This window comes from Callospermophilus lateralis, chromosome 9 (genome assembly GCF_048772815.1).
Source record: "Callospermophilus lateralis isolate mCalLat2 chromosome 9, mCalLat2.hap1, whole genome shotgun sequence".
Classification (NCBI taxonomy): domain Eukaryota; kingdom Metazoa; phylum Chordata; class Mammalia; order Rodentia; family Sciuridae; genus Callospermophilus; species Callospermophilus lateralis.
Window position 1 is genome coordinate 27,358,424 of NC_135313.1, and position 144,179 is coordinate 27,502,602.

Genomic DNA, 144,179 nt, shown 5'->3' on the forward strand with positions numbered 1-144,179 from the left:
TACAAGTGAGTTCACAATGCATATAAGTGATACATAGTCCAGGAAAGTTCTGCAAGCAGTTCAGTGATGGCTCCTTTTGGAAAAATTGTACCACCGATGACACCATCAGCAAAAATACCCCAATACTACCACAAGTCACTGCACCAACAGATAGTTCACAATGCATACAAGTGAGTTCACAATGCATATAAGTAATACATAGTCCAGGCAAGTTCTGTAAGCAGTTCAGTGATAGCTATTGCAGAAGCTGTAGATTGGTTTTATCTTTGTCTTCACCAGCACTGGGATGAAGATAGGAATTCTGGCAATAATGGCTAAAGAAAAAATTATGTAACATTCCAGAAGGCACTAAAAGAAAACAATTTTTCTGAACAATGTACATTATCATGAACAGAATTATTAAATATAATGAAAAGGAAAGGTGAAAGTAAACAAACAGATCTGTTAACCTTCTTTTATGTTCACATATTAAAACAATCCTCAACAGCTGTTTACCCAATTTAAATTAAACCATTTAAATCACGTGAATAAAAAAAAATATCTGGATCCATTTTTTCATGAGCGCTCATCATATATGATATATGGACATACGTACAAACATACAACATAAAACACAAGTGTGCACACATAATATAATACATACAACACATAACATAATAGTAAAGGCCTTATAACTTTTTACAGGTGAAATCTCCATGGCAATGTTTAAAAACTCTATAGTCAAAAAATAGAACTGATCAGCAAAACATTAACCTAGGTCTGTATGAGCTCAAAAAACAAAATAGAACTTCATGATGTGGGAAAGGGTAATAATAAAATAGATATTGAAAAAAGCATCCTGGTTCTGTCGCAGATGTAAGGGTAGCCAAACTGGAGTTCTGGATATCAGCTGTTATGAATTTGAACCAAATCATCTTCTTTTTGGTCTGTAGAAATCGCTTTAGTTAATCTCTCTGGAATACAAATCAGCTGCTGTTCTCCCTGTGAAACATACAAACAGACCCCCCGACTCCAGACAATCACTGGGTCAGGACCTTAGTTAATCTCTCTGGATTCCAAATCGGCTACTGTTCTCCCTGTGGAAACACACAAACAGACCCCTGACTCCAGACAATTACTGGGTCAGAACCTTTCCATTGTCCTATTAGAATATCCTTCCAAAGTACCTTGGGCTTATGTACATTTTTTGGACACATATGCCTTTCCACAGGACTAAGCCCTGATGAATCCAAATATAAAAAGTTTAGAGTAAAAAGGGTTATTTTAAGTTTATCTGCAAGCTCCTTAAGGCAAGTAGTGGCATCTTTCATTTCTGCAGCACTAATACCTAGCCAAGAGTTTGTAGCCAAGTTTGTTGACTGAATGAGTGCAAGCACTGCCTGGATTTAGTTGCTTAAAAAAAAAAAAAAAAAAGTCTTTTCAATTATATTTTACAAGTGTGTTAAATAAAAAATAATCTTCAAAGGAGAAATCAGTAGTGGGTAGAAGGCAATGAGTAGGGGGTTGGGGGGGTTGGTACAAGGTAGCAGTAAATGTGGCATGAGCCTTCTCAAAGTTCTGTAATGAAAAGTGTCATAGAAATGAAAAAGCATGGGAAGAATAAGGGCCACTTTTGGGAAAAGAGGCAATAAGACAGGAGAGTAAGGAATCAAAAGCTGAAGAGGGGAGTTGTGAACCCTGGACAGAAGGAACTCTTCCTCCTTCAAGATGCAATTACCAGTAATACAAATGAAGTGAAAATAAACACATCCAGTTCACACAGTGATTTAAAATATATGCAAATATGAATAAACTATTTGTATTACTTGGTATTCTGAGTAATCTGAGGAGACATTAAAAACTTCACCTATTTTATTGCTGCCCTGAAAACAAAAACATTCTTCACTCATACATTTGTATATATTTTTATGGAACAATGGTAGGAACTGTCAATTCTTGTTTACAATATTTAAAATCAGTGAATGCTGTAGCAAATATAATTACCAAAATTAAAGCTTGTAAATCTCATCTATGAGATAATTTAAGCATGAATATCTCAAAATCACCAACTTATTTATATTACTACATGAATCAACATAAAAATAGCTTCCATTATACACAATGTAGGTTTTCCTAGTTAAGTAAATTTGGTTAGAAGCAGAACAAAGACAAAGTATTTTAGAATTATCCAGCTATGCTGATAATTTTTCCAGTGAATCACATATCCCTGTACACACACACACACAGCAATTAGAAAAAAAATTGCAAAATCTGAACTTAGTATTAAAATGATATGAAGCAAAACAGCCATGGATGGATTTATTCTAAAGGAATTTCTATCCACCAGGGGGTCTTCACTGACAGTATAGAACAAAAGTGTTGCTGAAATAGCATTATGAAGAGCACACACATTAATGACAAGTAGAAGGTAAAATTCCTACTCCTATGGCAGGCAGAATGTGTCACCAGAAGCTCCCATGCCTGAATTAACCATTAAGACAACAAGTATCAACTCCCATCATAGCCAAAGAAGTAGGATTTCCCAAAGATGTCTCATCCAGTTTGTTCAGTGTCACACTTGCATTCACTTCAAAAGACAGAAGAAAAGAGCAATCTTCGGAAATTAGGCTAATGCTTGACATTTCCACCTATGAGCATTTAGAAATGAGCACAGTAAAGATAAACCAGGGCCCCTAAAGAGCAGTGGTGTGGCCGGGCAAACAAACGTTGCTTAGAAGAATCACTTAGAACACCAGGCAGACTCTGCCTACGCACACCTTCTCAGGAGTGCTATGTGTAAGTGATGTTCCTGAAGGTGTGATGACAGCCAGATCCTGTGTGGCTAAAACTGCCAGGAAGTTTTTCCCAGATAAAGTAGCATGTTTGCAGCAGAAATGTTCATCAAATTCTATGTGGAAAAATCTAGATGAACTGATAAAGCCCTGCTGCCAATAAGCTAAACTCCAACTAATTATACCTGGACATTCTTGAAAACTCTGAAGTTCAGCAGCACTTCCCAGACAAGAAGCTGAAATGCAAGGCTGGCAGCATTCCAGATTCTCCACTCCCAGGAGCTTGCTCTGTTGAGGCAATGACATGCATTCATGTCCACAGTACTGACTATTTGATGGTACCTCATATTTTTGTATATTGTCTAAATTATCCCTCTCTTGTTATTGTCAATTCTGATTTGTTGCATAAAATAAGGACTTCAATTAGAAGAGACTGGATTTTTAAATGATTTTTAAAATAGTTATAAATAAAGAATTATCTCTCCAACAGATAAAATGTATCAAATATATCAAATATTCAATACAACATTTACCCAATCTTTCTAAAAGTCTATTACCAAGCAGGCCTCTACTTCTGACCAAGACAAAGCAACAGGAGGTTTAACCTCCCTCCAAAAACAGCCAAGAAAACCAAACAAAATAAATAAAAGCAGTTATATATCATCCTAGAAAGGACAATAATCCTTTAGAGATGGGAAATAAGGTGAGCCCTGTTTGTCCCAGATTACACCTGGGAAGGTTCTAGGTGAAGCACAGAGGGGAGCAATTAAGAAAAACTTGTTCCACTTCCTGGGCTAAGACAGGACTGAGATTTGGGGAAATCAAAGCAGCTCAAATTCATATGAGAGAGTACCAGCCTGGTAAGAATCACAGAGAAAGAGAACCCCAAAGATTTGTCAAGGGCTCAACTCAGGTGTCTAGCAGAATACTGATCACATAAGTGAGAAAACTACCCAAAACCAGGGAAAGAACCACCAGAAATAGTAGCACAATAGGCCCTCTGTACGTGCAGGGTTTATACTTAACAGACTCAACCAACCACAGATCAAAAATACATTTTAAAAAATTGGGTTGAATATGTACAGATTTTTTTCTTGTCATTATTCCCTAAACAACTATTTATGCAGCATTTCCATTGTATTATAAGTAAGCTAGAGGTGATGCAGGATGATGTACATAGATGATATGCAAATGCACTGCCATTTTACATAGGGGAGATTTATATCTCCAGATTTTAGTATCTGTGGGGTGAGGGGAGTGTTTCTGGAAATAATCACCCACAGATTCCACAGATTGTATGTCCTCTTTTCACTGCCTGTTTTTTAGAACAGTTGGTTCTCTGAATTGGGTAGGGGGAGAGTATTTCAATAGCAGAGTAAAAATGAAGGGCAAAAAAGCCACTCCCACTGAATTTCATTAGAATCAACATCATTAAGTTAGGGCTATTCCTATATAAAAAGTACTGTCATTCTGTTTTACAAACAACCTTGGATCTACTATTTCAATGACACATGAACATCAAGTATACATAAAACCTGTGGTACTTTTAAATATAAAGCTTTCAGTGTTATGTTCATTTGGAAAAAAATATTTCTGAATACAATATTATTTATTAAAAGTCTCTAAATTAAAACTAAAATTTCTGAGATGTAACAAAACATAGTTAAAGAATAATCTGGATGACTTTTAGGGCTCAGGTAAAGATTTTTGGGACTGGGCTTCCCAGTTGTCCCCAGAGCTTTGCTTGCTCTAAGGATCAGATCAGCAAATCACAGAATCCAGAGTTTTAGGGCCCTCTACTGGCCAGTGTTCACTACTGCAGTCTCATTTGAGTCCATGTTAATCCCAGTCATCTCCCTGCTATAATTGTGGAAAAAAACAGTGTGAATTAGTTGAAGCAAAACTCATTTTGAAAGGGATATTATCATGGACGGAGGAGAATAAAATATGTTAAGGGAAAGAATAAAATACATTAATACAAGTAATCTTTAGCCAATCTTTCTATAAATGAGAAGGGACAAGTTTTGTTTTAAAATGATAGGAAAAAAATAAAAATAAATTGTCAAGGAAGAGAAGAGAGCTTTGAGAAAAGATAGATGGAGACTATATTCTACATCTGAGACCTTGAGTAAAGCTTTCTACTTCATGGTATCATCTGTTTCTGAAGCCTTTAAGTTGGTACTGTACCTTCTGTTATATAGTGATGATCTGGGTCTAGATATAGCTTGTGTGAATTCAGGTAGGCTTTAATTTGATGACTGCATACATAAGTGGTTGGAGGTGCTTTCCTAGGACATCTCCCAGTAAGGTGACAGTATGTATTTTCTTCTAAAAACATTGATGCATGCTCACTGCTTGGTAAAAGGTATGGCAGAGCTTGTCTGCTCATGATGGCTATGCCTTTTTCACCTGTAACAAATATATCCAAGTATGTTAGTTCTTAGATATACCTATTCACAGTATTGAACTGTTCCCTCAAGTCCCCATGATGCTGATGCAATACAGGAATAAAGACTTATAGATGCCAATAGGCATAAAACAGCCAATAATTATTTCAAAAGTGGTCAATCCATGTTCTCTTATTTGAGTATTCAGATCTTTAAAAGAGGGCCAGCAGTAATGCTTCTGGAAATTTGAGTCCAGTTCCTTGACTGATTTTTCCTACAGTTCTCTTTATATTGAGATTTTTACATTCCATTTGCTGTAAGGATTGGGGATAAAGGGTGTGTGAAATTTTAATGAATGCCCCAGACACTCTACAAAGCAAATAACTTATTTCTGCTGTAAAATTAGTTTCTTGGTTCAAATAATCTACAAAGGAAAGTAAAAATGAGGAATAATCTCAGTTGCTAGTTTATTTACCATTTTTTGTAGCATTAGTATGCCTAGTTGGATGGTATTTAGATATAGAAAGTCCATTTGATTCCAAATACAATCCATTTGATAATTTTTTTCAGATTGCGGAAATTTGTCTGAGTTAATAATGTCATTCAGAAATAAGACTTGGGTTGCAAGTTGAGTGTAGCAGGCATAGGACATCTATTTTTAGCTACCCACTGAGTGCTTGGTCAGCCCTACAATTTCCTGGAAATACAGTAGCTTCCTTGTTATATATACCTTGGTATATACTAGGCAGTGAACAACCTCAACTTCAGTTCGAAGATGAATAGCCTGCAATAGAAATTATATCTGCATAGGTCAAGAATCCATGGAACTTCCAAACTGAATCACAGCATGGCAGGCTCCACAGCATATCAGCAGTCTGTGTAAATAGTAGTGGTTTTTCCTTCTGCCAACGTATAAAGCTCTAGTAAGAGCTATAAGTTTGGTGATGGGCTGATTTTTTGGTGGACAAATAGTACATTTCAAATATTTTATGTGGGGAAATAAGATAGCCGGTTATTACCTTTCCCTAAGAATTTCATTGACAAGAGCTATCAACAAATTAAGAGTAAGTTTGGACTGCTCAAGGGAGTGTCCAAGAGGGTTTCTCGTGGTTTACAAACCACCTCCTTGTTTGTAAAGCAATCAAGGGAACACAATTCTCCATAATCATCAAGCAGGGAAAAAACAGTAGCCAAGTTTAGAATATTACATCAGTACAAATTGATGGAGGGCTTGGTTAATAGAGCCCCTTCATAGATGATGGTCTGTTATCAAGTAGAGATTGTGTTTTATCACTTATAAGAGAACTTAGCATGGGGAACACAGGTGAAGAGGGGGATAATGTAAGGGCACTAAACATGTCAATTAGGAGGTAGCTGAGGCTACTATGCATAGGCATTTGTTATGCCTGATGATACAGAGCCCAACTGGTGTGGAAAATATGACGTGGGACCTATCTGGACATGAGAAATATGCTATGTGACAAAAAGACTCCTAGAATATGCACAGCAATCCCACTGTTTTTATGATCATAAAAATAAAAATGGTTGTCAATATTGGTTAGTTCAAAGATGGGGGATGAGGACAATATTTCCAAGGAAGTCAATGCTTCAAAGAGCAAAGTGTTCCATGGTTGTATCTGAGAGAAGGGCATATAAAGTTAGGCAAGGGCAGCAAAACTGGGAATCCATTGGTGGAAGCTGCCCTTAAAAACTCACATACTGTGTCTTTGTCTTTGAGAAAACAATGGATAAAATTGACTCAAGGCTTTTTGGTGTGGTTTATTTGAGACACTGAGATATTTCATGGCCTAAATAGGAAACAACTATCTGTACCTACTGGTGTTTGGACCTCAGTCAACCAGTGCCTGCAGGAGTCTAGAGACCCACAAGAGCACTCAGGTTAGTTTACAAAGCAGAAGGTCATCAACACACAGGCAAGAATGGAATCTGGAGAAAATGCTATACAACATAAGTTGGCTTTGAGAACTTGGAAAAACAGAGGGGCCGGTGCAGTGTCACACGCCTGTAATCCCAGTGGCTTGGGAAGTTGAAACAGGAGAATTTCGAGTTCAAAGCCACCCTCAGAAACTGCAAGGCACTAAGCAATTCAGTGAGACCCTGTCTCTAAATAAAATACAAAATAGGGCTGGGGACGGGGTTCAGTGGTAGAGTGCCCCTGAGTTCAATGCCCAATACCCCCCCACACACAAAAAAAAATAGAGGGGACTCATAATATCTTTGATATATTCAAGGTTGTGTCAGTTGTTTCTCCTTAAATATGAATGTGAAGAGTAATTGTGGAACAGGTTGTTATGGTGTCAAGAAAAGAGTTGAGCAGAAATGAACTATTATAAACTAGCCTGTGCCAGCAGGAATTGAGGTAAGGATGGTGACTTGGTGAAGAAATACAGGCTGAGGAGGAGTCATAGGGAGTTCATGGAAACTAAATCTTGCATAAATCAAATCTGATTCCCTCTTGAATCAAATGTTCCTTTTTTCTTTACCAGTGAGACAGGGGAGCTACAAGGTGAAGAGGAGAAGATAAGGACACTCTGTTGCAAAAAAGAACTTGTTACAGGTTCACTTCTTTGTTCTGCGTATCCAGTGAGGAAGTACTGGCCTACAAATGGAAAAGGATTATAAGAAAATACTATAAACAGCTAGCTGTATACCAACACACTGGATAACCTAGAAGAAATGGACAAATTCCCAGAAACACATACCCTCCAAGACTGAATCATAAAAAAAGAGAAACTATCTCAACAAAGAAAAGCCTAGGACTAGAAAACTTCACTACAGCATTCTACCAAACACTTGAAAAATTAATAACAATCCTCAAAACACCCTTCCAAGAAATTGAAAAGGAAGGGAATCCTTTCAAATTCATTCTTTGAGGGTACTATTATCCTTATACCAAACCTACACAAAGACACTATAAGAAAATAACAGACCAATATTCTTTGATGAATACTGATAAAAATCATCGGCAAAATACTAGCTACAAAATTAAACAGCATATTAATAGAACACTATATTAAAGGGCATTAAAAAGATACCATGATCAAATGGGATTTATTCCTGGAGTGACTTAACATAGAAAAATCAATGTAATATACACATTAACAGAATGAAGGACAAAACTCAATCATCTTGATGCAGGAAAAAACATTTAGTAAGATCCAATACACTTTCATGATTAAAAAAAAAACAACTAAAAAGAAGAAAAGGAATAAAAGAAAATTACCTCAACATACCACAACTAATCGAATGGTAAAAGATTGAATTTTTTCCTCTGAGATTAGGAACAAGGTAATTCACTATAGTATCAGAAGTACTACCCAGAGCAATTAGGAAAGAAAAATAGAAAGCAAATTGAAAAGAAAAAAATAAATAAAATTATCTCTGTTTGCAGATACCCTGATCTTACATGTAGAAGATTCCACACAAGGAGTCTCCATACTGCTTTCCTTATTGGCTGCACCTATTTTCAGTCCCATCAGCAATGTATGAGTGTGCCTTTACCCCCTCACCCTTGCCAACACTTATTGTTGTATTCTTAATAGCTGTCATTCTGACTGGAGTGTGATGAAATCTTAAAGAGTAGTTTTAATTTGCATTTCTCTAATTGCTAGAGATATTGAACATTTTTTCATATATTTGTTGACTGATTGTATATCCTCTTCTGAGAAGCGTCTGTTCAGTTCCTTGGCCCATTTATTGATTGGGTTATTTGTGTTTTTTGGTGTTAAGATTTTTGAGTTCTTGATGTATTCTAGAGATTAGTGCTCTCTGATGTGCGTGTGGTAAGAATTTGTTCCCAATTAGTAGGTTCTCTCTTCACCTCGCTGATTGTTTCTTTTGCTGAGAAGCAGCTTTTTAGTTTGAATCCATCCCATTTATTGATTCTTGATATGAATTCTTGTACTATAGGAGTCTTATTAAGGAACCTGGGGCCTAATCCGACATGATGGAGATTTGGGCCAATTTTTTTCTTCTAAAAGACATAGTGTCTCTGGTTTAATTCCTAGGTCTTGATCCACTTTGAGTTGAGTTTTGTACATGGTGAGAGGGAGGGGTTTAATTTAATTTTGTTGCATATGGATTTCCAATTTTTCCGCTCCATTTGTTGAAGAGGCTATCTTTTCTCCAACGTACGTTTTTGGTGCCTTTGTCAACTATAACATAACTGTAATTATGTGGGTTAATCTCTGTGTTCTCCATTCTGTACCATTGGGATGGAACCACCATTTGACCCAGCTACCCACTCCTCAGTCTATATCCAAAGGACTTAAAAATAGCATACTACAGGGACACAGCCACATCAATGTTTATAGCAGCACAATTCACAATAGTTATAAGGAACCAACCTAGATGCCCTTCAGCAGATGAATGAATAAAGAAAATGTGGTATATACACACAATGGAATATTATTAAACATTAAGAGAGAATAAAATAATGGCATTTGCAAGTAAATGGATGGAGCTGGAGAATATAATGCTAAGTTAAATTAGCCAATCCCAAAAAACTAAATGCCATCATTTTATTTTCTCTGATTTAAGGAAGCTGATTCATAATATGCTGTGGGGGCAGGAGGGGGGATTAAATGAACTCTAGTTAGGGCAAAGGGAAAATGGGGAGGGAATAGAGGGGGGCATAGGGGTAGGAAAGACAGTGGAATGTGATGGTCATCATTACTCTTAAGTACATGTATAAAGACCACAAAGGATGTGACTCTACTTTGTGTACAACCAGAGATATGAAAAGTTGTGCTCTATATGTGTAATATAAATTGTAACGTATCCTGTTGTCATACATAACAAATTAAAATTCTAAAAAATTAATAAAAAGATTCCACACAAAAAAAATTTAAAGAAACCTACTATAATTAATCAATGAAGTCAGTAAATTATCAGATATAAGATGAACACACCAATCAACTGTATTTCTTTGTTAAAATTTTTTAGTTATAGATGGATCCCCTTCCCCTTTACTTTCCCCTTCCCCTTCCCCTCCCCTCCCCTTCCTCTTCCCCTCTCCTTCCCTTTCCTTTCCATGTGGTGCTGAAGATCAAGCCAAGGGCCTCATACCTGCGAGGCAAGCACTCTACCACTGAGCTACAGTCCCAGCCCACCAATCAATTTATTCTATGTACTAATAATAAACAATTTGAAAAATAAATTAAGAAATCAATTCTATTTACAGCAGCATTAAACATAATTAGTAATACCTAAAGAGATAAAAACTACATAAAATTATTGAAAGAAATTGAAGAATACATAAATAAGTAGAAACATATCCCATATTCATAGTCTGGAAGATTAACTATTGTTAGGATGTCAATACTACTCAAAGTGATCTACAGATTCCCTATAATCCCTATCAAAAACCTATGGGCCTTTGATATATAAGTAGAAAAATTCATCCTATAATCCAAAGGGAATTTCAAGAGATCTTGAAGAATCAAACAATTTCAAAAGGGAGGAATAAAATTAGAAGACTCATATTTCCTAACTTCAAAACATTACAAAGCTATAGAAATCAGAATAGCATGGTATTAGCATAAAGCAGACATATAAACCAATAGAACAGAGAATTCGGAAATAAACCCTTGCACATATGATCAACAGGTCTCCAAAAAGAAAATCGAAAAAAAAAAGCTTTACAGCATTGGAATTGTTAATAATGTATTGGGTGTGGCACCAAAATCACAGGCAATAATAACAAAATTAAACAAACAGAACTACATCAAACAAAAACTTCTGTGCATCAAAGAACACAAGAATGCCGGATGCAGTGATGCATACTTTTAATCCCAGTAACTCAGGAGGCTGAGTCAGGAGGATCAAAAGTTTGAGGCCAAACTCAGCAGCTTAGCAAAGGCCCTAAGCAATTCAGTAAGACATTGTCTATAAAAAAGGGCTGGGGCCTTAGCTTAGTTGTTAAGCACTCCTCGGTTCAAACCCCAGTACTCAAAAAAAAAAAAAAAAAAAAACAGAATGGGAGAGAATATTTTCAAATCAATAACCTGATTTAAAAATGGGCAAAGGACTTGAACTGACATTTACTCAAATGACTATCAAGCACATGAGATGATCAACATAATTAAAGACACACAAATGAAAACCACAGTGAGGTATTACCTCACATCCATTAGAAAAGCTATTATCAAAAACAAACTAAAGCCAGGCACAGTTACACACACCTGTAATCCCTCAGGAGGCTGAGATAGGAGGATCACAAGTTCAAAGCCAGTCTCACCAAGAGTGAGACGCTAAGCAATTCAGTGAGGCCCTGTCACTAAATAAAATACAAAATAGGGCTGGGGATGTGGCTCAGTGTTTGAGTGCCCCTGAGTTCAATCCCCAGTATCAAGGGGGAAAAAAAAACAAAACTAAATAAAATAACAAGTGTTAATGAACATGTAGAAAAATTCAAATTCTTGGGCACTATTGTGTGTGGGATTATAAAATGGTACAACCACTATGGAAAACAATATGGAGGCTCCTTAAAAAAACTAAAACTAGGGGCTGGGGATATGGCTCACGTAGTAGCAAGCTTGCCTCGCATGCGTGAGGCACTGGGTTAGATCCTCAGCACCACATAAAAATAAAATATAGATATTGTGGGGAAAAAAAGTTAAAAAAAAAAAACTAAAACTAGTTCTACTATATGACCCAGCAATCCAAATTATGGATATTTACCTAAAAGAACTGAAAGTGAGGTGTTGAACAGTTATTGCATATCCATATTCACAGCTGTATTATTCACAATAACCAAGTAATGGAAGCAGTCCCGATCAGTCAGGGTCCTCCAAAGAAAGGGAAGAGAAGATATATTATGGAAACTGACTCACATGCTTACATAAGAAGTCCCACCATACTCTGTCTGCCAGTGGAGAACCAGGAAAGCTGGTTATGTAATTCACTCCAACTCTGAAGGTCTGAGAACTAGGGGGCACTATGGTGTAACTTCCAGTTTGGATCTGAAGGCCTGAGAACCATGGAGGCCACTGGTACCACTCCTAGAATCCAAAGGCCCATGATCTTAGAGCTGTGATGTTCAAGGGCAGAAGATACATGTTCCAGCTCAAGGAGAGAGAATATTTGCCCTTTGACTACCTTTTTATTCTACTCTAGTCCATCCACACTGGTAAAGGCAGGTCTTCCTACTCAGTCTACCAATTCAAATGCTAATATCCAATCAAGAACAAGAAGACAGAAGGGCACAGTGGCACATGCCCATAATCTCAGTGGCTTCAGAAGCTGAGGCAGGAAGATCATGAGTTCAAAGCAAGCCTCAGCAAAAATGAGGCACTAAGCAACTCAGTGAGACCTTGTCTCTAAATAAAATACATAACAGAGCTTGGGATATGGCTCAGCAGTTGAGTGCCTCTGAGTTCAATCTTGTACCTGCTCCCTCCCAAGAAAACATGAAGAGTGAGCCTACAGAATGGGAGAAAATCTTTGCCACCTGTATCACACAGGATTAATCTCCAGGATATATAAACAACTCAAAAAACTTAACTCTAAAACAAACAAACAAACAAAAAAACCCCACAAATAACCCAGTCAGTAATTGGGCAAAGGAACTGAACAGGTACTTCACAGAAGAGGAAACATGATTGGGCAACAAATTTATAAAAAAAATGTTCAACATCTCTAGCAATTAGAAAAATGCAAATTAAAACTACATCGAGATTCCATTGTACTCCAGTCAGAATGGCAATTATCAAGAATACAAACAACAATAAATGCTGGCAAGGATGTGGGGGAAAATGTACACTTATATATTGCTGGTGGGATTGCAAATTTATGCACCCATTCTGGAAAGCAGTCTGGAGACTCCTTAGAAAACTTGGAATGGAACCACCATTTGACCCAGTTATCCCACTCCTCGGTTTATACACAAAGAACTTAAAATCAGCATACTGTAGTGACACAACCACATCAATATTTATAGCAGCTCAATTCACAATAGCCAAGCTATGAAACCAATCTAGGTGCTCTTCAACAGATGAATGGATAAAGAAAATGTGGGGGCTGGGACTGGGGCTCAGTTTTAGAGCGGTTGCCTCCCATGTGTGAGGAACTGGGTTCGATTCTCAGCACCACATACAAATAAATGAATAAAAAAGTCTGTCAATAATTAAAAAATATTTTTTAAAATGTGGTATATATGCACAATGGAGTATTACTCAGCCATAAAGAAGAATTACTTTATGACATTTGCCAGCAAACGAATGGATCTGGAGACTTATTATACTAAGTATTAGGAAATAAGTCAATCCCAAAAAACTAAAGGTCAAATGTTCTGATATGTGGATGTTAACACACAATAAAGTTGGGGAGGAGAAGAACAGAAGTTCAATGGATTAGACAAAGGGGGATGAAGAGAAGGAAAGGGGGATAGAAACAGGAAAGACAGTAGAATGAATTGGACATAACTTTCCTATGTTCATATATGAATACATGACCAGTGTAACTCCACATCACGTACAACCACAAGAATGGGATCCTAATTAGAATGTTATATTCCATATATGAATAATATGTCAAAATATGCTCTACTGTCATGTATACCTAAAAAGAACAAATAAAAGATTTTAAAAAGAAAATTTGAAATTGAAAAATAGATGCTAACCTCTTCCAGAAAAACCCTTCCTAATACACCAAGAAATAATGTCTGACCAGGTATCTTGCCATCCCTTAGTTCAGTCAAGTTGACACATAAAATTAAGCATTTGTGGAAGGATTCATGGATACACAAAATATGGTATATAAATACAGTGGAATATCATTCAGTCTTTAAAAAGAAATTCTGTCACATGCCACAACAAAGGTGAACTTCAAAGAATTATGCTAAGTGAAAAAGACAGTCACAAAATTACAACACCCTAGGATATGATGAACTATCTTAAATAGTGAAATTAATAAAGACAAACAGAATGGCGATTACCTGGGACTTGAAGGGATAGCAGGTGTTCTGTGAGATAAAAATATTCTGAATATCTTATATAAGACAATATGAATATAATTAATACAACTGAATTATACACTTAAAATTGTTAACATAATAAAACTTATTATACATTTTTAAAATCACAATAAAATTTCATTAAAAAAACCTTACTTTATTAATTCAGGAATTTTATAAAATAATTAATTTCCAACACAAGATATTTATAGGCTAATAGGGACTAGAGAATTCACTCTGCCTCTTCCCTACCATCCACTTCTTCCACCCTACAAGAGAAAAGCAAAGAGGTAAATGAGCCAGAGATACCACCCTTGCCACTCTGTGCCAGGCACCTATTTTCCTGCACAGCTCAGCAACTTCTGGGCATACTCAGAAGCAGCCACTCTCACCGTTGCCCCAATGAATCCAGGTAAGAGGTGGGCCTTGTAGCTTTAGGCTCAAAAGACGGATGCAGTTCAGGTAACATGGGATTTGCCTCCACACCATGGAAGAAATTGTGGTTGAGAAAGCCCCGCCCACCTGCAAATTCGGCCAATCCCACATAGTAAAGAGCTTGACTTCCTTGAGTGCCCTGTCAGAAAAACTAAAATTCAAGAAAAATGTGAAAGCCAATACAGCCCTGTCCCTTACTGGCCAGAAGGAACCGCAGGTTTCAACGAAAGAATTAAATTCTTCCATTGGAAAAGTAAGAGGAAAGGAGTGAACAGAAGGCAACACCAGCAGGCCAGGAACAAGGCTTGCACATCCAACACCCTTTACTTTTGTAATTTCCTTAAGTGGATTCAAGACTGAGTAAGCAGATTCAAAACTGAGTAAGCAGATTGCAGTTTATTATAAGTCTTCTTTATTTACAGTACAAGTCTCTAAAAGGTCAAGGCAGTTATCTTTTAAATAACACGTCAATCATATAAAACAGCTGGAACCAAAGTAGAGAAATATATACATTATAATACATTAAGTACTTTCAATATTGTTAAATGAGTTTTTCATATTAAATTAAAAGTAACTATTATGATTTACAACATTATTTCTCTAGTTTAAAATTCAACCTGTCAAAAGACATAATATACACTTGTATTTTACAAAACGGACACAGTAGTATTAATAAAACTGTTCATGATTTGTAATTTCTATTTTTTCTATAATACATTGCACCTGTGTTACCAAAGAAAAGAAAAGAAAGGCATTGCACTAGATGGTATGAATACTGTATAAGTCAGTGTTAACACTTGCAGGATAATGAATGGCCTGATCTGATTTTCCACCAGGCTCATTGATCACACTGATTTTTACTCTTTAAACTGAGCCAACTTTCTTTAGGAAGATATATTCTCCTTGGATGTTTCATTCAAGTCCACTGGTAATGGGCAAAATGTCAAGATCTGATGACCACAAAGCCATCACAAAAGATGCCAATATGACCCTACTATTTACAATACTCAATAAAAGCCAAAGCTAGAAAACCACTCACTACTAAATCAAGAAAAAAATTATAAGACATTCTGTAGGAAATTTTGATTATCTATAAATTTAAGGTATTCAACAGGACTTGAATACAAAAGGACTTAGCTTATTCCCCTTATTTTTCTGAGGCTGAGATAAGAAAAAAAGGAAATCCTTTCTATTTTTCAAATATATTTTGATGGAATCAAAAAGCTTCACATTTATAAATGAGATTTTTATACAAAGCAACATGTTGACATAGTTCTCTCATGCTACTACCAATTATTTTTAGGATTCATACTGTATTCTCAGGAAGGAAATACTAAGATTTCTTCATAATTTCTAACTTTTCAGCATTAATATAGAAAGGGAATTCAAGAAAGGAAAATAGTCACTCAATGCTGAAATTGACCAGCATAGTAATTTGAAACACATTATATATCTAATAGTGGCACAAAGAGGAACAGGAAGGAACCGGGCATATAGTTGTACCACTCAAACCAAACAGTTAAATTGTGCATTTTCCCTTCATGAATACAGCGCAGACATTAATTTTATAAGGACAAAGTGTCCTTACAAAGCAGCAACTCTTGCTTCAGAATGTTTAACCACCGAATTACCCATTAGGCAGGAGTACTTTAAAAAATGATTTTTAAAGTCATGGGCAAGGTAAAGAAAAATCAGTATGCCACATTATTGTCAGGAGCTACTCCCATGGAGCGTTCCAGTTGTGTACATGGTATTGAACCTAAAAGAATGGTTAGTGGGGGACATCTTTCACTTCTACAGGAAATTGACAGGATAAATAACCCTATGTGTCCTGGCAGGAAAAATAAACAGAGACAAAACCGTACTGGTATTTCAAATCAGACACAAAATCTCTTTTCCCTAGACACATAAAAATTTAATCATCTTCCACACATCTTCCATGTCTACACAACTCCTTTACTAGTCTTCTGTATCAAAACTAAAATCATCAGTGTTTTGTGTAACTTCAAAAGGCACATATACATATTTAAGTGGGAGAGGAAGCTTAGCATCAGATAAGTCTCAAGTCCTTGGCCGACTTGCTTCTAGTTCAAAATTAACTATATTTTTAATAAGCACAAATACAAACCAATGCTTTCATTCTTTAAAGCAAGCTTTCTAAAATGTTACCATTCATGTACTTACCATACTGTAACTGAATGCATCTTGCTTTTTTTTTAATGAGAAAATTAATGTACTATTATTATAGGAAGTCTGAAAAAGAATGAAATTCTAAAAATTTTACAAATCCCTAAATTGTTCTCATGACAGAAAGAAACCAAAAAAAGAAACATTCTGGGATCAGAATTTCCTCAAAGTTGAATACTTCAAATCACTTTTTAAAACAAACAAAATTACTGGCCATTAAAAAAGAAGCTCCTTAGTAAGATAACTGTATCTCTTAGTATGTTTCAGGAGCAGAACTAGTCAGTGTGTAGAAAACTGGAAAATGGGAATGTCCTGGAAATAAATGTCATTGAACTTGCTGGTTATACTGAAAGATACTTCACCCCTATATAAAGCAACCAAGTGTTTCCTTTTCACCCAATTTCTTGGATTGGATCTAATTTATTTTTTATACTCATAAAATTCCTGTGTTAATAATTCTTCCTTTAGAAATTCAATTATTCCAGACCAATTTACTAATGATGACTATTTCCCTAAAATAAGGGGTGGCAAGACCTAAAATATGAACATACAAAGATGAGTGGAGTTTAACATAATGATTAGTCAAAAGTTTTAAACAAGCTTAAGAAGTACTCTAAAAAGGACTTTAAGTTAATGGCTGCATCCTCTTGTCACCAATAGAGAAGGCAGAATTATAAAATTGAACACTTGAAAACAAGGTAAATTGGGAAGATACAGAATATTCAGACAGGATTCGTGATTTAAGTTAAATTCTTCAATAAATGCAAACCTGCTTATCTGGCCACTAGAGGAATAAAGCAAAATTTTTCTTAAAGTTTTCAGAAATCCTGACAATAGGTAACATTAAATTCAGCAGTACTACAAATGCCTTTTAAGGAAAGAATGTGTCAACTGTAAGGCCAAGATAGTCACAATCTATAAGACATGGTTTTTCTTCTCCAATTAAGTTAACAAATACAACTCAGTTTCTCACACCACTGGCTCATCTCTAATCTTAGCTCTTTGAAATGATCTGTATTTCAGCTTAAGTGAGGAAATGTTCATGCAACTTCCAGACTACTAATTCACAGGTATCAAAACCCAAAGTGCAAATCCAAGGAAATTTTTACCCTTCAGACATGGACGATCTAAAGAGCCAAAGAACTAAAAGGACTTCTGGACACAGGTGAATGGGATGAAGAAATAAAACATGTCACTTATTTTTGGTCTCTTGTTCCTGACTGTTTTTTTTCACAGTCTACTTCAAGAAATGTGCTTGATTTCAACAGTTCAGGTCCAATCCTGTCCAGTGGTCTGGCACCATCAGAAAATATTTGTCCATTGCTTCACAAAATCTAGTCCTATACAACTCTGGAGAGACCACAGTTGGCATTTTACCTAAAATTATGAAAGAGAAAAGGGGGGAAAAAAGCTGCTTTTACATGTATATATATTTGACTGGATATCAGATTTCCACCAATTACGTTGTTTCATATAAACTGCCATAAAGACACATAAAGCAGAGCAGTCTAAGTGAGGAGGTAGGGTTAGCCACTGTGCCACCTGCCATGTGACAGGGTTCTTCCTGGTGGAAGCTTTCATTCTAAAAGATAAGTTCTTTCTTAGAGATGAGAGATGGCTAGAGGCACAAATGAGGCTAGCAGTGCTCAAAGAACTTAGAAAATATCAAATGTTTAGTGGAGACAATCTCTTATTCAGAACTCTAGCTTTTTCTTCCTTTTTAACTCTTATTTTGAGAACTTTTGGCATTTTAACACAAATTTAAACCCAACATTTCCTAGCTACACAATTCCCCTTAATATCTGGCCATTCTGGAAATGAAATCAGAGATAACCCTACATTTTTTTACAATTTTAACAGCTCTTAAATTTTAAATAATAAGAAATATATGAGAATTTAAAGAACAAATAGAACAAAAATTTTACTCACCTTGTCCTCCTAAAATTCCTGTTGATTTCACCACCATCTCAAGCTTTTTGTCCCATGTAAATGTTCGAATATAATCTGAGGGTTGAAAAAGGCAGGTGCAATTAGCAATCAAGTTATGTTAATAAATATAAGCAAATGACAATAACTATTATTACTATTTCTCTAACTTAGCATTTATTGAATGCTTCAATATGCTAGGGCTTTTCTAAAAATTTTCTCCATATTAATTTGCTTAATCCTTAAAACAATGACACAAGGCCTAATCTGCAAATCATTTTTGAATATATAGTTTGTATGTATGTGTGTGTTTGTGTGTACATGTGTATATATGTGTAGATAGACATCTATCTCCAGAGCACTCTACCATTGAGCTACATCCCCAGCCCTTTTTATATTTTTTATATTCAGACAAGATCTTGCTAAGTTGCTGGGGCTAGCCTCAAACTTGCAATCTTCCTGCCTCAACCACTAAAGTCACTGCGATTACAAGCAGGTAACACCAAACTCAGCCTGAAATTATGTATTTTTGACAAAAATAATGAAAATGGAGATGAGAAAATTGAACAGAAGGAACTAGGATGAAAAACTATTATTTTTAAAATTTCAAATGAAAGTTTGTTAAAGTACTCAATAAACCTAACAAGATTCAAAAGAATTTTATAATTTTTTTCTCTTTCAATCATGAGCTATAAGTAGGATACATCTATTAACTTACCTATAATTCCAACTACCAGCTCATTGCTAGTATCATCTCGCCCAACCAGCAAAGAATAATCTATAATGAGGTGGCTAGAAAGGAAGTGGGAGTCACTATGGATGGAAGTTCTCAGAACAGCTTTGGAATGAGAACGAATATACAAAGGGTTGTCTCGAACCATCTTCAAGAGGTTTTCATCCAGCAGGACCACGTCACAACTCTCTTTTCCAGTGTCAGTTTTTACATTTCGATTCCTAAGTGAACCCTTCAAATCAAACACCTAGCAGAAAGAAAATTCTTTGTTATTTACGTATGAGTTGCCACAATGGTTAATTAATGAAATTAAATTAAAAAGGCAGACAGATTTTTTGTAGTGGTTACAATTGTATACTTTTAAATTTAGTTTAAAAACTCATTCATAACTTTTAAAATAGTTATTAAATTTATAGTGAAATAATTGTACAATGCATAAAATACATGGTGATATAAGTATATCATATGAAACTAATACCTAGGTACTCAATTACTAAAACATTTCAGAAATTCGCTGATCAATTTAATAAACTTTATGGTACATTAACAAGTAACTCCAAAAATATATGACTGGATTATAAAGCAGTATTAAAAAAAAGATTCAAATTAACTTTCCTAAGAAACTTAGTCTTGATATCAAAATTGTACAATTACTATGGCAATGGAGAAAAAACTGTATAATTTTAGGAATAATTGGGTAGCAGGAAAAGCGGTGCACTCAAAGGTCAGAGAACCTGAATTCGAGAACCAGTATGATTTGAGTGTAGTTTATAGACCATTGCTGGTCAATTGCTCCTGGCTTTTGATGATGTTAAGGAGCCAGTGATAGAATTGAAATAAATCCTTAGACTATTAAGCACACAGTTTAGTTCAGCTAACATTATTTCTCAGATGAAGACTTTCTCCATGAAGAAGCAGTGCACTGGATCACAGTTTGGCATAAGCTCCTTAACTCATTGAAGACTGGAAATAATTTAAGAACCAGAACTTTGAAGAGCACTTTTCTAGAATCTAGACCAACTTGAGATCTAAAAATAACTAAGTTACTCAATTTCTATGGGCTTCAATAAATTTATTTTTAAAATTCAGGTGGTGGAAGTAGATCTGCTTTCTTATTCTACCAATTCTATAATTCTAGAATATTGATATGTTACATTTTAGGACCAGTCCATAACAATAATTTTTCTTTATTCTTTTTTCCAAGTCAAAAGTCCAATTTCATCTAGTAACCAAAGTTAAATATTTACTATAAAATAAGAAGTTATTTGAATTCATTATATTCAAGAACCAAAAGTACAAAGAGTTCCAATAGCTAAATGCTTCACGAAGTCCAGTGCCCTTACCTGTGCCATCTTTCTCCCATAGAAAAGATTTTCCATGACAAGAAGATCTAACTTCTTTTCTGTGTTGTTCTGAGAGTTCTTATAACCAATTCTATAAACTCCAAGAATTTTGGCTAAGGCAGTGGGCCTCTAATCAAGAAAAGATCAAAGCAAACTATTATTAAAGGGATTATTTGTGATCCAATACTATTTTTTATATTATGTGGGTTATTCACATGTTGTAAAAATGATTTCATGATTTACTGCTGATATAACCAGCCAAAGGTCCTGGAAAAGTAACTCAAACCCTTGACTCTCAGAAGTGCATGCAGTAATGAAGCCAATGAAAATATTAGACCCTACCATTCTCCAAAGGGTCAATCCTTCACAGCTGTTCAAATTCAAGCACTTCATTAAGATATCTAGTTTCCTCTAATAACTCACAATAAAAAGCACCCAAAATTCTATTCATAATTTTATGGAGGTGGGGAAAGGAGGGTGGTCATTGCTCAATGAAAAGTAGGCAAACCTGGGCCAATGACTTCCTGCTTTTCTAGCTAAAGGAGGCACATCCTGATTTCTCAACATGTTCCAAATTTCTGTCTCAACAAAATTACAAATTACAATATTTGCAGTTAACATTGTTAGTCTTAAATTTAAATTGACTTTCATATACATACTAATTAAAAACACTTTGCTCAAGATCACTTGACTCCTTACTGGCAAAGATAAGAAAACTACAGTGCAAAATCTGCATTCCACCAGACCTCAATTGCATCCTGAGATCCAGTCATGTCCCGTTCAGGGAGAACTATCATTAGTACTAACCCTCAGGATGAAAGAAAGCCCAGTAAACTCTGATTGTTGACCAAGATTCAAGATTCGGATTTCTACCTTTTGTTGAACGGCATTTGTAATATAATTGAAGTAGTGTGGTGCAAAGTCAAGGAAAGACTGGACTTCCAGACGAGGCATCTGCTTCAAAATGAATCTATCATCTAAAAAGCAGAAATTTCAAGTGTTTATTCAATCATAATATCTACTATCTTCTATAATAAATCATTCCAGAGATCCCAAATCATCCTTATTTTATGTTTTTAATGAATATTTTCTGATGTTACCATGAAAATTTTGATCAGAACATAATTCTCAAGTAATGGAAGGGCTAGAAGAGATCCTAAGGATTTATGTAGTCACTAGTCTTCTACTCTGTATCACAAAATTTCTGTACCACAAAATTCATTGCTAGGTGACCTAATTTTTAGAACTATCAAATAAAGTTATATAAACTTCATTGTTAATAATCCACTAAGTCGCTGTTATGAAAATATTTATCAAACAACAAATTTCTAGCTGTATTCTCTTAAATAATTTTGCTTTCAGTGGTTAGAGCAAATTGAATCTGAAACACAATGGTCACATATTCTGCAAACTTTTTAGGTTAAGAACTTGGTCTTTCTACTTTCAGGCTAAAAATATTTCTATTTTCATTTTTCATCAGTTCTGACATACCCTTTTGAGCTTTCTAGAAGTACTCTTTCTCTTTACCTTTGGAGAGCTCAGAACTATAAAATCTTACTAAGTTAAGGACTTGATCAATGCCTGAATCTCATTACAAACACATAGAGGTATATTATTTTAAATATTTTATTAAATCCTCTTAAAATAAAATGGAAGTCACATCATTTGCCATTAGCCAATACCCTACTACCTCAGTTCAAGTATCATAAATCATTTCAGGGGAAAAGATGAAGACCACTCAATCAGAAAAATGACTAAAAAGTCTTGCCTTCAGTTGCATAGAAAGCAGCTCCTGATTTGCCTCCTCGGGCCTGCCAGGGCGATGAGTGGGAAAGGGAACGAATGAAATCTTCCTCACTGCTGCCCAAAATCACTTCACGCATCTTATGAAACTCTCCAGCGTAGTACAGTCGACAATAAAATTTGGCATTAGCATCAGAAAATTCTACAAAAGAGTTTTTTAAAAAAATCTCTTATGAATCAAAAAAAAAATACCTTTTCCTTCCCTTTCCCACCACTAAATGCAACCATGTAGTTTCCTCCAGGAAAGCATCTTTCATGTTAAGTTGAAATGCCTGTTTATTACCATGCTGTCAACATGATCCACAGGGGAGATTAGAAAATAATCATATGATCACTATTACACACTTTAAAAAAATTTTTTAAATAGAACCCAGTTCTACCTTTACACTGGTTATTGTACTTTAATCATTGTACTATTATAAACTTCTTTATAAACATCACAAAATTTATAGTATATGATACTATTCTGAACAATAAGTTTCTAGTACCCATATACAATTCTAAATGCTTGTTGAGCTCTGTGTATATCCATTATACAACAGGAAAAGATTTAAATATTAGAAATTAAAGTATAAGTTATAAATTTATGAATTGTAACTTTAATTAAATTTCTTTATAAATTCAACAATACATTTTTAGAAACTAAATTATACATAAATAAACCTCATGTTGGCAGATTTTAATATTCATCTCAAAAAACAGGATATTTAACTAGTATAAATCTAGAATTCCCAAGTAACAGTTTGCTTAATTATGGTCCCTGTCCCTAGGCAGACAACACATTATTTTATACTTACGAAGTTCAATGTGAGGATTTGTGAATTGTTTCTTTTGTGGATCTCCTCCATCTACCTCATCTAAAAGGTTTAATATCATTAGTAAAGGCAAAGTTTTAAATAGTTATCAGTTCATTTTATCTTTTGTCCCTGATATAACAACAAAAATTAGTAAATCAACAGTAAAAATAACCTAGTAAAATCACTATTAAACTCTGTAAACAATTACAATAAAATGTGTTATTTTAAAAGTTTCAATATTTAGATTAAAGAAATAGAGAATTCGGTTTGAATAATTTTACTTAACTCCTATTATAGCAAACTCAACTCTGACACCAAGAACTTCCATGGCTTCTTTATCAATTAGTGACTAGTTTTCCAGATACGGATAGAATAACACTTCCCCAAATATTAAAATCTAATTCAGAGGGTGTTTTTTTTTTAATTTGACTGATATTTCTGACAAACCTACAAGATTCACTATTTACTGTATACTTGAAATACATGTTAGTATCAAAAAGAACAAATTGTCCCCTAAGTTTTCACATTTCAAAAATCATTTTCCAAAGAATCAAGACTCTCCAAGGATCACATTATAAACACCTGCGGGCCAACTGCAGCCTCCAGAACACTAAACAGATCTCTCAATTGCTAATCAAAATTTGTTATGGTAATTATGATATTTTAACTACTAATTCATAATATAACCTAGGAGTCACTCAACAATTTCTCTAAAGGGACAGATAATAAATAATTTACTCAGTTGCAACTACTCAATGTAAAATCAAGCAGACAAAAATAAATGAATGGATCTGCCAAATACTGTTCTAAACCCATATACAAACACAATCAGACAGACATGGTTTTAAAATATCAAAATATAGATGGGCATAAATAGCCACAATTTTACAGGAATTAGAAAAGGAAGAGAACATCTTGGGGATGGGGCAGAGGAATGAAAACGTGAGGATTTGAGTTACATAGTGGGACCTCTGTCCCATGCTTTAGTGTGTAATGTCACTAAGTCATCAGTAAACCTTGGAATATACTGTTTTAGCCACTTTACAGGTATGGCAACTAAGGATTTCTGATTGTATCACACAGTAAATGATAGCAACAAAATCTGAAACCAGCTGGACTCCTCAAATGCCATGCTTTTTCTACTATCATGCTGAGGAGTGAGAACAGAGGACATGCCCTGGTTTCAGTAGTTAAGAATTACCTATGTAGCACTATAAGAAAACTTTAAAAACCAAAATAAATAAACTAGAGCCTGGAACCAGCACATATGGTCTACATACCTTGAGGCTCAATGCCTTGATTCTCCGTCCCCTCCTTTCCCGTCTGCCCAACCTGGTAGTAAGCACTATCTGCTCCACGTAAGGTCTCTCTCTTCTGGGAAGAGAGATCAGGGCTTTTGCCTGCTGTCCCTCTGAAGAAGGACAACATTCCAGAAGCCTTTTTGGCTAAAAATAAAAGGTAACACATTAATTTCAATTACAGATCACTGCAAGTGGAAAATAAAAATTTTCAACTTATTCCTGTGTTAGCAAAGATTATTATTCCACATGTTATTGTTGTTGTTTTTTGAGTAGTCAAGCACTTATGCTATCAGAAACACAGAAGGAAAGCAGTGTTCAGCTAGTTGACCTGTCAAAATGTGAGAAATTCTCTAGAAGGTCTTTCAAAACTGTCTTCCAAAAACAGTCACATCTTCAGCAAAAAGATTAAATTATAGCTAAGTTCTTATTACAATACAGTCAATTCAACTAAAACAATAATTTCACAAGCTAAAAGAATTCAGAGTTAAAGTTTACGTCTTTTCATCTTTTGTGTTGTGAAATCTTAAAAGGGGAAAATGAGTTCTTTTTCAGCATCTTGCAAAAAATAAATACTATAGGATAGCCAAGAATTTACTGTCTTGTTCTTTTATTCCTAGTTTTGAGCTTCCTTCATTAAATCATGCATATTGTGATTCTAATACTATAAATTTATCATTTACCAAAATAAATGACCATTTACATAATCAACAGAAAATATCAGTCATGAAAATACTTACTTAAAGTGGTAGACACTATTATTGCTTCCTTAATATCCACTACTACCCAGTTCCTTGCTAAGAGAACTTAAATTTAGGGGGACAGCTATGTATGCAGTCTCAGGACAATGCTCCCCCTATTTTTTAAGCAGTTAGAGGGGGCCCTAAGACTCCGTTCTAACCAATGGGAACCAAAGTGGGTATCTCTGCTTCCTCAGTAAGAGAATAGCTGCAGGTTCTACTGCCCTTCTTCTGCCTCAAAAGCAAACAAAATGGAATATGATTTAATATGAGAAAAATTTAAGAGTATTCAAGAGAAACTATCCCTCAGTTGTCATAACAATGCTGAGCAGCTTGACCAATGCCAGCAACTGCCCACCTCCAGGCTGACCTATTTTAGAAAAGCAGACTGTCATATATGTTTAAGCCCTTATAGACAAGTGAATTTTTTGTTCGCTGTAGCTAAATGCATTCCTAACTGATAAAGTCAATAAAACCCAAGACCAAATCCCATCTCCACCACTGTCTAAAACTCAAACAAGCTACTTAATCTAAGACTTAACTTCCTTTCTGAAAATAGGGAAGTAAAATAATCCTTATGGGCTTATTGTGGAGATTAAAAGAAACAACGTAAAATTTTCATAGTGCCAACTAACACTATAAACTCAAAAAAATATATAAGTTCATCTTTTATTTTAGAATGTATATTTTAAATTGAAAGCTCAAAGAAGGAAGATGATACTCTTTCTTTTTGCACAGAAAAAGGAGTTTCTAAGAATTTGAAGTTCAATATATTTGAATTTATATTTAAAAATCACATCTATAAAAGACGATATTCAGGGATGAAACTGTAGTTAAGTGGTGGAGCGCTAGCCTGGCATGTATAAGGCACTGGGTTCGATACTCAGCACCATATAAAACAAATAAAAATAAAACAAAGGCATTGTGTGCATCTACAACTAAAAGAAAAAAAAAAATTTTTAAAGCATATTCAAAAAAAATGTTTAAATCCATACTATATTTCAAAGACCAGAAATAGTAAATCTTTTCCAAATGGTATTTCTGTGTTTTCTTCTTCAAATCATATTCACAAATAAAACAATTATAAATACTTCTCCATTTGCGATCATACTTGGTTGTGATTCTGCTTCTGCTGTGCGGCTGGTCTGTCCTCCACTAATTTCAGGTAATCTAATAGGGCTGCTACTCTTTGGCCTGCTGTCTAAAATACTAAGAAGAAAGACAAAGGAAAAATTAATTTAAACTATTCATAACAGAGAGAGTATTCTGATTCCTACACTAAACTACTAGACACCTAAGCCAACCCACAAAATCAAAAATCTGAGTAATAATTTACATAAACACAGGTTAGAACATTAAATAAAAAGTTTTGGAATATCTACTGAAGAAAGTAAAATGCTTTAACTATAAAAACGTATGGAAATGTACAAAAGCCACAGACTTTTATAAAATTTTCCCCTAAGTCCATTAGAGTTAGATTTGTATCTGTCATCAAACAATTATAGAAAATAACAATTTCATTTTTCTCATTCTATTCATAGTGATAATTCAAGCAAATTTAACTAGACTAGTAAAATTGGAAAACGTATTTCATTAATAATGAGACTATGACAATTTCTATTTAAATGTCTAAAATAGTGAACAACCTGGTTTGGGGCTTTTTTTTTTTAAATGTTATGTATATAAAATTCACAAACACTTAAAATTACAAAGCCAAGCAGTGGTGTACTTTTTACAAGTTACCATTTTTAAAATAAAAACAGTACCTTTTTTTTTTTTTTCCCCTGAAAATGTTGGGAAGTTTAGAACATACACTGAACTATATGGCAATTGACAGAAAACTACATGCTAAGGGACTATTTAAGGTCTTTTGCTGTACTTTAATTTTGCTGTCTCAATTCCTGGCTGAATTGAATGCCATTATCTGGATCCTAAAAATTTTAATACTGATAATATGCTATGATAGAACTGAAACACAAGGATACAGAAAATGACAACATAACTAAATTAAAATACAGTTTACTCAATCATGAATCACCTATTTGTTGGAAGCCCTTCTTCAGCACTGTTCCACAGAGTTGCTTTAGACAATTCTTCTAAGGCATTTCGGTATTCTTTACAACTTAAGGTAGAAATAGGTTAAAAAAAAATGTTAAACATTAAGCTTTCTTTAAAAACAAATCATAAGCTTTAGAATAAATTTTGCATTATAGAAACACAACCATTATTAAATGTCCATGATTAAACAAATGCATTTCAGTTACTTAATGAAAGTGATCAATTAGAAGCTTCATAAGGAAGGTCTATGTATTTGTAAAGAATGATACAAATAAGGACCCACTGACTCCCAACCAGTACCAATAACCTTAGCAACGATCAAAAGAACCTAGTTACTAAAATTTAAATCAAATTAATCCAGGTGCTGAACAGGTAATCTAAAAGAATAAATCCTCAGGATTTGATTAATACAGAATAAAGGAACTTAAGAGTGATTTTCTATTTAAAGGTACTAAATTTGAAGGAAAAAAAACTTTTTTTTAATGTTCTATTAGCCCAAAACATTTGACTCCTGGACTAGTAATCTGGGAGTCATGCTTTAGATAAATCAAATGTCATAGAACAAAGAGGCATGTTGGGTATATTATTCTTTTAAGACATTGAAAGAAAATGTCTTCAACTAGAATACTTTCTTCCTAATAGTACAAAATATATATTTCATTTTGGCACCTTTCTTATCTATTGATATACTATGATTAATCAGTAAATTAGAATAAAATGCTATCTTCACAAAGGATAAAAAGGCAAAGATCTTAAAAATTATCATATAAAATCTTATAAAGAAAAAACTCTTATTATCCTAACAGTAAACTCTAAATATCATAAAAGCAGAGGCATGTAAATCTTCCCAGGTGTTGTGATAATTTCAGTGGCTCAGGAGGGTAAGGCAGGAGGACTGCAAGTTCAAAGCCAGTCTCAGCAACTTAGCAAGGGCCTAAGCAACTTAGCAAGATCCTGTATCTAAATAAAAAAGAAAGGCCTGGGGAGTGGCACAACAGTTAAGGACTCCTGGGTTCAATCCCTGGTACAAAAAAAACAACAAAAAACAGTTTGTTTACCCCTGTATATACAATGCCAAATATTTGTTGAATAAACATACACCTTGTAACAAATATCCAAAAGGAAAAATTTAACGCCTTACAATAGAAAAAAATTTTTTATTTAACACCTTAGATTCTATTTAAACGGTTGAACCACTGTCAAGATACTTTTATGATTAAAAAGCTGAGGTTTTTTAGACATATCAATATTTTTAAAGTGGGTTGCTTCTTTTTTTAATATTTATTTTTTAGTTATAGGTAGACAATATCTTTGCTTTATTTTTATGTGGTGCTGAGGATCGAACCCAGTTCCTCAAGGTGGTAGGCGAGCGCTCTACCTCTGAGCCATGACCTCAGCTCAGTGGGTCGCTTCTTTAAGACACATGATAACTATGTCAGAAAGTCAAATATACCTACAACTTAAGGAATAGAAATAGCATTCTCAAGGTAGGAAAATTTACCTAGTGTGTATAGGAAGCAGAAAGGAAATGAGAGCAGAATACAAAAACAAGATATTCACCTGTTATTAGGAAAATATGTCCCACATATTATGTTAATAAGTAAATCAAAGTAAGGAATACAATGGTACAAATTAAATAGTTACAGGATTCAAGGGGGAGTAAATAAACTCTCTAGTCAGTTCAGTTATTAGGAACTTGCTTAAGACTCATGCTATACCCCATTACTTGAATAAAGAGAAGGTTTTCAGGTACAAAGAGAACAGACTACCATGCTGAAACAAAAAGTATTTTTATTAATCATTTTGTTATGCTTTATGTGAACAATCTTCCAAATAGGATTATAGATGTACATAAAATACATAGATATAACCATAGGGGAAAAAGTCCCAAGAACAATACCTGAGAGCAAAAGCAATGATGGAGCTGGGTTCTTTCTCACAGACTGCAATGGGCACCCGTTCATGTTCATACATTAAGTAGTGTTTATCTGGATCACTGTTTAAATTTTTAAAATGCATTAAATAAATAAAAATAAAATTAGCAGAAAATCAAATACAAAATCCATTAATACTCTGTAAGTAAATCTCAGGACAATTTTACCTAAATACTACACAATTATAATTAATTAAGCAAAAATGTATGCAAATTATGAGAACTTGAATCAAAAGGAAACAAAAAACAATCAAGAAAAAAATTTGAAGGCAACTGGAAAATTATCAGTTAGGTTTCAAATCACAGGACTATAGAATAGTGACTCCAAAAACCTTTCTATAGCACCAAAATTTTGGCCATATTAATCTCAAAAAGAATTTCCAAAGAACCAGAGAAGTCTAAAATACTTTGTTCCAGTATAAGCTTGAGAGAAAAGTCTTCTAGAAACTGTGAAGAAGACATACTACTAGTCCAACAAGAATAACCCAGCCACTTTACTGTTATTACATGAAAACCCAATGGTGACTCCCTCTCAATGTAAATTTTGCTCCCCTGACTTCCACTCTAACTCTTCTAGGTACTGTTAAGGCACATTCATTCATTTTATTTAGGTGCTATTTACTCAGCCCCTAATGGGCAAGGTTACGACATTAAGGAAAACAAAGCATTTTACATAAGTGAGAAATTAATAATGGTGAAAAAACAGACATGGTAGAGTTTGGAGTGGAATAAAAACACAAAGTTTGTATAATACTCACAAAGGAAATGGAATAGGATTATAGCTATTTCCTGGAAGCAAATTTGCAAAGATGGCTTTCATGGTTGACTTCTCTTTCACCTGGCTATCTGTGGATCCCAGCAAATGTCCATCAAACACATCTAGAATAAAAAATATTCCGCTTGTATACTAACATTCAGGAAGAATAAAAAAAATAAAGTGTTAACTTTATTTCCCCTTGGGGAATACTGACAGACATATCAATATCATAATTATCAGATGTGATTCAAAATTTCGAATCTAGGAAAAATGACTCTTCTGGAACGAAAGAGAAAGCACAGTGAAACATATATATAATTGACTCTAGAGACAGGTTTTCTTCTTTACATTTTAGCACCTCTGAAACTGAGATTATTCTACCATCAATGGTTTCTGCTGCAGGAGACAGTGAGTAGCCATAAGGGTATAACTGCCCAAATATGCATGAACTTCATTACAACTGTTCATGTGATGAAGTTCAGGTTCAACTCAGTAATGGGCACTGTGGCTATTACACCTGAGATTAGTAGCAATTGTAAAGTAATTCCAAATTTTATATTGAGCAATTTATTACTTAAACAGAAAGCAAGGAAAGAAAGGACAAAGCACTAATTTACTGTTAGGAAGCAAATATTTTTGTTGGGAGAAATGGCAGTGATTTCTCTCTCTCTCTCTCTCTTTTTTTTTTTTTTTACAAAGCAGCAACCCTATACTTCATGGAACTTACGAAAGTAAGAGCCCCAGAAGGTAGATAAAGCTGAATCACATTTTGTTATTGTAATACTTACATGTCAAGCAGTGCAGCTAAATAAAGAAGTGATAGAATGAAAAGCTCTATCTTAAAAAGCACTTTGGGTAAGTACAAAATAAATATTCTAAGGGTTAAGAAAGCATTATGTCAAAGAATTAGCAGTGTTTTTTTTCTTTCTCAGAGACCCATACAAGCCAAAGAGACAACTAGCAGCCTTAGAGTCAATGAAATATAGAAAAAGTGATTTAAACTGTACCTTCGGAACCACTGGCTGTATCTAGTTCAGGTGGGCCTCCCACTGACTGCTCAGTCATGACTTCAGGTGAAGTAGGCAACTGGAGATGGGAAGAACTGGTAGAACTTTGGCTGGACAGTGTTGTTAAGAAACGATCCTCTAAAAAAAAAAAAAAAAAATACAATCCTAAGAGTCATTTAAAAATATTAAGTCTATTTCAACTTAATATTAATGTTTTTAAATGCCAATTCATATTTTTAATTGTTAAAACGCAGAATTTTAGCTTTTTAAAAATTATCAAGGTCAGGTAGCTCATGTCACAGAAATGGAAACAAAATTCCATATATGACTTGACCACAATCAAATCTCAGGGGACTATAACTATCAATCAAATCTGATTCCTATTTAACACAATACTCTTTCCACTATAACACAATGTCTCAGGACACTATGGAAAAAAATCAGATGCTCATTCTGGGGGAGAAAAGATACTAGATCATAATTATTATAGAAAAATACCAAGAAAATTGAGCTCTTGCCCAACAAAAATAGTCTATGTAAATTCTCCCACAAGGTTTCTACAATAACACCAAATTATCTAATACTAGAAAAGATATTTTAAGCCTAGGAAATATTTTAGTGACATTAAAAATATAAATTAAATGTTACAAGATTTTTGTAGTGAAACCTGGGATTCAGGAATGAGCAAAATAGAAATTCAATTTCCTGTTCTCTATTCCTTCTTCCTTCAATAGCAGTCCTCTCTATATTTCATGTGTTTCTGTCTCCTAACTTATCTTCTTACAATATATTATATGATAAGCTTAAGATGATAGAGTTACAAATGATCTATAAGTAGGGGGTTAAAAGTTTCTGAATAATTGTATTGGGAATAAAATGCTAAAATTGGCAGTTAAAAACAATTCATTCATGCAAACTTTCCAATGGCAAGTGGTCACTAGACTCAAGGACCAACCTTTTTCCCCATTTTGAAGTCCTGGAGAAATATTCCGTGGAGATGCATCCATTGCATTTATCTGTAAAGAAATAAATACTGTATTCTTAAGGGAATATTAAAATCACATTTTTAAAACTGTCTAACCAAATGAATCTTGAACTTTTTCATGTCAAGACCTGTTATACTAAAAATAATGAAGAACCACCTTTATAATTTAATGTAGCTTTTACCTTATTAGAAATTACACCTGAGAACATTTTACAATATTCATTTATTCATTTAAAAATAATAAGCCCAAGATGGGCTTGGTGGCACATGCCTATAATCCCAGCGGCTCAGAAGGTTGAGACAGGAGGATCGAAAATTCAAGGCCAGCCTCAGCAACTTAGAGAGGCCGTAAGCAACTTAGTAAAACCCTGTCTCAAAATAAAAAAGTAAAAGGGCTGGGGATGTGGTTCAGTGGTTAAGCACTCCTGGATTCAATCTTCAGTACCCTAAAATAATAATATAGTAATAAGTCCATTATAATATTAGCACAAGTATAAAAATATTGAGTAAATAAAAAATACGTATTTTCCAAACTTAAAAACAATTGGTGAAAAAGTGGCACTGTTTTGCATTTTTTCAATTATCTTTAGTGTCTAGCTAGCTAGATTCCTATTTGGCTTCTGCATTTAATCTGATGAATACACTGTTATGATTAAAGTTCTGGCTCCATACAGATATGTGGTTAATAAAGAGAAACTTACAGAAGCCTTGAAAAGGTCATAAACCCTCAACAGTCCTTGAACCACACTTTGAGAATATTGTTCTAAACAGAAGCTTACTTCTTGGCATTAAGGCATCTAGAAATACATTAAGATTATCATTAAGCTAGTAAACTTTTATTATCCACTGAACCTTCTCAAGTCCTAATTATCTTGGATAAAATATATTTAGAATGACTATCAGTGCCACATGATTTCAATAAAGTCATTTCTAAGTTGACTGATTAAATATCATCACATCAGAGAGACCTCCTTGGGCACCCTACATAAAATAACCCACCACTACTACTTACTCTTTCAGCAAAACTATCTCCCTTATTTCTTCAGAGCCTTTTTATAATTATAGGTTCACATGTGTACTATCAGTCTCTTACTCACTAGAAAAATATTTCATGAGGACAGTAACTATATGACCTTTATTCCTAATTGCATCCACTATAACCTAGAAAAGTTCCCAGCACATCATAAGCACTTGAGAACTATTTATCAAATAATTAAATATAAAGGCAGTGCAACAGAATTTCAAATCAATCTTTAATCTTTCAAAAAGATAACTTTCTGTTGAATGATGGTATCTTTTCAATTCTGTATCAACATCTTACACCATTACCTTTGCAGTGTGTTCAGTGGGCAAATGGAAAGGGCACCAGGGGTTTGTGTTTATTACTAGCCCTGAACTAGTTGGAAAATACTAAAATTTAAATGATCGTTAGTAATCTTTTTCTTACTCTCACCTAAACTTTAAGGGAATAGGATTCCTACACATTTGTTTAAGAGACAAAAGGAAAAATCATTATATATTACTAAAAAGCAAAAGTTTCCTGGATCCATCAGTGCATGAAAATATTCCTTTACAAATACTAAACACTACATAAAAAGAAAACACTCGCTCAAACCTATTGTGATACCAAAGCATGAGGCCCTGAAAAATACTGATACCAACTCATGTGAAATTTGGGCAGCATGATGAGAATTCTAAGATGGTCACCAGCCCCTGGTGTGTATATACCTTCTTCCAACTACTCAAACACTGACTTAGGAACTGCTATGAAGGAATTTTGCAGCTGTAATTAAAGTCCCAAGTCAGTTGACCTCAAACCTCAAATTCCAGGTGGGCCTGATGTAATCTCATAAGTCATTAAAACCGAGTCTATAAATCAGAGACAAAGGAAGTAAGTGATCTGAAACACAAGAGGGATTTGACTATTGTTGCAGGCTTTGAACAAGGAATGCAGACAGCCTCGAGGAGTTAGGAATGGCCTCCAAGTCAAAAGCCAGCAACAGAAGGGAAGCTCATTCTTTTTTTTTTTTTTTTAAAATGGGGAATTTCCACAGCCAGACATAATCTTTTTTTTTTATTTGTTTAATTAGTTACACATGACAGTACAATGATCTTGACATATCATATATTTGAATCAGATGGGGTATAATTTCTCATTTTTCTGAGTGTACAGGTTGCAGAATCACATTGGTCATACAGTCACATATATATATATATACAGCAATAATAATGTCTATTTTATTCTGCTATGCTTCCTAACCCCCTTCCCTTCCCTTCCCCTCCCCTCACTTCTCTCTACCCAATCTGATGTGACACACTTTTTTTTTTCCTCACATCATCATACATGTATTCCGTATAATGATGAGGGTCTCCTTCCATCTTCCGTGCAATTCCCCTTCTCCCTCCTTTTCCCTGATGCCTCTCTTCCCTATTTAGTGGTAATCTTCTTCTCATGCTCTTCCTCCCTACCCCATTTTGAGTCACCCACCTTATATCAGAGAAGACATTCAGCCTATGTTTTTTAGGGATTGGCTAACTTCACTTAGCATAATCTGCTTCTTATCACCACCAGAAAATGAATTCTGCCAGTAATCTGAATGAACTTGGAAGAAGACCCTGAGCCTCAAGTAAGACAGAAGCACTGGCCAAAATCTTCATTTTAGTTATGTGAAATTCTATGCAAAGAACCTAGCCATGCTTGCCAGATCTCTGGCCCACAGAAACTATGAAATTATAGATTTATATTTTTTAGACACTAATCTATGGCAATTTGTTCCCCAGCAAAATAAAACTAATTCAGTTAAATTAAGATGTAGAACTTACCCAGTTCAGGCACCTTAAGAACTTCTCATTTTAAGCACAGAGATAAATATTCATAGTAAAACAAACGAGGACTGTATTACACACTCTGAGTACCCACATCTTTTCCTTTGTAGCACTTGCTATCACCATGAGAGTATCTCAGTGACTCCAGTGGAGAACAGATTTATGATAAATATTTCAAATAAATGAAACAGAACAGATCATTTATTTCAGGCTAGTACATAAAAGTATTCCAAGTCCTATATCTCCTTGAAACCTCACAACTTCAAGATGGAAAAATCTATTAGATATTAACCAATTATGTATTAAACTACCACTTCTAAGTGTTATGAATGGAATCAATTATAGTGAAGGACCAAAGACAAAAGTTTATTTTCCTACCTTGCTTTCTTCTCCTTGTCTCAGTCTTCCAGGACTTGGAGGAACTGAAGGTCTCTTTCTACCTTTTTCCTGCTGAAAAAGGTCCTGCAACCTGCAGTCAAAGAATATGGTTTGTTTTTTAGCACTTTGAATATTTATAAATTTTCTTTTTACACTCTGAAATCACAATCATTTCCTATTTGGATTGCAACAGACTTTAAAGTTGTACCTATCTAGGACTAAATTCTTATCATATCTAACCAACAAATCAAGAGCTCTTGTTGATATGACTACAATTATAAAAGAATAGCAAATTAGTATAAAGAAAAATATTTCTAAAAATAAATATTTAAATAATGACATAAGATAAATACAGTAATATATTTGGAATTCTCACCCCTGTTATGGTTTACATATGGGGTATCTCCCAAAAGCTCATGTATTAGACAATGCAAGAAAGTTCAGGAAAATGATTAAATTATAAGAGCCTTAACCTAATAAGAGCATTAATTCCCTGATAGGGATTAATTGGGTGGCATATAGACAGGTAGGGTGTGGCTGGAGGAGGTGGGTCACTGAGGGTATGCCTTTGGGTTATATATTTTGTACTTGGTGAGAGAAGTCTCTGTCTCTGCTTTCTGGATCTACTTCCTGAGGTGCTTCCCTCTGCCATACTCTTTTGCCATGATGTTCTACCTCCAGCCCAGAGCAACAGAGTCAGCCATCCATATCTGAGAACCTCTGAAACCATGAGCCACAAATAAACTTTTCCTTCTCTAATTGTTCTTGTCGGTCTTTTGGTCACAGCAGCAAAAAAGCTAACTAAAACACCCTCATATCAATTATTACTCATTGCACACTAATTATTCCAATTATTACTCATTGCACATTGATTGTGTCAAATTCCATTCAGCAGCATACACATTTGAAACAATATTGAAGGTTGTTCCCTTCTTTTGTTTTTATATCTTCACAAGCAATCTAAAGGTTAGACCATACATTTTAAAGGATTTAAAAAAAGGGAAAGGAGGGGGTGGGTGAAGTTTCTTTATAACTTAAAAATATGATGAAATGTCTATAATTAATAAATTCTTTAAATTTTTCAAATGTCACGGCACAGCCAATTTGGCAATAATATTAATTAAACTGCAAAATCATACCTGTTATTCCAAGCTTGCAGAACTTCACAAAGACTTTGTTTCTTGGCAATAAGTGACTCAAAGACTGACTGCAGTTGCTGAGGAGTGTCTACAGAGGAAGACATGAGCCTTGCTTGCATCTTTTCAATCCAGTTCTTGAACTCACCTTCTTCCATCTAGCATGTAACAAGATAAAATTTCAGTAAATAGGCACTATATAGATAACCCTTCCCCACAAAAAACAATTTCTATTAAGTAAACAATTGACTTTTTGATTTTCTATTAAAGAAATGAACTACCTCTTTTTGTGCAAAGATATCTTCCATTTTATCCTCTCTTGTTTTGCTAAATGTATCAGTTTTCAAAGATGCAAGTCTTTCATCAACAGCTAGATATACCTGTGAAACTCTAAAATCAGAGAACATTACATACTTTAAAGAAGGTGGGATCAAATTTTCCACTACACATAAACAGGAAAAAAAGCAGACACCAGACACAAAACCATAACTGAAAAAAGTCCTATCTAATTAAAAATCATATAATTGTGCAAAAAAAGACCTGAAGGATATACTTCAAAATTTTAACAGTTGTTTGCATTGTCAGAGTTCAACTTTTAAAACATGCTTTCCTGTATTGTCTACATTTTTTCCCACAAAGCACATATAACATACAATTCAAAAAGTTATCGACATTTTCAAAGACAGTTAAATGAACAAATCTTGATACTTGATAGTTGATACCTGTACATCACAGACTTTTTTAAAAAAAGAGGATCACCAAAGAAACTGAAACTTACTTCTGAAAGAAGTCCTTAAGGTCCTGAAGAAGAGACACCTTTAATGGGGCCTGGCGCTTAATGAATATTTTAGGGAGTGGAACACATACTTCAAGGAGCCGAATGGGAGAATAACTGAGAGAAGAAATACAAGTAACAGCAGAAAAATGAAAAATATTTTAATACCTTGAGCAGAGATATATCCAGATGGTCAATTAAATCCTAATAAGGCATAAAAGAAAATAAAGTTTCTATAAAATTGTATTTAAAAATCAAAGTTATTGAAGACAAATTTCAATCATAAATATTTTCCCCAATTTAGATTTTGTTTTGTTTCATCACTGCACTGTGATGCCATCATGTATCCTTTTGAAGTTATCCTCATTTGTTATAAAAACAAAACTGATTTTGATATAAACCTTCTCTATGAGTAAGGAAGAGACTCCTTCCTATAATAGGTATAGGTATAGATATTCTTTACCTTTCCATTCCCATTCCTGAGGAATCTTCATGAGAATATTTCCTTTCCGCCTGAGGTACTGCCTAGTCAATGCTATGCCCCACCTATACAGTACTTTCACGGTTAAAGCTCTTGCTTAAGAAAAGAAATAAGTTCTAATTAGCAAATGTTCCCTGAGAGTCTAAAATGTCCCAGATGCTATTTTAGATACTGACGATATTTCCTCATGATTCAGGAAAAACAAGTAAATATTTAAAATAAAACAAATAAATTGGGGCTGGGGATGTGGCTCAAGCGGTAGAGCGCTCGCCTGGCATGCGGGAGGTGCTGGGTTCAATCCTCAGCACCACATAAAAATAAAATAAAGATGTTGTGGGGCTGGGGATGTGGCTCAAGCGGTAGCGCGCTCGCCTGGCATGCGTGCGGCCTGGGTTCGATCCTCAGCACCACATACAAACAAAGATGTTGTATCCGCCGATAACTAAAAAATAAATATTAAAAAATTCTCTCTCTCTCTCTCCTCTCTCTCTTAAAAAAAAAAAAAAAAAAAAAAAAAAAAAAAAAGATGTTGTGTCCACCGAAAACTTAAAAAAATAAATAAATATTAAAAACATTCTCTCTCTTTAAAAAAAAACAAATAAATATTTAAAACACATACATCAAGTGCTAAGTGTCAGAGAAATACAAAACAAGAAAGAGAAGCAGGGGAATATTAGTCATGAGAGGGGATCAGAGTAGGGAAAACTGGAACAGACATTCATGCAAAGTAAGTAAACAGCAGGCAGATACCTGTGAATGAAGAGCTTAGAGAAAGAAGAATCAGCACAAGGCTCCCAGGCAGGAACCTACCTGACACAGGTGAGGCTGAGCCAAGGGGCTAGCATGTGTGTGAGGGGACAGTGATAGGCCCTAGGCAGACAGACAGAGCTTGTAAGGACTTATAGGCCAGTAAATGGACTCTGGCCTTCACTCAGGGTGAAACAGGGACTTTGTGCAGCATCTAGAGCAGAGAAATGACCTTGATTGGATTTTCCTTTAATAAGAACATACTGAGCACAGGCTGTGGGACAAGGCCAAAAGGAAACTGTCTGAGACTACTAAATTTTGAGGGTAGTAAAAAGTGTTCAGATCCTGGATACATTCTGAAGCCAGAGCCTGAACCCTTCCTCAAATTATTTAATACCACAGTAGTGATTATTTACTTATTAAACTTGAAATTTTAGCTTTATTACAAGTATTTGATTATCTTTATGGTAGTTAATACCTTAGTAAAAATTCTGACAGAGTTTCTTGAATGCCAAAACAAAGAGTAAAACCAAGGGGCTGGGGCTGTAGCTCAGTGGCAGAGCGCTTGCCTAGCATAGATGAGGCACTGGGTTCAATTCTTAGCACCACATAAACAAATAAAATAAAGGCATTCTGTCCATCTATAACTACAAAAAAGTTTTTTAAAAAAAGAGTGAAACCAATAGGTCAACCAGGGTTCAAATCAAGACCCCAAAACTTGTTAGCTCTATAAATGAACATACAATATTATTATCCTCACTTGTAAGGTCTATAAAGTCTATAAGTAAAGATAATAATACATATTTTTAGGTAGATTAAATTAACACTGATAGCTCTTAGCAGTGTCTGGTTCTATGCTTTTGCAAGGGTGGAGGTGGGAGATGACACATACAATTTAATTCAATCCAGTAATAGTAGAAATGTTGCGAAACCTTCAGGAAATATGACAATGTACAATTGACTTCTTACCTGAAAGATGCCACCATCTGGTTATAAGAAAAATACTGGTGATAATCATGATGAATAGAGTGACCACAAGGCTCAGCATTGGCTCTACGTGTGTACTGGTGCCCATAAAATCTAAGTTCAAGGTACTTTGCAAATGACATAGACCAGGATTCATTGGAAAGAGCAACAACTGGTGTTACCTGGAATTCGACAAAAATAATTTGTCTAAAAATAATGAGAACTTCATTTTTTAAAATGTCTTTTCTAATACAAACAATATTTCCTGTATGCAGAAAACAGGGAGAAAAAAACTTTATAGGTGGGTGGAGCTGAGGGTTGTGAGGGAGAGCAATATCACTGATAATCACATCACCAACAGCAATACACATGTATGTTTACTTTCTATATATGAATATATATTTACACAGTCAATGTTACTTGTACAAACTCTTTTCCTACAATTTTATAAGCTTTTATTCTTTACTGAGCAAGAAATCATGAATATTTTTATACATAAGATAATCTTTACGACTTTTTAAATGGCTGTAGGATTATCCTATTATATGAGAATATTAAACCAAATCTCTACTTATGTGCATGTAAGACATTATAATTTTCACCTTATTTGGATGATACTGTTTTGAACATCCTTGTACATACATAAAAATATTCATAGTTACATCCTTGAAATAATTAATAAAATATCAAAGGGCATGAACATTCTTATGGTCTTTCATACTTTTTGACACACTATCTTCCAAAACAGGTGTACTAGTTTATAATTATAAATATTTGAAATGCCATTTCTTAAAAAAAAAGTCATTTTATTTAATTTCTACTTGGTTTCATTGCTTTGATTACTAATGTGAAATTTATTTGCACATTTACTGTCCATTTGTATTAAATTGCTATGTTATGCTCTTTGTCTATTGTTTCTATAACCATGGTTTCTAGAAATTTAATATATTTAATATTAAGTATATTTATGTTTGGTTTTTTAAGTTGTAACTTTTCTTACACTAGAAGTTTTTCATTTTTGTATAACAAAACTCTTTTCTATCAGAATCCCCAAAGCAGAAAGTTTTGTCTTTAAAATAAAGTGCATATACTGAAGTATGCAAGATATAAAGTTCAAATTCAAGTTATTCCTTTAATGCAATGATCAATCTACAGAGTTCACAAAAAATATTACCAGCTATCTAATGAGAACTAAAGGTCTATAAGATAAATATGAAAGTAAGACTGATAAATGGTAGAATGATTTTAGGCTGGTATATTTGCTAATGCAGAAGGAACTAGATTTGACAGCAGATATTAACATAAGTCATACTATTATTTTTTAATTGTCATATATTCTTTCCAAAAATAAACTCCAAAAAAAGCCATGGTAACAATGAAGTTGAACTGGGTATATACTCACTGTAATTTGGATTAAAAAATTATGCATTAAAAACATGATCATGCTGCCAAATATTTGCCCCAGAGTTAGAAAAGTAAAGAAAGGCACATGAAAGAAATAAAACTCATATCTTTTTCAAGATTGTACATGAAAATCAGTAGGGTTCACTTTCAACACTGTCTCATTCATACCTCTTCAGAGAGAAATACTGATATAGGCTCAGATTTATTGTGCAAACATCCTGATATACTGCAATAATTACTTTACAAATCTGTGTTATCCCCTAGATGAAAAGTCTCTATTCTTTTTTCATTCCTAGGATCTAGCACAGTACCTCCTGACACACAGATGGTGCAAAATGAGTGGTTGCTGAATGAATAAATAAAATAATTAATAACTGTCAAGATACGGTCTCAATATATTTACTGAACAAAGCACCTGAATTTTACTTAATGACTGATATATTCCAGTAGTGAAATTGTCAAAAAATGAACATTATTTTGAACATACAGCAAAGGAAGATAAAATAAATAATAGCCCAATTACAACCAGTTTCAAAATAATATAGATTACCACCTCCCCCAAAAACTATACAAATAAAGAAATAAATGTCATATATTATAGTACCAAGGTATATTTACCTGTTTGCAGATTCTGCACCAGGAATACGTGAGAATTGTATGTTGATATCCAGGTACTGGAGAATCCAACTCCTTAAGGATTATCTGCACACAGCCTTGCCCATGGACAAAGCGCCGAATGTGATGCACCATAGGAGTATCACAGAACATGCTAGGGCACTGATAAGAAGGCCTTTGACAAACAAAAGAGCCCTTCTCATATTAAGCATAAAACACAGAAGCCAAGAATAATGAATACTGGTTACTCAGAACCACTGTCAATAAAGAGCAGCATTCTTGCTAGAGTACTGATGACCAGTGAGCAAAGTGTACAGCACTCCTGCTGCTCTGAGCTGCAGCTGAACCCCTGTCATCAACTACTGTGTGATGACAGGTTCCACTTGTTAAGTCATTTCTATTTGTCCAACAATTTCAAGATGATTCATTTTATCCATTAAAATCTAGACATTTTGGGGGACTGGTATTCCCTTTAAAGGGGGAACGATAGAGATTAAATTACTTGCCTTTTTGTCATGTAAGTGAGGAATGATAGCACTAAGATTTAAAATGAGGTCTAGCTAGCTGACTCCAACACTTCCCTTGCCTGTCATTTGAATCACTGTATGGACAAGACATTTGAAAAAAACCCTAGGTTATTAGATTGATGGCAAGGTTATTAGATTGATAAATATATGAGAAAAGTGCCGTATAAGACATCCCAATTTGAATATGAAGTAGATTATTTCTTTGCATGGCATGGTTTAATGTGGTGTTAAAGTGAGGCCCATATAACACTTGACACCAAACTCATGCTTATGTTTTAGGTTGAAATTCTGGTCTTCAAAAAGCCATAATGGAACACAAGGAAATTAGCTCTTACCTGAAACAATATCTCTCTAAAAATATTCCTAATGTAAGATCATTCTTCCCATAAAATTCCATTGTTACAATCCTAAAAGAAGAGATCACTTCTTAGAAACACAAGGACCACACAGCAAATACACTTCATGAGACCACACATTCTGATTATAAAATGGGCTTATAATAAAGTATTAAAGGAGGTAATATTTGTCGTTATAGAACAGGTTTTACATCATCTTGTAAAACAAGTTCAGAATAGCAACACCATATCATCTTTTCCACTCCCAGTCCATTAGTACCTTATGAAATTATTTAATGAGGATGCATAAACTATAATATTAATTAAGTAAAACTGATCTGAGTTAGAAAGAGGTAAAAGTTTCCTTTACAAAATCTTATGCCTCCTAAACATAAAAAGAGGACTCTGTCGTCTGCTCTCTAGTCCACACCTTTACTGAGCATGGAGAACAGCAGCTCTTCTTACTAAGCATCCAACTGCTAACTTCTTATCTAATCTGCAAATGCTCACAAATGAAAGAGTTAGGTTATATGCCTTTAAAAACCCACTTCTTATTCAAATTTTGACCTAAGGAGTCCCTTTTCTCCCAGAGAAAATCCCTGTGGGCTTACCCAACCCCAATCTGCCTGCTGGACCTATACCACTGCTATACCACTTCCAGAATATCACTTCTGGAAGTAAGTGTTTTGTCATAGAAACGATACAGCAGAAAGTACAATTACATTCTTATAGTACTTTGTCTTGTTTTGTGTGTGGTACTGGGGATGGAACCCAGAGACTCACATACAATAAACACATACTCTACCACTGAACTACAAGGTACATGTTACACTAAAGGTAAGCTATGTCATGTAAAACTATATAGTCTATGTGAGGTTCGTGTGCCTATGATTTGAAACAATGATTTATAACATTATAAAATGTGTTTCTGTCAATCAACAGAGAATTAAGTTTTAGAATAAAACCCATTAATAAGACAAAAGGCTGGGCTGTGGGTATAGCTCAATGGTAGAGCACTTGTTTAATATGTGCAAAGTCCTTGGGTTCAATCCCCAGCACCAAAAACAAAAACAATAAAGCAAAAGGCTGATTGCTTTTATAAAAATGGTATCTGAAGAAAAACTTGCCTAACAGTTATCATCAAAATTCAACTTGTGTGTGTCAACTTTCTTTCTGTAAGTACAAATTTCTCTTCTATCCCTCACATTTTTTTCACTCTCAGGTTATTCTCATTTATTTCTTCCCATAAACAAATTACAAATTTACAAATTTCAGAGTTTTGTCAACTTAGCTATGACCAGCAATGTGCCAAATACCCAAAAACAAGTATGAATGTCTACATTTTTTTCAGTTTCTAGAATTCTGTTCTTATGTGCAATAGTTTACAGGGAGAAGAATCCTACCAAGGACTGACACAGGCACTGGGAGCATTGCTGGACTGGGCGGATGAGCTGCTAAAAAGCACACACAGTCTTTGATGGTTAGCAGGATTCAGACAGTCCACCTGAAGGAGAAGGAACACATGAGCCACTGGAAGTCAGAATACATCGCAACTCCACCTGCTTCTAACATACAATATGTTCCACTCTATTGGTAAAGTCTCCTGTCATCACTGCAGGAGTTCTGCTGAGGATTTAATACTACAAGAAACTATATTTAAGGAAGAAGAACAGTTGATATTTGAAGAAAGACAACCTAAAAAGTCTAAATTAAAATATAAAAAGATACTAAATAGTTTGTTTTCTTAAATACTCTTTCAAAACTGTATTATTTGGGGAGAAAAATGAAACTAAAATGTCCATATGAAAGTCTGATCTGATAACTGAATATAACATTAATCAGACATGCCCAGAATTCTAAATTCTAAGGTATTTCCTCACCTGTATTTTATGCCTGTTTTTGATCTCTATGAGGTAGCAACTGCTATCTGTTGAAATTCAAATTTATGCTACAGAAATCCAAAAAGAAGTTCTTAAAATACACAAAGCCTCTGCGCATATGAGGAGAAGCCTTCCACCCCACCTCCCAAGCTCAGTGGTTTGCAGTTTTAAAATATATGTCCATCCTCTTTGCTAGCTCTCTAAAACATCCACACACACAAATACCCTCATAAGTATGAACACACAGGTGATTTTATTTTATAAAAATTATAAAATGGGGCTACATATATTAAAACACAACTTCCTTGTTAACACACAACAATATATCACAAAGCCAGATGTCGTAGTGTCTGCCTATAATCTTGGCAACTCAAGAAGCTGAGTCAGGAAAATTGTCAAATTCAAAGTCAGTCTCAACAATTTAGCTAGACTATGTTGCAAAAAAAAAAAAAAAAAAAAAATTAAAGGTGTGGGGCTGAGGATTAGCTTGGTGATAGAACATCTCTAGGTACAATCACCATTACCACAAACACACACACCAAAAAAACCAAAAATGTATCACCAATTCTATCCATGTCATTAAATGCAATCCAAATCATTGTTTTCACTACAAACAACTAAACACATTGCTTCAATAAATATCCTAGTACATATATTCTTACCAAATGCAAGCATCCTTATACAAACAGATTTAATTGGTTCTTCAGCAATAAATTATAAAGAGTAGGAAGACTGGGTCAAAGGCATATAAATGTACTCATACATTAAGATACCTCCCTATCACTTTCAAGAGATTTATAGAAGTGTATAGAAATTTATGCAAGTTGTTTTTTCCATACCCTCATTAATCGTGGATCTTTTTGCCAGTCGCACAAATAAAAAATTGTTTAACACCACTACTATTTAGCATTTCCTTGATAAGGAATAATATGAATGTCTTTTTTTATTAAAATTGCATTTTTTCATCTTAAAGTAGATTTCTCTATTAATTACTACCATTATTAGTAATGTGCCCATAAACAAATCTTTCTTTCTAGAAAACAAAAGAAAAAGATGACTTTCATAGCTAGATAACAATGCAAAGTATAAAGCCAGTGCCGTGGCTTACCTTTGTGGACCACAATGTGTCACCTGGAATCAGCCCTCTCTCTTCATCACTCTCAGTTTTGCTTCCTGATTTGCCACTGGCAGTACCAGATACATCCTTTGAGTGAGCAAAAGGGTCTGAATGTTTTGACTGAATTCTTCCTCCTCTGGCTCGATAATCAGCCAGCATTCTACCCAAGCTCTGGCTATCACCCAGATGCTCAGCAATCCTAGTGCTCACTAGCTCATGCGAGGGCAAGACTTGAATCGACTTGGCCTGAATACTTCCATTTATGCCCTGAAACCCAGAGAGATCCCTGAGCAGCTGTTTCTTCCTCCTGCTCTCCATTTCTTTGAATTCTTTATTGAGAAGAGGAGACCAGTAAATCTGCTCTGGAAAATAATCTCGAGTAGAGCATCTCATGCCCTTCTCAGTTAAAAGGAAAGGTTCCCGGAATGTGATTACTGGGGAAATACAAAGGATCACATCTTTTAACTCCTGTTTAAAGGCCAAAGAATAAGTCTTTCGTTTATCTTCAGAGGGGGTAACTTCCTCAGTAACATATAATCCAATGTCATCCTGTAGAGGGTCTCTAAAGGTTCTCATCTGGCTTTTGGGATCTTGCTCATCTATTTGCTGCAAAATCTCTGGCTGTTGATTGCTGACAGCATCCTGTTCGTCCACATGAAGTGGCAACAATGATTCTGGTACCAAATGGAAAAGAGCACAGGGGACACCAGCTGGGCAAGCAGAGGTGGCATACTCTTGATGCTTCAAAGAGGTAACAGTCTGTGGAATACTTTTATTTTCCTGCTCACCCTTCTCAAACATAATCCTGGATTCCAGCAAAGGGTTATCATCAGAGGGCAGAAACTCAGGAGGGTAGTCAGGATCCCGGGGAAGGGAGGTTCTGCTATACTGCTCCTGCACAACCCCATCTTCCTCCTGTCCCTCAATCAGAGAATGGAATGAAGGACTTTGCATTAATGTGGGAGGCATAGCAAATTCATCCATGAGGAAGGAGATTTCTAGTTGAGAATGATAGGCTACACAGATCATAAATATTAGAATCTCCTTGACTCGAGCCAGCTCATAATCAGAGCCTCCTCTGAGCTTGATTGTACAGCCTAGGTGCTGCAGGCAGCCTTCAAAAAACATCAGTGTTTTGGTTTGTTCTACAAATAAACAAACAAAAAGTTAAGAAGGTTTAGGTGATAATCCAGAAGTCCCAACAGAATTAATTCACTACCTTAACGTCTTAAAAACAAAAACCACCCTTCCAAGAATAAGACTACAGTTGCCTACACTCACTTAACCACTGCTGCTTGATATTTCCTACTAACTAAATGCTGCAGTACTAAGGAGTTCATTCAATCTCTGAAATCCCCAATCTCAAGTGAATCTATGCCAAAGATCACTCACCATTAGGTAACTGAAATATCTGCATATAAAATTTGTGACAAGTGCCCAAGTGTGGTTTTGTGAGTAGCTGGTCCATTGACATCACTAAATCACCTTGGGTCATCCGACTGATTCGTTCTAAAACTTGCTACAAGAGAAAAACACTGTATTACAAAATTAGAAAAAAATAAAAACCTTAGTGAATTTAACCTGGAAAAGTAATGGGGCTGTGAACCTCATAGTGAATTTCCTTAATTTTAATAATTAAAATCAGTTTTTTATTCTAGAATTCAAAGCAAATGAACATTATAAACAATAATCAGAGTTAAGTCTACACTGGGTTGCTAAGTAATTAAAACATGCCCACTAAAATACAATACCCATACTAATAATATTATCAAAATGCATTTGAGTATCATGCATTATCATAAGCTACTGTGGAGGAAAAGAAAGAAAAACTCCCTAGAATTGGCCTCTATTCTGCAGAGGGTAATCTTTTCAAAGGAGAGAACATTTTTACTGCTGTACAATTCCCCAAACAAAATAAAGGACCAACAAATACTTGCTAATTAAACTTTTAGTAAGTGTTATATAATCAAGCAGATTTTCTTCTAATCTGAGATTCTTCAGTCTTAATAATGAAATACCTACCATGTCTTCTACCGTGCAGCAAAGAAATAAAGATAACTGTAGACCTACCATGCACAAATATAAAGTGAAAAGCTATGGATTTAAGTGACATAAAAATAGAAAAATAAGAACTCACTGACTTTACGTTAATGACCAAAGTAATGCCATGTTCCAGTAACATGTCCTGGGCGATCCGAGACACAGTTTTCTCAACCAGAACTAATGTAGGTCGAACATCAACTATTCGCTGGACATAATTCTTCAAGAATTCCCTTTCCTAAGTAAGATAAATCAGAAATATTATGCCTGTTACAATTCAAGATCTGGACATATTAAAATATCAGGATAACTTGACAATTGAAATTGCTTTCAACCTAAATATTTTTATTCCACAAATAAATCTATAACCAAATTAATTCAAACGCAATCAAGAATTTCATTAATCATTCTGAACTATATTACTTGTGCTGAAAAAAATTAGGAGAAACTGCAATCTCCAACTAATTTTACTTTGAAAGATTTTTAGTCCTTCATTATCCATAAGTACTAATACATTTAATTAGCTCTCAGAGTTTAAAAAAACTACAGCAAGACCAACCAAACTCTAACCTCACAGCTCCCACTTACTGAGTTTTTTTAATATGGTTATAATCCTCTTTTTTGAAACCAACAAAAGTCACCCTTTTTCTAGATATCAGAATAAATGACTCTCAAACAGACGCTATTTCAGCTACTTTTCTAATTCCAATCTCCCAACTGATCATATTCCACCCTGAATAGCTACAGAGATCTAAAACTAATGCTTAATATGATTTAATAACAAACGTTTGATTTCAAAGCAAATGAACATTGAAAACAACAACCAGAATTAAGACAAAACAATTCATTAACTACTTCATAAAACTTCTGGGCTCCAGATGGCAGACAACTGAAACTGAGCAAGCTTGCCACTCCTATTCCATATGCCCAAAGTACTTTCTGAGCAAGACTATAATAATGTTCACAGCCACCAAAAATGCAAGAGCTTATTGTTTATTCCCTTTAATGAACCTGCCTGTTAGGAGGTATGGTCCTTTTAGCCTTATACCTCATACAATTTAAGATCAGGATATATTAAAATATCAGGACAGCTTGACTATTAATATCAATCTCACCTAAATGGTTTTTATCACAATAAATCAGTAACCAAATTAATTCACACCCAATCAAGAATTTCATTCATCATTCTGAACCATCGATTATGCTTAAAAGAATTTCAGGAGAAATTCCATTATTGTATATATTTTATGCTTAAAAGAATTTCAGGAGAAAGTCCATTATTGTATATATTTTCAAATTCTCCCATTATTAACAAAATGGAATGTCTTTTGTGAAATGTATTAATTTTCTATTCTGCTTATTAATTTATAATTTAATAGCATTTAAAGTTATTTATGAAGCTCCAATAAAGCATAATTAAAATAAGTTGATTTTTTAAAAATATTTTGCCTCTCCTACAGGAATCACAAATAAATTTCCTATTCACCCAACTCCAATCAACTACTATAAGTGTACCTGAAACAGCATTTAAAAAGGGGGTCTGGTCCAAGCTCAGCTAGAAAAGAGTAAGAAGAGGTAGACACAAAGGGGAACATGGCAAACCATCAGACCTAGTGTGTTTGGCCTTGTAAAGACAATATAATATCACAGCCTAATTATCTTCTTGCCCTTGTATGTTCCTTTTTCTGACTATCTACCTTTAGGCTTCTCTGATTACTAATTTCATTACTGGAATTGGAAGGGAGGAAGGAGAGGAAAAAAATCATATCAGCTGGTACTTTCTTTCCATCAATTCCAAACTGAAATGTTAGAGGTATCATTAAACTATGTTTAAAAGCATTGATGAAAAGATAAGACACTTTCTGTTTTCTGAATCAACCCATGTTTCTTAATTACATATTTGTCCAGAGCTTACCTCTTTAACATGAAAAGACTTTAGTTTGTTAATAGGACTGAAAGAATGGAGTACTAACAAAACAGATGAAGTATAAAATTTTTATTAACAATATCTGTTGTTTTCAATTACACTAGTTCATTGATCCAAGTCATACAATTCTAGACATCTGAATACGTCTACAATCAGGATACATCCCTATAATCAGTAAAATTGTGATTATTATCCTGTGAAAGTCATCTGACATCTTCTGTGAGACCAAAAAGCCTCCGGTGCAGTATCTGGGGCTTTAGCCTGGTGGTAGAGGGTGTGATAAGCAAATGCTAGGCCTAGAGTTTAATCCTCTGCAGCCAAAACCCAACATCAAAGCATCTTGGATTACATGAACAATAATAATTGTGTTTTTTCTTTGAAATCTCAAAAAGTCACAGTAAATTAGAGCTAGAAAGACCAGTATAAATCTAATCAAAACCCCTCCATTTTACTGAAAACATAGCTGAATTCCAAAGATGACAGAGTTCCAGGTAACGCACTTCATTAAGTAAAAGACAGAGTTTCCAAAGCACTGTGTTCTGGGTGTGTTGGCACACACCTCCCAGCAGCTTGGGAGGGTGAGGCAGGAGGATCACAAGTTCACAGCCAGCGTCAGCAACCTAGCGAGGCTGTAACTCAGTGAGACCCTGTCTCTAAATAAAATGTATAAAAGGGCTGGGGATGTGGCTCAGTGGTTAAGTGCCTTGTATTTAATCAATCTCCATAAAAATAAATAAATAAATAAAAGCACTGTGCCTTTGACCACAACTTACTTCCTCATTTTTTCTGTGATACCTATGAATTTAGAACAAAAGTGATTGTTCCTATGACTCTTGGAAAAATGTGATTATCTATGAATTTTTAAGAAATACTTTTCCTATGTTTCTTGAATTGAATATAAATGTTTCCCTGTAGTATTATATTTACATTGGTGAAAACTTTCCATTTTGAATGACCACAAACTACAATAGTATTTATGGGAGAAAAGAGTTGGGGCAGAAGACTTGAAACCTATGCAACAGCAATAACAAAATCACTAATTGGAACCTTAACAGAGAACTTAGACAGACCAGGTACATTGTTCAGCATGGCTGGAGGCTGCCTCAAGAGAAATTTTGAATGCACAAAACTATAGCAGTACAAATGGAAATGAAGCTCAGAGCAGCAGAGCTACCAAGAAGTCACCCAGAGCTGGAAGGTGCACCTCTCTGGGGAGAGAGTCCTGCCAACAGATGCTCACTTTCAATTTCTTAAAATAGAGCTGAGAGACTTCTTGCTTATGTGGCAGCCAAAATGAGGGCTACAATCTTACTCAGCTATTCTGGAATCCCATACTTAGGAACAGCCCCAGAACCAGCAGCTTCCATCTGACACTATTCCCCAAGTTTCTAACTACGTACAAGCTATGTTCTAGAAATGTGTTTTAGTGAAAGTGACTGTATTACAAACTGGAAAGTCTTTTAGAGATCTGAAAAGTTGGTGAAACTCTCTCAGTAAATCAATGGTCCAGGGAAAGCAATATTTGGACTTTCATTTTTTTCTTCCATAAATTCCCAGTCATGTACATTTCCCTTTAACACTCTAAAGCTTTAAAAATAATGAGTGACAGAGATTTTGGTAAGCTATTTGTAAAGTTTAATTCATAGAAGTGTCTTCTATAACTAAATTTTAAATAAAACAAGAGCAACAAGTTTCCTTTCAAAATAATTGAGATAAGCATCATTGTACATAGCCATTCCTTCAAATTACCACTTTCAGTAGTGAGTGCTTACCTGAAGCACAATAGGATCAATGCAAGTAAACTTAGTTTCTTCTCTGTAGAGATACTCAATGGAACACTTTAACAGAAGAATCTTGGGGTTTTTAATACAAGAATTCATCTAGAAAAAAAGAACAGACTATTAAAGCTGTTAAAGGTTTGCACTTTACAGACCTTCTTTAATAATTAAGTTCACATGGTTCCTAATTCCCGATAATTTAAAATATCTCATTATATCAGTATTAATTTAATTCTTCTGGGTTATTCTTTCATTTTTTAAAAACACAAGTAATCTTTTCTGATCAATGAAAAATTCTTTAAAAATTTACTCTTTTGTAACACTAATTGAATCCATTCCTTTATAATCTAACTTTTTCCCCCTAATGTTGTAAGAAGAGGTAGGAATGGGTCTTACAGATAGGCTATCTTAAAAACTCAAAGAGATCAGCAAATTTGAAAGCATATTTAATTCAAGATAGAAAAGGAAGAAAAGAATTAAAATGCCTCCTGAACATTTAAAATGGAATAAATTTCTAAACAATCACAAGTTGGCAAACTGAACTGGGTAACATCAAGTTCATAGAGAAAGTCTTCAAGCATGTCCAAAAACAGAGTCTGGCCAACCTTGCAACTAAAGTCACAGGCAAAAGGGACTGAGTTGGGCTGGGGATGTGGCTCAAGCGGTAGCGCGCTCGCCTGGCATGCGGGCGGCCTGGGTTCGATCCTCAGCACCACATACAAACAAAGATGTTGTGTCCACCGAAAAATAAATAAATAAATAAATAAATATTGAAAGATTCTCTCTCTCTCTCTTTCAAAAAAAAAAAAGGGACTGAGTTCTCTAATCAAGATTTCAGACTGACCCATCTTAGAGACCCCAAACTGGCAAACAGTACTGAGAACAGTGACTCACTAGCTGGGGAACTATATTCAAGGTTCTTTTAGCAAGTTAAAGATTCTCTAAATATGGTCAGTAGGACAAGTTGGTCACTCATGCATACATTTCTACCACAGTTACATATGGTTTTCTTCAGTTCCTGAAAACAGCATGACACACTGACCTCTTAATTCAATAACCACCACCAAAAAAAACCCCACTTAATCTGATTTAAAGCACTACTTTAAAAGGTAACGCTTTAATAAGTGTCTATATGTAAATACTAACTTTGGGCCACTGCTGAAAAATAATACTGAATTCAGGCAACTTTTACTTATCTTTGATCACTAACAATTCTCTAGAGGTAAAATGCCTTACAGTTGAAGCCCTCTGTATCTACAAGGTCCACATCCATGGATTCAACCAATCACAGACAGAAAATATTCATGGGCAGGAGGACTGTACCTAACTAAATATGCAGATTTTTTTTCTTGTCACAGTACAGCAACTATTAATCTAGTGTTTACATTGTACTAGCTATTATAAGTAATATAGAGATAATTCAAAGTATGCAAATACTACACCATTTTATATGAGAGGTTTGAGCATCCTCAGATTTTAGTACCCCTAGGGAAACCTGAAACCTTCCTATATGGAAGCCTGAGCCTCCTTCTTCCATCTGGTGAATGCCTATTATCCAAATTCCAGTTCATTCATCATCAGCTCTGGGGGACTGTTATGGTTTGGATATGAGGTGTCCCCCAAAAGCTCACATGTGAGGCAATGCAAGAAGATTTGGAGGAGATATGATTGGGTTATAACATTAAACTAATCAGTGAATTAATCCCTGATGGGATTAACTGAATGGTGGCTAGAGGCAGGTGGGATATGGCTGGAGGAACTGGAGTCACACTGGGGGTGTGACTATGAGTTATATATTTGTATATTGCAAATGGATTCTCTCTCTGCTTCCTGATCAAATCATGAGCTTTTTCCCTCTGCCACTCTTATGCCATGATGTCCTGCCTCACCTGGAGCCGCCCCCTCCCAGAAATGGAGCAATCTTCTATGGACTAAGACCTCTGAAACTGAGAGCCCTAAAATAAACCTTTCCTCCTCTACAGTTGTTCTGGTTGGGTCCTTTAGTCAGAGCAGCAAAAAAGCTGACTAAAACAGGGACCTTCCAAGAAACCTCCAAATTTCCACCCCTGTGACAAACATTACTGGTTGCCCCTCAATGTCTTATTCTCCTTTTTTTCCATGTTTCAGAAAGTCTAATTAATAGAACACAGAGCCATAGTTCACTGAATTTCACTGTTGAACTAAATCACATTACCTTTTTATGTGCAATGTTCTTGGTACAAACAAAGCCATTGACAACCACAGAATCAAATTTCTTTCCACCTGGGATCTGATGGAACAATTAAAATTCAGTGATAAATCCTTAGTATCCAGCCAGATGGTGCTAACATTTTCTACTATACATCCAAATAAAAACAAGAAATTCCAGGATATAAATCTTCCTATCAACCAATGATTAATGGCATCTCAGCATGATTATCATCCTACTCCCAATTTTCTTATATAGTGTTGGTACTCTAACATACTCACTGATTGAATAAATTTGTTGCTTTGGCAATTAAAACTATTATTTTAAATATCATAGTAAAAAATACAAAGTATTCCATTACTATCTAATTAAATTAATTACCCACTGCTTTTCCTCAGAATGGTGACAGTAATCTGAAACAAGATTTTCTCATAACTGATTTCTTTCTTAAGAAGAGGAAGCAAGAAAGGAGAAACTATTTGGGGGGATTATCCACCCAACCCACACCTTCTGTCCACCTCTCACTTCCTCTGAGTGGCCCTCATGACCTCTAAGTGCACTGCTAACAGAGCAGACACCAAACTTCCCACACTCAGCAACCCTCAGGGTAATGACTCTTTTTACATTTCCATTAAGACACAAATGCTACCAGGCCTGCCTCACTGATTCCTAGCATAGACAGAGTATTAGTAGAGCTCACCTTTTTAACGTGTACAAATTGACGAATATCCATATCATCATCCTGGTTCTTGACATCAGGTCGAACTGTCTGAACAACCTGGCAGACCAGTGACACGATGATGTCCCTCCAAGATGGTGACAATGAGTCACTATGGAGCAACTGCTGGAGTAGTGCCATCATGTGGTTATGATTAGCTGAACTATGAAAATGTCAGAAGAAAGAAGTGTGCATAGTTAATATAACCAAACACATAATTCTAAAGACACACAAGCAGTCTACAATGAAATAAGCATTTCAATTACACCTCACAGATGAATCTTCTAGGTCAATTTTTATTTTCTTGGTGTATCTGTACCTTAATGATTTTGTACATAAATAAAATCTGTGAATAAATCCAACTAACATTCCCCATTAATTTGCTGAAATGAAATTTCACTACATAAATTCAAATGTGAACAGACAAGCCCCTTTTAATAAGATATTTCATCAGAAATCAGAATAGGCTTTATTTTCTAAGTAATCTTTGTATTTTTTGCTTTATAAGGAAGAGGAACTACACATATGCCTAAGTCATTGAACATAAAAATGGACATTTAAAATTTAAAAGCTCTCTGCCTTACAGCAATCTCTCCATAGCTTGTTTTTCCCCATTCTCCTCCCTTAGGAGCTCCAGGTTGTTATGATGCCAGCCCAAAGGTGTAAAAGGCAACTCTTTGGATTTTTCCTCCACCCGACGATTAAATAAGGATTCTAAGTAAATATAAAATATGAAGTCATTATTTTATTGCCATGTTTTATGCCATCTACTCACATATTTAGAAATTACCAACTCTTCTTTTGAAATTTTTTTAAGTTAACCAATATAAAATACAGGTATGAAAGGGCAAAGATGTAAAATAAATACATAAATTATATAAAATATATATAATAATAAACATATGTACATATATAAATACATTAAAATATAGAAGCAGAGATTGACAGTGTATAGCTCAGTGGTAGAGCACTTGTCTAGCATGTGCAAGACCCTGGGTTTGATTCCCAGCACCACAAAAGAGAGAGAGAGAGTTGTGTATGCTAATTTCCCCTACAAAATTACAAACTGACTGCATTCAACTGAAATCTGAATGCTGGCAGAATAATATATAATAGTGGGGGTACTGAACTTTCAAAAAAGAAGCTCAACTCAGATATCCCAAAACAGAAGGTGACAATGTAGAAATCTATATAGACAATCCTTCATGGTGTTTCTTTTTCAATATTAGCAGAGACTTTTAAAGAAACTTTTTAACAAGATAGACCTGAAAATAAGCTACAAAGAAATATTAAAACATGATACATAGCAATTTATACAAAGTTTTATAAAATCATTAAAATATTTTAAAGGGTAAAAATGAATCAAGACAAATTCAACAGATAATAAATGTTTTGCAGAAAAGACGCTTACTCTAAATAACTGAAGTGACTAGATAAATGGAAAGAAAGGAGATAGGTAATGCTTAGAAAAATCCTCTAATCCTTTCCCTTTTAAAGCCTTCCAATCTAGCAAAAAACTTCCACTAAACAGTCCAACAGTCATTACATAAAGTATGTGTGCATGATGTGGGAGGTACAAGACCTGCACATTTCAATCATATAAACTGCCAGTCTATAAACTTCCAGTTGAACCAGATGCTTAGAAATAAATTTAGAAGGATTGCCAAGTGATAAGATCAGTTCCCTTGCACTAACTTGCCCTACCTTCTCTTTTATCCAAAACTCCAGAAGCCAAAAAGACACTGGGAAGGGAACTTCTCCCATATTCAAGACCTAAACTAAGAAGTATTGTGAACTAACTGGGTATGTTCTTACTCTACAGTAAGCTAAATAAGGAATGGGTAATAATAGGCTTATATTCTTCTATATTCCTGTTCTCCCCAAGAAACTGATCAGCAAAGTTAGTTCTTTAGCCTCTTTTGTCTATTTCTTTTCCCAACTCTACACGGGAAAGCAGCATCCTCAAATGGATGAAATCTGCCTATAGGCTTTTTGATAAAGCTAACAATCCCTGATGTTATGTATATCAATATTTAATACTGTATTCATGATGTAGGACACTATCCATGCCTTTAAAAGAATAAAATTCAAATTCTTTGTAAAAGTTCTTAAACAATTACTTTTCAGATCCTTCTCTCAAACCAAATCTAAATTTATATTCTTGTCTTTCAATATTCTCAAAGCCATTATACACATTAAAACTGTGTTAGTAGTACTAATCAAACATATTTTCAGTACTTCTCTGTCAGTCAATGTGCTAAGCCCTAAGGATACCCTCCTGAGCAAAAGAAACACCATCACATGGACAGTTGTTGATAAAATTACCTTTGATGAAAGCGTCACTTATTGAGAGCTGTTGTCCTCCAGTGTCAGAAATCAAATACTCTGCATACAAAGGAGAGAACAGAGAGGAAGGAAAGACATATGACTATAATGGGCTGGCATAATTATACAGAGAGCACACCCACACACAACAATGTATTACTCATATAAAACCCATCACTGCTTTGCGACCTCAAGAAAGCTTCAGACTAAAATTTTTTTTATACTTGCACTTCATACTAAACTTAATAAACTTAATAACTCAACAGAACCATGAAACAGTTCACCTCAGTTCAAATGTCAGATCATTTTTAACATCATTTTTCCAAATAGTAAATATTCACATACCAAAACTGAAATAGTTTATGAAAACTGAAATCTTTAGTAATTTGCATAAGCCTAAAATATTACATTGCTTTTCTCATATATAACTGTATTTTAATACATAATGACTTTGTCTATATACAAGGTAATTCCCAGAGAAGTCATCTGAGAAAACAATGTAAGGTTTTTTAAAATTGCAGAATATAAACTATAAAACAAATTCATATGAAAGTGACATTGGCAAAAAAAATAAAGATATAACTCATCATATTTTTAATTAGTTTTGAATTAGATTTTGTTTTTCAAAAACTCTAACCCAACATTGCCATTTGCCAGGAGGTAACACCTGAACAGGCTCTGAATGCTTTTAAAAATATTAAAGTGAAACTTACTCTTTACTTCCCTTTGAACTTTCCTCTAGGAGGGTGACCAAGCATAGCTCAAGTGGGGTTCTGTCTACTATGCAAAGCAAGCCACAACACAATTTAACCCCTTTAAGGTGAAAGTTCTCCAAAAAATTTTTTCTAAGTTCATTTGTAAACAAATGGGCTTTAAAAGGAACTATGTTTATGAACCACTATGATCATCTTCCCAACCAGGAAGCAGAGAAAATGTTTTATTTAGAAAATTCAAGTGCACCATGCCAAATACAATAAAGACAATGTTATGCTTTATTTCTACATTTCCCTTGCAGAAATGAATAATGCTAAATCCTGTTAGTTCAACTAATGTATTACAAGTCTTTTACAAGTTTTACTGTTCATTCTAAAGCTTAAATACAAAGGAGACTCCAGAAATTATTTATTTTCCCAAACATTTATTATGAAAAAATTTCAAGCATACAGAAAATATTGTATATCACCCACCTACATTCCACAATTGCTAAGGACTTGCCATATCTTTCTCTTCACATATACATATGCTTTTTTCCTTGACCATTTAAAATTACACACATCACATTTTACCAGTACTTCAACATGCATCTTTTTAAAATAAGGGCACGCTTCTTTACAGCCACACCACCATTTACAGACTTAAGAAAACTGTCAATATCTGTTTTTCATTTTTCTGGTACTAAGGATCAAACCCAGGACCTCATGCAAGTTAGGCTCTGCCACTGAGCTATATCCCCAGCCCCTGACAATACCTTAATATCACAGAACTGGTCCATATTGAAATTTATCCAACTGTTCCCAAAATATCCTCAAACATATAACCAAAAAAAGTTCATACATAATATTTGGCCCTATGCTTGCTCATTCTCTTTTAATCTAGAACAGATCTCCTACCTTTATTCTTTTCCATGATAAAGAACTTTTAAGCAACCCAGGCCAAATATCTTTGTGCAATATCCCACATCTGGATCTGAGCAACTATTCCTTCATGGTATGTTTAATCTGCATCTCTCCCCCATGTTTTCCTGTATATGGGAAATTATATCTGGAGGCTCAAGGAAGCCATTACTTTCTCTTTCTTTCTAGGTCATACTTGCGATAACTTTCCAAGAATGGCTCAGAATTCTGCTTGAAACACATAATAAAACACATTTCAATTGTACAATTCTCTAAGACCAATAGTGAAAAATTAACCAAATCATATGTCATATTTTAAGTGCAGATGTTTCAAAGTTTTTGGTTTTGGTTTTTTTTTTTTTTTTTGTAAATAGACACAATATATTTATTTTAATTTATTTTTATGTGGTGCTGGGGACTGAACTCAGGGCCTCACACATGCAAGGTAAGTGCTTTACCACTGAGCTACAACTCCAGGCCTCAACATATTTTATAAACCCAAATTTCCTCAGTCATAAAAGATAGAGGATAATTGGTAAAGATTTAATAAGCATTGCCTTTAATTCCAATGAAAAAAATCAAACATAGTTAATCCCACTTGTATTTATTAAAAGGGAATGAAAACAGGCAGAAGAATTCTAATCTTTCACATACTTTTTTTTTTTTTTTTTCCATACTGGGTCCTGAACCCAGGGCTTTGCACATGCTAGGTAAGTCTAAGATATATATATATATAGAGAGAGAGAGAGAGAGATAGATATATATATATCTATATAGATATATATAGATATATATATATCTACCACTGAGATATATATCTCTACCTCTTTTTTTGTTGTTGTTTTAATACAGAGTTTCACTAAGTTGCCCAGGCTGGCCTCAAACTTGAGATTTTCCTGTCTCAGCCTTCCCAGTAGGTGAGATTACAAGTATGCACTACCATTACCAGCTCACTTTAGGAATCTTTACTTTCTGATAAGATCATTTTAACAACAAAGAACAAAATATTTTTATCACATTTCAACTTCATAAAGTAAATGGAAAAAGAATAATTCTTAGTATTTTAAAAAATAGTAAGAAAAGAAGGGCACAGAGGCACATTTCTGCAATCCCATCATAGTGTAAACTTAAAAGTGCTGAACAACAATAAATACAAATTGACAAAGCCCTATAGTATAATTTAGGATCATCCCTTTCCGGCTGCTATCAAATTATTAATTGCCCTTTTAACATTTTGTCCGACCATTAAAATAAGCTATAAATTAATATGCTAATATTAATTGTGGCACTGCTGAGCTCCTACATTCCCAAACACACCATGCTATTTGTGTGTTTCTCATACAAAAATTCCATAGTACAATGGTGAATGTGAAATTCTAGGGTGTAAAGAAAATAGTGGTCAAAGAATATAAAGTCTCAGTTAGCCAGGGGAATAGTTTTTTGAGATCTATTACACAGAATAATGACTATAATAACTATAATATAATAACAGTGTATTGAACATTTCAAAATTGAGAAGATAGTAAATTTCAAAAGTTCACACCACAAAAAATGATAAGTAAATGAGTTGATGAATATGTTAATTAACTTGACTTACATTGTATACATGTTATTAACATCTCTCTGCACCCCATAAACACATACAATTATAATTTGTCAATTTACAATTTTTGAAAAGCTCCAAAATCGGTACTTTAAATAATAAATATGATCACCTCCTTCAACTACCTCTTTAATACATTTCTAGTGCAAAATTCATTGTTGTCTAAAATGTTTTTGAGAACCATCAAATGCCTAACATCATATAAAATCATATCTATGATATTCTCCTTATCTAATAACCTCATATTAACATAAGATGAAAATGGAGTTGTTTTCAAAATGACTTATTTTAGTAAACCAATGAAGCTGCCCTTTACCACAATCCTTTTCTAAATATTACAGTACACCCAATTCACTAAATTTTCCTACAATTTTTCCAACTTCCAATACCACATCAAGAAACCACCTTAAAAAATGTAACTCATCTATCAATAGTCATCTAGATTCTGTATTCTTACAAAATAATCATCTCTGGCTCCATGACCTCAGACCCAAATTCTTTCAACAATCTCGCATGTGGTCTGCCTAAACCTGGCAACAGACTCACTGAAAATAGCAGGACATTTTCTATCTCTTCTCTCTCTTGGGCTTTGCTTTCCCCTTAACCATGTGTTCTTTCCTGACAAGATAAATCTTGACAGAGAAAAAGAAAAGTTTCTTTCAATATTATACTGACTTCCCTAAATAACTTGTCTAATTTTTCTTTCTTGCTATGGCAATATATCTTTTCTCAGATATCCTTGGCCTTTTCTCCAACCTTTAGTGACATCTCAATCTTTAGTGCCATCTAGACTCCTGCTATCCTGTCATTTTCCTTAAGAGTGCTGGTCCCTCTTCTAGATTCATTATCATAAGAACATTGCCACTCACAACTTTCTTAAAGGTTTGAGATCAAAGAAGTATCAGAGGAGTATGATGGCTTTTTCAACTTCAGGTGCTTCCCTTTTTATTCTCCCTGAAAAATGTGAGGTTGTGCTGTAAAAAAAGGCATTATTGGAACCTCCTGATCCATTCCCCTCTCAACACTCTGAAGTTACGTTTCCTAAAATACACGTGTGACTGTGCTCAGTAGTGTGCCCCTTGCCATTATGAATTCTATGATGATAGATCACTTTCTTCAAGATTTTCAAAACTTTCTTAACTTTCCAAGAGGTAAAAGCATCAGCAAGTCACAAATGTATTTTATGTTCTGCTTTTAGTGAAATGAAACCACCAATACATATGTCCAGAACAGATGTCCTCTGTTATGGTATATTCTGCCTCTGATCCACATCTGTAAATTAATACTCAAAAGCATCATAATATCCTCCAGGTGACAATTAATTCTCACACAAGTGTCATGTCTGCTTCACTGTCCTTTCATACACACCCACATTTTCTCCATCATTCATCCAATTTCTGTTTTGAGGGTTTCCATAAAGATGTATACCTTACTTATGCTACTTGCTAGTCAAATCTTCTCCTATCCCACACTCTCTAAATTTCTTTTTTAAATAAAATACATCTTATTATTTTAACTCTTAAAGACATTCTACCACATCTTGATAATAACTTACATTGACAATTAAGAGAAATTTGGTTTAGAAATGTAAATTTCTTTCCAATTATTTTAATATAGATATTTAAGTTCAAAATGTTCCCATTTGTTACTTTTTTTTTTTTTTTTAAGCTCAAAACAGAGAGGAACAAAGAATTAGGAAAGCAGTCCAGATCTAAGTTCACAGACAATCTGACCTGAGAAAACTAAATGTTTAAAATTCAAACTTCAGGTAAAATCATACAATAAAATACTTTATAATAATGACTTTTCAGTTATTATGACATAATGAACTCCCATAATTATCCATTTACTCATTCATTTTTTTTTCATTTATGTACTTTTACATAATGCCATGTTAGGATTATAATTTAAATTGGTTTTAATTATATCCAATAATGTAAATCTCACCATCCATTTTTTTTAAAGGCATTTTACTTTTTATGTATTGCTATCTTAGATTTTAGAAATAATTTATCTAACTTTTCCTTTTACACCAAATGCAATTTGGATATGGCCATTATTATTATTATTATTATTATTAAATAAGTAGACTAATATCAGCATAACTAAAAATAACAAATTAATTCACTTTTTATTAGAGAAGAATTTTTTAGTAAATATACTATATGTATAATAGGCCTTTTAAACTCCAGTAGAAAGATGTTTTAAATGTGTGAATAATTTCCCCCAATCTAATTCAATCATCTGAACAGGTTTAAATAAATATATTATTATAAAATAGCATAGGTGAATAGGCTTTAAAATGTTAAACAAAGAAAGAGAAAAGAATAGAGCAGAACATCCATGTTATAAATGCAAAGAAATGCCACCTTGGAAGTTGCACATTATGGGAAGAGCAGTCAGATGTAGGTCCTTTTAAAAGACTACAAGCTTTAAACTGGGCATGGTGATACTGAGGGAGAAAACAGGAAACAAAAAGAACCAACCAAAATGGTGTAGGGAGGAGGTGTGGGGAAAATGAGAAAGGGTGAAACAAAACCCACATCACATCCCCTCAGCCATACTGGAACAGAGGAAGCCAGAAGGACAAGCTGGCATGAGAGCCCAGCTCTCCAGCCTATTTGGATTCCAGATGGTGACTACCTCCTACCTTTTTGGTCAGCAGGGTGAGGGGGCACATGTGGGTACTTGGAGGGCTTCTTGATATGGAAGTTCACGTTGTCCAGCTCCACGTTCAGGCTGATAGACGCGGCTGAGTCACTGTCCACTGTGGACTGGAAACTGCTGACTGAGGTGCGCTTGCTAGGACTGGCAGAATCTTTTAGTGTCGGGGAGGGGAAAGAAATATAGGGAGAGGAGGGGAGTAAAAATGGGTTTTATCAGGGTATTGGAGGAAAGGAGAAAAATGTTTTTTTAATATACAAGCCCAATGTGCAATACCAAAATGGATACAGTATTTTCATGTACTTCTGTGTAGACTTAATAAAATTTGAACAAAATTAAATATAAAATCAATTTTTAAAATGAATAAGTATATTGGAGGTTCTGCAGAAAGAAAGTCTGATATCATAAGGAAGAGGTGAGAAAGTTATCTGCTGTGATATTATTTGCTCAGAGTTATTTTTAAGCTGCTGCAAACTATAGACTACGGTAAAATCTGAAAACATCAGTTGCCTAACAAGTTAGTATCTCAAGAAAATACTGTATCTAAGACAAGGATTGCTACTAGATGTTTACATCCGGTTGAAGCCATAAATTTTAAAGCAGATTTTTTTTTCAACAAAATAAATAAGGCACTCATTTTTTCATACATACATAATGATCCATAAAAACTAAAATGTTAGAAAGTAAAACTCACTAGCCAAATTATCGTCACCTTCTTCAGCTATCTGTTCTGTGTCGCTGTCATCAAACTTTATGTCTTTAAACCAGGATGGCTCAGAGTGTCCCTCCACAGAGTTCACGGAGTCACTGTCCGGAGAAGGTGTCTCAGAAAATTCTGTACTCTGAAAGTATCAAGACAGGATCCAAGCAACTGACCCTCAATGTCAAGATGTTGGGGGTATCACACAACAAATAAATTGTACCCAATATTTTTATAAACATAACAACTGAGTAAATTTATTTAGAAAAATAAACAAATTAACAAGAACTAAGCTATAAAATATTATCATACAGGCAATTCCATTGTTAAAACTGTAATTTTAATTAACTAGAAGTCTTAGGTTAGCATGTTACAAACAAAATATTTCTTTGACATAAATTTTACAGGGTTTTATGTCATCCTTTAGTTATCAGAAAAGACTACACAGCATCTAGTCTAACCCTGAACAAACTCTGGGTCACATCCTGAAAAAATAACTGTCATACTTTAACAAATATACACCAGTCTTCAGGGTCATTTCTAACTACTGAGTTTCTCATTTTAGGTGCTAGGGATGTGCCTCAATAGTAGAACACTTGCCTGGCAGGGGTGAGGACATGCGTTTAATCACTAATACCTAAAAAAAATTTTTAAAAAGTTATTTAGTAAACATACACACACACAACATATATATTTAGTGTGTGTATGTACTTTATATATATAAATATACATATATGGTTATATAAATATTTTTTAAATTTTCTATCTTTAAGTAATTTTCATTTCCCTTGAGTTAGAAAAAGATTATTTTATCATCAGTGCACAGTTTAATAGTACTAAAGAGTCAAAATCTGTTTCTATTTACTTTCCATTTTTCAATCATTTTGTTATACATGCAACTTTTAGTTCTAAAAACAAACAGTAAAACTGAAAGCTATTAAATGACAAATAAACTATAAGTTAACTATAAAACTAAGCCAAGTTTAAGCAAAACCACACCAAATAAAGTATTTAATCCTAATAGCAGGTTTTCATCATTATTACCTTATTTAAAAAAAAAAAAAAAGATATTTAAAAAGGAAAAAACAGCATTGGGACTAGTGGTATAGCTCAGTACAAAAAAAAAAAAAAAAAAGTTGTAACTTTCCTTAAACAGCAAGGAAAATCTATTAGAAAAAAAGTTTCTTTGGTTAATTCAATTACTTTTTATTCTCACTGATGAAGAAAGACTTCAAAACAAGCTTGTTACATTCTCATTAGGAGTAAAAAATGAAGATTACCTGCAGTGGTCTGTAGAGTGCATACTCATCCCTGAAAAGCTGGTCATGATGACTAACACAATCCAGCCAACGTCCATCAACCATTGCTTGTCCAATTGCTATAGCTTGTGCCCTGAATTAAGAGCAAGAAACATGAAATATTTTAAAAGTCAGTCAGAATAATTTTATAGTATAAGACATAATCTTTTTTTTTTTCCAGTTCAGAGTTCGAATTTCAAATTATCCTTGGACAGATAAGGAATAAAACAAAAGACTGGGGAGATGGAATGCAAATTAAAAAATTCCTCTAGATACCATAGTAAAGGATGAGAACCTATGGTAAGGCAGTCCTAAAAACCTTATTTTAATTACAGGAAATACTCAATGCATGCACACACCCCTCTCCTTAATGGAAGAGTAAAAACATGCTAAAAACAGCATACCTCCTACAAAGAACTTACAGTCTTGATGAAAAAACAGTAAATATTACAGATATAGATATAAAATGTATGTATGTGTGTATCTGTGTATGAAAGAAACATACTCAACACATTTTATTATGGGGCATTTCAGTTTATAAAGCACTTACAGTCAACATTTATTTCTTTCCCAAAGTTTATTCACAGGACCAAAATATTTCTCCCATGTTGGAACTAAAGGGCCCAAGTCACAAAAAGATTGAATAATTTTACTAAAGGCACAAAACTAAAGAGATATAGCAAAAAATTGGAATCCAGTTCTTCCCTGTTTAAAGTTATTTCTCTCTTTATTTATTTAAACATTTGTTTCTTCTCGTAAGAGGAGAAGCAGCTCACCTGAGCAGTTGTAAAACCTACGGGAATGTGTTTGTTAGTTTGAAAGGTTTTAGGCCCTTTCTGTTATTCTTTTGATTTGTGATCATCCAGACATGGCTTATAATCCAATTCTCAACACAGACTGTAATGTCTAGATTGGAGAACAGTAACAGAAGAATCTTTTAACCTTAGAATCTAGCTATGTTCTCCAATCTTGCTTTACTAAAGAGTTCTAAGTTTGAGGAAATACCACATGCTTCTACTTTTAATAAGATAAACTTTGACCCCCTACCCCATATTTGGCTCCTTCCAACTATTCTCTACTGGTGAAAACCAGATGGAAGGAAGGTTGACTAATTAGTTCCCCCAAACCATCAAATACATTAAAAAAAGGGAATCTACAAAGAAATGTTATCCCTATATCTTCAAATATGTGTCCTCATTTAAAATAAATTAACAAATAATATCAAACCTCTTTCTTAAGATCACAATACCTGGTAGCAATATGTCCATTTCGGATTAGCCAGTTAACCAATTCCTTTCCTACAATGCAATTGGGATGGGTTCTCAGCCAGTACCGGTGATCCTGAAACTCCATTCCACTACTGTGATGGCAGATTTTTTTCCACAGGTCCTTTAATTGAACACTGTCCTGCAATACATTGAGAGCAAGTGTTACTCATAAGAATGCTATTTACCTGTACAGATGCTTTCCTGTGATTTTCACATTCATAAAAGGAACTTTGATTTGCATTTCTTTAGAGCAACTAATTTATATGATTTAATATAAATGACGCATACATGAGGAACAACTTGAACTCAGTTCATCTAATTCCAAGCATGACTTTTCTCTTAAAAATCAATGATCCCAAGTACTATATTTTTGGATCAATGGCACATATTATCCATCTCTTAGTTAAGTACAAAATATATTCTTCTTTTTTGGAAACTGGATAACGGTAGAAGATGGTGACAACAGGCAAATCACAAAAATCTAAGGTAACTGTTCCTGGTAGCCTTCATTCCACCATATTCATTCCACCCTTTTCAGCACCACCCAACTGCTAGATAAATCTTCCAAAAAAAAAAAATAAATAATAACTTTATCCACTGCTCAGCAACTACAGGTTCAAATCTAAACTTGAGTGACCAAATTCATTGCCTTTCACTGGGTAGTCCCAAATAACTCCATTCTCAATGCCCACACTCTCCAACTTAAATTTTCTCCCAATTAATAAATCCTACTTTATTCCATGGAAATGCCATGCTTATTCTTATCTCTATACCTTTCCTTACATCTATATATAAGATTCACTTTCTTTACTACTTATCCAAATCCATTCCGTCCTTCAAAACATAAAGCTCAATACCTTTCTGACACCCTAATTAATGATCAATTTTTTAAACTTTATATCATTCATGACACTCTTTTTTTTAGTATTAAGACATATATGTATTTATTTTACCATTTCTACCTCCTGAATTAAAAGTTGAGGATAGAAGCCATATCTTTCATTTCTTTGAATCACTCTGTGGATTGAACACATGATTTTATATATAAGCAAATGGAAGAAACTAAATATTATCTCACATAAACTGAATAAACTGTCTCAAAGGCTTCTCCATGTGTATAAGAAACTTGTTTCGGGGGGCTGAGGATGTGGCTCAAGCGGTAACGTGCTAGCCTGGCATGTGCAGGGCGCTGGGTTCAATCCTCAGCACCATATAAAAATAAAATAAAAGATGTTGTGTCCACCGAAAACTGAAAAATAAATATTAAAAAAAATTCTCTCTCTAAAAAAAAAAGTTAAAAAAAAAAAAAAACATGCTTCAAATTTTAAACAGCAAGCTGGAACCTGAGAATTAAGCTCTCTTATATTATGTAGGAAACTGAATTCTGATCTTGCCAGAAGAAAGGGGTAAAAAAAAATATTAATGCAATAAGTAGAGAAAGAATACTGACCAGTTTCTCTGGTGAGCTGAGTAAAAAGTTAAGCTAATCATTTCTGTTTAACTGATATGCTATTTCATTTATGTTTCTTTAAAAAAAAAAAAAATCAATGAAATAGACATCCTTATGATCAAAACTAGACAGTGTATTAGTACCAGAAGAATTTTGCGTTCATCCTCAGTGGTCTCTGTCCTAACATATGTTCGGTTAGCCTGGGGACTGACAGATGTCTCATATGAAGGTACCATAGGAGAACCAGATCGATCCAATGACAGGTTAGTAATACTGGCTGATCTGGAAACAAACAAACAAACAAAAAGTAAAATAGCAGTTGTAAATTCATCTATAAATAGAATATAATAAACATTCATATTTAAATAAATGCTTACTTGCCAATGTTAAGGGCAATTTTATTTTTTTATTGATTCTTTTTAGTTATGTATATAAGATAGTAGAAATTATATTGATATAATTATACAAGCATGGAATATATCTTGTTCTAATTAGGACTCCATTCTTATGGACGTAAATGATGTGAGATTCACTGTGGTATGGTCATATATGTATACAATAAAGTTATGTCAGATTCATTCCACTGTCTTTCTTTTTCCTATCCTTCATTCCCCTTTGTCTAATCCAATGAAATTCTATTCTCCCCCTACTCTCTCCCTGTTGTGGCTTATCGTCCACATATCAAAGACCTTTGGTTTTGGGGAATGGGTTATTTCAATTAGCATGATAGTGACCAGATGAATCCATTTACTGGCAAATGTCATAAAGTCATTCTTCTTTATGGCTGAGTAATATTCCATTATGTACATGTATATTTTCTTTATCCATTCATCCGTTGAAAGGCACACAGGTCGGCTCCATAACTTAGCTATTGTGAACTGTGCTTCTATAAACATTAATGTAGCTGCGTCACTATAGTATGCTGATTTTAAGTCCTCTGGGTATAAACCAAGGAGTGGAATAACTGGGTCAAATGATGGTTCCATTTCTGAGGAATCTTCACACTGCTTTCCAGAGTGTGTGCACCAATTTGTAGTCCCACCATCAATGTGTGAGTATATCCTTTTCCCACACCCTTGTCAACATTCATTGTTACTTGAATTCTTGATAACTGCCATTCTTCCTGGAGTGAGATAAAATCTCAATGTAGTTTTAATGTGCTAGAGATGTTAAACATTTTTTTCATATATTTGTTGACCATTCATATTTCTTCTGTGAAATGTCTATTCAGTTTTTTGCCCATTTATTAATTGGGTTATTTGATTTTTTGGTATTAAGTTTTTTTGAATTCTTTGTATATCCTGGAAATTAACACCCTATCTGAGGTGCAGGTGACAAAGATTTTCTCCCATTCTATATGCTCTCTCTTCATGCTCTTGATTGTTTCCTTTGCTGTGAAGAAGCTTTTTAGTTTGATGCCATCTCATTTATGGGTGTGAGGACAATCTAGCTGTGACATCTGTTAGCCCATTGATTGCCAGAGCTGATTCAGCTGATTTGGCTGCCTAGGTGGGTGGCCCCTTACTCGCTCACCATTTCTGTGTGTCCTCCCCACTGTATGCTCAATTGAAGAGGATGACCTTCTCCAATAGTGGAGGACTGTTCTTCAGTCAAGGGTATATTAGTAGCTGCATTGCCCTCCTAGAACCTCCAAACAAGCTCTCAAAGGCACTTTTAAAAGTAGTTATGATGATTATGTACAATGTCATTATTGGGAAAAACTAGGTGAAGGATACTCAGAAATTGTACTATTTGTGTAATTTCTATGTGAGTCTAAAATCATTTAGAAGTAAGTTTAAAAGAAAGTAGAAAGTAATTATGGAAATATTACAGAAAAATAATTATATAGTTATATATCAGTAATATTTCAAAGGAAGTAGACATAAACACTTGTTAAAAATATTAAAAATTAGGGGGTTTTATAGAGAAATATAAAAAATGGTAACTAAATGTAGAAATAATATTACAAATCAGGAAGCAAAAACTATGGTTCAGAGGTCAAATCCATCCTGTTTTTGTACAGCTCAGGGAACACCAATTCTGAACCCCAACTATGTGAAATGTTATGTTCAAAAAAAAGAATTCCTCTTTTCTCATTAGCAGACCTACATTTAAAATATTGTCCCCAATTATTATTAAATTTTCATTTCATCAGTTAAAAAAACTAGTGAATATTTGTTTCTTCTAATGACAAAAGTACTTATACATACCCTTAAATGATTTATAAGTGTATTATCAACAGCATCAAGCAAGCTATTTAAAAAAAAAAAAATTATGTAGCTAAAAATTTACTTTGCTTCTACCTAGGAAAAATGAAACCAAATTTTAGCTTCCAAACAAAGGATAAAAGGCAGAAGCATCTCTCTGTTAGATACTACGTAACCCATTCATTAGGGCAACACACACACACACACCCCTTATTTAATCCTCACTGTATTCTGTAGAGTAGGTATTTATAGTTCCATGTTATAGATAATGAAAGCCAGAATCAGAGCTTTAGTTAATTTTAGGGCAACTCAGCTAATAAGCATGAGGGCTGTCATTCAAAATTAGGTTTCAGCCGGGTACAGTGGTACACTCCTGTAATCCCAGCAGCTCAGGAGGCTGAGATAGGAGGATCGTGAGTTCAAAGCCAGCCTCAGCAAAAAGTGAGGTCCTAAACAACTCAGTGTAGATCCTGTCTCCAAATAAAATACAAAAAATAGGCCTGGGAATGTGACTTAGTGGTTGAGTGCCCATGAGTTCAATCCCTGGTACCCCCCCACACCAAAAAAAGAAACTAGGTCTCAAATGAAAACCATCTTCTTTCCAATATAAAGATTTAAAAATATTTTTAAATAATTTTAAGAAATTATTCAGAGATTTAGCAGAAAGTCACTATTAATGATTAATATATCAAATAACCTTTAAGCAATATTTTAAAAAATAATCAGCTATTAATTTCTTGGCATATTCTTTTAGATTGCCACTATGTCTTACTCAATTAAAATCTGTTTTCCAGTTGGAGCATTAGTTCATGCATTCTGCTTTGTCTAATATTCTAACCATCCTGCATGTATGCTATTACAGTGGCAGTAAGAAAAAAGCAAATTGGTTAATTTTGTTGTCAAAAGCGCTAATGAATATGCTAGTGGCAAGAATGCTGATGAAAATTATAAGCATAAGGGCTGCCACTCATTGAATAAATTTCATCTCTTCTAAAGACCTTCATCAATATTAGAATTACTTCAAAACACATGAAGATATATTGTAAACACAGCTATCTCTTTGAGTACATGCCCACAGGAATACTACAATTTATCTTATTTTTTAAAAACTTTCCACATCCCTCTGCTATATTTCCTTCCTTCTCTTTATAGCAAAACTCCCATTTCCAATTATTCCTCCATCCTATTTTAAACCCCAACCAACCCACTGAAATTACCTAGTATGCTTTAACTCATCTTACTTAACATTTCAGCATTTTAACTCCTTGAAAACCTCTCTTCACCTGTCTAGTAAGGCAAACACACCTGGCCTGGTTTTCCTCTCGCCTCACTGGCCTCTCCATCTCCTTCTTTATTGGGTCCTCTTCACTTCCCCAATCTCAGTCCTTGGTCCTATCTCTTCTTTTCATACTCACTCTGCTGACGATCCCCATCCAGGTTTATAACCTTAAATACCATTCACATAATAATGACACCCAAGTTTATATTTCCAGCCTGTACCTCTTCCCTAAATTCTGGATTCATATATCCAACTGCCTATTTGACATCTTCCTTGGATCTCTAGAAGGTGTCTAATTCAGCTTGACACCTGTTAGTCAGAACTGTTAGTCAGGCATTGTGGCACATGCCTATAATTCCAGCAACTTCAGAGGTTAAGGCAGAAAGATCACAAGTCCAAGGTCAGCCTCAGCAATTTAGTGAGACCATGTCTCAAAATAAAAAGGGCTAGGAATGTAGTTCAGTGGTAAAGCACCCCTGGGTTCAATCCCCAGTGCCAAAATAAATAAATAAAATCAAACTGTTACTCCCTGTCTTCCTCCATCTCAATCAATGTCGATTGCAATTGCTCAAGTCAAAAACCTGAGTCATCTTTGAATTCTTTTCCTGTTGTGGCCTACATTCAATTGACTAGCAAATGTCATTATGTCTATACTCAAAATGTATACAAAGATCATTATTAGGAACATTGATAAAAACAGAGTATGATACATACAACACATCAGATGACAAAAATTTCTTACCGTTATAATTTCCGGAATTTATACATGATTATGTAAGGGACCTTAATTTTTTGTTCTAAGGGAACACACTTAAATATTAATAAGTAAAAAATAAGACTTCCTGTTTCTGGCCTGACATGTAAGAATCTTAGAAATTTTTACTCTGTCCCAACAACCAAAAAGCTAAAAAAACTAAAAAGTCAGCAATTCTTCATAGATCTGTCAGACAAATGAGATCACAGGACAAACTGCTACTCCAATCATAAGAATGAGACAGGTATGTACAGAGAATAACAATTTACTGGAGCAGAAACTCACAAGTAGAAACCTCCCTGAAAAACAACTCATTTTAGGTAGAAAAACCTGAACTATAATTGACAAATTACAGACAGCTCACTGTGAATAAGCCTGAAAACTCTAGGTGGGCCAAGTATTGGGGAGTGGGGCATGTATTTGTGAGTTTCATTTTCAGGAGTGCTACCAGGTCCTCGTGGTGAATGTCAAAGAAAAAGGCCCTCCAGCTCCCCACCAGCAGGAAGGAAAAAAATACAATTTTGAATATGCCAGATCTTTTTAATACGGCCTTCCCCGAGAAGAAACTATTTTATTAGAGCCTAACCTAGTAAAATAGCAGAGCTAAACACTCCCCCCTCCCCAGGGGAAGAGAAATACCCAATACCAGCCCCCTCTAAACCATCCATGTGGGGGAAGAGAAACACACAACTCTAGCCCCTTCCAACCATCCTGTCCCACCTAAGGAGGGCAAAGGAGGGGGGACAAGGACAGAGGGATAGGGAAGTACTTAAAAAGTTTATAGTCCCATGGCACAGGCTCACCAAAAAACTGAGACTTAACCAAAGGAGTCTGAAGATACTTCCCCTCATCCATGCCTTATCATTACATGACTAAAGAAAGACCTATTTACTGCAGTTTCTTTCACCTACTACATCATGTCTAGTTACCAACCCAGAAGGCATTCTAAAAGGCAAAAAAAAAAAAAAAAAACCAGTTTGGAGATATAGAACAAATATGAGAAAAAATTAGGTATGGCACAAATGTTGGAATTATCAGTGCAAGACTGTTTAACAAAACTTGTATGAGATCTAAATGAGGAAAACTACAACACATGAATAAAATAAATTAAAGAATAAATAGATATTTCATGAATAGGAAAACTCAATATTGTCAAGATGTCAGTTTCTCCAAACTTGATCTGATTCATTGCAATACCAATCAAAAACCAGCAAGTCACTTTGTAGACATCAAAAAAGTAACTCTAAAGAATATAAGAGGCAGCAAAACACCCCAAATAGTCAACACACTATAAAAGGAGAAAAAGTTGGGGAACTGATACAACCTGACTTTAAGATTTACTATAAAGTCACAATATTCAAGACAATGGTATTGGTAAAAGAATAGCCAAATAGGTCAACAAAACAAAAAAGAGCCCAGGAATAGACTCACATAAATTTTCAACTGACCTCTGACAAAAGAATAAAAGTAATACAAAGAAGCAATTAATCTTTTCAAGTAAGTTTTCAATCTGAAAACTCAACTGTCCATCCACATATTAAAAAAATAAATAAATCTAGAAAAGTACTGATATCCTTCACAAATTAACTCAAAATGGATCATAGACATAATTGTAAAAGGCAAAACTCCTAGAAAATAACATAAGAGAAAATCTAGATGATCCTGGATATGATAATGAGTTTAAAAATATGACACTAAAGTCACACTGCATGAAAGAAATAATTGATCATCTGGACTTCATTAAATTCTTCTGCTCTGCAAAAGACAATGTCAAGAAAATGAAAAGACAAGCCATACACTGGGAGAGAATATTTGCAAAAGACACGTCTGATAAAGGACTATTATCTAAAACACAACAACATGCTAGGTGTGGTAGTACATGTCTCTAATTCCACCAACACAGGAGGCTGAGGTAGGAGGATCACACGTTAGTGACACTGTCTCAAAATAAAGAATGGAAAACCAGTGGGCATGGAGGCTGATAATGTAACTCAGCAGGAAGGCACCTCAGGAGTCAATGTTCAATGTGAGTAATGCCAAAAAAAAAAAAAAAAATTTTTTTTAAATAACAATGAGAATTAAAAACCAATAAAGTTTTTTGCTGTATTTAAAAAAAATAAATAAAACAAAATTTTTTAAAACTCAACGATGAGAAAATAAACAAACTGATTACAGATGGGCAAAAGATTTTGACATCTCACCAAAGAAGATATACAAACCACAAAAAGGCAGATAAAAAATATGTTCAACATCGTATGTCATTAAGAAATGGCAAATTAAAACAATAATGAGATACCAATATACATCTATAACATTGGCCCAAATCCAAAACACTGAAAACACCAATGCTGGTATCATGCGGAGCAAGAGAAACTCTCATTTCATTACTGGTAGGAATGAAAAATGATATAGACACTTTGGAGAACACTTCGAAAATATCTTACAAAAATTAATCATGTTCTTACCAAATGATTAAGCAATCATGCTCCTTGTTATTTATCTGAATAAAGTGAAAATTACTTGTACACAGGTATTTATAGTAATCTTACTCTTTCAATTGCTAAAACTTGGAAGCAATCAAGATGCCCTTCAGTAGGTAAACAGATACTGTACAACTGGACAATGGAACATCATTCTGCACTAAAAATATCAAGTCATAAAAGATATAGTGAAAACTTTAATGCCCATTACCAAGTGAAAGAAGCCAATCTTAAAAATCTACATACATTTTGTGTACATAATTCTGGTAAAAGGAAAACTATGGAGACAATTAAAAAAAATCAGTGATTATCATGGGTTAGAGGGAGGGATGAACAGACAAAACACAGCAGATTTTTAAGGCAGTGAAACTACTACTCTGTATACTACATTGGTAGAAACATGTCATTTTGCATTTGTCCAAATCCATACAACCTACAATACCAAGAGTAGACCTTAATGGAAACTACAGACTTTGGATGATAATGTGTCAGTGTAGGTTCTATAATAAATATACTATAATAAATATACCACCATGGTCCCAGATATTCACAGTAGTGAAGGGTTGAGCATATGGAGAACAATGGAAAAGGGCCTCTGTATTTTCTCCTCAATTTTATTATCAGCCTAAAACTACCGTGTAAAATAAATCTGATGAACTAAAGAAATTAAAGATAACAATGTGTGAAACATACTCTCAAATGGTTCAGGAAAAAAATGTATGTGCATGTGTAAAATGACAGAATAGGCAAAAACATAAATAAGTAAATCTTAATGAATATATGGATACTTATTTTCTTATTCTTGCAAATCTTCTGCAAGTTTAAAAGTTTTTCAAAACAATTAAAAATTCAAGAAAAAAACACTCTCCCCATCTCATTCAGAGTAAAAGTCCTGACAATTAACTGTAAGACTGATCTACTTCAGACTCACAGTATTGTTTCTTATTAGTTGCTGGGAACTTGTCATTCTTGTTTTCTTGGTACACTCATACAAAAGGTCCACAAGGTTTCATTCTCTCACATCATTCTCTCACATCCTTCAGGTCTTTTTACTAAACTAGAAGACAGAGGATGGTGTAGGTCCCAATATCTTAAGCCATTGATGAATACTGGAAAGAGCTACTCAAAGAATGAAAGCAAGAGCTGACCAACAAAAAGAAAATGATAGTTTAATTCAGCTTTTAGAACTGGGATTATAACAAGCAATCACCTTTTTTAATGCTTGTTGTTATTACCATGACAGGAAATAAAAAACAGACACAGAATACAGTGTTTCCATTTAGCATTTACCTATTTCGAGCGGGGGATTTCCCAGCATCCTCCTGAACAGATACAAGTCTTGTTGAAAGAGCAGTGTTGGAGGAGTCTGGATGAATCAAACTATAAAGAAAATAGGAAAATATTGAGATCACTTGGAACAGTAAAAGGCAAACCCAATTCCAATGAGATGCTTTAACATTTAAAAGCAAATTAAATCTTTTCCCCTGAAATTGGGGGATTATGGGTCACTTTTGCGCTTGCTTGGATTAAGGTGAAAACTGTGTGTGATTATCATATCAAATGTCAAAAGAATGATAAAGTTTTTTAAGTATACCAAACATTAAGAACACCAATAGCCAAACACGGTGGTACATGCCGGTAATCCCAGCAACTCAGGAGGCTGAGACAAGAGGACTTTGAGTTCAAAGCCAGCCTCAGCAATAGCGAGAAGCTAAGCAATTTAGTGCAATCCTGCCTCTAAATAAAATATAAAAATAGGGCTGAGGATGTGATTCAGTGGCCATGTGCCCCTGAGTTCAATCCCAAGTACACCCCCCAAAATAACAATAAAATAATGAAATTGGTTGGATCAGTGACTTACATGATAACTTCCCAAATCACATATATATAAGATGGAAATGATTTGGGAAATATGAGTTCCAAAACTTTACTCTCCGTCCCCACAGCCCACTGGAATAGCAAAATAAGAAGTAAATCTAGGTCTAAGAGCAGGTTCTACCTCTTACTAGCTGTGTGACCAAATTCATTATTTAATCTTTCTGAACTTCAGCATCTGCATCTGTCAAAAGGAAAAAATAGTGCCTACCAAAGAGGTATAATGAATAAAAGAGAATGAATATTAAATAATTAGCACAAAGTCTAAAACTATTATTCTACCTTTGACATCTATCAAACACCTCTCAGGAAGCTATCATACCTGGTTTGTTTTATAAAATTTGTTTTATTAAACTGTACCTGCCAATTAGGGGCTCATATAGCCAGATCATACACAATTAAAAGATATTACTAATTAAAATAAGCAAGAATTGAAGACTTTCTATACTTTGTACTATATAATTAAATATAGAATCAATTTTTTAAATTTATAATAGGTATGTAAGAGATAAAGAATCATGATACTACAAACATCAAAAGATTCATCAAGTAATTTAAGAAAAAAGAACACTATTACTGATTCCAAAGTACCTATGTTCCCACCATGATTTATTTTGTATACTTCTGAAGTTTACATAAATGAAAGGTTTGTGGATGTATGATTATATGACACATCTTTTCCATTTTATATTATGTCCCTAAGATTCATACATGTTCAACTATAGTGGTAATTGGTTCATTTTTTTATTTGTTTAAAAATAATGTACAGTAAAATTCCTCACTTCCTTAAGATGTAACTGAGAAAATATCTTATCAGAAAAATGTTGGTTAAAACTCCAAGCTCTTTGATATGGTCAGATTTGGTATTATGCTTAAGAAAATTATGTTGCTAGAGAAAGCAATCAGAAACTGATGAACCTAGGACACTAATTCAAACAATTCTAAGTAACTTCCAAGTAACTTCCCCTACTACCAATCCATTTAGACCTGCAGAAATACAGGAAATGTACCTTTGGAAGGAAAAAAATCTAATTTCATTTAGAAATATGAATACAAATCTCATGAGTATTATCCATAAAAAGACTTCATTAGGAATTATTAATCTCAGTGACTTCTGTTGCCTATTCATCAAATATCATGAAGTTTATATACATGCCATGTGCTATTCTTGGTGCCAACAGTAAAACAGTGAGTGAACAATAAAGATATAGTCTCTCGTCTTAAGGAGATTATACTCTAATTGGTCAATAACCTCACTACCCATAAATATCTATGATCCTGCTGGAGGTGAACCAAGGAGAAAGGAGAAAATGATGAATTTGAAACAATTCAAAGAATAAAAGTCAACCAAAAGCACTTATAAGTCAAGAAACTTAGTATTTCTCAAGTTTAAATAAAATTATATTCAAGTGCCAGTACCTTTGCCAGGCCAAATCATCCTCTAAGAATATGTTACGGCTGGCTTTTCTACTCCCAACAGGTGTTCGGGGTTCACTGGGATCAAGTACAGACACAGAGCAAGCAGAATCTGAAAGAGCATTCAAATCTTCCCCAATGGAATTACTGTCTGTGGAATGAGCGTAACTTAAGGCTATTTTTCTACAATAGGTGCAAGCTCGGAGGTCTCCTGGGAGGAAAAAAAAAAAGAGAGAGAGAGAGAGAGAGAGAGAGAGAAAAGGAAAATGAGTAAAAAATAGCAATACTATATTATTTAAAATATTTTAAATCCTTGGGTTAACAAATAATCTAATAACAGGGAAATGTCTTCAAGTCTTAAAAGACTACCCCTAAAAAAAATTTTTTTAAATAGTTATTTTTTAGGTGTAGATGGATACAACACAATGCCTTTATTTTTTTATGGGGTGCTGAGGATCAAACCCGGGTCCTGCCCGTGCAAGCCGAGCCCTCTACCGCTGAGCCACAATCCCAGCCTCCCAAATTTTTTAAAGAAGTAAAATACTTCAGCTGGCTCTGTTAAGTATTTTAAGAATCTTCACTATAATTTATCCAAGTGTCCAAATTACTTCAAATATTTATAACAAGGTAAGAAAATCTGACCCAATAATACTGGAAAACTCTGTTTGTAAGATATCTTTTCAAAATTGTAAAAATGAAATAAGGGATCTATCAAAGGTAGGAATTTCAAGCAGAAAAAATTTCAATACAGTAAATAAACCAATGTAAATGTAAACAACACAATTTCCCTAGGCAACAAGCGAGGAAATTAAAGTTTCTATTATGAAGCCCTGAAGAGTGGCCTCTAGAAGGGTACACAATTTTGAAATAAACTAAGAAAATGGCCTAAACACAATATGATATATTGAGAAAAACTTTGCCGAAATTCTTAGAATGAAAAGTTAAAATAGAAATGAAATGTAATTGGGAGAAAAACAAGATTACAACACTTCTAAATTTTTTTTTTTTTTTAAGGATGTAGTCCTGCCCAAAAATAAGTGTTAATTTCTACCTTGTTTTTCTAAAACATTGTTTTGTGTGATTCCGTAACAATTTGGTGTATTAAAAATGGAGGTGAAATAGTCATATGCCACATATTGTTTTGGTTAACAAGATCACATAATACAATAATTGTAACATAATGGAGCCCACCTGCAGTGCTGCAGATCAAACCCAGGGCCTCACACTTCTGAGGCAAGAATACTACCACTTATCTGTAGCTCTGGCCCTTGAAAAATTCTTATCACCTGGTGATGTTGTAGCCATCATAATGTTGTAGGGCAACACATTTCTAATGTTTGTGATGCTGTTATAAATAAATCTACTACTCTGTAGATCTTATAAAAGCATAGAACATACAATTACATATATAGTACATAAAAGTTGATAATGATGATAAATGACTATGTCACTGACTTACGTCATTATGATTCTACACTTTTTATCATTATTTTAGAATGAACAACCTTTTACTTATAAAAAAATTTACCATAAAACAGTATACCATGTTGGATCAGTAGTAATCTCTCAATTGTTCAAGAAGCTATGTTAATACTCAGAAGGCTCAGATAGAAGGAACACCTGAGGCCAGAAGTTCAAAACCAGCCTGGGCAACTGCAAGACCCTAAAAACCCAATCCACCCTACCAAAAAAAAGGGCCATAGGGATCTATTAACCAGCACCATCCAGGTTGGTTTAAGTATATTCCATAATGTTCACACAAAGACAAACTCACCTAAGTAATGCACTTCTCAGAACTTACCCATCATTAAGCAACACAAGACTATATTTAACTTTACATGTAATTTAACAATTCTACCTTATTTATTACCACTACTACTAAAAATCTGAAGTGACAGAAAAGATTTCTAAAAGTTCACTGTATTGCTTTTGCCATAATTTCACCAAGTATAATAATACCTCTATTTTACTTTAAAACTACTATTATATAATACTTAATTTTATTAAACTGTACATGTATCTTAATCCAAATAAAATGTCAGTTGTTGACATACTAATTTCTGTCACCACAATTTAAAAGATAAAATCTATTAAAACTATTAAGAAAAATAGATCTGCATCCACTTCAATCAGGACCCCAGAAAACAGTAACAACAAAGTGAATACCAGTCTAGGATAATCAAAGCACTAGGATAATTACCATTAACTGACCAAGGCAGAATTACAGTGAGGATGTGAAATTACTTCCTTCCTGAAAGACCTACAGTTTACCATTACAAAAGCGGGTTTGTTTCTTACACTATTAAAGGAAATCTCCCTGAACCAGTCAGCTCTCAAAACTAAAATTATCAAACCAACAAAGACAGAGACAGGAGTGATGGATCTGTTCACAAGCCAAAGAATATGAAGAACTGCCAGCAACCACCGGAAAATAGGAGAGAAGCCTGGATGAATTCTCCCTTGGAGCCTCCAGAAGGAAGCAAGACTGCAAACACTTTGACTCCAAGCTTTTGGCCCCCAGAAATGCAGAAACGGGAGAACAAATTTCAGTTGTTAAAAAAAAAATAACAAACCCATAACTTCAATTACCAATCTTGCAGTATGTCTGCTAATAAAGTGAGGACACTGATTAGGAAGAAATGGGATCCTGAAAATTAGAATGAAGATATATGGGAAAAACCAAAAGAAGCTAAGGATATTGAACCCCCAAATCTGAACCTCCTGTCGGAAGAAGCCTTTCCAAGTCATCTGAAATTAACTCTGCTTTGCTTCAGGAATTTGTAATGCCCTCCCTGGAGTTAGGTGCCTTGCAAGACACTTCTAATTCCCCTCAAGATCTATTCCTAGTACCTCCATCCCATAGTCAAGTCCTGCCAGGTCTTAAAGGTAAGGTACAAAGTAAGACCAATGAGGATGTATGCGGTATACCCAAAGAACCACATGACTTTTCCAATTAATATAGACAAAAACCCAAGGAATGTGTGAGATGGCTATTGAGGGTATAGGATAAGAGTGGATAGAAAATTGGCCCAAGTTGAATTTACTGATATGGGTCCACTAAGTAGAGATTCCAGATTTAATCTTGCAGCTTGAGAAATTAAAAGAAGCTCTTAAGTCTATTTAATTGACTGGCTAAAATATGAATCTTTAAAAGGTGGCTTATATTAAAAATGAAGATAAAATGCCTGAACTTCCCTGATATACTACAGAGCAAGGAATACATAAGCTTAGGAAACAGGAATGAGTCAATTTTGCACATACATAACCACACTCCCTCTCTCTTATTATGTGATGCTCTGCATGACCTTTGGGCTCTGCTAGCAAGAAAGATATCACCAGAGGAGTACCCTAGACCTTGTACCTCTACAATTAACCAAAACAGGTTTTGGGGTTTTTTTTCCTGACGCCAATTATGAAACAGGGATTGGTATGTACTGGTTTGGCTAACATAGCTAAACCTGCAGAGGAACTGAGCACAGCTCAATTCATTGTTCAACAGCTACTGGGTTTATTTGGTCAAAATACTCACTCGTAATTATGGAAGCAGAAGCTTCTCATACCTGTTGTATTTGGAGCTATCACCAGGAACTAAAAGCTTAAGCAAACAAAAGATTTTCTTCCTGATAACCTGAATAATCTGGATGTGGACACAACCACTGGGACCTAGTTATGATTTGATTATTTATAAAGTAATGCTAATTGTGCTAACACTTGGAAAGCATAAAAAAATCTAGTTGTGATAGTAGTGTTTGATTTGACAGAAAACTAAAGTAAACTTTTAATAATAGTCTCTCTTTACATATGACTTAAGGAATTTATCTATGGATATTAGTAACCTTTTTCTATGATTTGTCCATAAAAAATCATACTTGGTCACACACATAAAATAGAATGGATTTGCCATATAAGACCTGCTCCCTTATCCCTGAAAGATATACCTTTCAGCACAACCATGAAACATAAATTTGTGAGGGGAGACTCAGAATCCCTGAAGAGCTCTGGCTGCTATTGCTTTTCTTTTTAGATAAGAAATTACTGCTACCACTGAACCAGGAAAACCAAATGCAATTGGGATAACTGGATCCTCAGGTATCAGGGGCCAAAGGGATTTATGGCCTTTGAATACTGTGACTATACAATTAAAGCAAGGAAACAGTCAACTTTTTCAGGGATTACCAGCACTAACTCTAAACTAAAACTAATTCCAAGGACTCAAACATCACTGTTGTTCACCAGTCACAGCAGAGGCTTAGGGAGGCATGGCAACTGATGGGAGTTTTAGCTCAGGTACATCTGACAGTGAGTTTAGTGGGTCCCCAAAGCCCATTCTGTGGTTATTTCATCAGTTCTAGAATATATAATTGATATAGACATATTCAGCAACTGGTAAAATCCATACATTGATTCCTTAACCTCTATTATTGTGCTTCTGGCCTCCAGAACTGTAAGACAATAAATTTCTATTGTTCTAAGCCACTCAGCCTGTACTTTGTTATGGTAGTCCTAAGAGACTAAAATGCCTGCCAGGCATGGAACACACACCTAAAATCCCAGTGACACAGGAGGCTGAGGCAGGATGATCACGAGTTCAAGGCCAGCCTCAGCAATTCAGCAAGTCCCTCTTTCAAAATTAAAAAAAAAAAAAAGACCAGCGATCCAGCTCAGTGGTTAAGTGCCTCAATAAAAAGGAAAGAAATCAATCCTAACCGTATAAGACAGATTTTATCCTAAAGGTAATGGTAGCTCTGAAAAGGTATTTATCCTAAGAGTACTAAGCAGGGAAATAACCTGACATGATCAATTGGCATTCTATAAATACTGACTTGAATATGAAAAATGAATTCAAGATAGGGAAAAACTAGGGGTAAGAAAATCTCTTAAAAGCTCTAGTCAATCTGGATGAAAGATAATGAACTCTGTAGCAATTTTAGTTTCTTTTTTTTTTCCAAGTGAATGAAAGCAAAAGGAAAATCTATACGATAACAAAAATAACATGAGAGAAGTCAAGAGCATTTTCTTGAGTAATTTCAGTCCACCTTCCACTCCAAATCACTGCGCAAATCCACACACCATTGTCAGCTTTCTTCTGTTTCAACAAATAACTTGAATTTTCAGTATTGCTAAAATTTGACTATGTTATTTATGGAAGAATAAGAGTAAGATACAATTTGCCAAAACATAGTGTCATATAAGTCAAGAAAAAACTTTAAAAATAAGAACTCTCTTAATAATATAAATTAGAAATCTACTCTAACGATCTTGTCTGATAACTTTTAACATCCCTAGAGCTTTCTGCTAGTATCTATGATACACTGTCTTTTATTCTAGTTATTTTTTAACTTTCCATCTACTTTATCACTTGACTGTGAAGCGCTGTCGCCCTCACTATTGCATCCCCACGCCTTACACACAAGGCCCAAAATAAAAATTGGCTTATTGTTGGTCCTGTATTATAATTATTTTATACTTATGACCTTTAAAAATTGTAGTACTGTCAATAAAATGCATTTACCTGTATAGCCCATAAATTTTCCAGGGATTTCTTGATTACAGCAACGACTGCAGAAAATCTGCCCACATAGTCGGCAATGGTGTCTGCGCCTAAAGGTTGTGAATTTTTCACTACAGTCATAGCACTCTTTACATTGGCTATCTGGCATCCAGTATTGCTTCAGGTCACTATCCTATAACAATAAAAATGGGTGAAGACTTCTTGAAAATACTGATTTTTATATTGTAATGGCAAATAAAATCCTTGAAGATTTTTTTTTTACAGAAATGAGAAGTTAATTTTAAAATTCATAAGAAATGCAAAAGACCAAAATGACCAAGAACAATCCTGAAGAATAAAATAGGATTTACATTACCATCCATCAAGACTTATTCAAAAGCTATATAATTTTAAGTAGTACTGGTGCAAGGACAAAAAAAATGGAGATATGGAACAGAAAAAAGTAGCTTAGCATACACTAATGTATACATGATTTTTGTGATAAGATTTACAGCACAATCAATGACAGATGGTCTTTCAAAAACTATGGTGCTATCCTCATGTCCATTATATCCAAATAGACATGAAAATAAAAGGAAACTTGACCCTATTTATTCACACAAATAATAAAGCTTCTTAAAAAGAATCATAGGGTATATCTACAGATCCTGGCCTGAAACTAAAACAGAACTATTTAAAAAACACTAGCCTTAAAAGGAGAAAAAAATATACTGATACAATAAACCACATTAAAGTTAAGAACTTAGGTTAAAAAAATTGTGGTTTTCACAACTGAAATAAGTAATAAATATACTATCGTTTTATTCTTTATTTTTGGTACCATGGATTGAACCCAGGGGCACTCAACCTCTGAACCATATCCCCAGCCCTTTCTTATATTTCATTTAGAGATAGAGTCTCACTAAGTTGCTGAGGCTGGCTTTGAACTCAAGATTCTCCTGCCTCAGCCTCCCAAGCCTCTGATATTACAGGTCTGCACCACCACACCCAGCTTAACAAATACATTTTCTTTCAAGTCATATTATGTCATTTTTTCAGTGGGAATGGTATGATCCCAAAAAAGTATGTAAGAAGAAATCTTCTTTCCAAAGCATCTAAATATTACCTGGCTTTTTCCCTCCATGATTTCTTTGAGACGTTTTAATACTGTGCTGAGGCTTCGAAGCTGAACAGCTGTACGAGGATCATGACCTCCAAAGGTAGGTTCTGCTTTCCTTCTTGTATCTGAGTCATATTAAAAAAGAGAGAGAGAAGAACAAAGGCAATCTTGTTAACGGTTCCTTGTGTCTATATAAAACACTACATCTATGTGATGTGAAGTGCTTTTATTACTTGTATTCTCCCAACCAGTGAAATAGGTTGAGAGTTAAGGGTGATCTTTATAAGGGTAACAGACTGTTGAAAGTATTTCTTATTGCCATGTAAAATACTATTTCACAAGCAAGTAAGAGCTATCTAAGACAAGAACTATCTGAGCTGATGGTTTGGAGGCCTAAAACAGCAGCATCATCTACATGGTCAGAATTCAATAATGATTTCTTTTGCTCTTTGGTCCCAACCTATAATAAATACCTGCTGGACATTTAACAGAAGAAAAAGCAACTCCAGAGGGTTAAACACTAGCCATAAAAGGAGCAAAAAAAAAACTGATAAAATAAACCACATTAAAGTTAAGAATTTAGGTTAAAAAAATGTGGTTAGTTTAGCTTAGTCTCTATAGTCAAATAGGTAAGCAATAGGATCAAATGGTTCACTTCTGGGGCTAATCATCAGAAAGAAATAATTCACCCCTAAAGATTCTGATAGAGGGCTGAGGTTGTGGCTCAGCGGTACAGCACTCGCCTAGCATGTGCGAGGCTCTGGGTTTGATCCTCAGCACCACATAAAAATAAATAAAATAAAGGTATTGCATCCAGCTACAACTAAAAAATAAATATATTTAAAAAAAAAAAAGATTCTGATAGAATTCAAAACATCCAGGAGGGTAGATCTGACCATGATAAAACCTGACAAATGTCCAAGCATATTATAACTGCCAGAGAATTACTAAAACTCTAGTCCTATCTTTCTCTATTGCACCCAACCCAACCCAACCCTGTAGTTCCAAACTGAAAGGTCAGGTATTTTGGTCATAGTGACAAAAAGTTAAGACACTCCAGCTGTTTCACTGAAATGGCAACACTAAACACAAATCTATCCATAATAAAACAAGCCCAGATTCTAGCTTTGTAAACAGAATGGTAGATGCCCACCAAAAGTGCCACCAGTAGGTAACTGTACTTTTCTTGTGGACCAAAACTACTGCAGTTTCTATTCCTGGCTCAGTATTATGGTTTTGATATGAGGTGTTCCTGAAAAACTCACATTAGTTAATGCACAAATATTCAGAGATGAAATGTTTAGGCTATGAACACTATAATCTTATCAGTGAATCAATTCATTTAATGGATTAATAATCTTAATGGATTACTGAGTGGTACTTATAGGCAGCTGGGGCATGACTGGAAGAAGTAGGCCAGTAGGGGTATATCCTTAGGGCTTATATTTTGTTCCTGGCTACTCACTCTCTCTACTTCCTAACTGCCAAGAGCTGAGCAGCTTTCCTCTACCATGTCCTTCTATTCTAACATTATGCCTTGCCTCAGGCCCAGTGTAACGGAGTTGGCTGACTATGGAGTGAAACCTCTGAAACCATGAACCCAAAATAAACTTTTCTTAAAAGTTGTTCCTATCAGGTATTTTGGTCATAGTGACAAAAAGTTAAGACACTCCAGCTGTTTCAAAATCTAAGGGTGAATAGGAGGTAATTTGACAAAAAAGATGAACATCCAATTAGCTTAAACACTCTAGTCTAATAACCCATGGAGCTCCCACTAACCTAAACAGATTGCAGTTACTTTCCAAGGTTTCAAGTACCTACAGGCAACTGCAGTCTAAAAATTTTAACATTTGTCTTCAATCTTTCAAGAGAAAGAGACAACAATCACATAATTTTTAATATATTTATTGTCATAGTTATTTTTGTTACTCTCTTTCTATGCCTAATTTACAAGTTAAACTTTACCACAGATGTGTACATATGGGGATAAAAAACATAGGGTCTGGTACTATCTGTGGTTTCAAGCCTCTACTGGTACAGAAAAGAAGAGAGGTTTAGAGTATATCCCTGCAGATAATGGGAACTACTATAAAATGGAAAATCTGGGGCTGGGGTTGTAGCTCAGTGGTAAAGCACTTGCCTAGCATGCATGAGGCACTGAGCTCGATTCTGAGCACCACAAACAGATAAATAAAATAAAGGTCCATCAAAAACAACAACAACAACAAAATAATAATAATTTAAAAAATAAAATAAAATAAAATGGAAAATCTGCCTCAAACTCATTATTTGCCAGATTTATATTAGGTGTGCATTGTTTTAGTTGGGTGGGAAATAAAAGATTACAAAGAAATGAGAGGTTGATATCTAAATCCAAATTTACAAAGAATTACCTAAAACAATTTAATGAAATAATCACTGTATCTAAACTGTACTTATTTTTAAACACTTTGAAAACTTTTTATCTTAATTTTAGCATTAGTAATACCTCAGAGCTGGTACTAAAATGTAAGTATTAGAATGACCAAATTGTTCTTGAGTCTCAAAATATAAAGCAACTATCCATGAATTATAAGTTGAAAAAGGAAACAAAGCTGTGAGAATTACAATGGCAATGCTCCGCACACCGGCAATAACAAACTGTGAAGCCCCTTACAGTTAGCTATTTAGAAATACAAGATAGTATTAATAACATCATCCACTGGAAAAGGATGAGTGAGGCTCTTCCTGGAACCATGAGCACTAGTGCCCTTGAATTCAGATGAACAGACACTGAGAAAATCTGGTCTAGCTCTTTGCTCTTAGGCAAATAATCTTAGCTGCTTCTTATAAAACAGATACCAGAAAATTAAATTACTTTCCTAAGGTCAGAAAGTCAGTACATAATTACAGTCCTTTAGTGAAGAAAGGAACTTATTTGGCCAAACAGTCCCAGGCTTTTGAAGTTCAAATGCGTCTAAGGTAGAATCCAAGAATAAAGACAATAAGAAAAGGTAGAGGGGCTGGGGTTGTAGTCAGTGGTAGAGTGCTTGCCTGGCACATGTGGGACACTGGGTTCAATCTTTAGCACCACATAAAAAAACTAAATTAGTAAAATAAAGATATTTTAAAATTTTTTTAAAATATAGAAACTGCAACAAATGAGACATTAGAAGCTCCATCTAAAAGTATTTAAATTCAATTGTATCATAACACCACAGGCAAAGTTAGGCAGTCTGTCACTACTAAAAGATGAGTTTCTACTCCAACTCCTGAACTAAACAAGTGAGGAAACCCTCTGCTTAAAATGGAGACTGCTGCTCTCCTTGGTCTCCTTTTCTTCTTTCTGTAGCTAAGGAAAGCGTGGTATTTTGCAAAACTAAGACTCAATAATTCTGCAGAGAAAAGGTGGTAGCTGAAATTTTCAGACAACAATGTCTTCATTCAATATTATTTAGTCAGAAGGGCTCCCTCAACAAAAACAGGCTGTTGGCCATGGGCCAGGTATAAGAGCTAAGGAGAACTTATTGAGGTTAAAGGTTAAAGTGGAGATGTTTTAAAATAAAAGGAGAGCTCCTTTCTTTCCCTTCCCTTGCCTACCTTCCAATTCTTAACCAGGGGTTAAAGCTCACTGCCTTAGAAGTCCTGTAAAGATGATATAGCCAGCTCTGGTCCAGTTCTTCAGCAGTACTTCTTCTGACTTGATTTCTCTTGCCTCTTCCACTAAACCAAATCTCAACTAGCAATAAAATATCCTTCTGACAAACACCATTGCTTTCACCTATTTTTCATTCTCATGGGGAAGACTGGCCAGGGCCGACAGGATCTGGTATTCAGGGACACTTGATTTCTCAATGCTGTATCCCTTTGCCTCTATTACACCACTTCCCACTGCCTTCTTCTATCACCTTGATAGATGGTTGGACAAACCATTCTACTGAGTTTAGCAACCTAACAGAAATAAAGCATAAAATATTTTCTCTCTCTAGTTTCTTCACTTCACTGATCCCTAGCACGAATTCATTAGAAGAGCATGAAAATGAAGGAGATGACTGTGTAATAAACCAGGATGGAGAATAAACAGGCAAGAAGAGCTCAGCTTATACAGCCACACTGACAGTTTGCACCCCACAAAGGACACAGGCCAAGAGCAAGTGGCAGCCCAGCAATGGAGTTGAAGAATTCTGCAGCCAGAGGCATGCACATCACATTTCACTAGCACCCAAATACAGACGCAGAATTCATTCACAAGACTGAAACTAACCTGTGTTCTCCTGGGGATGCTGCAAATTGTTCTCTGCTGAAACTCAAGCAAGTAATTAATCAAAAAGCAGCCAAGAGGTCTGTTGTTTGCCTAAATCAAAGTTTAATGACATGTTTAAGAGCTTTTATTCAGATATCAACAAATTCTTTCACTAACTAAGTAATAGTTTTATTTATTCTGGAGAGTACCTGACTATTCCAAACAATAAGAAATTTAAGTCAATAAATAACTTGGGAAACACAATGACCATGGAAAAATCTTAGAAGAATGAAATAAGAACACTGTTTTACCTAACACTGAAGAGCGTCGCTGAAGTTCCTCATTAAGCTGTTTTTTATAAGGAACAGGTGACCTCACTGATTGTGTCCTTGAAGGGAGCTGAGGGCTGGACCAACTTCCACTGGGAGAAGGGTGCTCTCCTTGGCTCCCTTCTCCTCTCTCTGTAGAGCAAAAGAAAGGTTGACATTATTTGAAAAATTGAGACACAAGAATTCAGTAAAGACAAAACATGAAATTTTCCAGACAACTATATATTTATATTATATATATATATATATATACACACACACACACATACATATATATATTTATATATATGTATGTATGTATTACATGCATAATTTAAAATTAGGCTTTTGGATTTTTTTAAAAGAAAGAAATCCAAAGACTAGAGCAAAATTATAAACCAATAATCACACCCTTGGTATATGTGATTTTCTGTTTTACTTTTCATATGAAATTTGAGGAAACAGAATGCAAGCTTTTTACACAAAGGCCCAGAATTTTTGCTGTGTTTATGGAAGAGATTCCTTGTTCTATTGAAATAGCACCCAATATAGTAGCTGCTCAATAAACGTTTGCTAAATAAATAACAGTATTATCTTATAGAGTCTACATAATATAATATCTTAGATGGAATCTTATAACATTAAAAGGACATTATGTAAAAATTTTAAAACTCTGAATAAAATACATATAGCAGTTAGTGAAAATTGTAAAATCTTTACATTAGTGCAGTAATACTCATAGTATAGTAATACTAACCTAAGATGTTAATACTAGCAGAAACTGAATGTAGGGGTAAACATAAGTGCTCTGCATTATCTTTCCAATTTTTCTATAAATCTAATAAAACTGTTTTAAAAATTAAAGCTTCTTTTTTTTAAATTATCATCTTAAAAATGTACCAAGTTTTTACAGTACTTTAAACCTAACCATAATAAACTTAATTAGAACTATCAAAATTTCTACTGAGGGGCTGGGGTAGTGGCTCAGTGATAAAGTGTTTGCCTCGCACGTGTGAGTCACTGGGTTCAATCCTCAGCACCACATAAAAACAAGTTAAACAAAATAAAGGTGTTGCATCCACCTACAACTGAAAACAATATTAAAAAAAAAAAAATTCTACCTAGGCTGGGCTCAATGGCACACATTTTTAATCCCAGAAGCTCAGGAGGCTGACACAGGAAGATCACAAGTTCAAAGCCAGCCTCAGGAAATTAGTGACGCTGTAAGCAACTCAGCAAGACAAGCTCTTGCCCTGTCTTTAAATAAAATATAAAAAAGGGTTGGGGACGTGTTCAGTGGTTAAGCACCCCTGGGTTCAACAGTACCCAAAAAAAAAAAAAAAAAAAAATCTAGCTTTTTCTTCTTAAGCAGAAAAATCTGGTGATATATGAATAAAGCACCTTGTTAATATTTCACTTTCTCACAAAGATACAACATGAAAGTTGAATAGGGAACTATAAAGAATCAAAACTGTAAGTTTTCTGATGCTTAAGAGTAAGTCTTACCTTTGTTAAATCGAAAAAGATTTACAAAAGAACTATATGCTGATTTAAAAGAAGGTTCATCCTGGTCAGGAGTCAAAGGTTTAAAGTGTGTAAGATGAGAAGGACTGGTAGGAGGTCGAGGCAAATCATTAGCAGAGTCCAGTGTTGGGGAAGTCTTATCATCTGTGGCCATTTCATGAGTCTGCAAAAGAAAAAAAAAAATATTACTGTTTCAGAAGCCAAAAGTTAATTTCAAACAATATGCATATACCTGGAAGATCCTATTCTGTGAGAGTTTTTACCTATGAAAACCAAAGAGTCAGTGAATTTAGTTTAGCATACTCAAGTGAAGGTTTAAAAACACTGCTGTCTAAATCAAATCTCAACATCTAAAACTGACGGTCAACCTAATTTCAAACATTACTATTAAAATCATTTTAAAATTTTTAAATTAAAAAATTTGCAGGTAAGGCATAAATGTGAGCAGGCAAAGAAGAAAAATATTTTCATATCTGTAAAAATTTTGGAAAAAAAAAAGTACTTAATAGTTTTTTAAAGTTATAGGGGGAAACTGGTTTTATGCCAACATATAAATTCCTCCATCTTACTTATTTCAGCTTTTCCCTCTAAAAATATAACAAAAAATTATCTACATAAAGAAAGGAAATAAAATAGTCATCCTTTAATGACATTTCTATAAACTCAATAATTAGCTCAAGTTACACCTTATTTGAATATTGACAATTATTCAAATCAACAAGCTATGCTCCATCATGTTTCCTTCCAGGAACATGAACTTGCTATTTTCCCCTTTAACCCTATAAAAATATTAAGATAAATATATTAATATTAATATTAGTAAATACTAATTTAACTCTATATAAATATTAAGATAAAGATATTCCTAAAGGGCTTTTCCCCCTAAATTACCAAAAATCATAATTCAGCCAAAGCAGTAAATCTAACCACATCAGAGTTTACCAAAAAAGCACCGATTTATATTTTGCTATTCGGAGTTATATTTCAACCAGAAGAACCATGCATACCTCTAGTTAGTAATTAAAATGCCTTAGTTTCTAATATAATTTACACTTTTAAAAAGAGAACATTACACTCTTGTAAATGCTTTGCTTCTATGAAATCATATGCACCATCTCATTTTATTTTTACAATCCTGGAAGGTACATAAAGCAGTCCTCATTACATTTTTATCTTCAAGGCAACCAAGGTACTCTGAACCTAAAATAACTTTCCTTGGGGGGAGGTCACAAAGACAGTTTAGGAACCTGTATCTAATCTCACCACAAAATTCTTTAGATTGAAATTATTTTTGTAGCTTTTCACAGACCTCCAAGTCTAGCCTATAAGCTATTTTGTAGCTACTCAAGACTACTCAAGACCTTGCTTTATTAAAAATTTAATTGACTTTTAATTAAAGCACAAATGAAACCACTAACTTAAACAGAATTTTGGCAATAAATATTTATTAGAAGCTGGGGCAGGGAGGAAAAGAAAAAGAGTAAGGGGGAAAAGTGAGAGAAGAGGAGGAGGAAGGAAAAAGGGAAGAGTCTTTAATATCATCTTCTATTGGGGAAAGTAGTTAATAATCCTTCCAAAATATCATGACACTCCATATTCCAGATTCAAGACTTAGAAAATAAGATGGTGACTGATTAAGTACAAACTCAAATTTTTGTTCTGTATTTTTTAAAAGAGTACTAGAGATGAAGGACATGATGACAATAGCAACCTCAGGCCTCAGAAAACAACCTATATTCTACTTTCACAAAAGTAATATCAGAAGCAGAGTTAAAAACCTGCATAAAGAGCCTTAGAATTATCTTGAATTACTTCTAAAGATCAACTAAACATGAAACTTTTATTAGGTTTTGGAGATATAAAGATAAAAAATTACAATATTAACATATAGCAAGTATTGTCTCTACAACATAAATGCAATCACATGGAGTTATCAATAATAATTACATGATATTGGGATCCTGAAAAAACTACATTACAACTCTAATTTTTTGACAACTCAATAACTGCTTATTATAAAAACTAGGACTCCTTCCTGACAGGTAATTAGAAGTATTTACTTACTCAAAGACCTCTGATGTATCACCAGCACTCCACCTCTTTCCATTTCAAGGTTAGTGTAGTATATGCATATTACCTTGTTAGTAAAGCTAATCAGTAGGCTATGGGGTATTAAACGTAGGAAATAAGTTGCTCTATCAGCCAATATCAAAATTTTAGTTAGAATATCCAAGTATCAGCCTAGTCATCTCTAAGTAGTTTTTTTTTAAAAAAAAATACTCAAATTTTATCTAATAATGCAGGACAGTTTAATACTAGTAGTGTTGGCTTCCACCAACAAAGAGTTTTGTTGTTGTTGTTATTGTTCAATTTTTGCCAACAAAAATACTAAAGGAATACCAAAACTGATCCATATTACTCTTTCCAGAAAGAAAGAGGCAGTTCCCAGGAAATTAGTCTTGCCTCTCAGAGGAGTCAACCTGCCCAAACTCAACAAAAAGAAACTAAGAATATTTTTTGTAAGAATAATGACAGAGTAGGACTTTTGGAGAGGCAGAAAACGAGATTCAAATAAATCCGAAATAAAATACTGCAAGTATGCCAAAATACTATCTGTATTGTCATTGTACTAATTTTTACTAAATGAATGCACGGAATTAACATCTTAATAATTTAACGTAATATACACATCAGATACACAGAAATAACCAATTCTGCTTGATACAGAATTTTAGCATTTTTCATATTTCTTGAATGTCTTAATAACAACAAACTCTAAACTAGGCAGAAGACCCCATATTCCTAAAAATATCCACCCACTTCATTCTCATCCTTTTGTTGAGAACATTCTTTAAGAAAGGGAAGTACTAATTTGGAAACCAAGTCTCCCCAAAACACTTTGAGTTGAAATAAAATCGTCTTTAATGGCAGAAACAAGCTTTTAAGGAGATATACGCATATTTGAAAGCCCAAGGTTGTTACCAGTTCTGTAGCTTATGAACTTTCTTTTCCAGCCTAATGATGTACCTCTGACACATGGACCAGAGATCGTCCACTCAAAGGGAAGAGGAGTGGGCATTCCTCCTCCTAAATAAGTTCGGGCATGAGGGTTAAAAGAGGTGCAAGGGAACTTCAATGTTTCAAGGAACCCTCTTCAAGAAGTGCCCTACGCGGCTCCCGTTCCACTCGCCAGACACAGGGCAGCTGGAATTAGGAAGACCAGCTAATGCTTGGGACAGGTTCTTGGCCTTTCCTTGCCCGGCCGCAGCCCAGCGAAGGAGCCCCATCTCTCGCCCTCACCTCAGCTTTCCCCCACCGCTCTGGCCCGCACAGCACCCAAGCCGGCCTTCTTCCCGCTATCAGCTCCAGCTGGCCACACCCCAGGCCTCTCCTTTATCTGGGCCTCCCGCCCCGGCCCCGCCGGCCTCCCTCTACCCCAACCCCAGCTTCACCCCGCTCAGGTGCAGGGAGCCCGCCCCGGAGCGCAGCGAAGGGTTACTCCAGTCGCCGGCTGTTGCGGCAGGAAGCGAAGATGCTTACACGGTAGATGCGGCGTCTCCCTTCCCCCCAAGGCTCCGCCCCCCGTTCCTCCTCCCCACCAATCCGCAATCTTTCCTGGGGGCCGACTCCGCCCCCTCCTCCCCGCCCGCACGACGTTCGGATCAGACGCTCAGGCAGAAAGAGTCCAGCCCAGAGAGTGTCGTCTTGGACCACTTGGCCAAAGCTAGGGTGCCTCCGCCTTTTTTGAGGAAGCCAGGATCACAGCGCGCGTGAGCGTCACGCGTGTGGGTCACCGGATGCGTGCTTGGTGTCCTGGGCACCGGACGGGTGCTGGCTGGGCCGCGGTTACCGTATGTGTTCGACACCGTGAGCATTCTTAATGGGTTACAGTGCTCGGCGTTCTTGTGATCCGGACTTTGACTTATGTAGCGCCCATCAGTGGGTGAGAGCGAAGACGCCGGTATGAGACTTGCAGGACTCCGACCCATAGCTAGGCGTATTCTCATATTCCCGTAGAATAAATTGCTAACTTCTTCAGGCGTCAGACCTCTGGTGTGTAAAATCGAGTTAATAATAGCAGTACCCACTTCACATACTTTTTTTTAAGATTACGTAAAACAGTTCATGAAAAGCGGTTGGCAGAGTGCCTGACCCAGAGTTAGTGATGTTGGCTCTAAGCTTTTCATTCAGGTTTTGAGTTGCAGATGCTAAGGCTAGCTGGATCGTCACTTTGGTTCGGTAGAAAACATACCAAAACCTGCTGACTGAAATTGTGGGGCTTGGCAGAGGAGCACAGAAAGGAAAGAAATATAAAGGGAGGTTCTATTTTAATTCAATTCTGGGGATTCTTTTCCTCAAAGAGTTTTGGCAAATCCTCATTCAAGCTTTCTTTGAGATGATCTTTTCAGCGGCTAGAGAGTAACACAGAAATCTGTACTAGTACAAATCCTGGTCATTACCCTCAACTGGGCCCTTCAGCAATCATTCTAGAGAGTATATTCAGCTTCCCCTTCTCATTCTTCATTACTGCGGTGACACACACACACACACACACACACACACACACACATTACCTTGACTAGCATTCTCTAGAGAATCTTATCTAACCAAGTGAAAAAGCAAAGGTTACTTTGGGTGCAATCCTTAACAGCTTTTTCCTGCATCCACATATCCACTTCTACCCTGGCCTACCTGGATCCCTCCTCTCTGGTAGAGAGAGGTCTGCTCTTTCCCAGTTCAATCCTCCTGGCACCCAATCTACTCTCCTGTTCCTGGTATCTTGCACTGTATCTTGAATCAGTCTTTTCCCAGTGACTCTTTGTTCTCAGCCTATGAACTTGCTCAAGTCTCTGCCTTCTAGGAAGAAAAACAAAAAACCCTTTCTTAAATCAGTCCACCAGATATTAATATTTCATAAACCTAAAATAAAGTACAAAATAGACCCACAGAGCAAATGAACAAAGTAGTCATTCTAGACAAGAAGACCTTAATGTATATAGAAACTCCATGTATGATTAAAAAAAAATAATAAAATATCTATTCAACAAATTATTTTTCCCCAGCATAGGGGTGCTTTACCGCTGAGCTACATCCCCAGTCTTTTAAAGTTTTTTTTTTTTAATTCTGAGATAGGAGCTCACTAAGTTGCCCAGGCTGGACTCATTTTCCATCCTTCTACCTCAGCCTCCCAAATACCTAGAATTCTAGGCATGTGCCTCCAGACCCTGTAACAAACATTTTTGAGTCACCAACAATGTGTGTTAAGTAGGCACTATGCTAGGGATCAAACTATGAACATGATTATAGTCCATGTCCTCAATAAGTTTTGCAGTCCAATATCTGTATTCACTTACAGTTTAATCTGTGGGGAAAAAAAGATGAAAAACTGGTTACCATTTGGTGGTGGGGAGAGAAATCAGTTTAGATTCTGACCTCATACTAAACATCCAAAGTCATTCCAGATGAATTTTATCTGTAGAGAGATGATTTGTGTAAATATCCTCCCAGAAAACTCATCTGAGCCTCCATTTATAATTCTTGCTAAATTGATTATTGTTACAGTACTATATTTATATTTCTCCCCATATATTAGTTGCATTTTGCTGAAAATAGCTTTTTCTTTATGTTGATTACTATCAATATGGAAGCTAATCAATTTTCTGTGCCTGACTCATTCCACTTAATGTCCTCCAGGTTCATCTTTATTATCACAAAGTTTGTTTTTAAGACTCACTGATATTCCATTATGCATATATACCACATTTTTTCTTTATCCATCCCTCCCTGATGAACACTGGGATTGATTTCAATTTGGGTCATTGTAAATCATGCTACAGTTAACATAGGAGTGCAGATATATCTTTGATATATTGGTTTCATATACCCAAAAGTGGGGTTGCTGAATCATATGGTAGTTCTATGTTAAATTTTTTGAGGTACTTCCATACTGTTTTCCATAATGAGTGTAGTAATTTACATTCACATTAGTAATATGCAAGCTTCCCTTTCTTACTCATACTCTGCAATGCTTCTTATCTTTTGATAATAGTCATTCTAACAGGTGTGAGGTGGTATCTCTCACTGTGGTTATAATTTGTATTTTTTATGATAGCTAGTTATATTGAGCATTTTTTAAAAGATATTTTATTAGTTGTTGATGGCCCTTTATTTATTTTTATGTGGTGCTGAGAATCGAACCTAGTGCCTCATACATGCTAGGCAAGTGCTCTACCACTGAGCCACATCCCCAGCTCCGATATTGAGCATTTTTCATATCTATGGGCCATTTGTATGTTATCTTAGGAAAATTCTATTCACATCCACTCCCCATTTTATAATTGTGTTTTTCATTTTTTTATTATTAAGTTGTTTAGCACCTTATCGGATGCAAGATTGCAAATATCCTCTCATTCCATAACTTGTCTTTTTGTTCTGTTGATTGTTTGCCTAGCTTTGCAGAAGCATTTTGGTTTAATATGTTGCTCATTTGTCTATGTTGCTTTTGTTGCCTAAACTTTGGGGTCATAACCAAAAAAATTATTCCCCAGGCCAATGACATGGACCTTTTCCCATACATTTACTGCTAGTAGTTGTACATTTTCAGATCTTATATTTGGATATTTAATCCACTTGGCCTACTTTCACTCTTGTGCATATGGACCTCCAGTTTTCCCAATACCATTTATTGGAGACACTGCCCTTTTCCCGTAGTGTGTTCTTGGCAACTTTCTGAATAACCCATTTACCATAAATAATTCTAAACATCCAAAGTCATATATTTCTGGTCTACCTATTCTGTTCCATTGGTCTTGTGTCTGCTCCTTTGCCAGTATTATGCTGTTTTGTTACTGCAACTCTGTAGTGTATTTTGAAGTCAGGTCGTGTGAAGCTTCCAGTTTTGTTCTTTTTGCTCAAGATGACTGGCTATTCAGAGCCTTTATGGTTCCATGTTCCATACAAATTTTAGGATTGCTTTGTTTTTCTATTTTTGTTTTTTTAAAAAAAGTTATCAAAATTTTGACTGATATAGATTGACTCTATAGATCACTTTGAGTAAATATGCACATTTTAACAATATTAAAATCTTTCAATCCATGAACATGGAATGTCTTTCCATTTATTTGTGTCTTCTTTAATTTCTTTCATCAGTGTTTTGTAGTTTTCAGTGTGCAGGTCCTTGATCTTTTTAAGTAAATTCATTCCTAAGTATTTAATTTTTTGTAGCTGTCATAAATGAGACTATTTAAATTTTCTTTTCAGGAGGGTTTGTTGTTAGTGAATAGAAATGCTAATGATCATTGTATGTTGATGTATCTTACAATATTGTCAAATTTGTTTATAATTCCTAACAGTTTTTTTGTGTCATCTTTAGGGTTTTCTATGTGTAAAATGAAGTCATCTGCAAAGAAAGACAATTTAAGTCTTCATTTCCAATTTGGGTGCCTTTTATTCCTTTTTCTTGCCTAATTGCTCCATATTATGTTGAATAGAAGTGGCAAGAGTAGGCATTCTTGCTTGATCTTAGAAGAAAAGCTTTGATTTTTTCCGCCATTGAGTATGATGTCAGCTGTTGTTTATCATTGAAAGCACTTCCTAATTTTTGACCCAGCAGGCTTATCTTGAACTTCTCTGTCCAGTGGCCTGGAGTCAGTCAGTTCTGTACAAAGAGCTCTAACTCACTTCAATAGGTAATACAAAGATGTTTTTGTTTGTTTTTTGCAGTACTAGGGGTTGAACGTGGAGCCTTGTGCATGCCAGGGAAGTGCAATCACTGAGCTACATCCCCAGCTCTATTTATAATATTTATTTGTTTGTTTGTTTGTTTGTTTTGGGGAGGGCTGAGAAAGGAGAATTGCAAGTTCAAAGCCAGCCTCAGCAAAAAGCAAAGCACTAAGCAATTCAATAGGACCCTGTCTCTTTTTATTTTTTTAAATTTTGAGACAGGGTCTCCATAAATTGCAGAGACTGATCTCAAACTTGGGATCCTCCTTCCTCAGCCTCCCAAGTCACTGGGATCATAGGCATGCACCATGGCACCTAGCTGCAAAGATGTTTTTCAAAATTATGAAATTCAGTTCTGGCTAGGATACAATAAAATTAGCTCCCTTTTACCCTTTATATAACTATATAAATTGTTATAGCCCTTCTATAGAATGATTTGGTGCATCTAATAAGCCTTAAAAATTCCTTTATCCATTCATTCCAATTCTAGCAATGTAGCCTAAAGAAATGATTCAAGGGCTGGGGATGTGGCTCAGGTGGTAGTGCGCTCGCTTGGCATGCGTGCGGCCCAGGTTCGATCCTCAGCACCATATACAAACAAAGATGTTGTGTCCGTTGAAAACTAAAAAAAAAAAAAAAATATTAAAAAAATTCTCTCTCTCTCACTCTCACTCTTTCTTAAAAAAAAAGAAATGATTCAACTGTTCTTAAAAAGGTAAGTTAAAGATATCTGTGATAGTTATTTAAACAATAAAACGAAAAAATAAAAGGAAACAACACAACTAACATAAATGACAAGAAATTAATATGATCTAATCTGTTCTAACCAAGACAAATGATATCTCTTTTATTATGATTTCTATCAAAATCACTCTCTTAGAATCATTCTACTAAATGTGCATTCATGAGGTCCTTATGCTTGCCAAAATTATTCTCAGACTGTCTTTTCTTATCTCTTTGTGGTATTTCCTGCTTTTTGAAAATGTTGCATGACATGAAAACTCTGCTGATTCTCTTACTGCCCCCCAGATTTTTCTTCCCATTTACTTTGGGAACTCCTTTTCTTCTATATGGCCCTTAAAAATGTGAGTATTCCTCACAGTTCTCACTGAGATAGGCTTTCTTCTGATTCTGTACTCCTGAATGATCTCATATGCTGTTTTCAACTGTTATCAGTATGTGCTAAAGATTACCAGATTTCCTTCCCTCTTCAGCTCAGACATCCCTCCTGAACTCCAGATACAGATGACTGCCTCCTAGACATCAGCATCTTGCTGTCCCACAGGCATTTCAAATTCAACAAAATTTAAACTTAACTCATTATATTGGTCATCAAATCTGTAACTCTATCTTTATTTCCTCCTTGTTGAAGGGTATCCTGTCACCCAAACTCTAAATCAGGAAGTCACCTTCACTGTTGTCTCTCCCTTAATCTTCATGAATAAGCAGTGATCAACCCCTACTCATATTCAGATTCTCTAAGATCAGCAAAATGAAAATATAATAGCTTTCAAATATTTACGAGAATCTCATTATCTTGATGATAGTCTCATAACCAAATCCTAACAGAGATTTCATGACCCAGATTTCAGTTTGTATTTATGACAGTATTTGGGGTTAGATATTATTAAAATATTTAGATTCTTTTATTGACCAAATGAAAGGCAAATGATGTCAAGGTATGCAATATTAACCAAATTGGGGAAAGTGGTGGGTTAAATTAATCATAATGTGGCATCCAATAAAACAGGCCAGCTCAATTCAAAAGAGCCTGCATGTAAGCAGGAAGCTTCATATTCACATTTCTAGCAGCAATCTAATTTCAGTCAAACATCCATTGTTAAATTTAATTGATTTTATTAATGGTAATTTATTGTTTCATAGTTTTATTTCTAACCATTTTGTCTATAGATTTATTATTTTAAAGTTGTGTAAGAATTATCAGTATATGGTGCATTACATTTAATTTTTTTCAATATATATTTAATAATATTTTAATGTAAGTCAACCTGAAATCTACAAGAAAATAATATTTATAAAAGTCAACCTGAAATCTACTCATTCCTATATTAGTGGCCTAAGAAACACTGTTTTATGAGATTCCCATGTCATCTTTCCTATCACGTTGACTTTGAGACAAATTTGCAGCCCTTCTCTAGCAAATGTTTATGATTTAATGGAAAATTTTTATGATTAAACTCACCTTGGTTCTGTATAATATCCTATATTTATTTTTACCTCATCTTCCTCATATATTACCAACATTTTTTTAGATACCTTTATTTTTATTTATTTATTTTAAAGAGAGAGAGAGAGGATTTTTTAATATTTATTTTTCAGTTTTCGGTGGACACAACATTTTATTTTTTTTATGTGGTGCTGAGGATTGAACCCAGGGCCCGGCACATGCCAGGTGAGCGCGTTATTGCTTGAGCCACATCCCCAGCCCTATTTATTTTTATGTGGTTCTGAGGATGGAACCCAGGGCTTCATGCGCGAGAGGCAAGCACTCTACCACTGAGCCACAACCCCAGCCCATTACCAACATTTTTTATGAAACTATATTTTAGGTAACTTGAAGGATGCCCTGAATAAGAATGGGTATGAATGCTTACTTTTAATAATCAGCAAGGGATAATAAACCACGTGAACCAGATGTGACATGGAGTAAAATTTACAATCTCTGGTGACTAAAGACCTGAGATTTGAGATAAAGATACACCCTTACACTCTTCTATAATCATTTTTTCAGGAATAAGTAGACGTGATGCTAATATCCGTTAATCCATATTAAAAACTAATAAATTGGCTGGGTTTTTGCTTTCTTCTCCCTTTTCTCGTGGGAAAAATGCTAGTGCCCTCTAGCGTCCAAAATGCACCTTGAGCATTTTGCCCTGCTTGTCAGTTATAATCCAATGAAAGATCATTTTAAAAAATAAAATTTCGAACATTGACTCTTGATCATGCTATTATCCTACAAATAGCAACATAAAATACTGGTTTTCCCCATGTTTTCTAGACTAAGAAATACACTAAAATGAATCTCTGGAGGAAATGGAATTTTTAAAAATCCACTGTTTTCTAAGGCTTCACATCTTTAGTGCAGCTACTTTGGAACCCGGATAATCATCTTTTTCATTATGTTTTAATGCAAATTGTAAATGGGGCTTATTTATAGTATATGGTAATAACTGGAATTATAGGTGCATAAAACCCTAAAGATCTCGTTATTGGTTGTGGTGGAAATTATTTACTGAGGCAGGCAGGGTTGCTTGTAATATCTGTTGCATCCTTTGCATTCTGGCAACCCCATGCTTGGCTGGAACACTCTCCTTCCAAAGGCACATTCCAATCTACAGACCATCGGCAGCAGTGGGTAGGGGACCCGCCGAGGTGCTGGTCTGGCTGCTCGAGACCCTGTTTACGTTTACTGTGGACCTGAAAACACGCTTCACAGTGCTCAAGATTGTTACATGGCCGGGTTACCGCAGCCCCAGCGCGGCCAGCTCCCCGGCCTGCAGGTGGCATTCACGTTCCTCGGCAGCAGGGCTTGGAGAAGAATCCCAGCTGCAAGGAAGCCCCTTCCCCCACCTGGAGGATACGGAGGTCGTCCCAAGTACTGAGCCCCAGCTTCTCTGAGCCCGCCCCTAGGCCCTGGCCCCGCCCAACCCGAGGAGTCGGCAGGCGGCGATTGGAGACAGGGGCGGGGCCCCGGGAGGTGGGCTGAGGAGGTGGGGCTTGGGAGGGGACAAAAGCCGGGAAGAGGAAAAGCCCTGACCCGCCCACTGGTCTGTACTGATCTGTACAGAGGTGGTGTCACAGGCTGAAACAGCTGGGCCCAGTGTGTGCGTGTGAGTTTGAGCGTGTGAATAACTGTGGGGCCTCCGGCTGCTAGCCAACGTACCTTCCCCTGCAGGTAACCTCAGGCTTCGAGGGGCGGCCCAGGTCCCTGGCTGCTGTGGGAGGCTTTAATTCATAAAAGGCTGGAATGTGGAAAAGAAAGAAAGCTCAGGTCTTGGCTATGGAGGGAGGAACTTAGCGGCAAGGCCTAAATTCAAGTAGGGACAAATCCAGGTATTCAGCCTGGGAAAGGGAAAAAAGGAAGAAGAATGTGCTGGAGGTAAGGAAACCTGCTCTTGGGCATGGGAGGAAGAAATTGGGCGCTGAGGAAGTTGGATGCAGTGACAAGTGGAAGACCAGATCTGCATACGGAAAGGAAAATCTTGCTGTAGGAGGTTTCAAAGATGCGTAGAAGACCATCTTGGATATAATAGGAAGAAAACATGCGACAGTGGGGAACTGGGTGCAAAGAAGGGTGTAAGATGAGGACTTGGGCGTGGACAGCGAACTCAGACTGCGAGGGACTGGCTGCGTCCGCCGGGGGCGCGAGGGGGCGGAGCTCTGGTTTGGATCCGAAGACTGTTCCCTAGGACACCCCCGGGGCGTGGTGGGGGTCGGGAAAGCATTCCTTCCTTGAGACGGGATTTCAAGTTCTAGGAGGGCGTTACTCCGCCAGCTCCAAGTGTCTGGGTGTTAAAGGTCCCGGCACCCGATAGGGAACATCAGGAGTGGAAATCTGGAAAGAGGAACCCGTCCAGATTCCGTTGGAGCCCTCTTGCACAACGTCCACAAGGACATCTGCAGGCTCACAGCGTCACCCGAGGACGTACAAACCCCTAGGCCAGCTGACAGACTACGGACCAAGGATACACCCTCGGACGCACCCTCAGATGTGTGCACGCAGAAAGATTTGTACTCCCTCGACCTGTATTTGGAAGGTGGACGTGGACCCAAAGCTGCCCTTTGCTCCTCTGGATACTCAGCACTGTACTTTAAACCAGATAAATCAGGCAGCCTGACTTGTATTAAAAACAGCTAAATCCTCCTGACGTGTGCGTGTGTGTGTGTGTGTGTGTGTGTGTGTGTTTTAAGACTTCCTATTACCGGTTTTGTTGTGTTTTAGGAGATAAACTGCAGTTGAGTCCACAAGATTGAGAGGAGTTGGTGTGACTAGAAGTCCGTTCACTGTAAAGGTGAGAATTCATAATTTCTCTTCTTCTGTACTTTCTTTGATGTGGCCATCCTGCCTCTAATTAGTCTTGAGGGCAAGCTAAGGTACTGCAATGGAATGAGTCAAGAATATTTCCAATGATAAATTGAAACCGCTTTATTTCTTTTAGCCTAGCGTCTTCTCTGATCTGCAAGAGACTATATTTGGCCAGCAATTATTGTAGTTCTTAAACATTAAAAATTGGCAAAAAATTTGAGGTTAACAAAAATAAAATTAAATAGAGCAAGTGGCTCTTTTTACTTGAACTACCCTGTATTATTATTCCAAGTTTGTTTTCTGGAATTACACTAGTATGTCAGGAGATGGGAATTCAACTACCTTCAGATTAAATAAATGAACTGGTGGCTGTTCATTTATTGGGCTTGGAACAGCCCTTCTTTCAGAAATTGGGGTTGGATGGAAACAGAAAATCAGAGAGGTACAAGAATTCAGTGAATCCAGTGAGATCTAAAGCCCAGGGCATTAAAATCAAATCCAGAAGAAACACACTAATGCCTTACATTGTAGTAACAATAATGCTTTGTTGTTGTTGTTGTTGAAAGATGGTAAAAATTTAATACATAATTAATGCAGGGAAAACTTAAAATGGTCAGTAATACATTATAACACATAGAAAAATTATTGCAGAGAGTATGTTTGCATTCACTGAGAAGAAAACTAAAAAAAAAAAAAAAAAAAAAAACAACTGTTCCTTAGTTTTGACATTTTAAGTACAGAGTCTGATCTATTAACTGTATTTGCCATCAAGGAAAAATAGCCCAGTCATAACTATTGCATAATACTGTGTAAGAACATGGCCATGAAAATGTACTATCAAAACCAAGATAAGCTTGCTGCTGCTTTTATTTGTTATGTTTTAAAGCAAAGACAGGTATGACAGTAGGATTAAGCATGACAGATTCATACACTTGAAGCTATACTATAAAATGTTCTTGAAATTACTGATAGAAGTAATTAACTCATCCACAAGTTTGCTCATTTCTTTTATTCTAGTAGAGTTCTAAGTTCCCTGGTAAGATTTAGGGAGCCTCCTGAATACTAATAAGCAGGAATCTAGAACTACAAATTTGAGAAATGAAAGTGCGCCTGGGGTTGGGATTATATCCTCATTTATCACAAGAAACTAAAGTTTACGGCTTACTAAGTATTATAATTTTTTATTTAAAGGCCAGAATGCTTTAGCTCAGCTGTTCAAGAGAGACTGTTTTTCAGCTTCTGATCTAATCTTATTTATTTTTGTATTTTTTTTTCAATTGATTTCTCCTGACTTTTTCAGTCCTCAGCTCTAACTTAAGGGGTTAAAAGTAATTTGCAGTTGTGTTGCTGGGAAAAGTTTCTATTAAAGTGTCATGAGAAGGAACAGATTCTTTTAGTAGGCTCAAGGCCTCTGTCTCTTCGGGAACAAGCATAAACCATGGTCTTCTTTGAAGACTCACAGTTTCATTTCTTCCAAAGGATCCAGCTTTGTCCTTTATGGGATTAGATTAATTGGTATTTTGTACCCCCACATGCCTTTTTTTAAAGGGCCATGCCTCCCAAAAACAATGCTGTTTCCCCCATCCCACCCACTAGCAGCTTATCCTCACCTGTGAATGGCCAGAGGAACCATGGAGGAGTTAGGATACTGAAGAACAAGACAGGGACATGCTTGAGTCCTGGGCAGGAGACCTTCCTATTCAGATTTCTCTAATTGAGAAGTCACTTTTGTATTTAGCTTCACATCTCTGAAGCCTGTGTTGCCTCTAGGAAAGCAGAGTTCTACCAGGAATTCTTTATCTTGCACAGTTCCACCAGGAATTCTTTGTCTTGCATTTCTGAAGTTATCTGGAATATGGGTCATAAGAACCAGTTGAATCTCCTCCATGGTAGTTATTTTCACCAAAACAGCCTTTTAGGAGAAATACTAGCACTTGCTGTTCTGCTCATCTTATGGGCCCAATAAAATGAGGAATTGAATTGGATAGAAATGTTCAAACAGGATGATATTGTGAAAATAATCTCATTTCATAAGACAAACCAATAGTTGAGAATAGTGATTGCATTATGAAGGACATGTACAAGGTCAGACACCCCTACCCTTTAGCAAGGTGGCCTTGGGCAAAGCTAGTTTTCTCTAAAGGTAAAATGGTTAAACAATTTCCATCTTATAGGGCTGACTAATAGGACTGACACAAACCACATATAAAGAACACAACACAATGCTTTATACAGAGAAAATTCTCGATTCTGATGGTAAATATAATAGTTATTTGCTTTGCATGTAACAACTATTATGAACTGTTCTTTTAGTAGTCACCAGATTGTTTATATTTCATTTCCACTTTATAATGAAATAATGACAAGGCATATATCCAATCTGTTCTTCTTTTTAGATTTATTGAAGTAAAAATGTCCCAAAAAATCAATGGCGGTTCTGTGGTAGAGATGCAAGGAGATGAAATGACACGAATCATTTGGGAACTGATTAAAGAAAAACTCATTTTTCCTTATGTGGAATTGGATCTGCATAGGTAAATGAATTATTCCTCCATGAAGCTAGCAGATTCAGAAAGTTTAATCTAAGTTATTTCAGGGTGCAATTGGCTTTTAAAAATAGATGTAACCATGTTTTGTGAACAAGGCTTAAATATACCTAATGAACCTTCTAATTTAACATTCTAGTAGAAAAACTGGATTTATCATTATCTAGAACTCAAGAATCATAAGGGGAACAAATTTTGAGGGCTTTCTTACCTTGATTCCAGTGATGGTTTTATTTGTAATAAATCAGTGCCCAAGAGTAGCACAATGTATTATTTGTGGAGGATGTAAGAAACAGTAAACTAAATTTTATCCTTTCAATCTCAATTTTCTATCATTCTCTTAGTCAGTGGATGTTTCCTTTTCATTCTTGGCCTTTCGCCCTTTCATACAGCTGCTGCACTGAAAGAACCCTCGTGGTTCTCTGAGACACCCACCTCAAGCCCCAGTTCCCTTAGATCATCTTTGTCTTTGCCCTGTCTTTACAGTGTTTGGGGGCAGATGTGAAAGTATGTTCATAATTCTCTCAGTTTTTCCTTGTGTTTTTTATAAGCGGCTCTTGTTTTTGAACATTCAAACTAGGTAGAGGCAGAATGTTTAAAAAGGTAAAGTGGCTAAAGCCTGGTATAGTACAATATAGAGCAACACGTTTCAGACAAATTGTTGGCAACTATTAAGTGTCTGCCTCCATCCAGAAGTATTCAGAATGTGTCCTAAGGACCCGTTAACTTGCTTTGGTTTAGACTTTCAGTTCTCATGCTGTCATTAGACGCCCTTTTTAATTGTTCTAAAATTAAGCTGCTGATAATGTCTGTATTGCAACCACCATGTGGTGTAAAGACTATGCTTGTAGGAGTCCACCAAACATACAGGGAACAGAGCATAAAAACAGTTTCAAAGTGGGTTGAAGAAGCATTTCACAAACTCTCTCCTGTTTCAGAACTTTGCATGACATTATGTGAACTTGCAGGGGTTTACAGGGTCCAGAATAATAATGCTAGCCTCTTTAGTATAGACTCATAAGGCCTTTTAAAGGGGTGTCTTTATGCCTAGGCAGAAAAAAAAGAGTCAGTGGCTACAAACTAAAGAATTCTTGCAAGTTCAAATAAGTTTTAAGTTGTTCCAAAATTGCTGTTATTTCTGCTTCTTTTTGAAAGAAGTGTAGTGATTGATTGTTTTTTATTTTGTTTTTGGATTTTTGATTTTGTTTTTGTTGTTGTTGTTGTTGTTATGGAGATTCAGTAGTGGTCCTGGCTATTTATTTCTTCTTTTCTTTTAGAAATGTTAAGGGAAGCAGAAAATCCACTAATTTTCTGGTAGATTCTTCTGATGAGAATCATACCTAGGAACATGAAAACTGTGGCCATCCTTCTTGTGGAGTTGGGATTAGACATTGTCTATATTCAGCATTTCCTATGCATGAAGATAAGAAAGTATATGGCTTTGTTAGATTTATGTGAATTATCTAAAGTTGAAGCATTAGACATTTTTTTTATTTGCGAATCAATCAAGATTGCTATTTCTGTGTTTGCATCAGCAGTTGGGATATCTAAGGAAAGAAGATGTGAAAACTAAGAACAGAAATCTAGAGACTATTTGGTTTATCAATTTTTGAGAGCTGAAAAACTTTAAATTCTTAGAGAACAAAATAAGTTATTCTGTTATTTTGTTTTTACTACTTTCCATAAAATCATGTTTTTGTGTTCCACGAACAGCCAACATTCATTCAGCTCTGAATGACCCGAAGTATGGGTGTTGGTGTACGTTGAGCTAAAACTTTCTGGTGCATATTATTTATCCAATAAACTGCAGGCTTGTTTCCAGAACATAGAGACTTGCCCAAAAATTAGGGGAAGGTTCACCTTATGACTAACCAGCATAAATGAAGCAGTCATTAGCATTTTTTGCACAACAGTTATCTCTATACCCTTCACCACTTTAATGTCAGAAACAAAACATCCTTTAAGCCTTCCACCCTTTTATTTTTCAAGCACAATATTTACTAAGGAAAAATTAGGTGGTGCTTAGGTTTAACTTGTATGCTAATTATAATGGAAGGAAGCCATGCCATAGGGTTGTTCATGTGTTGTTATTGCCTCAAGATGGTGAAAAATAGGGGGCAATTTGACAGAGTTCGTTGTTTTCCATTCAATTTCCGAATAGACAGCTGCCCACTAGCCTAGTCTTCTTGACTCTTTACTTCCTTCTTGAATTGTCAGTCATCTTCTATGTTTAGGGTACAATAGTGCTAAAACTTGACAGATTTAGGTGTGTTTGAGACCTTTATCTTCTGCATAGCAACCTCTGCCTGTCACCAGTGGGGTCATGGATTATAACTTATTCATTTTCCTGAAATACTGATTTTTTTCCCTTTCTAGCTATGACTTTTATTCATTTTCCAGAAGTATTGATACTTTTTTCCCTTTCTAGCTATGACTTAGGCATAGAGAATCGTGACGCCACCAATGACCAGGTCACCAAGGATGCTGCAGAAGCTATAAAGAAGTATAACGTTGGCATCAAATGTGCTACTATCACCCCTGACGAGAAGAGGGTTGAGGAGTTCAAGTTGAAGCAAATGTGGAAATCACCAAATGGCACTATCCGAAATATTCTGGGTGGCACTGTCTTCAGGGAAGCAATTATCTGCAAAAATATCCCACGACTTGTGAGTGGATGGATAAAACCCATCATCATAGGCCGTCATGCTTATGGGGACCAAGTAAGTCATTTGGGCATAATTTCCCATATATTTGTACATGACCCAGCAATTCTGATTTATATGAGTTTTATCCTTATCTTTTGGTGTCTACACCCATTAAGCAAAGTTGCAAAATTTAGAAATTCTAGTATGTATAGCTGTATATTTACCCACATTTAGATAGAGGTAAATACAGATAAACTTACTGTAGATACCCATCTCAACACATGATTTTTGCCAAACATGTTTTTTTCTTTAGCCTTTTGTTAGTTATATCACACAAATGGCCAATTATTTTTTAATTTTTTTATTTTTTAGTAGTATCGTATGATCCAACCAGATCAGTGGTTTTCAATGCTGGCTGCATAATAAAATTCACTTATGAATGATTTATTAGTTTGGTTTGGTTTAGCTTTACCTTTTTGGTTTTTGTCTAATATCTGAGTCCCATCTCCACCAGCTGAAATCTGAATTCAGGCTTTTGAATCAGTTCCATAAGTGATTCTAATGTACAGATAGGATTGAGAACCATCAAATATGTTATTAAACATGATAACTGGCTTAGTATTCAAAAGCAATCTAGTTAGAACATTCTTTCCTACTTGAAAAACAAAAATGGATTCTGTATTTCTATACAAATAGACTCATTGCCAAGTTAAGCAGAAAAGCTGCCAATTAAACAAATTCCAAATTGTGTTGAGACAGGTTTCAGATTTCATAGAAAGAAGCTTATGTCTTACAAGAACCTTAAAAACAGGAATTCCCTAATGCTAAAATCCAAAATCCGCACTTCTGTGTAGTCATCCCTGTAAACAGTGTGGCCAGGGAAGATGTTTCTGGGGACAGGGTTGCCAGCTCAGTCCCCAAGGAGTCGGTTAACTTTGTTCCACCCTGTGGCTCATACTGTCCCTTCATCCTGGCCAGGCTCCTCACAGGTACCAGAGTCCCAAGCAAGAATGCATAGGTGGCAATTCTTACCAATTCAGTCTGTCTTTTTTTTTTTTTTTTTTTAATTATAGCATCAGTCATTTGTAATAATGGACATTCTGTTGTTTAAAGTCAAGATTAAAATTTTCAAATGCCAGGTTGATTTTCTGTGTAAATGTGCATAAACCCTATGCAAAGCATTTACAGTACCTTGATGTCTCAGTTCTTCCTTCTGAGAAATGGAAACAAATCAGCAACCCATAGTGAATGACTTTATATGTCATAAGTGTTCTTTGTAGAGTAGATATTTAATCTTTTTTGTTATCTTAATGCTCTTTTACCTACTGTTAGTATTACTATAAACCTATAGGTGTGGCTGGTTCTTGTTAATTCCTAACTCCAAGTCTCCCAATTAACCCAAGTCTTTGAGTAAGGTTCAGTGCACGAATTACTTGTGAATACCTCATGTATACCAGGCACATTTCTCCACTGGAATGGCTTATGCTCATGAGGGAGGTGAACAGGATTTTTGGGGGGTTCATCAACTGTCACAGCAGCTTCCAGATGATTTTTTTCCTGTGGACAAGTGATAACTGGAACGACTGAGCCCTGAAAGTCTAAGTAAGGATCCCAAGTCTCTAGACTCAGGATGCATTATTTCCATTATATCACACTGACATCTTTGTAAGATTGATATGAGAATCAAATGAGATCATCTTAAAGCATTTGATACATAATAAGGACAAAGCATCAGCTCTATCATCATTTTCAGCACAAGTAGTATTATAATCCTCCCTGCAGGACAGCTTCCTCAGCCCGTAGGCCAGGTCATATCTCTTCATCACCCTGCAGCATTTTTATTGATTTATTGGTTTATGACTCTTTCTGACATTTGAAAACTCTGTCACTTGTCACTTAGTATTGTCTTTATTAGGTTGGTAAGCTTCCTAAAGAAAGTATCTTGTGTTATTCTCTGTGTTCTCTGTATCAGTGCCCATAAAACTGTCACATACATGGTAGCCTACTAATAAATACTGACTGACTTTTTAATGTCTACTACCACTAACTAGAGGAACTCTGGACTATCTTCGTTTCTATCTCTTTAAAGATCTGCCAGATGTGGTGGCCTGTAATCCCAGCAACTCAGGAGGATATATTTGCTTATAATTCCTATTGGGATATTTTTCTTTTCTTAATATCTTTTTCCCACTTATATAGTATAGAGCAACTGATTTTGTTGTTCCTGGGTCTGGAAAAGTAGAGATAACCTACACACCAAGTGATGGAACCCAGAAGGTGACATACCTGGTACATAACTTTGAAGGTATGTATGAGTCCATCATAAGCTACGTCTTCTTTTTTTAAAAACAAATGATTTAGAAACATTATTACTGTTTTTTTTTTCAAAATTAGTTATTTGACTGCCTAAAAATATAACCTAATTCTACACTTCTACAGAACCAAAAATCTAACATAAAAAGTAGTTGGTTCCATGCCCTCCCATGGCATGAATAAGGCATGAAGGGGTTAGTCACTTAACTGGAAATGCATATAGGCAATGACAAGGAGACATTTATGCATTTGTCTTAAAATATGGAGGGAAGATTGGCAGGAATACCGTATGCACAAATGGTATAAATTAAACATTAATAGCCCCAAATCATCTGTCATGCAATCCTGCCCTTTGCTCTGGTGGGGTTTGTATTTAGAAATGGTTGCATTGTTTGCTAAGATTTTCTCCTTGCCCTTCAGGGAATTTATCCTGTGAAAGTGAAACTTTTTTTTTTTTGACTTTTCTTCCCCTGCAGCTTCAAAGTTTCATTAGGGCGAATCCTACCCAAAAGTTGTTGAAAGTACTCATTTAAACAAACAAATTTAAAAATTAAAAAAAAAATTAGGGCTTGGGATGTGGCTCAAGTGGTAGAGCGCTCGCCTGGCATGCATGCGGCCCGGGTTGGATCCTCAGTACCACATACAAACAGTGATGTTGTTGTGTCCACCGAAAACTAAAAAATAAATATTAAAAAATTTTAAAATAGAATTTAAAAAAAATTTAAACAAACAAATTTAAAAAAAGAGAACACCTATATATCTTTTTTTCTTACCTCCTTTAAATAATGTCATCTTAATAGAATCTACTTCTGTGAGTTTCAGCACCCTGGGAGTTGGCATGGGTTCAAGTTTCAGTAACAACAGAGTTCAACTAATAAAAGTTGTGAAACACGAATGATTCCATGTAGCGTAATTACTTCCACCAATTGCAGTAGACATGCTCAGTGTCCTTCTGGAAATTACAAGAATTTTCATTTAGTATTTAAAATGCAAATCTCTCTCAATAATTATGGGCTGAGTACACCCTTAAGTTCAAAATACATGTTGGAAATTGTTAAAGTACATAAAAAACAAATTCAAAATTATTTGCCCATTTGTGAGTACATTTCTGTCACATTAGCAGGTTTTCAAAAATATTTTTTTAGTTGTTGATAGACTTTTATTTTATTTATTTTTATATGCAGTGCTGAGAATCGAACCCAGTGCCTCACACATGCCAGGCAAGTGTGCTACCACTGAGCCACAGCCACAGCCCCCATATTAGTAGTTTTTGGTATTTCAGTATCTTTGGGATCCTGAAGACCATGTGTTTTTCTTATTTTCGTGGCCCTTCCAAAACAAGTTAGACTATTCTTATCTAGAACTGATTTTCATTCTATCCTGTCCCTTGAAAACTCCTGAACTGTTCAGTTTGGAAGGCTGCCAGGGACTTGGAGTCTAGGCTCAGCCAGGGGAGCCAACAATTGGTATTTTGGTTGTGGAGATTCCTTTAACCTCGCTCCAGCTATCCCACATTTACTTTCTTTTTTTCTCTCATTGCTCCCTGCAGCGGGTGGTGGAGTTGCCATGGGTATGTACAATGAAGACAAGTCAATTGAAGATTTTGCACACAGTTCCTTCCAAATGGCTCTGTCTAAGGGTTGGCCTTTGTATCTGAGCACCAAAAACACTATTCTGAAGAAATATGATGGACGCTTTAAAGACATTTTTCAGGAGATATATGACAAGTAACTGCCATTCTTTATTCCTTTTTCTTTCTTTTGTTTCCAAGTAAACTGGCATTTATGGTATAGAATTTGCATTTCCTTATCCCTTTGATTCTGTGACAAATCAAGTGAAAATCTTCAATAATCCTTAAATTAGATAAGAGCAAAACTAAGATTTGGCAGGAGTAAAATAAAACCACTCTAAGTTGCTTTTGGAAAATAAACATGTTCTTAAAAAAGGGCCCATTCTTAATTTTTCACAGAGCCAGGATTGTTTAGTACTTGACTTAAGTACCCTGTTAGTGATAGAAAGTTCTGATTTGTCAAATATGTCATTTTATGAGTCAGGCCCATTTTCTTCTTTCTAAAAATCATTGTAATGATTGAAACTCTACCTTACATGGTCTTTTGAACTTAAGTATAAATTTATAATAACCTCTGGCCCAGCAACCTGTGAGGTGAGCCTGTGTTAACTCTTCAGAGCATCACTTCCTATGTTGTTCAGATGCAGATTTTTCTGGATTAAAAAAAAATCTTTCCAAAGGCATTTTGATTCCCTCTTCCAACTATCCATCTGTACTAAGCCTAGAAACTGTCCCATAGTACATCTAGTTTCCTGAATGATATCATGACTTGGAATATCTTTTTTTCCCTTTGTTATATTATTTTTTCTTTTCAGCACCAGGATTGACCCAAGGGTGCTTTACTAATAACCTATATCCCCAGTCCTTTTTATTTTTTATTTTGAGACAAGGTCTTGCTAAGTTGCTGAGGGTCTTGCTAAATTGTCGAGAAGTTGCAATCCTCCTGCCTAAGCCTCCTGGGTTGCTGGAATTACAGGAATAGACCACTACACTCAGCTTCCTTTGCTACATTCTTAAAAGAATCTGAGTCTCAAGAATATGATCAGTATTTATTGAAAATTAGAAATTAATGCAATAGTTGGGACAGCCTACTGTATCACACCTTTCCTGCAAGGTGTGACAGGTGGCCAAATTGGGGTTTCATAGCCAGAGAATGCTTGAGCAGAGATTTAGCCTGTGTTAGAGTCCCACATTTGTGCTCCATCTACTGAAAAGGCTGCTCCCTGTCCCCTTCCAAGCCTTTGGGAGAAACAGATGACAGCCCTGAAAAGCCAACTTCTTATTTAATTGTTCTAATTCTTCTCTTGTTTCTTAGGCAGTACAAATCCCAATTTGAAGCCCAAAAGATCTGGTATGAGCATAGGCTCATCGATGACATGGTGGCTCAAGCTATGAAATCAGAGGGAGGCTTCATCTGGGCCTGTAAAAACTATGATGGTGATGTACAGTCAGATTCCGTGGCCCAAGGTAAGGAGCCAGAGCAGCAGGTGGAGGTGGATGGAGCTTGCTAGCCCTGAGGTCATTCCATGGTAGATCTATAGTTTGGGAAGAGGGATTTTGTAGTCCTTAGTTGTAAAATCATGAAATGCTAGTGCTATAAAGCACCCAGATCCATCGTTCATTTTCTGACACATAAAGAAATTAAGTTCAGATGGGGAAGTGAATTATTCAAGGTCACAGAGGAAATAAGCGGGGGTTTGACATTGCTGGCTCCAGCCGTAGGTTAAACTCACCTCATCCTTTTTTCCCACTTGAAGTTTTAAAACCTCCAACAGGTAGCCAACTACCTGGTCCAAAAGTCACCCCCTTTTTCTGTATTTATTTTCCCTCTGGTGATATTATGAAAACCAAGTGTACTCAGGCAAGGAGGAGCAATAAAGTCAGTGGCCTGGGTTTTCGGGCAACTATGAGCAGTATCTCCAGGAGCTCATTCACCTGGCAACAGGTCCTGATCATGCTCCTACTGCCAGCCTTGAATCAGGCTGCTTTGTTACTATGTATGTATGTGTGTGTGTGTGTGTGTGTGTATATATAAATATGTGTGTATGTGTGTGTGTGTGTGTGTGTGTGTGTGTGTATATATATATATATATATATATTTTTTTTTTTTTTTTAATTTAAGTTTACTGCTTAGCTTTTAACAAAGGGGATTGTACAAAGAAATATTGAGCAAAGAAGTCCAGGGCCATTCACAGAAATTCCAGGAACCAGGTACTTCATGCCAGGAGAATTGGCCAAATCAAAAGAAATTCTCCTTTCCCTGTTTTCCTCAGCACCAAGTTGCTGCTCAGTTTCAGTTACTCCTGGTAGCTGTAGGAACTTGACTCTCCCCAGATGAATGTTTGCATAGGCTTTAATTATGTTTATTTTCTCCCAGGAAGTACTACTTTTTCTCTTTGAAAGTTAAACGTCTCTAATCAGTTTGAAAATCAGTACACCAGCCCAAAGATTACTTTTATATCAGATAACTGAATTACACAACTCTTTACCACCACCACCCCACCCCCTCTGTCTCCAGATCCTTGGTGGTTGGTACTAAGTACACACAGAAAGGTGCACTGCTTTGTGGTGACTCCACAGAAGATGAGGAGAGCTATTCCTTATCATCGAAGTTCTGGGAGAGGGACCCAAAGTTATCCCATGTTTAAAGGTTCTCATGGCAATAAGAAGAGAGTATCAAAAGAAATATTTCAGATGTAAATTTCCAGTTATAAAAGTTTAAAGGACTATGAAGCAAGAGATCTGAAGTATCATGGGCCCTGATAAGAGACCTACTTAAGACCAGAGTCTGATAGATCAGGTGATCTCAGCTAAACAGATGAAAACCAGCCCAGCTATCTTTTTGTTCATTCTTCTCTAGAGATACAAACTACTTCAGACTCAGGCCATTTCATTTATGTCCTCAGTTTTGACAATGGCATAAGCTTATATCCTAATATTAATAAATAGACAAATTCACCATGATATGGTCCTGAATTCTCTAATCAATTTAATTTGAGTGTCTATGAAGCCTCAAAGAAATACAGTGATATGGAAGGAACTATTAATTCCACACAGAAATTTCTTAACTGGGCTTAAAGATGACCAAAAACTAAAATGAAATTAGAGGAGATCCACTTGATCTCTGCCCACACAAAAGTAGCCATTTGTTTATTTATTGGAAGTTTACATTATTAACTTAAGGAGAACTCATAGGTGGTGGCATAAATGGAGAAAGGGTCCCTTGAATTCAAGTGAAAAAGTGTACATAAAAAAAAAATTAAGTGAATTAACTTAACTGTTGGAATATGGTTCTCTGAATAGGAAACCATGGAAGAGAATTGTTTTGTTGAGGGTATTCCAGAGAACAAGGAAGAGCAATTAGAATGTTCTTGGATCTAACCCATCCTATATTTATAAGTCTTTTTCCCATCCCCATGAGTTTATAGTAAATTGAAGGCAGGAGACAACTCTAATCTTTATTTCCCCAGAATAGCAGAGTATCTGCATATAATAACAACAAGATATTGAGCTCTTACTGTGGCAGATATTTTTCTAAGAAATATGAATATATATTCACAAATTATATGTACATTCATCTAATCCCACAACAACACAGTAAAGTAGGTCCTTTTATTATTCTCATTTTATAGGTAGGAAAACTGAGTCACAGCAGATATGAAGCCACAGAATAGGGTGAAATACAGGCAGTCAGACCCCAAACCCTCCAACATGAAGCAGATACCAGAAATAACTGAGAAACAGCTCAGCTTCTCCAGATCCTTTGACCCTGAGATCTGGATACCTCATTTTCTGAAAGGCAGAGGAGCTACCAATGACTCCATGTGCTCATGCTTACCAAGACCTGACAAGACTGAGTCTTTTGCTCTCAGTGCTGAGAGACCAGTCTTCTCGCAGATGGACCAGTACTTAATGCTCTGCCACCTACAGGTTATGGCTCCCTTGGCATGATGACTAGTGTGCTGATTTGTCCAGATGGCAAGACAGTAGAAGCAGAGGCTGCCCATGGGACAGTAACACGTCACTACCGCATGTACCAGAAAGGACAGGAGACGTCCACTAATCCTATTGGTAAGATGGTGTCTATTTCTACATCGATTTCTGACAAGAGAGTGTTCTCCAAAGGAGATCTCCAGAGGAACTCAGGCACATTCCTTAGGCTACTCAGTGTTTTGTGTGAAAAGTCATCAGCAAGTAGCTAATGCATTCTAATAGGAGCTATTTTAACATGCTTAATAATATTCTGAAAATGTGTTTTTCTATTTTGTAGAAGAGTATACATTACAGAAAAGAAATTATCAACAAGTGTATCAGCTGTCCCTGGAGCAGTAAAATGTCACTGGAAGCTCCACATCTAAAAGTCACATAGATAGATCCCTCCAACAAGGTGTCAAGGACAGCACTTTAAAAAGAGATAGCAGCCTAGAAAGAGGAGACCAATGTAGACATGTAGACAAAAGATATAGAGACCTTTTCTAAGACAGTAAATGCCTTAAACATCAAGCACTAGTACCATACCATTAAAATGTAGGTGTTTTTTCCCACACTTTTTAGTGCATTATAGTTGCATAATGATGGGATTTGTTGTTACATATTGTACGTGCACAAAATATAACAAAAAAAATTTGGCCAATATCACTCCGTAGCACATTCCCCCTCACTCCTCCCACCACCCCCTGATCCCTTTCCTCTGGGGTTTTGGGGTGCTGGGGGGAGGTAGTTTCTATTTGGGAAAGTATTTCCAGCTTTCCTAAAACTTCTGCCCTATATGGATATCATCTAATAAAGCCCACAACCTAAATTTTTAAAAATGTTCTGTTTGGGGGAACTGTGAAAGATTTGGGAATTCTTAGACCTGGGATGACTATTTCTCTTTTTTAGCTTCCATTTTTGCCTGGACCAGAGGGTTAGCCCACAGGGCAAAGCTGGATAACAATAATGACCTTGGCATCTTTGCAAAGGCTTTGGAAGAAGTCTGCATTGAGACCATTGAGGCTGGCTTTATGACCAAGGACTTGGCTGCTTGCATTAAAGGTCTACCCAAGTAAGTATAAGATGCCCTGAACTCTGTGGTCAGATTGCCATTTATCCTCACCAGCCTCAAAACACCAGTGTTTTTTGTAATTATGTAAATTGATATTCATCATCCTTTTTAGGGGTCAATAGACATTATCTATGTAGTGTCAGACAGTGAACATTTCAGATTGAGTATGTGTATGTGTGGGGGTGGTTCTGGTGATTGAACTCAAGAATGCTCTATCATTGAGCTATATCTTTAGGCTGTTTTGTTTTTGTTTTTGTTTTTGGGGGGGCAGGGTCTTACCAAGTTGCCCAAGCTGGCCTTGAATTTGTGATCCTCCTGCCTCAATCTTCTGGTAGCTGGGCTTACAAGCATGTGCCACCAAACCCAGCTACATTTTAGTTTGTGGGACAGACAATCTTTTGGGAACTATGCAAATACTAAACTTGGCATCTGCTGTTGTGGCAGGAAGGTAGTCATAGATAATACAGAGATGCATAGATACAGCAATTTGCCAATTATACTTTTGTGTACAAAACCAGACTACAGGCTAAATTTGTTCTATGGGCTGGGCTATAATTTGCTGATCTAGTTAACAATAATTGAATGAACAACTTATTTAATTTTAAGAAAATGATAGTCAATTAGAAAAAAAGGGAACTCAGAGTCTAGCTAATTCCATCCCATTATTTTCTTTAATTTACAAATAAGAAAAATAAGTAGCACAAGTATAAGATGTCCATTGATTACCATCGCTTCCTTAAGTTCCACTAACCTTCAGTACAGTGGAACTTACTGTGCATTGATTGCCTTGGGCTTTTCTGAGGACATGGTAACCAGTATTCCATTGCATTAGCTGCTAATCAGATAACTCTCTCAAAGTCAGAGTTAGTTACCAGGACTCATCTTAAGAAATTTTAGAAAAAATTAACACTAATACCAAGTCCCAACTGGTATATCCTCAGAGATTTCAGTACACCCCAATAAAGTGAATATACTCAGTCACTGCAAATTTCTTAACTTGAATTTCCATCGAGAATACAATGTTTGAAATATTCTAATCTGTATAGTATATGTAGTATCTATAGATCTTTGCAGCCTATTTGATGGGCGTGTACCAGCAGGATTATGTCAGTTAGTCCATTCTTTTTTGTTTTTCTTAAATAAAACACTGATGAAAACAAGAACATTTAAGCTTTTTTTAAGAACATGTAACAGTGAATGGGAATGTAGGTAAAGGCATGGCTATACTCTCAACAGGTTTTGTTATTTCTAAGAATTAAGGAGTAGGATGAGTCTGCTCTCATTGGATTAGTCTAAACTGAAAATCTTGATAGTTTCAACCTCAAAGCTACATGGCGTGGAACCCACTGTGAATGTTTGTGCTTGAGCCTCCACTGCACGATGCCCAAGACTGGGTCAGCCCTATGAACTGGGAACATAGTAATTGTCTGTATTCTTGTAGCTTGGTAACATTAATCGGTTGACTTCTAGAAATAGATAGAATACTATGTTAAGTAGTGTTTTTAGGATTTTTTTCTTACCTCCTACTATATTAGAAACAAACTAAATTTCCATCTTTTCTTTTTTCTCTCCTTTTAGCGTACAGCGTTCTGACTACTTGAATACCTTTGAGTTCATGGACAAACTTGGAGAAAACTTGAAGATAAAACTAGCTCAAGCGAAACTTTAATTTCATGTCTGAGCTTAGGAGGATAAGTGGTCTTGGTAACTAGGTCCACAAGTTTACATTTTTTGTATTACACTCACAGGTTAAAACAAAATCAATTTTATAATTTGTTTGTAAGCCGGAGTTGATCTTTTCTATAAGTTTACACCCTTTTTCTTATATATACAGTAATTGCCACCTTCCTGAACGTGGCAGGGAACTGTTTTTAAATTGTGTTTTATTTTCTAGAAGCAGCCTAGGAGTTACCTTCATATTCAATGTTATTCCTTCACATGTTCCAATATAAATGACCAAAATCAAGAGTGCTCAAAAGGGTTAACAATAGCCACAGTATTGTTCCCTAAAATCTGTATAATATAGTACTTTACTCCCTTCCCCTGTTGTCCATGACTGTGGGCACTGGGAATTTTGGTGTTACAGATGTCCCAGTATGTGAGGTAGCTACACATTGAACTTGCACATGACTAGAACAAAGAATGTAAGTGTAACTCAAACATGTTGAAGTCACTTTTTTTCAAGAGCATAGTGAATGTGTCCAAAGTGCTAAATACTTTTGAGGACACTGGAGAGTTCAGAATGCAAAATAAATACTTCCTAGAGGTTTATCCTCTGTATTTGTCTTTTCTTCCTCCTCCTCTGGCCTGAGGATTTTGCTACCCTAAATAGCATTTCATCCACGTGCAATAATGTAAGCTGTACCTTTTTTGGACTTCTCCTGGCCTGTTTCATTTGTTTTATATAGATGTGATTTCTCAGAGGTTGATATTAAACACTATTCTAGTCCAGTCTTCATCTGAACTGTTAATTTTAATTAAAATCAAGTGCTAATGACTCTTTTCTGGGTTTTTATTTATGCTTATGCCCAGTACATTCTGCCTCCTTCCACAGGGATTTGATCTGGGGTTGGGGGGTGGGGGAAATCTCTGCTCTCAAGAATTAACTGGGGGGAAAATGGATAAATAAACAGTTAGAGGTGGATCCTACAGGGAGAGGAATGAGAATGGCCAAAGGTCATTACTAAAGGAGTAATTAGACAATAGATTCTGTCCATGCACCGCTGAGGAGTTCAGGCATTATCTTAAAGGTTAGTAGGGAGCCAATGAAGCCTTTTAAGAAGGAAGATACATGATTATATTTTCATTTTTAAAAGTAGCACTTGAGGCAGCTCTTTAAAAAGAATGGGTGATGAGGGGTAGAATGGTGGACACATGGAGAGAGGAAAACCTTCTAGGAAGCTGTTGGATTACTGCAGGCGGAAAACAGTTAAGACCCAGCTGGAGCAGTGGCACTGAGAACTGGATGAATCCCTGAGATAAGTTGAATGAATGGGTACTGGCAGGGCACATGGGGGCTGAGGGAGAAAAACAAGTCGAGGAGGCTTCCCTAGCTGGTACCATACTTAAGAGAAAGGCTGTCCATATCCCAGCATCTTTGAGAGGGAGGCCCTGTGAGGTTTTGCATTCTCATGCCTCAGAATTCAGTAAGCTGGGTTGGATATCTCTTGGCTATTTCCTGGCAAGCTTGGAGTCAGGCCACAGAACTTCCTTAGCATACCCCCTTGTAGGCCCAATAACACACGGAGTTTTTCAGACTCCTGTGGGGTAGAGCTATCTCAAGATGTACATTTGACCAAGTTTCCTCAGTGCTACCCTTGAAATACACCCCATTCTAAGCTCAAGAGCCTTGAACAGCCCCCCACAGAAGAATATCATTAAGCAGGTAAGGCCCTATGTCTTGAGCAATTTATCTCCAGTCAAACTGAAGTTAGAAGGCAAGGCACATGAGCTCTCCTGAGGGATGAGGGAATGGGATATCCATTCTTCTCATACAATCAACCATGTCACTCAGGCAATGGGAAAAAAAGCATTGCATCCAGATAAAACTATTCAAAAAATAGGCAATAAATGTTTTCATCTCCCATACAGATATTTTAAAAAAGTTTTTATAACTATAGTTATGAATAAGATTCTACAAAATTTAGAATTAACATGCCATGATATATTGTTTGGCTTTGAGAGCATTGTAAATTGGTAAGTTATTTTTGGCTAGTATTTGTTCCAATATAAAGATATACCAACAAATCAATTTTAACATTAACGCTTCTAAATCTTTTTTGTTTAATAGTATAAATTTGGATTAGAAGGACAAGGAACATCAGTTCTTTTACATAATTCTCTACTTGCATTTAATTCTCACTGAAGTCTTAAGAGATTGTACAACTGATTTTTTTTTTTATTTTATTGTTGGTTGTTCAAAACATTACATAGTTCTTGATATATCATATTTCACACTTTGATTCAAGTGGGTTATGAACTCCCATTCTTACCCCGTATACAGATTGCAGAATCACATCAGTTACACTTCCATTGATTTGTATATTGCCATACTAGTGTCTGTTGTATTCTGCTGCCTTTCCTATCCTTTACTATCCCCCCTCCCCTCCCCTCTTCTCTCTCTACCCCCTCTACTGTAATTCATTTCTCCCCCTTGTATTATTTTTCCCTTTCCCCTCGCTTCCTCTTGTATGTAATTTTGTATACCCCTGAGGGTCTCCTTCCATTTCCATGCAATTTCCCTTCTCTCTCCCTTTCCTTCCCACCTCTCATCCCTGTTTAATGTTAATCTTCTTCTCATGCTCTTCGTCCCTACTCTGTTCTTAATTACTCTCCTTATATCAAAGAAGACATTTGGCATTTGTTTTTTAGGGATGTACAACTGATTTTTAATTAGAAACCAGAAAATTAGACTGATTAACTTAGAGTTGGAGCTGATATTCCCTTAAAGCCCCTTGATGTCCAACAAACTGGTGAAACTTAAGTTCCTTCATATTATTGAAACTTTTGCCTTTCAAATTACTTCAACATTTAAAGTTTACATCTAAAAAAGTTGACAAAATATATTTGCACTCTCCTTCTCTCATCTAAGCCACCATAACTATTAGAGGAGCCAGTTCCCCTTCCATTGGTATGATTTGAATTAATTTAAAAAGCAGGACTGGGGATGCAGCTTAATGGTACAGAGGTTGCCTAGCTTGCATGAGGCTTGGGTTTGATCCCCTATTATCCCTTTGCTCTAGATAGCAGCCCATGTTTGTTCAGCGTTTCATGGGGAAGATAAATGGGGCCTTTGATTTAGATTGCAAAATACATTGATAGCCATTTTGGACTAGTGCTCAGGAATCTATAACAGATTGGGCTCTTTCCACCATCTGCTTGTTTCAGGTTTGGGTGAAAGAAGAAAATATCGCATGTTTTCTTTTGCCAACAAATGATGGCATGGTGTTGGATGATCTTTAAGTCCCTCAATCACTCACAGATCGTGGGAGTTGATGAGTGCTGCTCCACTGGCCACCAGGATTAGCATCTTCCAAAAACCACTTAATATTCTAAAATAATCAGATGAGCAGATGCTGACTAATACATCCACAGAGTAATGGTTGATTCTGAAACAACTAGAGGGTCCAAATTGTTGACCTGGAAAATTTGCTCTTTAGCAAAACATTAATGGTAGGAAGATCCAGAAACAGAAAGGAAGAGAGTTCCAGACTTTGAAATTCTATGTTGCAGATACTGTTCCTTAGGAGGAATTTTTAACTGAAAATATTTGAGTGTTAATCTTAACAATTAGAATCACAGCTATCCCCTGTGTTCTTGTCTGCTACATGAAATTTTTCTAAGACACCAACTCATGACTTCCTATCTTCCACTTCAACATTTTTATATAATAAAAATTTCCCTGAAATTAAGAGCTTGGTTAAAGAGAGAGGATTAGCTTCTAAAAATAATAATAAAATCTTGATATTATATCAACACTCAGTAAAATTGCTATAGTCCTATCACTTCTCTCATATTGGAGATTTTATTCCATAGTCCCTATTTTTTAATGTTAAGGAAAATAACTTCTGAATTGCTAATTGCCCTGGAAAAAGAAACAACTTTGAATTTCCATGATATCTCAGGCTCTGCAGGAGTAGAAATTTGCAGGCATTGTAGCATTGTTTATAACTTTTAGTTTTGATGCTGTTCTAAACTTAGAAAAATTCCAAGAATAGTATGAGGAAATTTTTACTATTCCACCATTTGATGTATCATATCCTCTCCACTGCCCCATGCATGCACACATGCTCTCCCCCTCCTCCCCCACACTCCCTGAGCTACTTTAGAGTAGTTTGAAGGTATTTTAATCCTTTGCTCCTAAATACTTCAGTGTGTATTTTCTTTAAAACACAAGGATATTCTCTTATACAAACACAGTGAAATTATCCAAATTGGGAAATCTAACATTAATACAATGCAATACAGTCTCTATTAAAATCTCAACAACTGTTCCAGTGATCTTTCTGGCTTCCCCTGTTCACCTTCAGAATCACACATTACATGTAGTTTTCATGCTTCTAGTCTATCAATTCAGAACCAGAAATTAAAGAATACTTTATTTTGAATCTTAGGAACCACAATTTGGAAAACAGCTTCAGACAGCTCTAAATCATGGTTTCAAAGAAGCAGGGGAAGCAAGGAGCTTTCCTGGGAAAGCAGTTCTGAATTATGACAAAATGGCAAAAAAATTTTACACAGGAAACTTCTTTCTTACAACTGGCACTGTAAGATGGGTAGAAGACAGAGAAAAGAATATATGTGCTTAGTAAAAATATCTGTGAAACTAGAGCTCAATAACCTCTTGACACATATCTTGAGTCTCTGAACATGATATAATTATCTGGTCATTTCAGATGCCTGCACTCAAAGATTGGAGGTGGCCAAAATTCACATTCCCAGGTTCTCAGGCATAATCTGGAGATGCACATGAGTGCTACTTCCTTAATGGTGTGTGCGCACACGTGTGTTTTGCAATACTGAGGATTGAACCCTGGACTTCCCATGCTAGGCAAGCTCTACTACTAAGCTACAACCCCAGACCTCCCTCCACTCCATTTTCAAAAACTCTTCTGGTGTTGCTTTCACCTGATTTTCCTTTTTATTTTCACACTCCACTTGTCTTAAATAGGTCCTCAGCCTTTCTTTGTCTTCCTAAACCTTGACATTTTTTTAATAATATAGGCTAGTGTAAGGTGAAGGAAAATTTCCTGTGTGCTCTTTGAAATTTCACTGAAATAAACAGAAAAAGACAGATTAAATAGGAGAAAAGGCATGCAAACTTGTTAACATACAAAGGGAGAAAAATCACAGGAATGAGATAAACAACTCGTCCATTATTCAGAAACTTTCCATTATTCAGAAACTTATATACTCCCCTTTTTCTGGTATATAAGGTGATGGAGGTGAAGAATGGGTGATAGTGAAACATCTTTAGGGAAAAAAATCCATGGGCTTAGAGAACATGCAATAACCTGGGATCTAGTCCCTTGGCCCTGCAGAACAGACAATGGATTGTAAATGATTCTCCATGGATCCAAAGTAGAGGACAATGAAGTATGACAAAAGTCTGCCCAAGTGTGTTGACAGACTTTAATCTTTACACCCACCATATGTGTTTAGTTTTCTCTGGTTAATGATATTTCTGTAGAAGGACTAAAGATAATTATTGTGCTCTTCTTTTGGATGATCAGATGAGGTAGATAAAGGAACTTTCAGAGTGCACTAAAGCAATATTGCACCCCCAATGTGTATAGTGGGGAGAAAGGGGGAAGGGTGCATGGTGTTGGTTTGCACCAATACTGGTAAAGTTATCTTTGCTCAAAGGGGACTGTTTTCCCCTTTGTAAACATACATAGTAGGCAGAGATGCCATGCATGCATCATCACACTTCACTCATAGTTTACATATGATATAATTATAATCAGTGTTTATATTCCACTGTAATGAACAGATTTTTCTTTCTCTATTTATCCATTTATTCCTTCATTGACATTAGTGTGTACTCACAGATTCTTATTTTATTCCATGGACTGTAATCCATCACCATCATTATATTTTTTGATGTTTCAATTGCCTCAGAGTTGGCCAGGTATGAATTCCATCAAGTAGGGTCCTATCAGCACTGTAACATTAAGTTTTTTGTAAGCAGTTAATTTGACAAGAAAAAAATACTTTCTATATATATTAGGGCACCTAACATCATCACCCACTTTCTTAATTGACACTTCTTCTGAAAGGAGCTATCACACACAATCTTCTTTTTCTATCAGTAAAATGTCTTTGTTCTTGCCCTCCTTCTAGATCTGACCTCCCACCAGCCCCACCCCAGGGGCTCAGCAAAAATTGTTGTTGGGAGATTGCCATTTTCAAGATGGGATCTCGAGACTACAGAAGTATTTAAAAACTTAAAGGTAGCATTTAAAAGTCAGGTCTGGATTAGAAACATAAGAGGATACTAGGGTGCTGGGACCACCAGTTCCTGACCCTTTGGAGAGATGTGGAATCTACTTTTTGTTGTTATTGTTGGTACTGAGAATTGAACCCAGGAGTGCTTAACCACTGAATTATATCTCCAGCCCTTTTTATATTTTATTTAGAGACAGGATCTCATTGAGTTGCTAAGTGCTTTGCTAAGTTGCTGAGGGTGGCGTGATTCTCCTGCCTCAGCTTCCCAAGCCCCTGGTATTACGGGTGTGCACCACCATGCCAGGCTTGGAATCCACTTTTAAAGTTCTATTTTTAAGAATGAATTAGAGGAGCTAGAGTTGTGGCTCAGTGGTAGAGCGCTTGCCTACCATGTGTGAGGCACTGGATTTGATTCTCAGCACTGCAGATAAATAAATAAAATAAAGGTCAATTGACAACTAAAAATATTTAAAAAGAAGAGGAAGAGGAAGAACAAGAAGAAGAAGAAGAATGAACTAACATCTGTGGGCTACATGATTAGGTGATAATCCATGGAGCAGGGCAAAGTAGGATTGGGACGGGCCCTGGAGGGCTTCAGGGCAGCTGGCAGTGTTCTATTTCTTGACAAGGGTCATGATTCCTGGAGTGCCTTGTAGTAATTTACTAAGCTTACCTTTATTTTGTGTGGTTTACTGTATCTCTTTCTTTTGAACATGAAAAGTTTTTAAAAATGTACCAGGAAACCTATTCTGAATCCCTTTGAGTTAACTGGCACACGACCATGTTCTCCTGGAACAAAGCCCAGAACCTTCGCCCCAGCGCTGGCTTACCTTCCTGACAACCCTTTACTTTGCTATCGAGAAAATGACACAATTTCAGTCACATCATCCTCAATCTTTTCAAACATAAGTCAGAAAGTTGCTCTCTAAGAAAATGTTCTGCCATCCAACTGGAAAATTCCCTAATCTTGATTGGACCATACACCAAGTATTATTTCCAGGGGCCTCTGGGGCTTCTTGGTTGGTTTTATGGACCTTGACTTCCTCACCTTGGGGAAGCCTTGATGCTTTCTTGTTAGAAACATTAGGGGTTAAATCTTTCGTTTGGTTTCTGAATAAGAATAATTGTTTTCCTAGTTGACCTTGCTTTGTTTTGTCTGGAAAAAAATGTCTGGAACATTATTTATATGTTCAGAGATTAAGCTTCAAGATATATTCTAACTGAACTGAATTTTCCTATTTTTCAAGTCATGAAATTTTTAGATTTCAAATTTTTCTCCTGCTTTTCCTACTGCAAGAATTTTTGAGTCCCACATGGTTTCAATGCTAAAAATGTCCCAGGTACACTCCAAAATGTCTAAACTATATGACAGAAACTGATAATTTTCATTTTTGTTCTGGTGTCCTAGAGCAGCTCTTGCCTATTTAAAAATTTCCATGGTTTCCAGTTGCAACTCCTTTTAGTGAGTTTGTGTTTCTTTTGGTCATATTTCTATTTGTATTTACCTAGACATTGGTGACTTATTTCCTGCAAATTAGTTGCCCTATCCTTGTACTATTCCATGAATCTCAGCCAAACTTTTGAGTATGTTTTTTTCCATCTTTATGGGAGAGGGTTTTTCCTTTCTTGTGTCTTTGAATCCAAATCATCCAACAAATAGTTTTGAGTATGTCTTCTCATCATGACACTCTCATGGGAAATCAGTGTCCCATAGAACCTACACTCTTCCCTTTCAGGTCAGACCATAGCAGGTGCTCTTAGTTGAACCAGTGCTGAGTTCCAAACAGTTATGGATTCCGAGTCATTGGGGACGTTGTCGGGCTTGAGTGTGATTATTTTTAGAGTGGGAATGCCTTTCAAAATGTATTTGGAATTAACATGGGTCTATGTTTTCCATGAACACATTCTTCAAATGTCCTAAAGCAGCTAAGTAATATCTTTTTCAGTACTACGAATGCTTTAATTCTTGACTAACTGGCGAAGTTCAGTGGTGTAGGTGCCTTATCATGAATGCACTTATGTTTTCTCAGGCAGTTACTGGAAAATATCTGGCCCAATGTGGCAGCCTCATAAACTCTCTTCATGGCACAGGGGAGGGATTTAAGAATCAGGATGTCTTTAAAATGACAGTATGGTAGCTTCTACATTGTCTACTCAGCAGATTTCATTGTTTATGTTCAAAATAAAAGGAAGAGTACACTTTCAATATGAGACCATTGTAATGGGCCAGCCTTGCTCCATGGTGACCATGAGTAGCCAAAAGGTGGTGATCAAACATGACACACTTAGAAGAGACAGAGAGGACTAGGTGGAGCACATTATCAGACATTGAAGAAATGTGACAGGAGACACTATATTAAAATTGTAAGTTTTTTAAATAAATGTTTGACTCATTTATATGAAGCTAGTCACCTTCCCATCTCCTGGATTGATCCTCTTCACTGTCTTTGGTTAGGAATCACCCTGAACAAAAGCAATAAAATCATTATCAGTGAAAAAACAAAATACAGAGTATCATGTAGACAATTGATTAAGATCTAAGAGAAATTTATCTCCCACTGAAACTCCAAACCTATGCATTTACTCAACAAATATTTGGGATGGGCGTGGTCCATGTGTGCTGGGCAGTGGCCTAGCCAATTGGCACATTGTGATAAATCAGTCTTGGCTTCTGTCCCTCAAAGTTAAATACTATACCTTTTATATATCACCAAAAAGAGAAGCAGACTAGCAAGGTTGCAGTCATTCTGGATCAGCACTCAGGGACCTTGTACATAAATTATACAGGCAACATTTGTAAATCACTACTTATGTTGAAATCCACTACTTCAACAATTATATCAGTTATTCCCAAGAGACTCAGTTTTATTCAGATGTAATGTGTGTAGGAACTTTAAAATTTTAGTTTCAAATGGTAATATATTTAAAATGATTTTCTTCTGCTGCTATGTATAAACCTTGAGGAACCATCAATGTCCTCATTACTGTTTTCTTAATCTGATCTGTTTAAATCTCATAGAAAATAAGTTAGCTAGTAACATTCTGTGGGGGAGGGTCAATGAGGAGAGAAACAGGAAGAAAAGGGAAGAATAAGTGCCTACAGAGTCCTGAGATGGAGAAAGGATGACAAACTCCAGATATAGATATAGATTGAAGTGGTGGGGATATACAACTGGGATTAGACTAAGTAAACTGGAGTTCTGTGGGATTATACCAAGTAAACTAAAGTTATGGAAAAGTACAGTCTGAGTTCTGTAAAATTATGGACCTTAGCATTTGTGCCGACAGTCTATAGCATTAGAAGGTAAATTGGTTTGGGGACAAATGATCTGTAAATAAGGTTAGCCTTATACAGATTAAAGGTGAAAACTTTTAAACTGTTTCCAAAGTTCAGAGACTTCAGTTATTCAGTGCTTATACATAATTTCTTAGAAAAGCAATGTAGAAAGTCTTCAGTTTCTAAGTAAAGGTTGAGGGAAACCACATGTAGGCATGTAGTCCTTTACAGATATTTTCACTTAATTTCCACAATCCATCACTACAGTTTACACAGGAGGAAACAGGCTCAGAGAATAGAAATGTTTTACTCAGGATCAGTTAAGTAGCTAAACAAAGGTCAAGCTGCCATTTTCTCAATGCATCTTAGATAAATCTTTCCAAAATATGAACCAAGGCTACCTACAGGAGACTTACCAGGGATAAGTAGAGCACTCAATTGGAGAATTCAATTGGAAACCTCCAATTGGATATTCAAATGCAGATTCCTGAATTCCACCTATTAAATCCCTCTGAGGGCAGAGCTCCAGGAATCACCAGTTTAACAAGATCCCCAAGTGATTTTTAGGAAAGGTGAAGTTTGAGAACCATGAAAGGTGAAGTTACCAGATGTAATAAATTTTCATAAAGTCCTGATGGGCTAATACCAGCTGTTTTAAAAAGAAGATGATTATTATGACTGGAATATGAGGTGTCCCCCAACAGGTTCCTTCTGAGAAAATGTAAGAATGTTCAGAGGTAAATGATTAGATTTTGAGGGCTGTAACCTAGTCAGTGGATTCATCCATTTGATGGATGAATAATTTGAATGGATTACTGGGTGGTAACTGTAGGCAGGTGAGGTGTGGCTGGAGGAAGTAGGTCACTGGAGGTGTGCCCTTGGGGATTATATATCTTGTTCCTGGCACCCTAAACTCTTTCTTTTTCCCTGCTGCCTTGAGCAGAGCAGTTTTCCCCTGCCATGCCCTTCCACCAGCAAGTTCTGCCTAACCTTCAGGCCCAGAACCATGGGATCTGCCCACCCCGGAATTAAACCTCTGAACTGTGAACCCAAAGTAAACGTTCCCTCCTGTAAATTGTTCTTGTCAGGTATTTTGGTCACAGTGAAGCAGACAAACACAATGACGATGATGAATTGCAGGAATCTCTATTGCATATAATCTAAGGCCATCCAATAAGCTGTATCATTAATTTGTTCCTTGCTAACATCAGCAACTTTCTGTTTGTAGAAGACTTTTTCTTAGGCCCACTCTTCTAAGCTATTGATATCAACTGCTTTTCTTCCATTTCAGAACCTCAAATGGTTAATCTGGGTTTGGTGTCATTGTTATTCCTTTAAGAATTTCACTAGTGAGTTCAGGGGAGTGGCTGGGCTTGCTGCGACCCTTTGTTAAAACAGAATCGTTAGTTAAGTCAGGAGTTTTGGGTTCTGCAGCTGCCAAGATATTTGTTGTTGTCTTCAGGCAAGTCTGTGACAACTTCCCTAGAACCTTCTGGGTAAAATGCTTATTCACATCCAAAGCCACTTTGTATGTGAAAGCCTTGAAGGCCATTAACCACAAATAAATCAGGAAATATAACAATGTCTCCCTACAGCAGGAAGCTCTAATGTGCTCAGTTTATTGCCGTGTATGTGTGTGTGTGTGTGTGTGTGTGTGTTTAGACCTCTGCTTTCCCTAGCATCCCTCTTTAACTTTCCTCCTGTCCAGACACCAATTATCAATTTTCTCCCTGTTTCTTTCTGTCTAGGGATTAAATATTACTGGCAAGATTGGCTTGAGCTGAGTCAGCCATGGTGAATCTAGATTCCTAGTCAATCTCCAAAAAACATAACAGACTAGGGGCATAGGCCAGAATCTAATAGTTAATGATTTGGTATTTTCCAGAGTCTGAAATTCTAGATACTTTTCCAAATGCTGCCTGAAGGCTTCTATAGCAAATGGGCTTCCCTGCCCTTCCAGACAGCCATAGTCAGCATCTTTAGGGGAAATGGACCATTCTTGATTTCTGACCAGGCTAGCCCTGAGGGTGGTCTCTGAACCCCTAGCTCTTCATTAATTCTACTTTTCCTTCTGCCTTTCCTTCCCTCCAAAGGCTGTCTGCTGATCTTGCTAATAAAGACACTGACAATAACTATTTTTTCAGTAAGTAAAAGCATAATGGAAATTAAGGTAATTATAATTTTTTTCCATAAATGATTGTAGTAAAAATGAACCTTTAAAAATACCTTGATTTAACACATTATGATACATTGGAAAAAGAGAATTAAGACCTTTTATAATGCTGTATATTACGATAATGGGATTCCAAAATAGCAAAGGCAATAGATTATCCCCAAGAAAGAATATCCTTTGACCCCTGGGGCATATTAGCAATCACAGGTGCTTTTGACTCTTCAGGCCTTTACTGATAAAGAAAAAAAAAAAAGTTACTACCTCTGGGGTTGAGGAGGAGTGGACATCTCAATAGAACCATCATTTATATTTAGAATGTATGTTTACCGTACACACAAACCAAGAGATAGAGGTCATCTAAGGATGTGCCCAAGATAGAATCCATTCTGTTGCCAGGTTCTTGTGGTGTAGTTTCAATCTCTGGGGACAAAAAGCAAAAAGTCATTCAGTGTCATTTGGTATTGACTTAAGTTATGTGAGCTATTTCATATCTTTCTTGTCCTTTTTTTGTACTTTGAAAACTCTAGGATAACGACATTTATTAATTAATAATTTATTATCTCATTTATAAATCTCATTTAATCACTCCTTAGGTTCTTTACTTGGTTATTTATTTCATGCTTATAGTAAACTTGTGTGTTACTTCACTTCATAAATTTAAAAAGTTGAGGTACAGAGATGTCCAAGTGATATTTATGGTATTCTGTTCATCCTTTATGGCAAAATAAATTATCTCAAAATGTAGTGGCTTACAACAATAATCACTTTCTTTTTACCTCCACTTGGTTCTGGGGGTTGACTGGGCTCAGGGAGGCAATTCTCACTTAGGGTCTTCCATGGAGTTGAAGTTAGATGGTGGCTGTGGCTGGGACCTTAGATGGGCTGCTCATTCAGAACCCTACTTATGGTCTATGTGGCCTGAACTTCCCCACAGGATTGATGCTAGTCTCTAAAAGCCAGCATCCCAATGGGACAGGTAAAAGTTGTGTTGCCTTCCTAATTTCTTAAACTTTGAAGTATTATAGGCTAACCAGGAATAACAAATATAGCAATGGAATTCAGTGTGCTCTTCACTTGGCTCCTCCCAATAATGAGATCTTCTGTTTTTATAAAATAATATCATAACTAGGAAATTAACATTTGCAAAATGACAGAACTTATTCTGTTTTGCCAGTTTGGGGGTTTATTTTTTGTCTTTTTTTTTCCTTTCTTTTCTCTTCTTCTCTTCTTTTTTGTGTGCTGGTGGTGGTACTAGAGATTTCCCCAGTACCAAAAAAAGAGAGAGAGAGAGAGAGAGAAAGAATGGTGCCAGGCATGGTGGCATATGCCTTGTAATCCCAGTGGCTGGGGAGGCTGAGACAGGAGGATCATGAGTTCAAAGCCAGCCTCAGCAAAAGTGAGGCACTACGCAACTCAGCGAGACCCTGTCTCTAAATAAAAAATAGGGTTGGGGATGTGGCTCAGTGGCTGAGTGCCCCTGAGTTTAATCAATCCTCATTACCAAAAAAAAAAAAAAAAGAAAGAAAGAAAAAGAATGTCCTGATAGTTGCTAGTATTTTAACTCTACCTCATTTTAATTCAATTTGATAATTATTATTACACATTCCATATCTATTTGAAACATACATTTGATACTGGGACTAGTTTTAAAGGAAGATACTACCAAATCAAAAAGGATAACCGATTTGGGGTAATTTCTTTCTTTCTTATTATTTTTCCTTCCTTTCTTTTTCTTTCTTTCTTTTTTTCTTTTTCTTTTTTCTTTTTTTGTGATGGCTATTCAACAAGAACCTCCTGAATACAGGGCACTCACTCTAGAGCTATACTCTAACCCAGGCAAATTTTTGACAAAACAGAATAGATAAGGCTCACCTTTGGCCATGAAAGCATGCTAGAATATTTGAAGAACTATATAGAAAAGGGAAAAAGCATTTCCACAAGGATTTACAGGCCTGCTTTTGGCATGAATGTCAGAGCACAGAGCGAAAACACAGAGGGCAAATGTACTGCCAATGGGAGAAAGAGTACCACTCGCCCACCAGTGGGACGGGCTGGATGATAATCTGTTATGCCAGCTTTTAATGGCACTTAGTTGGAGTCCTCATGCTGGCCCTTCATAGTCACATCCACCCCTGCCTGTCCCCGTACCTGTACACTGGCAACCACTAATCTGCTCTCCATTTCTATGGTTTTGTCATTTCAAGAGTGTTGTATAAGTGGAAGCATACAGCACATGACCTTTTGAGATAGGCTTTTTTTCACTAAGCCTTTGGGATCCGCCCAACTACACAAGTGTCAATAGTTCCTTTTACTGATAAATAATATCCCACATATCACCTTTTAAGTCCTAGCTTTGCAAGTCACACAATTTCACTTTCATAAAACAGACCTGTGAATTTTCAAGAGAAGGGAACACAAGCCCTTCCCACCTTGATGACAGTAATGTCAATGTCAGTTTGTAAGAAAAGCTGAAGGAGAACTGTTGTAATGATGATCTACCACATTATGATCTACCACAGACAAAGAGTGGCAGGGGTGGCATTTGAACCCAGGCAGTTTGACTCAAGAGTCCTTATTTTTACAGTGTCAATTTGTGCAATCTTCCTATCCCAGTGGGAATAAAATCATTGAGAACTTCATTAAGAAATAAGGTATATAAACATGCTAAATGGGGCTGGGGATGTGGCTCAAGCAGTAGCGCACTCGCCTGGCATGCGTGCGGCCCGGGTTCGATCCTCAGCACCACATACAAACAAAGATGTTGTGTCCGCCGAAAACTAAAAAATAAATATTAAAATTCTCTCTCTCTCTCTCTCTCTCTCTCTCTCTCTCTCTTTTAAATAAATAAATAAATAAACATGCTACAGCACTAAATTTTTTTGGTGGGAGATGATACGGGGAATTGAACTCAGGGGCACTCAATCACTGAGCCACATCCCCAGCCCTATTTTGCATTTTATTTAGAGACAGGGTCTCTCTGAGTTACTTAGAGCCTCACTTTTGCTAAGGCTGGCTTTGAACTAACAATCCTCTTGCCTCAACCTCCCAAGCCACTGGGATTACAGATGTGCACCACCACGCCAAGCAAGTACTAATTTTTTAAGCTAAAGAATTTGAGGACATAAAGGCTTGGTAAGATCAAAATCCTACATGTTTATTGAGGGCAAATGATAGGAAGAAACAAGTGAGTAGCCTGGAAGTCAAAAGGACAGATACAATTCATTTTCTATTCTACAGAACTTCTGATTCTAAACTTCCTGCTTACTGGATGTACTCTGTGAATGTCTACCACCTAGGAAGCGCTCCTTCCTGACTAAAATTGGAACCACACTTTTATCCTAGACAACTCAAATCTTCTGCCAGGTGGGTTTTCCAGAAAAATTCTGGAAGCACAACATTTCTACTAAACACAAATAGGTCAGTCCTGCCTACCCCAAGGTCATCACTAGCCAATGGCACATTTGTGTGAATTAGAAAAAGACATCTTTCTCTGGGCAGATAGAACCAGATATCATGGCCTATGGCCTGGCCTTGGTTGTGCTCACGAGTACTCAACCCAAAATGATTTTTGACAGCTCTGCCACTTACCATTTTTCCCCATTGATTCTATAAACATTTCAGTGCCTACCATAAGCCAAGAACTTTTCCAGGTGCTAGGAACATTCATACCCCCCACCCCAGGAACTTCAAAGACTTTATGAGGAGCCATGAAGTAAGCAGAGGACACGACATAATGTCATAAATCCATGACAAAGCACGGGAGGCAAAACCTAGACTAGGGGCAGGGAAATGGCTTTTAGGAAAGGCGTCCCAAAGAATGCATTTCCTGAGCTGCATTTTAAGTCCTGGAAAATGGGTCTTAGCCCAGGGAATAGAGGGAGCAATGCCAACCAGTGATCCTGGGCATGGGCAGCAATCACATAATGGAGGGCTCAGAGCCACAGCTAGCTCTGCAGAGATTTCTGTGTAATGTAGAGAAAATGTTTCCTTTTTCCCACCCCCAAAGAAAAGGAAGCTGTATTCATTTTCCAGGGCTGCTATAACAAATTACTGTAAACTTGGTGGATCAAAATAAAGGAAAAATTCTGTAAGCCACCAGCCTGAAATTGAGATGTCAGCAGAACTGGTTCCTTCCGGAAGGGCTAAGGGAGAATCAACTTGCTGTTTCTCTTCTGGCTTCTGGCTTTCCAGGGCTTCGCCTCCTTCTTTGCATGAAGAAATATTCAGTGTTTTTCTCTTCCCTGTCTGTACTTTTTCTTTTTTTTATAAATAGACTTGTCATTGGATTAGAACCACCCTCATGAATCTAGAATGATCTCATTTAGAGGCCCTTTTCATAATTTCATCGGTAAAGATTCTTTGACTAAATAAGCCCCATTCACAGGTATCAGAGGATATAATTTGCACTTGAGTTTGGGGAGATTACAGTACAACCCACTATAATCCCCTCAGTTAAACTGGGCCCAGAGCAGGGCACAATTTATACAAGCAGCACAGCAGGGAACTGAGTCTTTGTCGACAGCAAATCTGAACCATAAGGAAGTATGTGTTCATTAAGGAAGTATGTGATTGATCATTCTGGAAACTTTGCTCTAACAGCAGTATAGACAACAAATTGTTTTACAAGGTGACAAAAGATTCTCTGCCTGACCAACTTTTAGTCAGCTTTCTAAATCTTCTACTAGACCCATGTGTGCCCATCCTTGTAAAATGTGGCTTTAGCAAGAACCCTGATGAGTCAATTTAGCAAGAATCCCCCAACCTCAATATGTCTTCCTCCTCAATTTACCATCAGATTCCTCATCCTCCATCTTCCCCTAGGGATTGTCTGATCACACTGGCCTGCCTTCAATAAGAATCCTCTTAGGTCAGTTTAGCCACAATCCCCTTACCTCTGAACCCCAGTCTTCTCTTTGGCTATAAATTCCCAGTTGCCCATGCTGTATTTGGGGCTGAGCCCAGTCTTCTCCAATCATTGCTAGACCTGATTGGAGTGCTCCCTCTATCTGTTGAAGTGGTCCAGGATAAAGTCTTCCTGACCATGCTTTCACAAGTATTGTTGAAATTTTTTAATTTATTTAATAAAGAGTAGGTGCAAGAGGATAAGAGATGACTGAGCCATATTAGGGTCAGCAAGTCCAATGAGGAGACTGTTGCAAAAATAGAAGGAAAGGAGGTCCAAAACTATATTAGTGGCAGTGGGGATGAAAGGAAATGAGAAAGCAAAGTTCCCGAGATTTGGAACTAGATGAGGGAGTTGAGATAGAGTTAGGAATTAAAGAAGATCTCCAAATCTCTAGGCTGGAGCAACTGAGTAAACTGTGGTGCCCCCCCCCCCCACACACATACACACACATGTAATTTTAGGGGGTGATGATAATTTCAGCTTGGGCTTTGTTTAAAATAAAATGCCTGAGGAAATATCAAAGTGGAGCTTATTCTGAACCCCATGAAATGGGAGGTCCAGTATGGAAAATAACCAAATTCCTAGGGTATCATGTTACTATCCTAAGACAGACAAAAATGAAAAATTGGCAGTCTTATGCTATGCAGGAGTGAGTTTTCTGTAACCTGACACTTCTAAACCTGCACTTTCACTTGTTTCTCTAGTGTTTATTTATCTTCCATAAGCATTCTGACAGTGTTTTCTCAGAACTGAGAAATGTTAAAAGCTGCAAAGAAATCTCCACATTGTCTACACAGAAGAAAAGTTTTTATGCACAAGTAACTCACCAAAATGGTGTCTTTGCAACCATATAGACAAAACAGGGTTTGCTAGCATTTCCTTAAAACCCAGCATGTTTGATCATATCAAATGAAAACTGAAAGTAGATCCTGAAAGTTTAGGGAAGACTAACTTCAACTATTACCCATGATGTACAGATAAAGAACCAGGGAGACAGGCCACTTGCCTATCTGAAGGTCTCAAGGGAAACAGTGGAAACAAGGGAAATAATTGGAAACAGTGGAATCTTTTCCACCTAGGGACACTGTTGAGGGCCACAATCAAGTCAAGATGGCGCCTGGCACTTTGCCAGCGAGTCATTAAGATGATGAGGATTCCTTAATGACTGACTGCTGTATCTAGAGGATGTTAATTAAGTTAAGCTGTGTGTAATTAGTTAAGTACATATACCTCTACTGTCCCGTAATAAAGCGGCTCCTGCTGTTATCAACCTTCACAAGTTGCTTGTCACCCCCGGGTTATTTTGCCCAGCCAGATTGCGGCAGGACACTTCTGTGCTGAATAAAGAAGTGGTTGAGCTCCCTCTGCCCACCATAGGGTGCTAAAAGGTGGACCTAGAATAAGAACCTGTGACTGTTATTTCAGGGCTCGTGCTCCTCACTGAGTTGCATCAGTCTCTCTGCAAAAGTCAAAGTACCCTTAAACTAACCGACAACTCCCTGCCCCCCTGCCCCCACCCTTTCACCAAGTTAGAACTTGGTCAAGAATGAGACTAAGCCCTGTTCAAAGATGGTTATAAAAAGACAAATTTAGGGAAATAATGACTATCGCATTCCACCATCTTTCCTACCCCTATGGCCCCTCCCTTCACTTTTCCTCTTCACCCTATCTAGGTCGTCATTACCTAAATACATGTAAGAAGAAGAGAACAATGTGACTCTACTTTGTGTACAACCAGAGATATGAAAAATTGTGCTCTATATGTGTGATATGAATTGTAACACATTCTGTTATCATATATAACAAATCAAAATTTTAAAAAAAAGAAAAGAAAAAGTCAAATTTAGTCAGGTGCAGTGGCACACACCTATAATCCCACTTCCCAGCTGTTCAGAAGGCTGTGCAGGAGAATCCTAAATTCAAGACCAGACTGGGAAACTAAGTAAGACCCTCCCTGTCTCAAAACAGAAAATAAAAAGGGGGTTGGGGATATAGCTCACTTTACAGCACCTTGGGTTCAATCTGTAGTGCTGCAAACAGAAACAAAAACAAAAACAAAAACAAAAACAATCAAGTAATAATAAGACTCTTTCATCAGAAACTTAAAAGAAAGAGAAATGACGAGAAAAAAAAAACTTTCACTAACTTCCTTGAATTTTCCCTTAGATTAATCTGCATAGTAGTACTATGTTATACTGGTTAAAATACTGCATTCTTTTATTCTAGATTCTGTGATGAAGAGATTTACAGTGGAGTATTTGTCATTTCTTTCTGAATGAAGTTCTTTATAGGATCCCACTCTCAAAAGGGGCCCCGTAAAACGCATTGTTCAGAATGCAGTATAAATTCTAAGAGAAACTGTGGAGGCCTGAATAGGATGGGGTTGCATTTATTTTATAGAAAAAGATGGATTTTAGCAGCTATCAACACTCAAAAATTAGAGCCTGTGTTCAGAAAATGACTGAGTTCATTGACTCTAACAAACTCCATATTGAAGGATATTCATTTAATAAAATCTTTCATTTCACAGCCAAGCATAGCCATTCCTAGAAATTGTGCTTTTAAAAAACACAATCCTAGATGTTTAAGACATAGCAGTCTAGTAATGCATGGGTTCCACAATCTTTAACTGAAATCAGATTTCAGATGGGTGAAAGGAAAAAATGAATCTTTTCTACATATTACAAACCCTTTCAGAAGGATCTGGAGCAGGAACATTTCCCTGTATTCAAATACATGGATATTTTTACAGCCAAAAATGAATCTTCTCACTGAATGGGACACATAAGGACTATAGCCTTGTGTCAGTGTAGATCAGGTTTTAAAGAAAAAGAAATAATTTCCACCTTTAGAAATTTTCAGATTTTAAAACTGATGAAGAAGAATTGTAGACCTGATGGTACTATTTCATCTGTTCTTGGAGAAGATAATGGTCACTTAGAACTTATCCAAATATTGTAGACACAACTCCTCCACTTCCGCTATCCGGCCTTCCTAACCCCTGGTAATGAACTAGGCAGTCTGGTCCCTGATCACCCTTGGAGAGCATCCTAAAGCCACACAAGCTGCAGTTCATTTGGAAGCAGTACCTAAGAGTCCAGACTTCCGATCCTGAATGTATTAGTCTCATATAGACTAAAATTACTCAAGTCATTTTAGTGCCATTCATTTTACAATAACAAATTAGGAAATTTTTTTAGCTCAGAGTCATAAGGAAAAAATATATATTTTTTTAATGAATGGAAAGATATGGTAGTAGAGTACGCAGATGTAGAGCCACTTATTAAAACTGTGCCAAGTGGTCACAAATTTAAAAGTGTAATGCATTTTCAGTCAGAATCCAAATGGGATTGGTGGAGGGAGATTAGAAAAACAGTTAAAATCTGTTTTGGAAAAGAAAACCATGCAAGAATGGTCAAGAAAATTTGGTGGAAGAAGAAGAACTAGCAGTTGCTAAATGTTCAACAAACAATGAGGTACTGGTGTAAAACAGAAATTCATTCATTGAGAATTTAGCATGTGTCAGGCTTTGTTCTAGGTCTCACAGAAATAGCACAGAACAAGAGCAATAGGGCCCCCCTGTTCACGGGCATATATTCCAGCAAAGGACCCAGATACTGATGACAAAAATCAGTTGGTCACAAGGATGCAGGTGGTGGCTCTTTCAGATCAGGTGCTCAGGAGACACCCAAGGAGGCTCAGCAAAAAGCCAAGGGGCCACAGCAGTATGTTCCAGGAGATGGCATTTGATCAGATAGAATGTCCTGCATGGTTTTTTAAAAATTTTTTATTTGTTTTAATCAGTTATTCATGACAGTAGAATGCACTTATATACTTTGACATATCATGCATAGAAGGGATATAATTTTTCATTTTTTCTGATTATACATATTGTAGAATCACCTTGGTCATACAGTCACATACACACAGAAAGTAATAATGTCTGTTTCATTCTATATCTTTCTTATCCCCACATCCCCTGCCTTCCCCTCCTTTCACTTCCCTCTACCTAATCTAAGGTAATGCTATCCTTTTTTTTTTTTTTTGCATTACAATTCTTACTACACATATATACCACAATTTTTTTTAATCTCTGTTTGTATATAAAGTATGTTGACACCCAATTCATGTTTTCATACATATACTTTGAATAATGATGTCCATCACATCCCACCTTCCTTGCTAATCCCCTACCCCTCCCTTCCCCTCCCACCCCTCTTCCCTATCTAGAATTCATCTATTCCTCCCATGCTCTCCCTCCCAATCCCACTATGAGTCAACCTCCTTATATCAGAGAAAACATTTGGTATTTGTATTTTGGGGGGTTGGCTGACTTCACTTAACATTATCTTCTCCAATGCCATCAGTTTTCCTGCAAATGCCATGGTTTTGTTCTTTTTTAATGCTGAGTAAAATTCCATTGTGTATATATGCCACATTTTTTTAATCCATTCATCCACTGAAGGACATCTAAGTTGGCTCCACAGTTTAGCTGTTGTGAATTGTGCTGCTGTAAACATTGATGTGGCTGTGTCTATGTAGTATGCTATTTTTAAGTCCTTTGGGTTATAGTCCGAGGAAAGGAATAACTGGGTCAATTTGGTGGTCCCATACCCAGTTTTCCAAGGAATCTCCATACTGCTTTCCAAATTGGCTGCATGTTTTAATCAGAAAAATAATTCAAAAATGAGGGCTGGGGATGTGGCTCAAGCAGTAGCGCGGCGTGCGGCCCAGGTTTGATCCTCAGCACCACATACAAACAAAGATGTTGTGTCCGCCGAGAACTAAAAAATAAATACTAAAAAATTCTCTCTCTCTCTTTCTCCCTCCCCCACTCTCTCTCTCCCACTCTTTCTTTAAAAAAAAAAAAATGAAATACAGTAGGTTTATGTAGAAAATTAAGCAATGTGATTGTTATGGTTTGAGTGTGATCTTAGGGACCCCCAAGGGTCCATCATGATTCGAGTCTTGGTCCCAGGATGGCATTGTTGAAAGGAGGTAGAAACTTGGGGTGGGGTGGGTGGCTAGTGGGAGGTCCTTAGGTCTTTGGGGCATGTCCTCAGAGGACACTGTGGAACTCAGGTACCTCTCTCTCTCTCTCTGACTTACACACACACACACACACACACACACACACACACACACACCATGCTGTGCTGCTATGCTGGGCACAGCCCTCACCAGGAAGGGGCTAAACCATTGGCTCCTCCCCACCCAATCTTGGACGTTAAACCTCCAAAACTATGAGCTAACTAAACCTTCTTTTCTTTATAATTTTTCTGTGTGGGGTGTTTGTTTGGTTATAGTGGTGCAAAACTGATTAATACAGTAATTAAAACAACAAAAAAATCTGAAGGAGTACATTGTAGTAAGTTATTCAAATAATCACCTAGAGAAATTATGAATAACAGCATGATTTTTAATGCTGCCATTGTTGCACACATATTTAAGTAAATCATATAATTTCCTTTGAAGTCTGTTGATGGGACTGCATGGCATTTTCTTGTTTATTTATTTACTTATTTGGGGGATCTTTTTTTGTTTGTGCATAATGATCATACATAATAGTGGAATTGGTTGTTACATATTTGTACCTGCACACAACATAACAATATAATTTGGTCAGTTTCATTCCCCTGTACCTTCTCTCTACCTCCCTGCCTCCCTCCTTGTAGTCTCCTAGTTTCATGAGGTTCCTCCACCCCACCCCTTCCTTTTTTCTCTTCAGCTTCCACATATGAGAAAAAACATACAACCCTTGACTTTTCTGAGTTTGGCTTATTTTGCTTATCATAATGAAGTATTTAGTTTCAAACAACTTTTCTGGTACCTTCTCCTATCTGGGGACAGTAGCACACCCACAGCCTTTCTCTAGCCCAGGGTTTTTTTCCTCTGGCCACATTCTTTGGACTCACTGCATTTGCTGTGGCTCTCCAGGAACCCCATCTGTCTTGGAGCAGTACTAAAAGCCAAAAAGGCACCTGGCAGAAGCAAAATAGGAAGATGGTGTTGGGTTTAACACCCACCCACGAAAGAGCAAAACCAGGAAGGCTCACTGTATGTGACACTGTCCAATGGAAAATACAAGGGCAATTAGAAGGACAGGGAAAAAAAAAAACCTTTGGTGGCCTGGCTATTTCCTCTAGAGATGCGGGCTTCTTTAGCTATTGTTTGGCATGGCATTTTCAAAGTGATGAATGAAATCATTTGAAATTCAGTCCCATCTTTATTTCCTGAATTAGTACTTCCAAAGTATAGAGGTTTACCAGTGATGAGGTTATTACTATGCCAAGATTGTTAATTTGAGGAAAACAATTGTCTCAGGAGGGCAGAGGTCAAAGTTACATCATATGCCAATCATAACTTCTAAATTTCATTTTTCCAGATGTTGAGATTCTCCTCTATTCAAATGATAAGAGTGTTTTTATGATGAAAATTTACTCACACCATTAAAGAAAAAAGGAACCAAACTCTCCTTTTATTTAGAAGACTATTCCATCATTTACACACATTGTTTTCTTTTTTATTTGTTCTATAATATTAACTAGGTTGAGTATACAGGTATGGAAGGCATTTGGATGGTTGTTCTATGCTTCCAAACAAAGGGTTTAAAAGAGCAAAAAGTTTTCTTTGATATATCTTTTCTTTGTAATTTATATGTTCTAGTAAATATGCATTAATTCCATCACTAGAAAATAAAGCTAGAAAACCCCAAATATCTTGCTATTATCAATCAATTACACAAGATTGTCAAATCATTTTTCATGTCATTTCCAGACTTCTTTAATAAGCATCCCATATGCCAAAATTCATTTACCAATTGTGAATCCACCACTTGTATCATAATTCAGGAAGTATTACGTCTACTGATTGATTTTCAGGCAGCAAAGATGTACAGACTCAAAAAACTAAAGAGGTAAACTTATTAGAGTTATTCACCTTTTCAAGACTTTTGGAACTCTTTAAGCACATCCAAAGGATGTCACTGCAGATTTTAATACCATTGACATTGCTGGCTATGTTATCACCAGCTCTGGCAGGAATACTGAAAGGAGGACAAAATGTCTTTGTGGAACATAGCTGCATTCTTGGCACCTAGGACTTCTACCGCTGTGTTTGATATCAGCAAAAGTGACTCAGAGGATGGCACACAGGTTGCCAATATTGGCATCGTGGGATTGAAAATTCCACCATTCAAGAGGCCTCTGTGTGGTTTGCAAAAAACTTTCAGTCTTCTAAGAGTCCCCTGTTAGAGGATAGAATGTCATTGCCTTCTGTGACAAGCTCTCACTTAGCTGGGTATCTAGAAGGAAGTAGAGAGAGACGTTACAGCTATTCTGAGCCCTTGGAGAGAGAGAAAGAGGACAGGCATGAGAAAAAGACAATGTTAAAGAACAACTTCCTGTTTCACAAGTTTTCTAAAGATTGGCCCTAAGAACTGGCTGGACACCAAGTCCCTTAATCCACTATGCCACAGTTACAGCAACACCCTTCATTACCGCAAAGGCACAGTAAGTAGATACACAGTTCCTGGGACCTCGTAGGCCTTGGCTGCTCCAAGGCTAAGAGCAGCCAGAAGATGAGCTGGCCAAGTAATCACAAAGGTGTCTCTTTAATCCTGAGGTTAATGCCAAACAGAAATGGCTTACGATTTTGACAACTATATTATATTTTTGGACTTATATATGGGTTCATCATTTCTTATACATCCAGAGCTGCAATTTAAAGATGTCCCAGTCTTGGTGTGTCAGGGCACTCAGCTTGGCGTCCACAAATGTCCTCAAACTTCATAAAGGCACCATTTCCACACGTTTCTCTATCTTTTAGCACCTTTATCTTATGTTATAAATGTCTCAAGAGCAGGACGTTATCTTTGAATCCTGCAGAGGACCAGATGGAGGTGGTCACAGGAACTGGTGGATTTGCAATCCTGGCAGAACAGCTCTGGATCAAATCATGATTGGGCTCAACTGCTCTCCTCCACTTATCTTCTCCTCGGGATAGCTTTGGTATCTTCTAAGCTAAAAATCTGACAACTTGATTCTGAGTGACATCTCTTTTGTATTACCTAAAACAGAGATTGGAAATCTTTAACTTGGACGTTTAAATGAAAATAACCGTGGATTCAATGAGCCTTCACTAGGCCGCTTGATTTAGGGAACAGGTTTCTGAGAACAGTAACATTCTCTCTAAATACTGTTATCAAAATTTAGGGTATAGAGTTTGGGGTGAGGTCGGGGTGGAGTGCTTGTCTAACATGAATGAGGCCCTGGGTTGGATCTCCAGCATCACACACACTCAAAAAACACCCAGGGTGTAGGTGACAATATCACCAGCTATGGGTGATGCTCACTGAAGGGAAGAGATGTAAAGGAAGCACTGAGAGAAAGAAAAGAACAATGGAGATTAAGGAGGGCGATTTCTAGTCCTTCTCCTGCCTCAAGCCTACTCTTGATTCTAACACGGTAGGGAGTCTTGGTCTGCCAGATTTAACAAACAAAAATATAGGGCATCAGTAAAATTTGAATTTCTGAGAAATGATCAATATTTTTTTTAGTGCAATTACATACCCCTGGAATATGTGGGTTTACATGTTAAGTGTTTACACTTAATACTTTAAAAAACTGAATTGTTGTTCATGTGAAATACAAATTTCACTGGCACAAAGTAGTCCATGGTGAGAACAGCAAAGATTTTGAAACAAGACAAACAGGTTTTATGTGTCAAAATACACTCTACTGTCTTGTAGATCTACAAAGAACGAATAAAATTTTTATTTAAAAAGACAAACAGGTTTGAAACCTTACTTACTAGTCACAAGGGTCTGGGTATGCAATATAGACTTTTTGAGTCTCACTCTCCACATCTTAAAATGAAGAAATAGTATTCCTGCATAGGTTGTCATGGGGATTAGAAGTAATATATACATAAGGCATCTAGCAAGAGCTCACCAAGATGATGTCCTCTAGTTAATTCTCTTAAATTGTTGGTATGTTTGCTGCTTCACCCTTGGCTTCTAAATCTAAAATATATCTAAAACTCCAAATATGTTTTTTAGCCTCCTCCTCCATCCCTATTACCACTTGTCTTAGTCTTTTTAAGCTGTTATAACAAAATACCACAAACTGTACAGCTAACAGACAATGGAAATTGATTTCTTACACTTCTAGACTTGGAAGTCCAAAATCAAGGTGTCAGCAAGATGGCACCTGCTATCTGTATCCTCACGTTATTGGAGGGGTAAACACTTTTAGAAAGTCTCTGTGCTTGTGGCCTAATCATCTTCCAAAGGTTCCACCTCCTAACACCATCACATTGGTGACTAGGTTTTTACGAATGAATTTGGAGAGACAAACATTCAGATCAAGGTACGATTCAACTGTGCATAATATAGAGACCAAATGTTCATTTTCACAGCTT

General features: G+C 36.0%; 2 protein-coding genes across 11 annotated transcripts; one reads left to right on the forward strand and one right to left on the reverse strand.

The window, feature by feature from the left end:
* Window positions 1-14,967: 14,967 nt before the first annotated feature.
* Pikfyve (phosphoinositide kinase, FYVE-type zinc finger containing) lies at window positions 14,968-93,067 on the reverse strand. 6 transcript variants are annotated; one of them, XM_076865878.2, is made up of 43 exons: window positions 93,022-93,067; window positions 89,552-89,732; window positions 88,049-88,198; window positions 87,759-87,794; window positions 83,522-83,640; window positions 82,417-82,588; window positions 76,908-77,115; window positions 74,904-74,993; window positions 67,037-67,175; window positions 65,425-65,582; window positions 64,158-64,269; window positions 62,872-63,019; window positions 62,164-62,331; window positions 56,298-56,357; window positions 54,557-54,686; window positions 53,955-54,135; window positions 53,261-53,335; window positions 51,061-51,168; window positions 47,459-47,599; window positions 46,714-46,840; window positions 45,313-46,466; window positions 43,728-43,828; window positions 42,325-42,396; window positions 41,466-41,637; window positions 39,447-39,625; window positions 37,253-37,366; window positions 36,756-36,864; window positions 36,478-36,632; window positions 35,339-35,429; window positions 32,105-32,165; window positions 31,150-31,287; window positions 30,144-30,264; window positions 29,353-29,448; window positions 27,433-27,516; window positions 26,506-26,603; window positions 24,637-24,801; window positions 23,357-23,416; window positions 22,525-22,701; window positions 21,630-21,733; window positions 20,757-20,885; window positions 19,399-19,660; window positions 18,684-18,758; window positions 14,968-18,131 (listed from the first exon to the last, which is right to left on the reverse strand). In XM_076865878.2, exons 2-43 carry the CDS (start codon window positions 89,721-89,723, stop codon window positions 18,016-18,018), a joined length of 6,327 nt encoding a protein of 2,108 aa, XP_076721993.2. In that variant the 5' UTR covers window positions 89,724-89,732; window positions 93,022-93,067; the 3' UTR covers window positions 14,968-18,015. The 6 variants fall into 6 exon arrangements, with proteins under 6 accessions (XP_076721993.2, XP_076721994.2, XP_076721995.2 ...); XM_076865879.2 differs by lacking the exon at window positions 93,022-93,067 and adding an exon at window positions 92,870-92,949; XM_076865880.2 differs by lacking the exon at window positions 87,759-87,794.
* Window positions 93,068-101,061: 7,994 nt separating this feature from the next.
* Idh1 (isocitrate dehydrogenase (NADP(+)) 1) lies at window positions 101,062-118,953 on the forward strand. 5 transcript variants are annotated; one of them, XM_076866575.2, is made up of 10 exons: window positions 101,062-101,207; window positions 102,255-102,324; window positions 104,735-104,872; window positions 107,313-107,604; window positions 109,729-109,834; window positions 111,392-111,569; window positions 112,728-112,879; window positions 115,343-115,483; window positions 116,294-116,456; window positions 118,035-118,953. In XM_076866575.2, exons 3-10 carry the CDS (start codon window positions 104,751-104,753, stop codon window positions 118,123-118,125), a joined length of 1,245 nt encoding a protein of 414 aa, XP_076722690.2. In that variant the 5' UTR covers window positions 101,062-101,207; window positions 102,255-102,324; window positions 104,735-104,750; the 3' UTR covers window positions 118,126-118,953. The 5 variants fall into 5 exon arrangements, with proteins under 5 accessions (XP_076722690.2, XP_076722694.2, XP_076722692.2 ...); XM_076866579.2 differs by having other exon boundaries at window positions 101,092-101,142; XM_076866577.2 differs by lacking the exon at window positions 101,062-101,207 and adding an exon at window positions 101,654-102,153.
* The last annotated feature ends 25,226 nt before the right edge of the window (window positions 118,954-144,179 follow it).

Excerpts from the sequence above, each read along its gene's own strand:
- Idh1 (XM_076866575.2), top strand. The coding sequence starts at position 104,751 with ATGTCCCAAAAAATCAATGGCGGTTCTGTGGTAGAGATGCAAGGAGAT. Across the intron at positions 104,873-107,312 it reads GTGGAATTGGATCTGCATAG|CTATGACTTAGGCATAGAGA; the intron begins GTAAATGAATTA and ends TTCCCTTTCTAG. Across the intron at positions 109,835-111,391 it reads CCTGGTACATAACTTTGAAG|CGGGTGGTGGAGTTGCCATG; the intron begins GTATGTATGAGT and ends TGCTCCCTGCAG.
- Pikfyve (XM_076865878.2), bottom strand. The coding sequence starts at position 89,723 with ATGGCCACAGATGATAAGACTTCCCCAACACTGGACTCTGCTAATGAT. Across the intron at positions 37,367-39,446 it reads CAGATGGTGGCATCTTTCAG|TTATTCTCCCATTCGGCTCC; the intron begins GTAAGAAGTCAA and ends TTCTTCTCTCAG. Across the intron at positions 21,734-22,524 it reads TGCTTTCTATGCAACTGAAG|ATGATAGATTCATTTTGAAG; the intron begins GCAAGACTTTTT and ends TCTGCTTTTTAG.